We start from the raw sequence: 144,179 nt of genomic DNA on the forward strand, positions 1-144,179 counted from the left end.
TGGAATCAATTATTAAAGATGTAATAGCAGCGCATTTGGAAAGCAGTGACAGGATCGATCCAAGTCAGCATGGATTTATGAAAGGGAAATCATGCTTGACAAATCTTCTAGAATTTTTTGAGGATGTAACTAGTAGAGTGGACAAGGGAGAACCAATGGATGTGGCATATTTGGACATTTAAAAGACTTTTAACAAGGTCCCAAACAAGAGATTAGTGTGCAAAATTAAATCACATGGTATTGGGGGTAATGTATTGACGTGGATAGAGAACTGGTTGACAGACAGGAAGCAAAGAGTAGGAATAAACGGGTCCTTTTCAGAATGGCAGGCAGTGACTAGTGGGGTACTGCAAGGTTCAGTGCTGGGACCCCAGCTATTTACAATATATATTAATGATTTAGATGAAGGAATTGAATGTAATATCTCCAAGTTTGCAGATGACTCTAAGTTGGGTGGCTAAGAGGCTACAGAGTGACTTGGACAGGTTAGGTGAGTGGGCAAATGCATGGCAGATGCAGTATAATGTAGATAAATGTGAGGTTATCCATTTTGGTGGCAAAAACAGGAAGGCAGAATATTATCTGAATGGTGACAGATTAGGAAAAGGGGAGGTGCAACGAGACCTGGGTGTCATGGTACATTAGTCATTGAAAGTTGGCATGCAGGTACAGCAGTCGGTGAAGAAGGCAAATGGCATGTTGGCCTTCATAGCGAGAGGATTTGCATATAGGAGCAGGGAGGTCTTACTGCAGTTGTACAGGGCCTTGGTGAGGCCACACCTTGAATATTGTGTAGCGTTTTGGTCTCCTAATCTGAGGAAGGACATTCTTGCTATTGAGGGAGTGCAGTGAAGGTTCACCAGACTGATTCCCGGGATGGCAGGACTGACATGAAAAAAGACTGGATCGACTAGGCTTGTATTCACTGGAATTTAGAAGAATGAGAGGGGATCTCATCGAAACATATAAAATTCTGACGGGATTGGACAGGTTAGATGCAGGAAGAATGTTCCCGATGTTGGGGAAGTCCAGAACCAGGGGTCACAGTCTAAGGATAAGGGGTAAGCCATTTAGGATCGAGATGAGGCGAAACTTCTTCACTCAGAGAATTGTGAACCTGTGGAATTCTCTACCACAGAAAGTTGTTGAGGCCAGTTCGTTAGATATATTCAAAAAGTTGTTAGATGTGGCCCTTACCGCTAAAGGGATCAAGGGGTATGGAGAGAAAGCAGGAATGGTGTACTGAAGTTGCATGATCAGCCATGATCATATTGAATGGTGGTGCAGGCTCAAAGGGCCAAATGGCCTACTCTTGCACCTATTTTCTATGTTTCTAAACCTCTCTGCCTCTTTCCTCCTTTCAGACGCTCCTTTTAAATCTATCTCTTTGGCCAAGCTTTTGGTCATCTGCCCTAATTTCTCCTTATGTGGCTCGGTGTCAATTTTTTCTCTTATAACACTCCTGTGAAGCACCTTGGGATGTTTTACTATGTTAAAGCCGCTATATAAATACAAGTTGTTGGAAGTTCCAGCGTTATGAAAGATAAAATAATGTGGCAACTTTAATGCACAGATATGTATAGTATTAGGCGGTCCCTTGTATCAAGGATAATTTGCTTCCACACCAAAAAGGGATGAGTTCACAGGTGTTTCAATGAGGGACTTGACATTAGAACATAAGAATTAGGAACAGCAGTAGGCCATATAGCCCCTCGAGCCTGCTCCGCCATTCAATAAGATCATGGCTGATCTGGTCGCCCTCTCCCCATAACCCTTAATTCCCTTATTGGTTAAAAATCTATCTATCTTTGACTTGAAAACATTCAATGAGCTAGCCTCAACTGCTTCCCTGGGCAGAGAATTCCACAGATTCACAACCCTCTGGGAGAAGAAATTCTTTCTCAACTCGGTTTTAAATTGGCTCCTCCGTATTTTGAGGCTGTGCCCCCTAGTTCTAGTCTCCCCTACCAATGGAAACAACCTCTCTGCCTCTATCTTGTCTATCCCTTTCATGATTTTAAATGTTTCTATAAGATCACCCCTCATCCTTCTGAACTCCAAGGAGTAAAGACCCAGTCTACTCAATCTATCATCATAAGGTAACCCCCTCATTTCTGGAATCAGCCTAGTGAATCGTGTCTGTACCCCTTCCAAAGCTAGTATATCCTTCCTTAAGTAAGGTGACCAAAACTGCACGCAGTACTCCAGGTGCGGCCTTACCACTACCTTATACACCTCCCTGCTTTTGTACTCCATCCCTCTGGCAATGAAGGTCAACATTCCATTTGCCTTCCTGATTACCTGCTGCACCTGCAAACTAACCTTTTGGGATAGAGTTTCATGCACAAGGACCCCCAGGTCCCTCTGCACCACAGCATGTTGTAATTTCTCCCCATTCAAATAATATTCCCTTTTACTGTTTTTTTTCCCAAGGTGAATGACCTCACACCTTTCCGACATTGTATTCCATCTGCCAAACCTTAGCCCATTCGCTTAACCTATCCAAATCTCTTTGCAGCCTCTCTGAGTCCTCTACACAACCCGCTTTCCCACTAATCTTAGTGTCATCTGCAAATTTTGTTGCACTACACTCTGTCCCCTCCTCTAGGTCATCTATGACATTCTAGGTCCCGAATTACATATTGAAGGCTGGAAGATTGCCTGTGTGTGGATTCTTTTAACGTGGGGTGGCCGCTGCACACCAGCCACCCCACGGGCTTGACAGAGCTAGATCCTGATTCAGTGGCGAGGGTGAACCAAGACGACTGGAGACCAAGCTTTGCTGCACGGACCTAGTGCGCACACATGCTCCCAATATCCATAGATCGCAGTGTAGGAAATACATTGCAATGCGAGAAATACGCAGGCCGGAATATTTTCCTGGGAGCGCTGCGCTCTTTCTGTGCCTCTGGCTCTCTGCTCCCCTGCCTTCTTTTGTAACCACAGGTGTTTGGAATGTGTTGGATGGTCCAGCCCGTCTAAGCCAATGGGAGGAGCTGTTGGCTGATCCGGGCTCCTCCTCCTCAGTCATTGTCGGGTGACGGGAGGGCGAGTGGGCTGGGCTTATTGCAGAGTGTGCACACACATACACCAAAGACCAGTGTCCCGGAGATCTTCAGGTATCTCTCTCTGTTTCTCAGTGTCTCTCTCCACAGCTTAGCCATGGCTTGTTACCACAGACCCGACGCCGGTACCCTGCAGGCCCTGAAGGACATGGCCAACACACTGCGGATTCACTCCATCACTACCACCACCGAAGCCGGATCGGGGTAGGTGTCCACCGAAAGGGAGAATAACTGCCGCTAACCGATGTTTTTCCCTCCCGCAGGCCAACAGGAGCTGGAGGATTGGGGGCGGGAGGCTCAGCTGCAGTTTAAATGTAAATAGTCGCCACGTGTGAAACAGCGGTTAAAAAAAATAAACCGCCAAAAACTGAGAGGGGAGGAGGCGGTGTCCGAAAACACAGATAACGGTTGAAGAGAAAACAATCTTGTTAGAAGACGTTAAGATTTATATTAATTAATGATGAAATAATCATTGGTGTTGTCTGAGGAAACCCTTTATTTTTCCGTTTCTTGCCGTGTAACTGGGCCGGGCCGTTTAGTCGAACGCTCGCTGATCTCGGGATACTTTTAATCTTTTTATTCATCTTATTCTTTCGCGCCCCTTCCCCAGTCTCGATCTCCAAGGATGCCGGGGATCAGCAGATCCAGATCCCGCCCTGATGGTCAACGGAACAGAAAGTTCATCTTCAGTTGTAAATTTTGTTCTCTGTAAACACTCTTCTGTGGATCTATTTGGCATTAAAAGTTGTGATTATAGTAATGATCTTTGGGAGACCCCCCACCCCCAAAGGGCAAGAGCCAACTACTAAATTAAACACATATGGGTCAAAAGCTTAACATTCTTACATTAACATTATAACAAGGAGATTACATCATTGAGTAGTTTCTCAATGCTCCCAATGCACTAAATTCCGTTTTTGAAAAACTGATCAGGTTCCAAGATTGACTCATTAAATTATGGAAGTGTTGTAGGTCCAATGTTTTTTGATCAATTTCTTGTGGTTACAGATTAGTAAATCCATTCATTGAATCCTAATTTTTTAATCTAATACAGAATCTTCAATAAAATAGTCATCTAGCTTACTAAACAATCAACCAAAATAGAACACAAATTAAAAGCAGACACATTTTTTGACTTTAACAAACATACTTTTTTTCCTGCAGAAAAGTCAAAGTGGCTGGTGTTTTTATTTAATTTTTTTTAAGTTAAGCATGTAACTTTTCCATTGTATGAGTACATTTTTTTGAATTTCACACTGACGAAATTCCACATTTTTGGCTCCAAAAGATTCAAACTTATGGCAAAGAACACATTTTGAAATCATGCAGTTTAGTTCAGCGTAGGCTGGTTGAATGATTATAATTATTACAAAAATGAACTGATTTATTAGGAAAATGAACTGATTTTACATTGTGTAATTGGGAATTAATTCATCAAATTTACAGACCATTGTGCAATACTCCACTGTTACAATTGATACTTTCAGTTCTGCTTCATATAAAAAAAGTCTTACTCCCCTTTTCACTAACTTTTTATTTAAAAACAGTCAAAAAGACCAAATGAGAATTGTTCAAAGTTCAATACTTTCTTGGAAAGTCTGATTCTTGTATACCTTCACCAGTTTTCTCACCTTCTCTCCTCTACTGAAGGCATTCACTTCTTGCCACCGTATAGTCCATAAGGAATTGTGCCCAAATAGCCTTTATTCATGTATGATCCTTGACAGTGCCAGCCAATAGCTGGCAGGCTATTTAACTAAAAGGAACATCACAGCTGAGACCTTTTTTGTTATCACCTAACAATGACATCTGACATACATTCCCCATGGTAATCCAAAGGCACTGGGACAAACAGTAGTGCCCCTACGACAATAAGCTAAAAACAGACTGGAGGATCAAACCGATGACCTGCCTTATCTGCACAGCTCAGAGTTTACTGAATTATTCACTGAGCCACTGGAAGGGAGTCATATATTGTATGATTGAAAGGAAGCTCCATATTTCAAATAATTGAAATCACAAAACATTCTCGCAATATGGAGATCCTGTCACAAACTCATCATTTCGATGAGAGGAAAAACAGGTTTTAAAGTGAGTTTTAATGAAGATGGTTAAGTTATACACAGGTCAGATTGGACATGAATGGGTACACGTTACGCAGCCAAGTTTCATAGCCAGGAATCATAGGGAACCAAATTCTGGATCTCATATATCCTATGATCTGTTATACTGTGTTGCTGTCATTTTTTTTAAACCATACCTTTAAGTTCTACTGTAGGATCAATCGAGATTTTAAAAATTCCGTTGCCATCTAGACTTTTAAATCTTTGAATATTAAAAAAGTCCACTTTTATTGTCTTGTTAAAACGATTTCCAGGCCTATTTCCGCACATGACACCTGGAAAAATTGAGATTTATTTTGCACAGTCACACTTTTTTTTTACACCAAACCTTTCTCCGATAGCAAGGCCTTCTGGAGCATCCTTTTGGTGTCAATATATACTTTCATACAGCTGAGTGGAGAAGAAGTCCAACTTCTATTGGGATTTAAAACGCTTATTGGTCTCTGTTTAAAACTTGGATACCACCTCAGGAAGACCAATTAATTTTTCTGGATATTGCTGCAAAAATTACAGTAAGCTTTACAGTAAGTACATTACAGTAATAGAAATGTTTGAACTACACTAAAGTGCATATGGAATAGCAGTAAAAATGGCAGAAGTTCTTTCCCATTATCCCTTGCATTGGTGAAAACTCAAAATACCATCTACATTTTAAGTTGGTTTTGCATATACAAAGGAACACAGCTTCTGAACAACTGTTTGTTCTAAAATGAAGATTATGCATCAAAGCAGTGCATAGTTTATAACTTTTGAATGTTGCAGGTTATTTTTTTTTCTCATTGCTAGTCTTAAATGTCCCACCTCTTGTTGGGATATAGTTCCATGGATGCTGGCAGCCCTCCGTATCACTAGTTATGATATGTGAATCAGCTGTTTAATTATTATGAGGCTTCACAGCCGACCCCAATCTTATTGCCCAACTTTTCGAGCAGTTTCAGGAACAGGAATCCTGGCTGTCACATTTCTGTACATAGTCCAGGGTGTTGACGCATCAGCCTACTCTCAATCATCAGCAAAGCGATGAAAGCGGTCGTCGGTAGTGCTATCAAGTGGCACTTGCTCACCAATGACCTGCTCACCCATGCTCAGTTTAGATTCCACTAGGATCACACTGCTCCAGACGTCATTACAACCTTGGTCCATATATCGACCATTGACCAGAAACTTAACCGGACCAGCCATATAAATACGGTGGCTACAAGAGCAGAGACTGGGTATTCCAGAAGTGAGAGTGACTGCTCGTGACACCAAGGCAGCATTTCATCGAGTGTGGCATCAAGAAGCCCTAGTAAAATTGAAGTCCATGGGAATCGGGGGAAAACGCTCCACTGGCTGGAGTCATACCTAGCACAAAGGAAGGTGATTGTTGGTGGCCAATCATCTCAGCCCCAGGACAGAGCTGCAGGGCAGTGTCCCAGGCTCAACCATCTTCAGCTGCTTCATCAATAACCTTCCCTCCAACATAAGGTCAGAAGTGGGGAAGTTTGCTGATGATTGCAGTGTTCAGTTCCATTTGCAACTCCTCAGATAATGAAGCAATCTGCCGGCGTGCAACAAGATTTGGACAACATTCAGTCTTGGGCTGATAAATGGCAAGTAACATTCGCGCCACACAAGTTCCAGGTAATGACTATCTCTAACAAGAGAGAGTTTTAATTACCTCCCCTTAACATTAAACGGAATTGCCATCGTCAAATTCTCCACCATCAACATCCTGGAGGGGGGGGGGGGGTCACCATTGACCAGAAACTTAACCGGATCAGCCATATAAATACGGTGGCTACAAGAGCAGAGACTGGGTATTCTGCGACTAGTGACTCACCTCCTGACTCCCCAAAGCCTTTCCATTATCTACAAGGCACAAGTCGGGAGTGTGATGGAATACCTCCACTTGCATGGATGAGAGTCGCTCCAACAACATTCAAGAAGCTCAACACCATTGAGGACAAAGCAGCCCGCTTGATAAACACATAGTAATCGGGAAGGTATTGCGCAGTCTGCTCACAAGCTGTTCCCCATGAGATGCTGTGCGTTGGCTAAAGGTACTGCACACAAATTTATTTTTAGAGTGAACGTTGATTGGCACCCCATCCATCACCTTAAACATTTATTTCCTCCACTAGCGCACCGTGCTTCAGTGTGTACCATCTACAGTATGCACGGCAGCATCTCCCAAACCCACAATCTCTACCGCATAGAAGGACAAGGGCAGCAGGCACATGGGAACACCATCAATTCCCAAGTTCCCCTCCAAGCCACACACCATCCTGACTTTGAAATATATCGGCGCTCCTTCATTGTCGCTGAGTCAAAATCCTGGAACTCCCTACCAGCGCTGTGGGAGTACCTTCACATGGAATGCAGCGGTTCAAGAAGGTGGCTCAGCACCACCTTCCCAAGGACAATTGGGTATGGGCAATAAATGCTGGCCTTGCCAGTGGTGTCCACACCCCTTAATGAATAAAAAAAGGCCAATTATAGTGCCCTAACTGCTGCCCCAGTAGTGATTAACTATCTCTGCACACACCAGACATTAATCCTGAGACATTCTCAGCTGGATTGCTTTTATATTGTCTTTACTCTTTGGGAGAGCACAGTTTAATTTTTACTGAGAAGATACAGAATCATGATTTAAGGTATGATGTACGCAACTCCTTAAAAAGGAAACTCCTAGAAAAGACAAAACAAATATATTGAAGATGGTTGAATACACATATATATATATGTGTGTGTGTGTGAAATAAAATAATTGTCCAAAGAGCTTGTGTTTTCTGCTGCTCATAAAATGGGAAATTCAATAATTTGACAGCACTGCCTTAATTGCCCTCTGAAATGGCCTGGGGATGGACAATAAATGCTGGCCTTGCCAGCAACGCACACATCACATGAACAAATAAAAAATATTAAGATAATGCTGCAGAATTAATGTGAACCTGATCCCAAAATGGGAGTGTTAGAGAAATAATTTCATATTTATGCTTTAATATTTAATGCAGTATTTCACCTTTGTTCTTATTACCTACGTACTGTTACAGGTTTAAGCCACTTTAGCAAGGCACAGGATTTGATGGAAACGTGGTTAAGTATAGCATGAAAGAATTGCACAAGATTAGAGCATGTAAAACATTAATATTTAACACGCGGTATGTCTAAGTATTCCAGTTCCATTCTGGATTTCATCTGATGGAATTGAGTATGTGATCAAAATGGATTGTGCTCTAACCTGCATAGACAATATTTACTAAAATCAACTAGTATGCAGTGCTATTCCACTTTATTAATCTGGTGAAGTGATGTACAAGTTTGTGTTACATAAGCAAATAAATGTTTCTGTCTATTTAACAAATTAAAATACTATTCATTCGTTGAGGATTCTATTTTTGTGTTTGGCCAGCATTTCCTTTTACGATTCCAGCAAGTGAAAATATTAACCCTCCTTCTGACCAAGCTGATGTAGGTTTTTAAAGAATGTTGAATTCTCGGTAGAGATGGTGAGGTAATGAACCAATAGGAATGTTGGAACCTGTGTCATAAATTTATTCAAATTATTGTATTATTTCTTGAAAGTAAAGCTTTATTTTAGTTTGTTTAGTTAAAACTTGACAATGTACCTTTGTTCAATTTGCCTTAGTTGTTATTTAACTTTGAAATTAAGACAGAAAAATGTGATTTTTTTTTAAAATTAATTTTCTGCAATGGAAAAAGACTTTTGAATTTTTTTAAATAAATAAGTGAGGAACACAATCTACAAATTGGAATTAAATATTCTTATTTTTTGGAGTTGATAACATTGAAGGAGAACTTAAAAATAAAGTGATTTAATGAAGTTTGAAAAATGCAAAATAAACCATTTAGAATTGTTGTTTGAAGCAATGGCCTCTATATTAAAGTATGCTATTCAGGAAAGAGTGCTTACAGTTCATAATTATTTAATAACTAAGCAGAATATTGAGCTCCATATTGTTCTGTATATTCCCAGATTATCCATTGTTGCCAAAAATTATACACACAAATGGATACAACACAGTTTTAAAACATAATTTTAGTTTCAGGTTTTACTTTATTCCAGTAGTATGGATTTCCGAACTGACGACATTATTTGATTCAAATTATTGCAATAACATTTTGCAGGAATAATCAGTTGAGATTAGACAGATCCAAAGGAATTGCTTACTCTGAAAGGAAATGCTGCAAGTTGAACTGACTATCAATACTGGAGCATGAACTGTGTGAAGTGGCAGCATGCTGTTGTCTGTTTGATTTACAGACACCCTACATCATGCTGCAGTGCAGCCGAGATCATGTCCGTGCTGTTCTTCCACGTTATGAAGTACAAACCACAAGACCCGAAGAACCCCAACAATGATCGCTTTGTACTCTCGAAGGTAAGAATTGATATACAAATACATTTTATCGTCATGTTTTACACTAAAAACTTCATATTTTGGGACTTATTTCACACTACCGATTTAGCAGACTCTGAAGACCCATTAAATTGGAACTGCAGCAAGTGCTCAGCAAGAAAACGGTAATTCAGATGTACTTTTGTAATCTTTGCAATTAATCATGGGGCTAGAAATGCAGCAGATTATTACATAGACTTCAGTATAGTAATTGTAAGGGTGGAGAAGAGTGTAATAATACCAGATTCTATTGTTGAAAACATGCAAGTAAAATTTTGAATCAGAGGCATGTATGTAATGACCCGTCTTCACACATATATTCAGTATGGTTTAAATTATAGTGAATACATTTTGATTACACAATTCTTTGTGCTGGTTTTCCAAACCAATCTAATCTGAGATACAGAGTAACTTTCATTTAAAAAAAAAACGACGCTTATGTCACACATCAATGGCTAAATATTTTAGAATCTTTGGAGGAATATAGAAAGATAAGAGGTAAAATTTAAAAGGATATTAGGAATGCTAAGAGAGCACGAGAAATTCTTGGCCAGTAAAATTAAGGAAAACCCTAAGATGTTCTATAAATATATAAAGAGTAAGAGGGTAACTAAGGAAAGGGTGGGGCCTTTAGCGATCATGAGGGTAATCTTTGTGAGGAGGCAGAAGATGTTGGTAGGGTTCTTAACTAATACTTTGTATCTGTTTTCACAAAGGAAAGAGGTAATGCAGATACTGCTATAGAGGAGGAGTGTGATATTCTGAATGAAATAAATATAGTGAGAGAGGAAGTATTAAGGGGTTTAGCAGCTTTGAAAGTAGATAAGTCCCCAGGCTCGGATGAAATGGATCCCAGGCTGTTGAGCGAAGTAAAAGAGGAAATAGCAGAGGCCTTGACCATCATTTTCCAGTCCTCTTTGGATCTGGACATGGTGCCTGAGGATTGGAGGACTGCTAATGTAGTACCCTTGTTTAAGAAGGGAGAAAGGGACAGGGTGAGTAATTACAGGCCTGTCCCGCCTAACCTCAGTGGTGGGAAAATTATTGGAAAAAATCCTGAAAGACGGGATAAATCTGCATTTGGCAAGGCAGGATTAATTAGGGACAGTCAGCACGGATTTGTTAAGGGAAGATCGTGTCTGACTAACCTGATTGAATTTTTTGAGGAGGTAACCAAGAAGGTCAATGAGGGTAGTGCGTACGATGTATATATGGACTTTAGCAAGGCTTTTGATAAGGTCCTACATGATAGCCTGGTCATGAAGGTTAAAGCCCATGGGATCCAGGGCAAAGGGGCAAGTTGGATCCAAAATTGGCTTGGAGGTAGGAAGCAAAGGGTAATGATTGATGGATGTTTATGTGACTGGAAGGATGTTTCCAGTGGGGTTCCGCAGGGCTCAGTATTGGGTCCCTTGCTTTTTGTGGTTATATAATCAACGATTTAGATTTGAATATAGGAAGTATGATTAAGAAGTTTGCAGACGACACTAAAATTGGCTGTGTGGTTGATAATGAAGAGGAAAGTCATGGGCTGCAGGAGGATATCAATCTACTGGTCAGATGGGCAGAGCAGTGGCAAATGGAATTTAATTCAGAGAAGTGTGAGGTGATGCACTTTGGGAGGGCTATTAAGGAAAGGGTATACACATTAAGCGGTAGGCCACTTAATAATGTAGATGAACAAAGGGACCTTGGAGTGCTTGTCCACAGATCCCTGAAAGTAGCAGGCCAGGTGGATAAGGTGATTAAGAAGGCATACGAAATGCTTGCCTTTATTGGCCAAGGCATAGAATATAAGAGCCGGGAGGTTATGCTTAAATTGTATAATACTTTGGTTAGGCCACAGCTGGAGTACTGCGTGCAGTTCTGGTCGCTGTATTATAGGAAGGACGTGATTGCACTAGAGAGAGTGCAGAGGAGATTTACTTGGATGCTGCCTGGAATGGAGAATCTTAGTTATGAGGACAGATTGGATAGGCTGGGTTTGTTCTCATTAGAACAGACGAGATTGAGCGGACACCTCATCGAGGTGTGCAAAATATTGAGGGGCCTGGACATAGTCGATAGTAAGGGTCTATTTCCATTGGTGGAGGGGGCATAGTTTTAAGGTGGTTGGTAGAAGGTTTAGAGGGGATTTGAGGGGGGGCTTCTTTACACAGAGGGTTGTGGGGATCTGGAACTCACTGCCTGGAAGAGTGGTGGATGCAGAAACCTTCACCGCTTTTAACAGATGGTTGGATGGGCACTTAAAGTGCCGTAACCTGCAGGGTTGCGGATCTAGAGCTGGTAATTGGGATTAGACTAGGCGACCTTTTGTTGGTTGGCGCAGATATAATGGTAAGTACTGCAGGGAAAAGAATATGGCCAGGGTGATCTGCTGGACTAGTTTCGATCGTCTGGCTGGGTCGGAGAAGAATTTTCCCAGATTTTTTTTCTCCCTAAATTGGCCTGAGTTTTTATCTGGTTTTTGCCCCTCCCAGGAGATCACATGGCTTCAGGTGGGGTGGAGTGTAGATGTTTTTAGTACAAGGGGTGTTGCAGTGGTGTGGGGCGGACTGGTTGGGCTGGGTGCTCTTTGTCTTTCCGTTATTGTTCATGGGTTTGTATGTAACCGTTAGGGCTGCTGACGAAGGGCCATGCGGCTCTTTGTCGGCCAGCGCAGACACAATGGGCCGAAATGGCCTCCTTCTGCTCTGTAAATTTTTATGTTTCTAAAATCTTTTAAGGAATACATTACATGTGAAATTATTTGCCACCTGGAAGGGGTGCAGAACATCACTACGACCGATTGTAATTGCTTGTGTAGCTGAAATATTTGCAAGTGCAGTCCAATAGCTCATGAATCTTTCCAGAACAAATACAAATAATTTGTACTGCTTATTTATTAAGCTATCATCTTTAACATGTTTGTAAAGATTAAATTGACTCCAGAGAGAACTAAATTTATACTTTAGAGCCACTTAACTGTGTTGGGTTACAATAGTTCATATCGCTGCTGGCATCAACAAGTAAGCATTCATTAAGACTTATGTAAGAGAATTGTCTTCAAATAGGTAAAACACAGGAAGCTCCATTTTTTTCAAATACTGTACATTCAGTATTGACAGAGCTAAAGAAGCTGGGTGTTGGGTATCTGTAGTTGTGTTGCCAACACAAGTTTCTGTCAACTAAAAAAGCCTGTAAAATTATTACTTGCAGTTATTATATCCTTCACATCTGAAGAAGGGGAAGTTGGCACCACAGAAGGAGGCCATTCAGCCAATCATGCCTGTGCTGCCTCTTTGCTAGAGCTGGTCTAAAATAAAACCAATACCATCATCCTGCCTTACGTTTTTCTTTGTTTCATATGTTTATTGCTGCATCCCTTAAAAAATGCAGTGGTCTCTGCCTCAGCTACTCTCTGTGAGATTCCATGCTTTAACAAATCCCTGTATAAATAAGTTTCTCTTAACCGCTCTCCTCACTCTTATAATTGAACACCCGTTGTCATTGACTCCCCAACCAGAATAAATAGTCTTTCCTTATTCTCCTTATCAGAAACCCTGCATAATTTAAAAAGTCTATTAAATCTCTTAACCTTCTCCAGTGAAAATAGTATTAATATCTCTAGTCTATTCTCACAACTGTCGTTTATTATCCCTACTGTCATCATGGTAAATCTATGCTGTATATCCTCCATGACTGTAATGTTCCGTGTATAATGCAGTGCATATAGCGGCGCGGTGTACTCTTAACTGTAGCTTAACCATTGCTTTATCAATTCCCCTTTACTCTTGTGTTCTTGATACAGTTATGTCATAACTTTAAAAAGTCCATGGGCCCAAAATTCCTGGACATTCTACAGCGTAAGTCAGGAGAGGGGCAGGAATTGGAGCGGAGCCCCATTCTTCTGGGTATCCGCCCCCTTTTTCATACAATAGTAAAATGTGACCAGTGCTTCTTGTGTCTCCCCCCATGTTGATGTCAGAAGAGTAGATGGGACTGGTGGGATGACATCACCTACCAGTTCCTCCTCCATTGGTCTCCACACAATGGAGGCAAAACTCCATCGTGTTCCAGGGTGAGAAATTGCACCCTGGCAGAAGTGGGGCCCATCAGAGCAATCAGTTGTCTTTAGGAAAGCAGCTTCTATAAAATGGATCTTCTGTTTTAAAAAATAATCTTCAGGCGAAACAGCCTGCTTCCTTGATGGAGTGGCAAGATGCTGCTCTGAAAATTCTGGCTTACCCTCTGCCCGCCCTCCCCCTCTACAGGCAGCATGCCCATGGGGGGAGGCGCAAGAAAGAGTGCTGAAAATAGTGGGGGCAACCAACCTCCTTTATGCAAATAATCCTTTTGGCTGGATTTGGAAACCGAGCCGAGACTGGCACAGTCTGGCAGCTAGAAGTCTGGCAGTGGAACAAGCCTTCAGGAATTTCTGTGTTCATGTGTTTTGTACACTTTCTAATGTCAGCATTATCACACAGTTGGGCATAAAAGAACAGCTGATTCTCATCTTTGTGACAGTTATTCTGAAAAGTGCAAGATGCAGTTTTAAGGAGCGTGTTTTGAACCTGCGTGTTTTAAAACCGTATTTTCTTGATTTCAGGGTCACGCAGCTCCAATACTGTATGCTGCCTGGGCAGAAGTTGGTTACCTGAATATGGATCAGTTGCTGTCGTTGCGGAAAATGGGTTCCATTCTTGAAGGGCACCCTGTTCCAGTGAGTCTCAAGGAAATATCACATTCATGTGCTTTTGAAAGAATTTCTGCTAGAAATTAAATCAGAATAACTGCATTGAATGGCTTTATTTTGGGGAATAGGAGCAGAAAAAGTCTCCTAATTTCCCAGACTCTGCAGCAGGTGTCACTGGTGGGGGCCTACTCTTGAGCTTATTTCAATCTGGTTTTAGGAAACAAAGAGAAAGGAACTGCAGACCTCTTGATTATTGAAGCCTTCTTTGGGGGAAGGTGAATATTTTCTCTGATTGGCTCTCCTTTCCTGGCTATTGCTTTCTGTAATATCTGTCTCCGTGTCACATTTTGCCTCTTGTGTCTTTTCAGAAACTAGCTTTTGTTGATGTTGCTACTGGATCCTTGGGGCAGGGTCTGGGAGCTGCTTGTGGGATGGCTTTTACTGGGAAATACTTCGATAAAGCCAGGTGACCATTTTATATTATTAACTCTCAAAAAACTAGCCATTATCTGCTGTTTGTATTGTAGTTTATTTTTAAAATGAGAAGTGTTAAGATGTTTACATTTTCAGTCTTTATATAAATCTTTAGCTTACACTTTTAACCTAATTTAAATCTGTTATAAGGTCAATAATCCACAAGGCAGGTCTTTTATTTTACAAAAATAGGAACAGGAGTAGGATGTTCAGCCCTTTGAGCTTGTTCAGCCATTCTGTTAGAACATAGCTGATCCTAACCTCAACTGCAATTGCTGCCTTTGATCTGTATCCTTAATACCCTTACCTGACAACAAACTATCAGACTCAGTCTTGAAAACTTAATTGATCTAGCATCCACAGCCTTTTTTCAGGGTGAGTTCCAGATTTCCACTACCCTTTGTGTGGAGAAAGTGCTTCCTGATTCCAGTCCTAAATGGCCAAGCTCTAATTTTAAGCTTATTGCCTATTGTTTTGGATTCCCCCACGAGAGGAAATAGTTTCTCTGTATTAACCCTATCAAATCTCTTTATCGTTTTAAACGCCTCGATAAGGTTACCCCTCAACCATTTAAACTCGAAAACAAACAACATTTATGCAACGTGTCTGCATCATTTAAACCTTGCTATCATTCTGGTAAACATGTGTTGTATATCTTTCAAGGCCAATATATCTTTCGTGAGGTTTGATGTCCAAAACCGCATTCAGTTCTCCAGATGGGGCCCTACCAAGGCTCTGTACGACTGAACCATCACTTCATTTGTGCGTTCTAACCCCTTGAGAAAAAAGACAACAATGCACTCGCCTTTTTGATTACTTTCTGTGCCTGTGCACTTAATTTTTTGTGATTTGTGTATGCACACCTAAATCCTTTTGCTCCTCCACAGCTCATAGTCTCTCACCATTAAGAAAATACTATAATTTATTATTCTCAGATCCAAAGTGGATGGATGACCTTACACTGAACTCCATTTGCCATAGTTTTCCCATTTACTTAGTCTAGGTCCCTTTGTAACGTCCAACTCTATAACCCTCCGAGAACTCTAGGTTCCTCCAACTCTGGCCTCTTGTGCATCTCCCCATTGTTGGCTGTGCCTCCAGCTGTTTAGGCTCTCATCTCTGAAATTCCTGCCCTAAGCCCCTATATCCTTTCGTAAATATGGAAACCAAAACTGCACGCAGTGGCCTCACCAATACCTTATATAGCTGTAGAAAGACTTTCCTGCTTTTATACTCCATCCCCTTTGAAATAAAGGCCAAAATATCATTGGCCTTCCTGATCACTTGCTGTACCTGCATACTATCCTTTTGTGTTTCATGCGCAAATACTCCCAGGTCCCGCTGTACTGCGGCACTTTGCAATCTTTCTCCATTTAAATAATAACTTGCTCTTTGATTTTTTTTCTGCCAAAGTGCATGACCTCACACTTTCCAACATTGTACTCCATCTGCCAAATTTTTGCCCACTCACTATGTCCTTTTGCAGATTTTTTGTGTCTTAGCCTATCTAGCAAATATCTGCCTGGCTTGATTCCTCTTTGAAAATTTGCATTGATTTTGTAAAAGTAAATTATTCAATCCTGGCACTGTTACTATATCTTTGTGTAATTTCCTTGACCATTGTCATCTGTATTCTGTTTTAATGCAGTACAAATTATCTACCAATCCGGATAAACCAGCTCCAACTTGATTCAGCAGCTGCTCCTCTTGCCCTATTCTTAAGTCTATTTGTTCTAATGCAGATCCAGTTCAGTGGCCATAATAAAGAATGTGTACATTGAGTGACCACTCAATGCATGATTACTCCCATTGAGTTGTATTAAATATTAATATGGACAATGATGTGGTGCCACTTTATAAAGGTGATGGTGAATACAGGTTCAACTCTGCAGGAAACTGCAATAAATTGCAAAGCGGTTAAAGAAGTGGAAAGCTCTTTGATATTGACATGTGGCCAGGTATGGGTAGAATGCTTAGGCTGATAATTCAGCTTGGTGAGCAGATCAGGGAGGGTCAGGGCATGACAATTGGGTTTCTCAGGATTTACTTTGAATTGATACGTGCAAAGAAACAATCTCACTGATAAAACTTTTGAATGTTGTTGATTAAAAGCCTGGATTTTAATATAAAGCCATGAACACTTGTCTTTTGTCAGTTTGTAGATGTTACCAAATCAGTGATAACTGCAGGACTGTCTTTGGTTTATTCTTCTGGAAATTAGCCAGCTTCGGTTAGTGGGTGGGCACCTGAAATTGGCGCAACAAAATACAGGTAGAACGTCCGAAATCCAGAGATCTAAAAACCGTAATTGTCCGAAAACCTGACATTGTGCAGATTGCAAGAGTTGTTGTCCAGAATTCGAAAATATTTACCAAAAAACGGACTTTTAAGCTGTACATACCTTTCTCCAAGCATGAATACAAAAAAGTACGCAGGCTGGCCCGGCCTCGAGGTTCCGTTGGAAATCTGGAAATACGCGAAAGTCGGCCCAAGGGTTTCCGGATTTGGGACGTCGGGCTGTCTCTGAAATCCGGAAATACCTAAAACTCGGCCCAAGGGTTTCTGGATTCAGGGCGTCGGATTTCTTCTCCGAAATCCAGAAATACCCGAGACTCAGCCCAGGGGTTTCAGGATTCAGGACGCGGATTTCTTCTCCGAAATCTGGAAAAACCTGAAAACTGGAATGGCCTCGGTCCCGACGTTTCCGGTTTTGGGACACTATAACTACTGTCAGGAAATAAACTTGTGCTAGAGTAACTGCCAAGAAATCCAATCCCTTCCTTTAAAAAAAATTGCTCAGTCAAAATGACTTCTCATTCTTTTTTTAAAGCGAATGTGCTTTTCTCTTGTCACATAATCCTATTTCTTCTTGTAACATATTAATTCAGGGTAGATACCCATGTATAATAGACTTTTGCCCTTTGAGGACTATGGTAGCATTTTATCATTTGACTGCTGTTTGCACCCAGACTTTAATACTTTATTTATTTAATTGAAGCAGAGCTAACGAAGCACCACCAGATCTATATTTTATTCTGATAAATTAAATACCTAATTTCTACATCAACAAAATAATCCGGATTTCAGAGACAGCCCGACGTCCCAAATCCGGAAACCCTTGGGCCGACTTTCGCGTATTTCCAGATTTCCAACGGAACCTCGAGGCCGGGCCAGCCTGCGTACTTTTTTGTATTCATGCTTGGAGAAAGGTATGTACAGCTTAAAAGTCCGTTTTTTGGTAAATATTTTCGAATTCTGGACAACAACTCTTGCAATCTGCACAATGTCAGGTTTTCGGACAATTACGGTTTTTAGATCTCTGGATTTCGGACGTTCTACCTGTATTTTGTTGCGCCAATTTCTACATCAACAAAATAATTAAAATAACTTCACAACAGCCATAGCACAGTGTTGTAGGAAAAATGTTTCATTGAACATAATAGATCAATTAAAAAAGATTCAAATGCAATGTTTTTCACAGATTACATCCCAAAGTTAATAGAAAAATATTGTTTGGAAAATGTTTGATCAGGTGTTGTAAAAGAATTGTTTTACTAAAAGGTGCAAGCAATTGGGGCTGAAATTCAGCATCCAATAAGGGCCGTTACCACGGTTTTGCGGCAGAATCGAGTGATCACCTCATTCCAGTCGATTGACCGCCGCGACCCATATTAAGCGCGGGAGTTTTTGGGGCGGTGTCCACTTCTACCCCAGACTTCCGCTGTGGTGTGTGTCCTCGGCCGTAATGGTATCATTGAAGTGCGCACCACTGCCACGCGACCACGCCACCTATTTTCACTATAAAAAAAGCCTGATTTTTTTTTTGTTACAGTGCCCTGTCAACTTTTTGGGTTGGTGCACTTTGCCGGGCTGCTCGAGACCGCCAGAGGAGGAGAATGGACATTTGGTGTGATCGGGTATTTTTTGGACAAACTTTTTCGGATTTCTCTGTGGTTTTGGTAAACCTGCAGCGCACTTTTGAGAACTTTTTGAGAGCTTTCACTCTCATTGAATAGTCGTGGCCTGTGAGCCTCATTTTCTGCTAAACATAGGCCTGCTTATGCAGACAAAATGAGCTCAGTGTTGGCAGGGAACGCCTTGTGCACATTGCGGGAGGCAGGACTGCATGTAGGACAAGGGAGGCAGCAGCCATGGCTGCCCAACATGGGGAAGGGCCTGCGGAAAACCACAGACCCCCACGTCGGGAGCGAGATGGCGTGAGGAGGAGGGTCAGGTATGCTGACCCCCTACCAGATACTGGACCAGGAACCTTGCCAACAGCAGCCTGCAGAGGCTCCCGAACATCACCAGGAACAGGGAGAAGGCAGTCAGCCCGGTGGCATCAGAGGGGCCCAGCACAGACCTGGGGGAAGGAGGCCCTACCGTCAAAGGGTGTACCGACGACAGTTTTCCTTCCTGGAGCTCAGTGATGAGCAATGTTTGCGAAGGCTGCAATTTAGAAAGGACATACTGAGGGAGCTGTTCAATGTCCTGTGGCCAGATCTGCAGCCTCACACAAGGCTGAGGACAGCCCTCACCGTTGAGACCAAGGTCACTATAGCTCTCAACTTTTACGCGACGGGCTCTTTCCAGTCTGCAACTGCAGACTTCTCCAACATGTGCCAATTCTCCGCCCATCGCTCCTTCAGACAGGTGACCGATGCTCTGTATAAGAGAGGAGTGCAATATATCTCCTTCCCGATGACCAGGGAGAAGTAGGTGGAGCGGCAGGCCGGATTTGTCAGGATTGCAGGGTTCCCCTGAGGGCGCCACTGAACCATCTCAAACTCTTTATGAACAGAAAGTGATTCCACTCACTAAATGTGCAGCTGGTTTGCGACCACCAGCGTAGGATCCTGGCAGTTGATGCCAGGTATCCAAGCAGCAGCCACGATTCGTTCATCCTGCGCCAGAGCAGTGTGCCTGCTGTCTTCACCGGGCCAAACCACGATTGTGGATGGCTGCCTGGGGACAAGGGATATCCCCTGACTACTTGGCTGCTGACTCCACTTCAGAACCCCAGGATTGCGGCCGAGCATGCACACAACGGTGCTCATTCTGCCATCATGTGCATCATCGGGCACTGCATCAGGTTCCTCAAACAGAGGTTCCGTTGCCTGGACCACTCTGGTGGCACTTTGCAGTCTCCATATTCGTGGTGGTCTGCTGCATGCTGCATAACCTGGCTCTCATGTTGGACCAGCCGCTGGAGGTCGAGCCAGCAATACCACCTGAGGAAGAGGAGGAGGACCAGGATCCCCATCACCACCCACCCAGGAGGCGTCATCACCATCCCAACTCTGCAAGGGAAGTGCTGAAATGTCTGATTGCTGCTCGATCCAGATAATGTTATCCCCACATGACCCTTCAATGGTCATCCCAATGAGTGCCTTCATACATAGTTGCCTACTCTCAAAGGATACACCTGCCCAGATATAGATGCAAATAATAAAGATTTATGATATCATCCAAATTAGTGCAAAAACTAACAACAAAAAACTGTCCAAAAAACTTACACACAACCATCATTTCTCACCCTTGTGCATCTCCTTATAACCCCTCTTGCGTGTGCCCAATCTACTGCTACGCCTCAGTGTCTCTCCAGGGCTGCCTCATGGGTCTGGGAAAGCTGCTGTGTTTCCTGTCTGGAAGCTGCAGTTGTACTTTTAGGACGACCTCTACCAGCTTTGGGCCTGGAAGGCCTGGCTGCAGACTGGTCAACACCCTCCTGGGAGGTTTCAGTCTGGCTCAGGCGAGGCCATGCATAGAGGTACTGGTGGAGGGACAGGTCTGGAGCCAGGAATGCTGCGATCTTGAGGGAGCGCATCATCCGTATCCTGGCCTGAGGAGCCTGAATCACTCACCGGGGGCGGCATTTTACCACCTACACCAACCAGAGGGAGCTCCGGTCAGGGCTATGGCCTGTGTTGGACCCAGCCACGAAAGCAACACTGAGGTGTCGGGTGGCATCGAGCTGAGATTGCATGGGAGCAGCCAGAGTCTCAGCCTGCAGACATGGCAGCAGTTTGACGCTCTGTGACCTGTTGCCCAGAATGCATAGTAGCATTCTGCGTTTCCAGGGCCGCGGCCATCCTCTCCAAACCAGTACCGATACGCTTGTTCCCTCGTGCCTGTGCTGCAATGGCAGCTGCCACATCACCTACAGGTTGCGGCATCACAGCTGGATCCGCATGGACAATCTGGGAGTCCAACATCACCTGCACACTGGTAATGATGGGCTCCATGGAATGCGTAGTGCTGTCGACCATGCGGGAGACGGACTCCTCCACGCTCCTCACCACTTATGACAGCCTCTCTGGCACCCTTGCCAGTGCTCCCAACATCTGGGAATCTACTCCTGTTCCTATTTCTTATGTTCTTATAAGCTGCTACATCGATGGGCTCGTGTGAGTCCTCCCCAGCAGAACTCCGGTGCGGACTCTTCCCCCGGAGAGATGGCACCTGAGGTTGCCTAGCCCCATCAAAATTCTGCAGTCCTCTATGCCCCAGTGCAGACCCCTGTACTATCTGAACTAGATCGGACTGCGTACTCCCAGTATCTGAGCTGTTGCATGTTAATGAAGCAGTGACGCGTTGCTGCCAGCAATGTCCTCCTCTTCCTCATTACTGAGGTCTCCAAAAGATGGAGTGTGCTCCAGGTGTCAGCAAGGCTGGAGCCCTCAATGTGCTCCTATGTTGTCATTTGGCATATCGGAACATATGTCCTCAAGGGTGTCATCGAGGCCGAGCACTGGGCTGACAGGCAGTGCCTCTCTCTGTCCTTGGCTGGCACTCAGTCCCGGGGTTGTCTGCAGGCCTGGCACTGGGCTGACAGGTGGTGCCTCTCTCTGTCCTCGGCTGACACTCGGCCTCTCATCTGCAAGCATAAATGGGAGAAGGGCTGCCGTGAGGGGGTGGTAGGGGATTGACACATGGAGGCTGTAACTAGCACACTTTTGGAAGGAAAGGCACAGTAGGCGATGGAGCATTCTGGGAGAGATAGCATTACAGGAGGGCCTTCGCTTACCCGCATCGGCAGTTCCGGTGGCCACAGGGAAGGCAGCATGTTTGCCGACGAGCGCCTCGACCCTCTCCTCCAAGGGTATGAGGATTTAGATGTCAGGCTCACCACCTTTGCTCCATCCTGTTGTGTTCAAAACTTAGGATGGTTGGTGAGTGCCACTGTGATGACGCATCAGAAATGAGTGCGCAAGTGTGTCCCTGAAATGCAGCTGTAACTGTGAGATGAGAGAGAGCCTCCATTGCGCGAACCCACACACATAAGGCCTCAACAGTGAAATGCTGCTTCAGTGGCTATACAGTGAAGGTGGGAAATAAGGGGATGATGGAAGGCAAGCAGTTGGTGGAATGTGTTATGTATGTAAACTTTATAATAGTCTAAGACTTGCCACTAGGGGGAGCACTTGTTGGAGACCCAAGGGTCACCTCCACACCTCGTGCAAACAAATATAAAAGGTTGTCTGCCATGCTGATTCTTCACTCTGGAGTTTGATTAAAGAGACTAAGGTCACATCAGTTTGAGCTTACAGCATACAGTCTTGTGGAGTTATTCTGAACATAACAAAACAGGTACTCACTTTCATCAGATGGATGAGGTCGTTCAGCCGTTTTCTGCACTGCGTGGCGATGCGGTTATGAATGGAGATCCCAGAGACCTCCACAGCAATCTCCCTCCAGACATTTGTAAGCTCCTCACGAGTGGGTCTCCCCACGTCTGCGTAAAGGACTCGCCTCCTTCCCTCCAAAGCCTGCATCAGGATGTCCAATTTGGCATCCGAAAATCGACTTGCTCTTGGACCAGCAGCACCAGCCATCCTTCAACACAACTCCTTCCCTCGGGGCCCAGTTGCAACTCTTTTGATGGGAGACAAAATTAGCCAGTTAAGTCAAGTGCCCCCCCAATCTGGGGGACACTCCAAACATTTTTCAACTGCCCTTTTTTGGGGGTTTTTTGGGTGATTTTTTTTTTGGGCAATAAAATCATAAATTTTACAAGTGCCCCCTATAAAAGGGGAGGGGGGGACCTAGTTGCAAACCCTGGCCTTTAAGAAGCAGCTGGCTCGTTAGCTGCACATGACCAGAAGGGTGAATTTCCCCGTGGTTATCCCGCTGCAATCAACTCACCCACACCGCTGCAAACTCCTGATTCTCGCCGGTCATTACTGCCAGAAGCCATTTTTTGAAAAGAATTGCCGAAAATGGATCGTGTGGCCACTGCAAACATAGCAGCTGTAATGGCGCCAAAACGACAGTAGATGCACCAGGTTTCTGGTGGGCCTGAATTTCAGCCCCATTGTGTTAGTGGTTAGGGTTAGAAGTTTATTTCAGGACGTTAGGTTCATTTAAAATTTATTGAAATTAATGTTATATAATGATTGCGTAGTATGGTTAGTAATTGGTATACAGCTTGAATATTTTAACTAAGCTTTCCAAGCTCAATTTCAAAGAATGTATCATTTGGCTTTACCTTTTCTAGTTATTCGACCAATGCATTATGCCTAGTTTGTCTTTATTTACATTTAAGTGGAAAAATCAGGTTATCTATTTTCATTACATGTATCAAGATACATGTACGAGTGCTCAACTTACTGAGAGAAAATCGGGATTTAAAAGGTTACTAAATTTTAAACTTGGATATAATAATCAGGAAACTTGCCTTTGTTTACTACCAGTTTCATGTTTCTGTTTATTTAAATGGGATAAATCAAGGCTGATTTTACCACATTGAAAACTGATATGGAGTAAATAAGAACATAAATAGGAGCAGGTGTCGGCCATTTGGCCCCTCGAGTCTGCTCTGCCATTTAATAAGATAATGTCTGATCTGATCATGGACTCGGCTCCACTTCCCTGCCCGCTCCCCAAAACCCTTTATTCCCTTATTGCTCCAAAATCTGTCTATTTCCGCCTTAAATATATTCAGTGACCCAGCCTCCACAGCTCTCTGGGGCAGAGAATTCCACAGATTTTACAACCCTCTGAAAAGAAATGTCTCCTCATCTCAGTTTTAAATGGGCGGCCCCTTATTCTGAGACTGCCCCCTAGTTTTAGTTTCCCTATGAGTGGAAATATCCTCTCTGCATCCACTTGATCGAGCCCCTCATTATCGTATATGTTTCGATAAGATCACCTCTCATTCTTCTGAACTGCAATGAGTATAGGCCCAACCTGTTGAACCTATCTTCATAAGTCAACCCCCACATCTCCGGAATCAACCTAGTGAGCGTTCTCTGAACAGCCTCCAATGCAAGTATATCCTTCCTTAAATACGGAGACCAAAAGTGTACACAGTACTCGAGGTGTGGCCTTACCAATACCCTGTACAGTTGTAGCAGGACTACTTTGCTTTTATACTCCATCCCCCTCACAATAAAGACCAACATTCCATTGGCCTTCCTGATTACTTGCTGTACCTGCATACAAACTTTTTGCGTTTCATACAGAAGGACCCCAGGTCCCTCTGTATTGCAGAACTTTGCAATTTTACTCCATTTAAATTATAATTTGCTTTTCTATTTTTTTTCTGTCAAAGATAACCTCACATTTTCCCATATTATACTCCATCTGCCAAATTTTTGCCCACTCACTTAGCCTGTATCTTTTGCAGATTTCTTGTGTCCTCCTCACAATTTGCTCTCCCACCCATCTTTGTATCATCAGCAAACTTGGCTACATTACACTCAGTCCCTTCATCCAAGTCATTAATATAGATTGTAAATAGTTGAGGACCCAGCACTGATCCCTGCGGCACCCCACCAGTTACCGTTTGCCAACTGGAAAATTACCTATCTATCCCGACTCTGTTAGTTTTCTGTTAGTTAGCCAATCCTCTATCCATGCTAATATATTACCCCCAACCCCGTGAACTTTTATCTTGTGCCGCAACCTTTTATGTGGTACCTTATTGAATGCCTTCTGGAAATCCAAATACACCACATCCACTGATTCCTTCTTATCCACCCTGCTCGTAACATCCTCAAAGAACTCCAGCAAATTTGTCAAATATGATTTTCCTTTCATAAAACCATGTTGATTCTGCTTGATTGAATCATGCTTTTTCAAATGTCCTGCTACTGCTTCCTTTAAAATGGACTCCAGCATTTTCCCAACGACAGATAATGGGCTATCTGGTCCATAGCTTCCTGCTTTCTGTCTGCCTCCTTTTTTAAATTGGGGCGTTACATTTGCGGTTTCCTAATCTGCTGGGACCTCCCCAGAATCCAGGGAATTTGGGTAGATTACAACCAATGCATCCACGATCTCTGCAGCCACTTTTTTTAAGACCTGAGGATGCAAGCCATCAGGTCCAAGGGACTTGTCTGCCTTTAGTCATAGAAACATAGAAAATAGGTGCAGGAGTAGGTCATTCGGCCATTCGAGCCTGCACCACCATTCGATAAGATCATGGCTGATCATTCCCTCAGTACCCCTTTCCTGCTTTCCATACCCCTTGATCCCTTTAGCCGTAAGGGCCATATCTAACTCCCTCTTGAATATATCCAATGAACTGGCATCAACAACTCTCTGAGTGAAGAAGTTTCTCCTCATCTCAGTCCGAAATGGCCTACCCCTTATCCTGAGACTGTGTCCCCTGGTTCTGGACTTCCCCAACATCGGGAACAATCTACCCACATCTAACCTGTCCTGTCCCGTAAGAATCTTGTATGTTTCTATGAGATCCCCTCTCATCCTTCTAAACTCCAATGTATAAAGACCCAGTTGATCCAGTCTCTCCTCATATGTCAGTCCGGCCATCCCGGGAATCAGTCTGGTGAACCTTTGCTGCACTCCCTCAATAGCAAGAATGTCCTTCCTCAGATTAGGAGACCAAAATTGAACACAATATTCCAGGTGAGGCCTCACCAAGGCCCTGTACAACTGCAATAAGACCTCCCTGCTCCTATACTCAAATCCCCTAGCTATGAAGGCCAACATACCATTTGCCTTCTTCACCGCCTGCTGCACCTGTATGCCAACTTTCAATGACTGATGAACCATGACACCCAGGTCTCGTTGCACCTCCCCTTTTCCTAATCTGCCGCCATTCAGATAATATTCTGTCTTCGTGTTTTTGCCCCCAAAGTGGATAAACTCACATTTATCCATTTATACTGCATCTGCCGTGCATTTGCCCACTCACCTAACCTGTCTAAGTCACCCTGCAGCCTCTTAGCGTCCCCCTCTCAGCTCACACTGCCACCCAGTTTAGTGTAATCTGCAAACTTGGAGATATTACACTCAATTCCTTCATCCAAATCATTGATGTATGTTGTAAAGAGCTGGGGTCCCAGCACTGAGACCTGCGGCACTCCACTAGTCACTGCCTGCCATTCTGAAAAGGACCCGTTTATTCCTACTCTTTGCTTCCTGTCTGCCAACCAGTTCTCTATCCACGTCAGTATATTACCCCCAATACCATGTGCTTTGTATACCAATCTCTTATGTGGGACCTTGTCAAAGGCCTTTTGAAAGTCCAAATACGCCACATCCACTGGTTCTCACTTGTCCAGTCTACTCGTTACATCCTCAAAAAATTCCAGAAGATTTGTCCAGCATGATTTCCCCTTCATAAATCCATGCTGACTTGGATCCTGTTACTGCTTTCCAAATGCGCTGCTATTCATCCTTAATAATTGATTCCAACATTTTCCCCACTACTGATGTCAGGCTAACCAGTCTATAATTACCGGCTTTCTCTCTCCCTCCCTTTTTAAAACGTGTTACATTAGCTACCCTCCAGTCCATAGAAACTGATCCCGAGTCGATAGACTGTTGGAAAATGATCACCAATGCATCCACTCTTTCTAGGGCCACTTCCTTAAGTACTCTGGGATGCAGACTATTAGACCCCGGGGATTTATCAGCCTTCAATCCCATCAATTTCCCGAACACAATTTTCCACCTAATAAGGATATCCTTCAGTTCCTCCTTCTCACTAGACCCTCGGTCCCCTAGTACTTTTGGAAGGTTATTTGTGTATTCCTTCGTGAAGACAGAACCAAAATATTTGTTCAATTGGTCTGCTATTTCTTTGTTCCCCATTATAAATTCACCTGAATCTGACTGCAAGGGACCTACATTTGTCTTCAATTTTTACCATTATTTTACCAAGTACTACTTTTATAGTGATAATATTAAGTTCCTCCCTCCCTAATAGCCCCTTGATTATCCACTATTGGAGTGTTTTTAGTGTCTTCTACCGTGAAGACCAATACAAAATATTTGCTCAAAGTCTCTGCCATTTCCCTGTTCCCCATTATTAATTCCCCAGTCTCATCCTCTAGGGGAACAACATTTACTTTAGCCACTCTTTTCCTTTTTATATACCTGTTCTCTTACTATCTGTTTTTATATTTCATGCTAGTTTGCTTTCATAATCTATCTTCCCTCTCTTTATTTTTTTTAGTCGTTCTTTGCTGACTTTTAAAAGTTTCCCAATCCTCTGGTCTCCCACTAGTCTTGGCCACTTTGTATGCCCTTGTTTTCAATTTGATTCCTTCTCTTATTTCCTTAGTTAGCCACGGATGGCTATCCCTTCTCTTACAGTCTTTCCTTCCCATTGGAATATATTTTTGTTGAGTTGTGAAATACCACCTTAAGGGCCCAAGTTTCCACACGCGCCTAGAACGGCGCAGTCCCAACCTGGACGCCCGTTTTTCGCGCCACAAAGTGCGCCTAAAAAAATCCTCCGTATTCTCCACCTCCCTGCAGGTCCTCTGGCCCTCGGCGCAGCGCAGCACGAGCTGTGGGGGGGGCAGAGCCAGGTCCCTGCGCCGAAAACAGTGCCGGGACCTCTGCACATGCGCGCTACAGTGGGCGCGCAAGTGCAGTAGCTCCAGGCGCCCGAAGCACGCAGCCCCTAGCCCTGGCCGAATGGCCTCATTGGGCTGCGTGAATAAGGCTCCTCCCATGGCCAGCTCCTGCTCCCCCCCCCCCCCCCCCGACCAGACCCGACCCAACGCCACCTACCTGTAAATCTGGTGCTGGGGACGGGCCCTGCCCAAAGTCTCGGGCCGGCCCGTTCAGCCTTCGGTCCCGAAAGGCCTGCCTGAAGCACTTTCACACAGGTAGGAAGATGGTTTATTTAATCTTTTCTTTGCTTATAAATTTTTATTCAGGTTGGATTTATTTGTATAATATTTGTAGAAGTATAAATAAGGATTTATTATAGAATTTAATGACTTCCCTTCCCCCCCCTCCCCCCTCACCTCGTTCTGGACGCCTAATTTGTAACCTGCGCCTGATTTTTTTAATGTGTAGAACAGGTTTTTTCAGTTCTACAAAAATCTTCACTTGCTCCATTCTAAGTTAGTTTGGAGTACGTTTTCACTGTGGAAACTTTGAAATCAGGCGTCAGTGGCCAGACACGCCCCCTTTTGAAGAAAAAATTCTGTTCCAAAGTGGAACTGTTCTACCTGACTAGAACTGCAGGAAAAAAAATGTGGAGAATTGCGATTTCTAAGATAGTCCGTTCTCCACCAGTTGCTCCTAAAAATCAGGCGCAAATCATGTGGAAACTTGGGCCCTAAATATCTGCCACTGCTCATCAACCGTCCCACACTTCAATCTATTTTCCCAGTCCACTTTAGCCAACTCTGCCTTCATACCTTTGTAGTCTCCTTTGTTTAAGCTTAGGACACTGGTTTGAGATCCAACTTTCTCACCCTCCAACTGAATTTGAAATTCAACCATGCTATGGTCACGCATTTCTAGAGGATCCTTTACTAGGGGATCGTTTATTAAATGTTAATGTTTCAGAGTAAATGTTTCAGATCAAATAATTTTATATTCCATTTATTGGTGAATGGGCAAAAAGCCAAAAGTAAGCTTGAATTCACATTTATTTAACAACTTATTTTACTACCTCTAGTGGCTCTTCACAAAATTATTTCACCAATTCTCAAAAGCTGAAAAAAATGTTGGAGTCGGACTTGGAGGTAAATAATTTGATAACTTCATGCGGAATTATTGATGTTTCTTTTTTCACTGTTCCTTCCAGTTACCGTGTATACTGCCTATTGGGAGATGGAGAATCGTCTGCAGGTTCAGTCTGGGAAGCAATGGCATTTGCTTCTTTCTACAAACTTAACAATTTATTGGCTATTTTGGACGTGAACCGCCTTGGTCAAAGTGAACCTGCTCCACTGCAGCACAAGGTTGAACTCTATCGCAAACGTTGCGATGCTTTTGGGTAAGTTTGCAACTTGGAAGTTGAAATACAGGGTGATGGCTGCTGGAGAAATGGACAGACATATGGTCTTTGACTTTTCAACTATTAATAATTGAATAGGAACCTAGATTAGAGGTTAGGGGAGGAAGGAACATCGTAAATAGAATTTTTTTTTTACAAAAACTAATGGATTCCAAAATTCAGAATCCAGAGCAGCGTTAAAAATGTTTTACATGGTTCTACCTTTATAGTTAATTTTCTCTTGAGGTTCAATGGCCAATAAAACAAATGAAATCACATGATATGGTAGAACTATTATATATTTGCCATGTTTATGGTTTCATCATTGTTTTGAATAAAGCATCTGGACTTAACAAGTTGAATTAAAAATGATGTTCAGTTTCATGGATTGTTTAACATGCTTTCAAATAATACCCTTGCTGTGCAGGGACCTGAGCTAGGTAGTTTTTTTTGATGTAATTTAGAATGTATATGATTCCATTAAAATACTGCATCTGATACATCATTGATGATGCTGCCCATTTATGAATCAGTGTTGTAGTCTTCAATGTGTTAACCTGAAGAGACCATTTGAAATTAAGTTATCTAATCAGATAGTTCGATTTTGGGTTCTGATTTTCAAATTTAAGCTGTCCAGTCATATAACTCAATTTTCTTCCCACATCAATCCCATGTACCTGAAGTTGATATTGTTGATTTCTTTGTCCATCATTTAATTTTTGGAACATTGATTATTTCAGGAACTTCTCAATGTCTAATTACGTCATAAAACCTCATGACTAATATCTGCCACAAAATAAAACAAACTTTGCTGTGGTAGCACTCTCGCCTCTGAGTCAGAAGGTAGTAGATTCAAGCCTCATCAGTTTATTTAGCACACAATCCAGGCTGACACTTAAGTGCAATAGTAAGGGAGTGCTGTACTGTTCGAGGTTCAATCTGCCCTCTCACTGGATGTAAAAGATCTTGCGGCACTATTTGACAAAGAGCGGGAGAGTTCTCCCTGAGTCCTAGCCAAGATTTTTCCCTCAACTAACACGATGATTTGGTCATTTATTTAATTGCTGTTTGTTGGACGTTGCTGTGCACAAATTGGGCTGCTGTGTTTCCTACTTTGCAACAGTGACTACACATCAAAATTGCTTCATTGGCTGTGATGCAATTCAGAACATCCTGAGGTTGTGAAAAGCGCTATATAAATGCACGTTCTTTTTTTATGGCATCTCATAAATGTAAGTTACTTAGTTCTCCGGGCTCCTTGCATCATCTAATTCCAAAGAAGTCTAAACGAGCTGAATGCAGTAACAACAAATCAAAGTGTTTTTCTTATTTACAGTATTCCCAGTTGTTGTTGTTTTATTCTTTATTACAACAACAACTTGCATTTATATAGCACCAGTAACATAGATAAACATCCCAAAGTGCTTCAAACATGCAACATTATTTTTTTTAAATGCCAAGACGGAAGAGGAAATGTTTGAATAGGTGACCAAAAGCCTGATCAAAGAGGTGGCTTTTAAGGGAGAGGACTTAAAAGAGGATAGGGAGGTGGAGAGGCAGAGGAATTTAGGGAGGGAATTTCAGAGCATGGGACCTAGATGGCTGAAGGCAATTTTGGGGCGAAGTGTGTGGGAGTTGGGAGGCCCGTCAGGAGAGCAATGGAATAGAGTTTGGAGGTGACCAAGGCATGGATGAGGGTTCTAGCAGCCAATGGGCCATGGTAGTGGCAGAGGTGGGCTATGTTATGAAGGTGGAAGTAGCTGGTATTTGTGACAGCAGATATGAGGTAAAAGCTTCACTCAGAGTCAGATAGGATGCTGAGGTTGTGAACACTCTGGTTCAACCTGAGATTGGCCGGTGAAGGATGGGGGAAGGAGAATCGGGTAGAATCAGTAGCGAGAGTACAGACTTTATGGAGGAGGCTGAAAATTATAAGTTCATTTTTGTATTTATATTCTTTATAACAATTAAAATCCTTTGAAAGATTATAGTAAGTTACAATTGCTTTAACCACCCAAATAACATTTTCACAAATTATTTTACTTCGTCAGTTTTTTCAGAACTGTTGCCTCTACTGCAAATACTGTTAAAAAAAAAATTAAAAAAAAATCTTGTGCCTTGTGTTCCAAATATACTACATAAAATTAAACTAACAAAATTACTTTGGCCCCGAACTTCGTGGACTAGCCGCCCACTGCCGCCGAGTTTTCTGGGCGGTCTCCCCTTGGTGCCAGTTTCGTGGAGGCCTCCCTCCGGTGGGGCGGGAAGACTGCTGGGAACTGCCCGCTGACGTCCACTAGCGCGTAACGCGTGCAAGTGTCCTCCTGCCCGCCGAGCTACCAGTTTACTCCGGGCGGGAGTCGGTGGCAGCAGGGGGAAGGACCGCTGCATGGAGGCAGGTCTAACCTCTGCGGTAAGTATGAAGACCGACAAAAAAAGGTTAGTAAACTTCTTTTCTTTATTTTTTTTAGTGTTTTCTTTTGTGTAAATTTTTTTTTTAATGTGTTCTCCACCCCCCCACTCCCCTGGGCGCGATTCAATCCTCGGCGATACTTTGCCAAGGATTGTATTTGCCACCGAGATTGGGAGCTCCAGCCCGCTGCCGCCCAGAATCATGATCGAAGTCATTTTTTTGCTGCCAGACGGTCATTTCAGGACTTTTTAATGAAACTCCTGCCCAAAGTACCTTCCGGTCTCTCAGTGGTCCTTTGGGCGGCACTTTGGCAGAACTTAGCTACCACCAGATTCGGGCCCTATATGTTTGTCTCTTTGCGATTTTGGTGCACAAATTGGTGTTTGTGTTGAGTATTGTGGTTAAATGATGAATTCTAAACTCTTCTGTACAGCTGGAATACTGAGATGGTGGATGGACACAGTGTTGAAGAACTCTGCAAAGCTTTTTGGCAGGGCAACATGGTCCCTGACAAACCAACTGTTATTATTGCTAAGACCTTGAAAGGAAAAGGCATTGAAGGTATCTTAACTACATGTCCCTTTATATTGAACTGTGTTTTTACTTGGGTTTTTGTTTTGGAGCGGTTAGTGGATAGACTGATGGAACGCAGAGAAATCGCTTTCTGTATTTTTGAGCACAGTGGTCAAGACTGTTAATAGAAAACATGCCAAGGGAGCAGCCCAGTGACACTGCTGGAGCACTAACTCACAGCGCCAGGGGCTTAGATTCAAATTCCACTGTACTGAGGTCAAAATTTCATGCAATGGTTTAAAAAACAGTGCTCAGTTGAGGCTAATAAAATTCCACAGGGATGGGAAATTCAGAAATGGTGTCTCCATTGAGCTACAGATGTATGCCTCCTGGCAATGTGAAAAGAATCCTCAGCGGCAGTAGCTTCAAGCCCAGGGAAGAACCGTCAGAAAGATGTTAATATATTGGGAGGACTGTGGACTGAAGGGTTCATGACCGCTGCCTGGGAAGTGAGCACTTAGGAAGTGGCTTGCATTATCTGGTGCTAATGGTTATAAATAAACTGAACAGAGAGCGTGGAATCCTTTCCTATTCATGTAATTACTGGCACTATGCAAGAAGGGACACAGGTGTGATCAGAAACACCTTAGATTTTTTGGAATTCTACCATTCTCTAAAATATCACAGCCATCATATCTGTATGGCAAATTAATTTCAATCTAGATAAGTGTGAAGTGGTGCATTTTGGTAGGAGGAATAAGGAGGCTATATATATTACATAGGATATACAGCACAGAAACAGGCCATTCAGCCCAACCACTCAATGCCGGCGTTTATGCTCCACTTGAGCCTCTTCACGTCTTCATCTAAATCTATCAGCATAACCCTCTATTCCTTTCTTCCTCATATGCTTGTCTTGCCTCCCCTTAAATGCATCTATACTATTCGCTTCAACTATTCCCTGTGGAAGTGAATTCCACATTCTCACCACTCTTTGGGTAAAGAAGTTTCTTCTGAATTCCCTGTTTCTTGATAACTATCTTATATTGATGGCCTCTAGTTATGCTCTTCCCCACAAGTGGAAACATTCTTTCTGTCTCCACTCTATCAAAATCTTTCATAATTTTAAAGACCTCTTTTGGATCACCCCTCAGCCTTCCTTTTTCAAGAGAAAAGAAGGCTATTCATCCTTTCCTGATATGTATACCCTCGGATTTCTGGAGTCATCCTTGTAAATCTTCTCTGCACCCTCTCCAGTGCTTCTCTATCCTTTTTATAATATGGCGACCAGAACTTTATGCAGTACTCCTTAAGTGTGGTCTATCCAAGGTTCAATACAGGTTTAGCATACCTTCCCTACTTTTCAATTTTATACCTCTAGAAATAAACATTAGTGCTTGGTTTGCCTTTTTTTTACAGCCTTGCTAACCTGTGTCACAACTTTTACTGATTTGTGCATTTGTACTCCGATCCCTTTGTTCTTCTACCCCATCTAGAATTGCACCCTCTAAGTAATAATTAGCTCACTATTCTTCCTACCATTTATCTCTGTTGAATTTCATTTGCCAATTATCTGCAAGTTTATTAATGTCCTCCTGCAATTTGTTGTAGTCCTCCTCAGTATTGACTATCCCCTCCCCAGTTTGGTGTCATCCGCAAATTTAGAAATTGTGTTTTTGACTCCAAAGTCTAAATTGTTAATACAAATTGTGAATAGGAATGGTCCCAGCACTGATCCTTGTGGAACACCACTTCTGCCATTGTGAATAGCTACTTTTTACCTCTACTCTATGCTTTCTGTCTAGCTATCCATTCTGCTACTTGTCTCTTCACTTCGCGTTCTCTGACCTTGTTCATCAGTCTATTATGGGTACCTTATCGAAGGCCTTTTGAAAATCTAGATAAATTACATCTACTGCATTACCATTGTCTACTCTCTCTGTTATCTCTTCAAAAAATTCAATGCGGTTGGTCAAACAAGACTTTCCCTTTTGAAATCCATGCTGACTGTTCATTACTATATATTTGGTTTCTAATTGCTCTTCTATTTTCTCCTTTAGTAGGGATTTCATTATTTTTATTACCACTGATGTTAAGCTAACTGGTCTATAATTCCCTGGATATGTTCTATCCCCCTTAAATATAGGTATAGTTAGCTATCCACCAGTCCTCTGGCACTACACCTTTTTCCTAATGAATTATTAAATATGTGTAGTAATGCCTCTGCTGTCTCTTCCCTAGTTTCTTTTAAAATGCGTGGACGCAATTCATCCGGACCAGGGGTTTTATCTTCTTTGAGTTTAATTAGTTTATTTAATGTATCCTCTCTTTTTTTATTTTAAATGTACTTATCTCATTACTAATCTCATCATCCAATGTCACGTCCACCTGTCTATCTCCCTGGTAAATACTGAAGTAAAATAATTATTTAATATTTCTGCCATCTCTCTATCGTTACCTGTGGTATTATCCTGTCTATCTCTTTATGGCCCTATTCCCATCTCAACCTTCCTTATTTTATTGATGTGCCTGTAAAATATTTTACTATTTTGTTTCATGTTCCTTGATAATTTAATTTCATAGTTCCTCTTTGCCTTCCTAATTGTTTTTTTGACCTCTCCTAATCTTTTTGTATTCTCCCTTATCATGGACTCCCCTGCTGTCTATGTACTTAATGTATGCCTCTTTTCTTATCCTCAATTGTTCCCTTATGGCTTTATTCATCCATGGCGTCTTATTAATGTTTAGTTGTTCTTTCCTTTTAGCGGAATATATTATTCCTGCACTCTGTTGAACACCATTTTAAATGTTTCCCATTGCTTTCTACATCGTTTTTTGCCAATATTGTTGCCCATTTTATTTTCCCAAGTTCTATTCTCAGCCCCTCAAAATCAGCTTTTCTCCAATCTATTACCCTGGTTTTATCATACTTAGGTCCTTCTCAATTATCATCTTAAAACGTATTATATTATGGTCACTATTGCCTAGATGTTCCCCAACCTTTACATCTCTTATCTGTTATATCTTCTATTATATACTCCTTAATAGTCTAATGGGGTAAAGGAGCAAAGGGATTTCGGGGTACAGATTGGTTAGGCCACATTTACGGTACTGTGCACAGTTTTGTTCTCTATGTTAGAAAAAGATATAGAGGCATTGGCGAAGATGAAAAAAAAGATTTAGAAGGATGATACCAAAACTGATAGGTTATAACTGTCTGGAGAGACTGAACAAGCTGGGGGTCTTTTCTCTGGGGCGACCCAATAGAAGTCTTTAAAGTTACGATGGGGTTTGATAGGGTAGACGTAGAGAAGATGTTTCCACGTGGGGGAGTCTGAAACTAGGGGTCATAAATATAAGATAGTCACTAATCAATTCAATAAGGTATTCAGGAGAAACGTCTTTACCCAGAGAGTGGTTAGAACATAACTTGCTACCCATGGAGTAGTTGAGACAACTAGCATAGATGCATTTAAGGGGAAGCTAAATAAGTATTCGAGGGAGGAAGGAACAGAAGGAAACGCTGATACCGTTAGATGAAGTAGAGTGGAAGAAGGATCATCTGGAGCAAAAACAGCAGCATCGGCCAGTTGGGCCAAATGGCCTGTTTCTATGCTGTAATATCTATGGACAGCATATTGTCAGTTATGACCTTAGAGGCAGTCTGAAATGATCCTGAAATATAAAAGTTAAGAGCCAGTTATGGTCTGGACAGCCACTAGCAATGCCCTGCATGTAATTAGTTTTGGCTGAAGGTTTAGTAGGAGCATATGGCATTACTCTATGTCATGATGTCTATTATAAATTGCAGCCGCCACAGCAACTGCTGCTTTTCTGATTAATAAGATCCATGTACTTATGCCTGTAGATTCTGGTGTGGGGATATCCATGGATGGGTGCAGCGCAGCTTTGGTGCAGCCTGACTGGCCTGGTATCCCTCCATCCATCTTCCTTTTCCTCCTGGAAGTCCAGATTATAGGGGGATTCCCATGGAGAAAACCCATTGTGGTTCTATTTAGCAATAGCCACAAAGGCTCCTGAAATTCACACAAGGAAAAAGACCAAGAAAAACAGCGTAGAAATGGTTGAAAATTGTTCACTGGATTTTCCTTATTGCTTAGCTGTTTAAATGAAACTGTGTATACATTTCAGTCCCGAACAATCCTGTGTGCCAGTTTCGTATGGGCGGTAAATGACTCTAACATCAAAAAATCGCATGACTCATGATGATGTAATTGCAACGTAATTAAATATGACAAAGCTTTTGCCTGTTTCAGGCTGGAACTTCCTGCCCCCTACTTAACTTGGTAACGTAAATGTGTGATACGCAAAATGGATGAATTTCAAAGTTACCCACATGACTGGTAATGTGACATTATTCCTGAAAATCAGGTGTTACTGATTAGAAAATATATCAAATGTTTGTGGTGTGTAATGTGTGGCTCCTGAATGCTGTGTGTGGTATGTAATGCATATCCCTTAATGCTGCGTGTGTGTGGTGTGTAATGCGTGGCTCTTTAATGCTGTGTGTGTGGTGTGTAATGCATGGCCCCTGAACGCTGTGTAAGTTGTGTGGCTTCTGAACGCTGTGTGTGTGGTTTGAGGGTCAGGGATGGAGATTCTCAATATTGTATCACAGCATTTCTACCAAAATTGCTCACTTCCTTTGGGTTTTCAGCCCCTAAATCTTTTAGACTTTTTTGATGTACTTCAAAGTTTCAAATATTTTCAGGTGTTGAGGATAAAGAAAATTGGCATGGCAAGCCCATTCCAAGCGAGAACGTGGAAGAAATTCTTAACACACTCCAAGTTGGGATGCTTAAGTGCAAGAAACTTAGCCCAGGGCAGCCAGTGGAGGATGCACCAGTTGTGAACATTGAAGAGATCAAACTTGCTGCACCACCCAAATATAAGCATGCTGAGAAGGTAAACAATCATACTAACATCACTGACCTCCCAAATGCTGCCTTAGATGGCCAAGGACCCCGGTTGAATAGACAAAGGGTCTGGGAGGGGGTAGTGATAAGATTGGCCATTTATGGGGTGAGGGGTGGGAGGTAGAGATGGAACCCGGACCATATGGGTTTCATCCCAAATAAAAAGTGGCCATAGTTCTGGTCATGGCGAAGCCATCCTTCTCTCCTGGTCCTGGGAGTGCTTTAGGGCCATGTCGGTGCGAGTTCCTGGGCTCGCCAGCCCATCATACTCTCCCCACACAATGTGAAACTCATGCTAGCTGAGAGCTGGCCTGAGTTATGCTGCGGGCCTCGTGAAGAACCCGAGCCAACCCTAGAGAGAGGTAATCAATCCCAGAGTGAATCAGTTACCTTTTTAAAAACATGTTGGTTTACTCCTTTGGGAGTAAAAGAACATTTCCTTCTGTTATTTCTTCAACACTTCATGGGCTTTAAGGTCCCCCTTTTGACCAAAGGTAGCAAAGAGTCTTCTTCACTACAATTTAGGGGGCAGAGTAGGGAGGGACCCTGACTTTATTTAAATGCTTTTGGTGGTGGAAGCAGATTCAATAATAATAACTATCAAAAAGGAATTGGATAAATAATTAAAAAGGAAAACATTGCTGGGCTATGAGGAAAGAACAGGGGAGAGAGACTAATTGGATAGCTCTTTCAAAAGAGCATAATGGGCAGAATGCTGTATCATTCTATGATTCTTAACAAATCACATTTTTTATGTTATTGAACCTTCTGGTGCTTAGTATTCAAATGGTTCATGTCTATTTTATAACCCTAATTTCTACAGTGATAGAACCAGAAAAAGTCAAAAAAGTTGGGCAGATTTTGCTGAAAATTTTGCACAAATTGGACAGCAGCTTGTAGTGGGGTAGAGATATCCTATGAATTGTGAATCACCACAAATTGCTGGCCGATTTGCATTGTTCCACTGTTGGCTTTGCAAAAAATGGCATCTCGCGCTTAACTTCCTTGTGACTTTCATGAAGTTGCTGCAGTTGAACATTAATTTCCCATTAAAGTCTGAAGTGATTATCTGCACCAACATTTTTGTGTCCTTCTGCTCATGCGCACGATGGACCTGCCCCTTTTTGCCGGTCGCACATGCACAGTACGATATGAGGAAGCTTGAAGTGGGGCCGAACCACGTTACCGAGCCTGGAGCTGCTGCTTGAACCCGAGCCTTCTACTGGTGCTTTTGGGTTATCTTTTGAATATCAATGACTTTACTAAAGGAGCTCCAAGGACTTTTGCCTAGAATATCGCTGTGATTATCTACACAAACATTTTCGCGGCCTCTGAGAGAGAAAATTGGAGGTGGGAGAGAGAGAGGGTGGGGTGGGGAAGGGAAGAGAAAGTAGGGGAGAGAGAGCAACTGGGATGGAGAGTAGAGAGACACAGACTGGGGAGGGAGAGACTGGGGCAGAGAGAGGGGAAAGGAGGTCAGAAACTCAGTGGGAGGGGGAGAGCATGGAGATCACAGTGGGGTTGAGAGCAAGGACGCGATCCAGATGGTAAGACGGATTATGTTCTTCCAACTCCATCCCCTTTACACTCGCACCACTGTTCTCCCTCTCCTCCCCCTATACCTGGTTGTTTTCTCAGAAAGCTCGATGCGTGTGTGGCAAATGACATAGGCCTGGATGAAATCCGGAAGTCATGACACTGTCACTATTCACTTCATACCCAATAAAGCTGTTAACAATCTGTGACTCTCATACAATGCCCCATCTATGTGGGGGGTGGTGAAGGTTAGAAACTTGTTGGGGGTGGGGGAAGGGTTATGGATCCATGGGGGTGGAACGTGGGCAGGGGGAGGAGATCAGGAACCTGGGCAGACCGGAAGAAGGTCAGGAATTTGGGTGAGGGGAGAAGGTCAGCAACTTGGGCTGGGGGGGTGGAGGGAGGTCAGAAACTTGAGGGGGCGGGGGAGTGCGGGTGCGGTTGGAGGTCAGGAATTTGGGTGGGGGGTGGGTCAAGGGGGGGATGGGGGGAGGTCAGGAACTTGGGCTGATGGGGGTGTCAGGAAGTTGGGCGGGGTGAGGGGAAGGTCAAGAACTTGGGCTGGGGGGGAGGAGGTCAGGAACTTGGGCTGGTGGGGAGGGGTCAGAAACTTGGGGGGCGGGAGGGTGGAGGTCAGGAATTTGGGGTGGGGGGGGAGGAGGTCAGGAACTTGGGCTGGGGGGGAAGAGGTCAGGAACTTGGGCTGGTGGAGGGAGGTCAAGAATTTGGGGGGTGGTGGGGCGAGAGGTCAGGAACTTGGGGGTGGGGGGGGCAGTGGACGGAGGTGGAGGTCAGGAACTTGGGCTGGGGGGGCGCGGAGGACGTCAGCAACTTATGCTGGGGGGAGGAGGTCAGGAACTTAGGCTGGGGGGCGGGAGGGGAATGTCAGCAACTTGGGCTGGGGAGATCAGAACCTTGGATGAAGGTCAGGAATTTAGGCGGTGGGTGAGGGGGTTAGGTCAGGAACTTGGGCTGATGGGGGAGGTCAGGAACTTGGGCTGTTCGCGGGGGGGGGGAGGGGGGGGAGAGGAAGATCAGGAACTTGGGCTGCGGGGGGGAGGGGTAGGTCAGGAACTGGGGCTGGGGGAGGAGACGGTCAGGAACTTGGGCTGGGGGTGCGTGGGGGAAGGTCAGGAACTTCTATGGGGAGTGAGAGACAGACTTAACCGATGAGAGTATTCCAAGTGAGATCTGTTCTGTCGAGTTGGCAGTCAGAATGGCTCGAATTACACATTGCAAAGAGAAACAACTGGGTATATTTTATCCTCCAAGGGGACCAATGAGCAATCAGGACTTGTCATCAAGGTGGCCCAATCAGAGCTTTAGGTGTTGCAAATTAACACGTCCATTAAACTCTCCACAGAAAGTTGAGTCGAGTAATTATCAGCATTTGACCATCAGTACCATTTTAACGGCGTGATAATTGTTAATGACTGCTGATGACTACCTCTCTTCCCAGAAATGTTATTCCTTCAGGTTGTCAATTATTTTAGATTTTTAAAAAATAGCATTTTTTCTTTTTCTTTTCCTTTCTCTCTCCTCTCTCTCAATCCAATCTATTCCTTTATTTATTTTTCTGTACCTGATTTGACATTCAATTCACCCTCTTTCTCGGTCCTTGCGCTGTTCATTTCTCAATCCTTAAATCTGATTGGTTAAGGAGAAACATGGCTGAATTTTAATTGAGGGGGTGGGAGGGACTTTGAGGCGGTTGGGAGAAAGGGTTTCCCGTAGGTCTGATTTGCACGGGAAGCCTCTATGTGCCACGTGCAGCCAGTCAGATTGAGAGGCTGGCTGGCTCCGGACTGGTAGGCCTGCTGCCCTACGCCTCAGAGAGCATTGAGGGCGGGGGGGAGTTAGTCAGAAGAGATCAGGGGGTTCACAAGAAGGTCAGGGCAGCTGGAAGAGGAGGGGGGTGGGGGGTGTTCAGAAGCGATCACGGGCCAGGAGAAGCGGGACAGAGCTCACGAAAAAGTATAGGGGAGGGGAGAGGCACAGAGTGGCGGGTGGGAGGCCTTATTAGGGGATGGAGGCCTTGTGGGGAATCAGAGGCTGAAGAAGGCCCCGTGTGGGGATTGGAGGGTGGGGCTTTGTGGGGGGAGGGGGGTGGGGTCTCCGATCACGAAGGGTAAGTTATGTAGGGGCCCTGAATTCAGGGGGTAAGTGTAAAGGCACTTACCTCCTGGATCCAGCTGCCCTTGCTTTGCATTAGCTGGCGGGTTTTGCGAAATGTCCAAACCTGACCAACTAATGTTAACTTCAAAATGGTTGTTAAAGCAGAGGCTCCTTTTTTATTCGTTCAAGGTCAGCATTTATTGCCCATCCCTAATGGCCCTTGAGATGGTGGTGGTGAGCCTTCTTGAACCGCTGCAGTCCATGTGGTGAAGGTATTCCCACAGTGCTGTTAGGGAGGGAGTTCCATGATTTTGACGCAGTAACGATGAAGGAACGGCAATACACTTCCAAGTCAGGATGGTGTGTGACTTGAAGGGAACTTGGAATTAGTGGTGTTCCCATGCGCCTGCTGCCCTTATCCTTCAAAGTGGTCGAGGTCGCGGGTTTGGGAGGTGCTGCCTGTTATGTTCGTAACAAAGTAATGTAACTGAGTACTGTAGACGTGAGTAAGTGTGACCTTAGTTTGCTTTTATTCTTTAGAGTGTAGGTACAGCATGGGAGGCCTGCTTATATACAGTGCTCCCAAGGGATGCTGGGATCCCTTGGGACTCCAACAGGTACGCCCTCTGGTGGCGGTATGATACTGGTTACATAGGGTTGCATACATAACATCACTCCCTCCCAAAATCAATAGTATACTTATTTACAGGGTGAGACGATCTGGGGCCTTTCGCTCCCTAGTCGATCGTCTCGGTACAAATGCAGGTGTATGTAAGTTGGTTGGTTCTTCGCTGGGCTGCTGTGCAGCTGGGCTGTTGGGGATGGTGAGTTCGGCTTCGTGGTCAACCGTGATGTCAGTTGCCACGTGTGTGTGTGTGTGTGTGTGTGTGTGTGTGTGTGTTGGAGGGTCGAAGTTGGTGGTGTCCTCTTCGGTTTGCTCGTGGCTGTCTGTGAATCGCAGTTTGGTTTGGTCCAAATGCTTTCTGCAAGTTAGTCCATTTGCGAGTTTGACCTGAAACACCCTACTCCCTTCTTTGGCTAAGACAGTGCCTTGGGACCATGTCCATAGTTGAGTACAAATACAGGGTCATTGACTTCAATATTGCGGGACAAGTTTGCGCGATCATGGTACATACTTTGTTGATGTCGCCTACCCTCGACATGATCATGGAAATCAGGGTGGACAAGAAGAGAACCTTGTTTTGAGCGCCCTTTTCATGAGCTGGGGGAACTCCGGTGAGCGAGTGGGGTCTGGTGCGGTACTGAGCAGGGCTCGGGACAGGCGGGTCTGCAGGGAGCCTACAGACATGCGTTTCAAACTTTGCTTGATGGTTTGGACTGCCTGTTCTGCCTGGCCGTTGGATACGGGCTTGAACGGGGCAGATGGGTCGTGCTTGATCCCATTGTGGGTCATGAATTCCTTGAATTCAGCACTGGTGGAGCACAGCCCATTGTCGCTGACAAGGACATCAGATAGGCCGTGCGTGGCAAACATGGCTCGTAGGCTTTCGATGGTGGCAGTGGACGTGCTTACAGACATTATTGCACTCGCAATCCATTTTGAATAAGCGTCCACAACAACAAAAAACATTTTGCCTAGAAACGGGCCAGCAAAGTCAACGTGGATCCTAGACCACGGTTTGGAGGGCCACGATCACGAACTTAGCGATGCCTCCCTGGGTGCATTGCTCAGTTGAGAGCAAGTGTTGCATTGGCGCACGCAAGACTCCAGATCTGAGTTGATGCCGGACCACCACACATGGGATCTGGCTATAGCTTTCATCATTACTATGCCTGGATGGGTACTGTGTTGGTCGCGTATGAATGTTTCCCTGCCTTAGGCAAAACCACGTGATTACCCCACAAAAGACAGTCTGCCTGTATGGACATTACGTCTTTGCGCCAATGGAATGGCTTGATCTCTTCATTCATCTCCGCTGGGACGCTGGACCAGCTCCCATGGAGGACACAGTTTTTTACAAGGGACAGCAAAGGATCCTGGCTGGTCCAGGTCCTGATCTGGCAGGCCGTAACAGATGATTTTTCGTTTTCAAATGCATCCATCACCAAGAGCAAGTCTGCAGGTTGTGCCATTTCCACCCCGGTGGTGGGCAGTGGTAGCCGACTGAGAGCATCAGCACAGTTCTCTGTGCCTGGTCTGTTGCGGATTACATAGTCATATGCAGACTGCGTGAGCGCCCATCTTTGGATGCGAGCAGAGGCATTGGTATTAATCCCTTTGCTCTCTGAGAATAGCGATATGAGCAGCTTATGGTCAAATTCTAACTCAAACTTAAGACCAAACAGATACTGGTGCATTTTTTTTACCCCGTACACGCATGCCTGAGCTTCTTTTTCAATCATGCTGTAGGCCCTTTCGGCCTTGGACAAACTCCTGGATGCATAGGCGACCAGTTGCAATGTTCCCGATTCGTTTGCTTGTTGTAACACACACCCAACCTCATACGAAGACACATCGCAAGCTAGCACTAAACGTTTACATGGGTTATGCAGAACAAGCAGTTTGTTGGAACATAACAGATTTCTGGCTTTCTCAAAAGCAGCCTCTTGTGATTTCCCCCATATCCAGTCATCTCCCTTGCGTAGCAACACATGTAGGGGTTCTAGCAAGGTGCTTAACCCGGGTAGGAAATTATAAAAATAATTGAGGAGTCCCAGGAACGACTGCAGCTCCGTCACGTTTTCTGGTCTCGGCACGTTCTTGATGGCCTCCGTCTTAGCGTCAGTGGGTTTGGTGCCGTCTGCCGCGATACTTCTCCCTAAGAACTCGACCTCTGGCACCAGGAAAACACACCGAGCGTTTCAACCTGAGTCCCACAAAATCTAGCCGACTTAGAACATCTTCCAGGTTCTTCAAGTGTTCGATGGTGTCCCGACCTGTGATCAAAACCACGGTGCGCGGAACCGACTTTAGCAGGCACTCCATGTTCCTTTGAAAAATAGCCGTGGTCGATTGAATCCCAAATGGGCATCTATTGTAGATGAACAGACCTTTGTGCGTGTTGATGCAGGTGAGGCCTTTCGAAGATTCCGCCAGCTCCTGCATCATGTAGGCCGAGGTCAAGTCCAACTTGGTGAACGTCATTCCTCCTGCCAGGGTCGCAAATAGGTCATCTGCCGTGGGTAGCGAAAAACGGTTAATCGTTATTTTATACTCCCCACAAATTCTGACCGTGCCATCGCTCCTGAGGATCGGAACAATTGGACCGGCCCACTCGTTGAACTCCCGGCGCGATGATGTCCACTCATTGCAGCCTGTCCAGCTCGATCTCCACTTTCTCTCGCATCATATATGGCACTGCCCGTGCCTTGTGATGGATGGGTCGTGTACCGGGAACCAAGTGGATCTGCACCTTCGCCCCCAAGAAACTTCCGATGCCTGGCTCAAACAACGACGGAAACTTGCTCAGGACCTGGCACATGAGGCGTCGTCGACGGACGAGAGCGCTCGGATGTCGCCCCAGTTCCAGCAGATTTTCCCCAGCCAGCTTCTGCTGAACAGTGTGGGGCCATCTCCTGGTACAATCCATAGTGGGAGTTCATGGACTGCTCCATCACAGGAGACTCTTACTGTATCGCTGCCAATTACAAGGATCAGCTCTTTGGTGTAAGTTCTCAGCTTGGTATGAATGGAGCTAAGCTTGGACCCGTGTGCCTTGTTGCACCACAGCCTGTCGAAGGCCTTTTTGCTCATGATAGACTGACTCGCACCTGTGTCCAGTTCCATGGATACTGGAATTCCGTCCAGTTCGACTTTTAACATGATCGGTGAATATTTCATGGTGAAGGTGTGTATCCCGTACACTTCTGCTTCCTCGCTTCGAGTCTCTAGTTCAGTTTGATCCACCATGGATCGACCTTCCTCTGCAACGTGGTGGTTTGCAGGATTTGCAGCTCGTCTGCATATTCGCTGGAGGTGCCCCATTGTTCCACAGCCTTTGCACACAATGTTTGAAGCGGCATTGATGGGCTCGATGATCACCTCCGCAGCACCAACAAGGTGTTAACTGCCTCGCATTAACGTTTAATGGTGGCCTCTGGGTCTTCTGCCATGTACATTCCTGCCTGAAAACGACGTTACTTTGTATACAGTACATGCCGAAACCTCTTTATGCTGCAAAATTTGTTTGGTGTTAACGCTGGTGGACATAAATGCCTGGGCTATCGTTATGGCTTTGCTCAGGTTCGGTGTTTCAACAGTCAATAGTTTGTGAAGGATAACCTCATGGCCAATGCCAAGCACAAAAAAGTCTCTTAGCATTTGCTCCAAGAATCCATCGAATTCGCAATGACCTGCAAGGCGCCTTAGTTCGGCGACGTAGCTCGCCACTTCCTGACCTTCAGACCGTTGATATGTGTAAAGTCGATACCTTGCCATCAGAACGCTCTCCTTCGGATTTAGTTGATCCCGGACCAGCGTACACAGTTCTTCATACGATTTGGTTGTTGGTTTCACCGGAGCAAGAAGATTCTTCATGAGGCCATAGGTTGTTGCCCTTCATTTGGCAGTGTTCTCATCCCCTTCCAGCTCGTTGGCCACGAAGTATTAATCGAGTCGCTGCACGAAGGCCTCCCAATCATCCCCTTCTGGGATTTTCTCCAGGATACCAACAGTTCTCTGCATTTTTGCGTGATGGTTCGTTATCTCTTCGCTAGTTGTTATGTTCGTAACAAAGTAATGTAACTGAGTACTGTAGACATGAGTAAGTGTGACCTTCGTTCCTTTATTCTAACTCCAGAGTGTTGGTACAGCATGGGAGGCCTGCTTACATACAGTGCTCCCAAGGGATGCTGGAATCCCTTGATTCCAACAGGTACGCCCTCTGGTGGCGGTATGATACTGGTTACATAGGGTTGCATACATAACACTGCTGAAGAAGCCTTGGCAAGTTGCCGCAATGCATCTTGTAGAGGGTACACATTATAGCGACGGTGGTAGAGGGAGCGAATGTTTAATGTAGTGAATGGGGTGCCAATCTAGTGGGCTGCTTTGTCCTGGATGGTGTCAAGCTTCTTGAGTGTTGTTGGAGCTGCACTCATCCAGGCAATTGGAGAGTATTCTATCACACTCCTGACTTTTGCCTTGTAAGGCTTTGGGGAATCGGGAGATGAGACACTCGCTGCACAATATCCAACCTCTGACCCAGTCTTGTTGCCAGAGTGTTTATGTGACTAGTCTAGTAAAATTTCTGGTCAATGGTGGCCCCCAGAATGTTGATGGTTTGGGATTCGGCGATGGTAATGATGTTGAATGTCACAGGGCAGTGGTTAGACTCTCGCTTGCTGGAGATGGTCATTGCCTGGCACTTGTGTGGTGTGAATGTTAATTGCCACTTATTAGCGCAAGCCTGGATGTTGTCCAGGACTTGCTGCATACGGGCATGGACTGCTTCATTATCTAAGGAGTTGCGTCTGGCACTGAACACTGCAGTCATCAGCGAACATCCCCATTTCTGACCTTATGATGGAGGGAAGGTCATTGATGAAACAGCTGAAGATGGTTGTGCCTTGGACACTGCCCTGAGGAACTCCTGCAGCGATATCCTGGGGCTGTGATGATTGACCTCCAACAATCATCTTCATTTGTGCTAGGTATGATCGCAGCCAGCGGAGAGTCTTGACCCTGATTCCCATTGATTTCAGTTTTACTAGGGCTCTGGATAACTCATCCAGTAACATAGCCACTATGTTATCGTTCCCTCGTTGTATTTAAATAGACGGCCTGCCTCCTGTTGGCGGATTGGCTGCATGTCCCGCCTCCGCTAAAACCGGAAGTGGACAGGTTCAAGTCGGGATTCAGATTTTTAACACTTAACATTCCACAAGTCACCAACCCACCTGTTTTTTTTAGTTTAAAATTCATCAAGGTCCCAGATTCCCTGTTGCTCTTTCTGAGCTGTTACTACCTTCTGGCAACTTTGTGGGAATTTCTTTTTACCTAAATGTGCACGAAAAATCAAACAAACAGGGAACTCCATCACATGCCCTGCTCCAGCAATATCAGGCCTGTTGGTTTTGGTGCTTGTTTTACAGATCAAATAGTTCATTCATTTTGACATTCATATTTTTGTTTAAATGTTGTGTAATGTAATTAGGAAGATTAGTTTAAAGAAAGAAAAACTTGCATTTATAGAGCTCCTTTCACGACCACCGGATGTCTCAAAGCACCTGACAGCCAATTAAGTACTTTTGGAGTGTAGTCACTGTTGTAATGTGGGAAATGCAGCAGCCAATTTATGCATAGCAAGCACCTACAAACAGCAATGTGATAATGACCAGGTAATTGTTTTAATGATGTTAATTGAGGGATAAATATTGACCAGGATACCGGGGATAACTCCCCGGCTCCTCTTCGAAATAGTGCCAGCAGATCTTTTATGTCTACCTGAGAGAGCAAACGGGGCCTCGGTTTAACGTCTCATCCAAAAGACGTTGCCTCTGACAGTGCAGCACTCTCTCGGCTGGAGTGTCAGCCTAGATTTATGTGCACAAGTCTCTGGAGTGGGACTTGAACCCACAACATTCTGACTCTGAGGCGGTGTGCTACCCGCTGAGCCACAGGTAACACCGTAAAGGAGAAATGCAACCGTGTCAGGAATCTGAACTAACAGCATTGGAGATTCAGTTACTAAGTAAAATATCTCAGCAATGCCCTTGTATCATAACTCATCACTCTCACATTAACTGCTTTGTCCATGATGCCATCAACATTCACTAATTAAACCAATTTTTTTAATAAATCAAAAGATGAAAACAAAGATATTTATAATCCTTTATAACTTTGGTTTTTAACATGCCTAGATTGTCCAATTCCCTCCAAGAAAAATACAATGGCTAATTCAGTAAATGGCTAATTGAAAAATGTTTGATGTCCTGTACTAGAAACATAGAAACATAGAAAATAGGTGCAGGAGTAGGCCATTCGGCCCTTCTAGCCTGCACCGCCATTCAATGAGTTCATGGCTGAACATGCAACTTCAGTACCCCATTCCTGCTTTCTCACCATACCCCTTGATTCCTCTAGTAGTAAGGACTTCATCTAACTCCTTTTTGAATATATTTAGTGAATTGGCCTCAACAACTTTCTGTGGTAGAGAATTCCACAGGTTCACCACTCTCTGGGTGAAGAAATTCCTCCTCATCTCGGTCCTAAATGGCTTCCCCCTTATCCTTAGACTGTGTCCCCTGGTTCTGGACTTCCCCAACATTGGGAACATTCTTCCTGCATCTAACCTGTCTAACCCCGTCAGAATTTTAAACGTTTCTATGAGGTCCCCTCTCATTCTTCTGAACTCCAGTGAATACAAGCCCAGATGATCCAGTCTTTCTTGATAGGTCAGTCCCGCCATCCCGGGAATTAGTCTGGTGAACCTTCGCTGCACTCCCTCAATAGCAAGAATGTCCTTCCTCAGGTTAGGAGACCAAAACTGTACACAATACTCCAGGTGTGGCCTCACCAAGGCCCTGTACAATTGTAGCAACACCTCCCTGCCCCTGTACTCAAATCCCCTCGCTATGAAGGCCAACATGCCATTTGCTTTCTTAACCACCTGCTGTACCTGCATGCCAACCTTCAATGACTGATGTACCATGACACCCAGGTCTCTTTGCACCTCCCCTTTTCCTAATCTGTCACCATTCAGATAATAGTCTGTCTCTCTGTTTTTACCACCAAAGTGGATAACCTCACATTTATCCACATTATACTTCATCTGCCATGCATTTGCCCACTCACCTAACCTATCCAAGTCGCTCTGCAGCCTCATAGCATCCTCCTCGCAGCTCACACTGCCACCCAACTTAGTGTCATCCGCAAATTTGGAGATACTACATTTAATCCCCTCGTCTAAATCATTAATGTACAGTGTAAACAGCTGGGGCCCCAGCACAGAACCTTGCGGTACCCCACTAGTCACTGCCTGCCATTCTGAAAAGTCCCCATTTACTCCTACTCTTTGCTTCCTGTCTGACAACCAGTTCTCAATCCATGTCAGCACACTACCCCCAATCCCATGTGCTTTAACTTTGCACATTAATCTCTTGTGTGGGACCTTGTCGAAAGCCTTCTGAAAGTCCAAATATACCACATCAACTGGTTCTCCCTTGTCCACTCTACTGGAAACATCCTCAAAAAATTCCAGAAGATTTGTCAAGCATGATTTCCCTTTCACAAATCCATGCTGACTTGGACCTATCATATTACCTCTTTCCAAATGCACTGCTATGACATCCTTAATTGATTCCATCATTTTACCCACTACCGATGTCAGGCTGACCGGTCGATAATTCCCTGTTTTCTCTCTCCTTTTTTAAAAAGTGGGGTTACATTGGCTACCCTCCACTCCATAGGAACTGATCCAGAGTTAATGGAATGTTGGAAAATGACTGTCAATGCATTCACTATTTCCAAGGCCACCTCCTTAAGTACTCTGGGATGCAGTCCATCAGGCCCTGGGGATTTATCGGCCTTCAATCCCATCAATTTCCCGACTAATAAGGATTTCCCTCAGTTCCTCCTCCTTACTAGACCCTCCGACCCCTTTTATATCCGGAAGGTTGTTTGTGTCCTCCTCAGTGAATACCGAACCAAAGTACTTGTTCAATTGGTCCGCCATTTCTTTGTTCCCCGTTATGACTTCCCCTGATTCTGACTGCAGGGGACCTACGTTTGTCTTTACTAACCTTTTTCTCTTTACATATCTATAGAAACATTGCAAGCCATTGAGTGATGGGTGTTTGATTTTCTGATTTGTGCAACTACAGGAGAATATACCCATTTGAAAGTTATAAACAATTATCCAACTCTATTAGGCACTCACTTATGCCCAAAATTCCGCTATCTTTTAGGCTGTATTTTTGGTTTGCGCCCCAATTGTATGTGCCTCCGGGTGCAAATACACAGGGAATTCCAGGCCAATATTTATGATGGCCCGGATTTTGCAGTCAGTGGCGAAGGAATGCGCTCGCCATTAATTACGCATACAGCTGCCCACAGACTTTTTGAATGGCAACTTAGAGTTCCTAGAGATCATTTTCAGTGCGGCGCCCCTCTACAGGGGAACTGGCATGTGTGAGCAGGGCACAGCAGCAGCGTGCCTCTTCAACCAATCAAATTGAAGAATCCTCACTGAGACATGCAGAATCTAAACCAGGACGTATAAATTAGAATATTTAATTCATTGTAAAATCATGTATAGAAAGCGGAATAGAGAGAGAGAAAGATTAAGAGATAAGAGAAAATTAAAAAAATTGTATTTTTTTAAATCTCCATCAATAATTAAGTTCTGAAGGAATGAGACTCCACACATGTAAAATTAAATTTTCAATGCTCGAGAGATTGTTTGGCAGTAATTAAGAATAATCACACCGTTAAAAATTCACTTACACCTGAATGCACCAGCCCAAACTTTTTCTGGCATGTTTTTAATTGGTATGTAGAGCAAATTCATGCCCTTGCATGGATTTCAAGTCTATTGGCAAGGTACCGATGGAGCACACCTTGTGTAGGAGCATGGCAAATTGGACAGCATTTTCCAGATTTCCATGTTTGAATGTGCCTGTGCAGGCTCCGGAAGTTGCTGTCCTGATTTACTCCATAATAATGGTGAGCGCTGATGGCCTCACAGATACTCTTAATGCAAAACCTGGGCCATTGTAGTAGGTTAGCCAGTTTGCCCTTTAGTAATCCTGTGGAATAAAAAATGCAACGTGGTAGAACATTTTTTTTTAATCCTGTGCTGTTATAACCTAGAATCAGATGTAATTCATGCAGACTGCGGGATGAAATTGTCACAATTAATTAGAATCCAAATGTAAATACGCTGGGTCACTCCATGTGAATTGAGCCAACAGTGGAGATGATTGTTGTTCGACTGATGCATTTCTCATGTTTTGTTCAGTTGTAGCCTGAGGCATACGTTTCAACCCAGAAGAATTTCTTCTCTAAATTCTAAACATTGTAAACTAGTGAGAAATGGAGCAAAGCTTGCTCCAGGCTCCAATACAATCGGGGTTCAGATCGCATAGAGTGAAACATAGAAAATAGGTGCAGGAGTAGGCCATTCGGCCCTTTGTGCCTGCACCACCATTCAATAAGATCATGACTGATCATTCACCTCAGTAGCTCACGAGGTAATTATAATGCCACTTGAAATCTGAGATTGTTGCAGGTGTAGCAGGCATGTACTTTATAATTTAGTTAATTTAGATCCTTTGTGAAGGCTTTAGATGCTCTTGGATTATTTGGCCTACAACAATAATGACAATAAGAACAACTTTTATTTATATAGCGCCTTTAATGTAATCAAACATACCAAGACTCTTCACAGGAATATTATAAGACAAAAAATTTGACACGAGTCACATGGAGAAATTAGGGTAGGTAACCAAAAGCTTGGTCAAAGAGGTAGCTTTTAAGGAGTGTCTTAAAGGAAGAAAGAGAGGCGGAGAGGTTTAGGCAGGGAATTCCAGAGCTAAGGGCTTGGGCAACAGAAGGCAGGGCCACCAATGGTGGAGTGATTAAAATCAGGGATGCTCAAGAGGGCAGAATTAGAGGAGTGCAGATATCTCGGGTGGGGAGGGACAAGGTCATGGATGGATTTGAAAACAAGGTTGAGAATTTTGAAATCGAGGCATTGCTTAACTGGGAGCCAATGTAGGTCAGTGAGCACAGGGGTGATGGGTGAACGAGACTTTGTGCGAGTTAGGAAATGGATAGCCGAGTTTTGAGAGACATCAAGTTTACGTCCGGTGGAACATGGGAGGCCAGCCAGGAGTGCATTGGAATAGTCAAGTCTAGGAGTAACAAAGGCATGGATGAGGATTTCAGCAGCAGATGAGCTGAGGCAAGCGTGGAGATGTTGGATGTTACCGAGTTGGAAATAGGCGGTCTTAGTTATGCCGCGGATAAGTGGCTGGAAGCTTATTTCGGGGTCAAATATGACACCGAGGTGTGGTTCATCCTCAGACAGATGTTCGGGAGAGGGATGGAGTTGGTGGCTTTGGAACGGAGTTTGTGGTGGGGACTGTAAACAATGGCTTCAGTCTTCCCAATATTTAATTGGAGAAAATTTCTGCTGGATGTCATGCAAGCAGTCTGAAAATTTAGAGTCCGTGGAGGGGTCAAGAGAAGTAATGGTGAGGTAGAGCTGGGTGTTGTCAGTGTACAATTGGAAATCGATGCTGTGTTTCCAGATGTTGTCGCCAAGGGGCAGCATGTAGATGAGAAATAGGAGGCGGCCAAGGATAGATCCTTGGGGGACACGAGAGGTAATGATGCGGTAGCGGGAGGAGAAGCCAGATTTTCTGGCTACAATAAGATAGATAAGAATGGAACCAGGCGAGTGCAGTCCCACCCAGCTGGACGGCGGTGAAGAGGCATTGGAGAAGGATGACTGGGTGGTCAACCATGTCAAAGGCTGCAGACAAATCAAGAAGGACGAGGAGGGATAATTTACCTTTGTCGCAGTCACAAAGGATGTCATTTGTGACTTTGATAAGAGCCGTTTCGGTACTGTGGTGGAGTGGAAACTTGATTGAAGGGATTCAAACATGGAGTTGCGGGAAAAGATAGGCACGGATCTGGAAGGCGACAACACGTTCATGGACATTGGAGAGGAATGGGTAGTTGGATATGAGGTGGTAGTTTGCAAGGCCGAAGGGGTCAAGGGTTGGTTTTTTGAGAAGAGTGATGACGGCGGCTTTGAGGTGGGTGAAGGAGGAATTTAAGAAGATGGTTAGCCATGGAGAATAGAAGCTGGGGTTTATCTTTGCTTTCCAGAATGATTTTGGAATGCTGAGCAATTTTGCTTTATGTGGTCCAGCCAGATCAGGTGATGAATGGCTAAACCAGTTGTCAGCCATATTTGTTCAAGTCTGCATCCCTTTGGGGGGGGGGGGGGGGGGGCAAGAGAGAGAGACTGGGGGTCGTACCAGGGGGAATGGCCAGGGCCAGAGAGAGTAATTGTTTTAATAGGAACTAGGGTGTCACAGATGGTGGTGAGGGTGTGGTTGAGTAGATCGGTAACTACAGGAATGTCGTGGTGAATGGAGGGCCAAAGGCTGGACAGTTGGGACTTTGTAAGATTTGGGAGAGTTTTTTTTCCAGGGGCAGGATTGGGTGAGGAGATGAAGGGGGATGTAGGTGGAGCGATACAAGGAAATGCTCAGAGATAGCCTTATCCGTGATTGACACAATGGGAATAGCGAGGCACACAGGGAAGCTAAGCTGTGTAGGCTTATCTAAGTGGGAGTCAAGCCTGGGATGGCGGCAGGAGAGTAGGACGGTCAAAGAGTAATGAAGGATGGGGGTAGGGATTTGGGAGGGCAGAGTATCCAAGAGAGGAGAGATGAAAGGAGGCATATATTCAAAAAGGAGTTAGATGTAGTCCTTACTACTAGGGGGATCAAGGGGTATGGCGAGAAAGCAGGAATGGGTACTGAAGTTGCATGTTCAGCCATGAACTCATTGAATGGCGGTGCAGGCTAGAAGGGCCGAATGGCCTACTCCTGCACCTATTTTCTATGTTTCTATGATGACAGGAGAGAGCGGTCAGGGAGAGATAGAGAGAAAAAGAAAAGGGGGGATAGAAAAGTGGAAAATTAAATGAACGGCTTGGATCCGGAGCAGCAGCCAAAGTGCGCACGCGAATGGACATTGAAAAGCTCAGGTTACATGTACGGCGTCACTTCCTGCTTGATTACAGTATATTTGCATGAGGTTTTCTCATTACTCTTGTTTTTGATAAATATTTTCAATATTATGCCATGTGAGCTACTATGTAAATATTTTATAAGAGGCACTGGAGTCAAGTCCCATGTTTGGGTCAGTGCATGTCACTCTCTAGCTTCGTGTGTCAGAGGTAGAAGCATTCATAAAGCTTATAGGTACAAAAGGTACACTTCCCACACCACCCTCCACACAAAAATAAAATCCAATCTCCTCCGGATGAACCAACAAGGAACATCTTACAAAGGCACAGCCTGAGTATTGTATCAAGGCTCCATCTTTAAAAAGAATCAAGTGTTAATTTATGTGCCATTTATCTTTAATTTTTTTCCTTTCAGGTAGCCACACGAAAAGCTTATGGAACTGCACTGGCAAAATTGGGTCGTGGCAATGACCGTGTGATTGCCTTAGACGGTGATACAAAGAACTCCACTTTTTCAGATGCGTTCAGGAAGGAATATCCTAAACGTTTTATTGAATGTTTTATCGCAGAGCAGAACATGGTAACTTCTTTTAGTTTCTTATTTTCTTAATTTGTACATGAAAATAAAAGCAGACATCATGTAATGTTGGAAGTGGAACTGAAATATGAGACTGACATTTTTTTCACTTTGGTGGGTATTTGGGACAGTTTAATCTTTAGCATCACTATTATTTGTCTGTCAGCCTAGCCTAATGCCTCTGCAGTTGAGAAAGCTTGCTCATGGACTTCCACCAATACACTCCTTGGCTACCTTGCTAGAATGTTTTTTTGTGAGAGGGTCAAGACTGGCATTGTAAATCATTATTGTGACAGTTTTTAAATACATATCTAAAGATTAGAAAATTCTGAAAAGATCAAACTGTGTCCTATTTCAGAAACGCAAGTTCTTGGGTCAGTTAGGTAGAACTTTTTTGCCGCCTTTTCCTTCACCATTTTGCTTGTGGAGAATAGTAAATGAAAGAAAAATGAACCTTTGCTCATTCTGCTTTTGCAATTGGCCAAACCATTACTGTTGACCCTGCACTTTTCTTTACAGGTGAGTGTTGGTGTTGGCTGTTGTGCACGGAACAGGACTGTTGTATTTATCAGCACTTTTGGTGTTTTCCTCACCCGAGCGTTTGATCAAATCCGTATGGCAGCAATCTCTGAAAGCAATATCAATCTTGTTGGATCCCACTGTGGTATCTCAGTTGGTGAGTTTAATCGAACTAGCTCGACTAAAATATTTCCTAATTTATCAGAAAGATTTTCTTTATTGTCTTTTGCAGCATCCCTCCTGTCCTGAAGAATGAGCGTTCACTAGCCCTTCAGTACCTTGTGTAAGTGGTCATACTTTATGTGTGAGTGTGGAAAGTAAGTAGCAGTTGGTTGTTCATTCATAGAAACATAGAAAATAGGTGCAGGAATAGGCCATTCGGCCCTTCGAGCCTGCACTGCCATTCAGTGAGTTCATGGCTGAACATGCAACTTCAGTACCCCATTCCTGCTTTCTCGCCATGCCCCTTGATTCCCCTAGTAGTAAGGACTACGTCGAACTCCTTTTTGAATATATTTAGTGAATTGGCCTCAACAACTTTCTGTGGTAGAGAATTCCACAGGTTCACCACGCTCTGGATGAAGAAGGTTCTCCTCATCTCGGTCCTAAATGGCTTACCCCTTATCCTCAGACTGTGACCCCTGGTTCTGGACTTCCCCAACATTGGGAACATTCTTCCTGCATCTAACCTGTCTAAACCCGTCAAAATTTTAAACGTTTCTATGAGATCCCCTCTCATTCTTCTGAACTCCAGTGAATACAAGCCCAGTTGATCCAGTCTTTCTTGATATGTCAGTCCCGCCATCCCGGGAATCAGTCTGGTGAACCTTCGCTGCACTCCCTCAATAGCAAAAATGTCCTTCCTCAAGTTAGGAGACCAAAACTGTACACAATACTCCAGGTGTGGCCTCACCAAGGCCCTGTACAACTGTAGTAACACCTCCTTGCCCCTGTACTCAAATCCCCTCGCTATGAAGGCCAACATGCCATTTGCTTTCTTAACCGCCTGCTGTACCTGCATGCCAACCTTCAATGACTGATGTACCATGACACCCAGGTCTCATTGCACCTCCCCTTTTCCTAATCTGTCACCGTTCAGATAATAGTCTGTCTCTTTTTTTACCACCAAAGTGGATAACCTCACATTTATCCACATTATACTTCATCTGCCATGCATTTGCCCACTCACCTAACCTATCCAAGTCACTCTGCAGCCTCATAGCATCCTCCTCGCAGCTCACACTGCCACCCAACTTAGTGTCATCCGCAAATTTGGAGATACTCCATTTAATCCCCTCGTCTAAATCATTAATGTACAATGGAAACAGCTGGGGCCCCAGCACAGAACCTTGCGGTACCCCACTAGTCACTGCCTGCCATTCTGAAAAGTACCCATTTACTCGTGCTCTTTGCTTCCTGTCTGCCAATCAGTTCTCAATCCACGTCAGCACACTACCCCCAATCCCATGTGCTTTAACTTTGCACATTAATCTCTTGTCCAAAGCCTTCTGAAAGTCCAAATACACCACATCAACTGGTTCTCCCTTGTCCACTCTACTGGAAATATCCTCAAAAAATTCCAGAAGATTTGTCAAGCATGATTTCCCTTTCACAAATCCATGCTGACTTGGACCTATCATGTCACCTCCTTCCAAATGCGCCGCTCTGACATCCTTAATAATTGATTCCATCATTTTACCCACTACCAATGTCAGGCTGACCGGTCTATAATTCCCTGTTTTCTCTCCCTCCTTTTTTAAAAAGTGGGGTTCCAGTGGCTACCCTCCACTCCATAGGAACTGATCCAGAGTCCATGGAATGTCGGAAAATGACTGTCAATGCATCCGCTATTTCCAAGGCCACCTCCTTAAGTACTCTGGGATGCAGTCCATCAGGCCCTGGAGATTTATCGGACTTCAATCCCATCAATTTCCCCAACACAATTTCCTGACTAATAAGGATTTCCCTCAGTTTCTCCTTCTTACTAGACCCTCTGACCTCTTTTATATCCGGAAGGTTGTTTGTGTCCTCCTTAGTGAACACCGAACCAAAGTACTTGTTCAGTTGGTCTGCCATTTCTTTGTTCCCCGTTATGACTTCCCCGATTCTGACTGCAGGGGACCTACTTTTGTCTTTACTAACCTTTTTCTCTTTACATATCTATAGAAGCTTTTGCAGTCCGTCTTAATGTTCCCTGCAAGCTTCCTCTCATATTCTATTTTTGCTGCCCTAATCAAACCCTTTGTCCTCCTCTGCTGAATTCTAAATTTCTCCCAGTCCCCGGGTTCGCTGCTATTTCTGGCCAATTTGTATGCCACTTCTTTGGCTTTAATACTATCCCTGATTTCCCTTGATAGCCACGGTTGAGCCACCTTCCCTTTTTTATTTTTACGCCAGACAGGGATGTACAATTGTTGTAGTTCATCCATGCGGTCTCTAAATGTCTGCCATTGCCCATCCACAGTCAACCCCTTAAGTATCATTCGCCAATCTATCCTAGCCAATTCACGCCTCATACCTTCAAAGTTACCCTTCTTTAAGTTCTGGACCATGGTCTCTGAATTAACTGTTTCATTCTCCATCCTAATGTAGAATTCCACCATATTATGGTCACTCTTCCCCAAGGGGCCTCGCACAACGAGATTGCTAATTAATCCTCTCTCATTACACAACACCCAGTCTAAGATGGCCTCCCCCCAGTTGGTTCCTCGACATATTGGTCTAGAAAACCATCCCTTATGCACTCCAGGAAATCCTCCTCCACCGTATTGCTTCCAATTTGGTTAGCCCAATCTATATGCATATTAAAGTCACCCATGATAACTGATGCACCTTTATTGCATGCAACCCTAATTTCCTGTTTGACGCCCTCCTCAACATCACTACTACTGTTTGGGGGTCTGTACACAACTCCCATTAATGTTTTTTGCCCTTTGGTGTTCTGCAGCTCTACCCATATAGATTCCACATCATCCAAGCTAATGTCCTTCCTAACTATTGCATTAATCTCCTCTTTCACCAGCAATGTTACCCCACCTCCTTTTCCTTTTTTTCTATCATTCCTGAATGTTGAATACCCTTGGATGTTGAGTTCCCAGCCCTGATCATCCTGGAGCCACGTCTCTGTAATCCCAATCACATCATATCTGTTAACATCTATTTGCACAGTTAATTCATCCACCTTATTACGGATACTCCTTGCATTAAGACACAAAGCCTTCAAGCTTGTTTTTTTAACACCCTTTGTCCTTTTAGAATTATGATGTTGTGTGGCCCTTTTTGTTTCTTGCCTTTGTTTACTCGGCCTTCCACTTGCTTTTTACCTTTCTACCATCTGTTTCTGACTCCATATTACTTCATCCTGTCTCGCTGCATAGGTTCCCATCACCCTGCCTTATTAGTTTAAACACTCCCGAACTGCATTACCAAATGTTACCCCTAGGACATCAGTTCCAGTCCTGCCCAAGTGCAAATCGTCCCTTTCGTATAGGTCCCACTTCCCCCAGAACTGATTCCAATGTCCCAGGAATTTGAATCCCTCCCTCTTGCACCACTGCTCAAGCCACGTATTTATTCTAACTATCCTGCTCCCTCTACTCTGATTAGCACGTGGCACTGGTAGCAATCCAGAGATTACTACCTTTGAGGTCCTACTTTTTAATTTAACTCCTAGCTCCCTAAATTCAGCTTGTTGGACCTCTTCCCGCTTCTTACCTATATCGTTGGTACCAACATGTACCTCGACAACTGGCTGTTCACCCTCCCTCTCCAGAATGTTCTGCAGCCGCTCCGAGACATCCTTGACCCTTGCACCTTGCGGTCTGTCAGGAGCTGCAGCTGGACACACTTCCCGCACACAGTCGTCAGGGACACTGGAAGTGTAACTGATTTCCCACATAGCACAGGAGGAGCATGACACAGGTCCGAGCTCTCCTGCCATGACTTAACCCTTAAATTAATTTACTTACTAAAATTTACTTAAACACCAAACAGCAGTAGTTCGCTGCCAATTAAACCAATCTAAAAGTCAGTCTAAAAGAGAGTTATACTTACCAGTCGAACAGCCAACCACTTACCAGCTTGGCTGTGACGTCACCTCTTGATTTCGCACCCCTCTATCTCTGTCTGCAGCTGGTTGGGCTGGTCTCTGGGCCTCCGTATCCTACTCTCGCACTCCTTATCAGCTGCTCTAGTGTCATCTTGTCCTTGCCCTGAGATCCAAGCATGCACTTCCAGTAGGGGTCAATATATAGTGATTAGGAGCAGAAACCCTCATTGATTTTTCCAAGGCATATTGTCGCCATTGGCTAACTTGCAGTGCATTTTCAAATTGGGAGATGGGACTGTGAGAATGTTTGTGATGTTGCTGATTTTTCTTAGGTGAGGATGGACCTTCCCAAATGGCTCTAGAAGACTTGGCTATGTTCCGTGCTATTCCCACATCAACAATCTTCTATCCAAGTGATGCTGTGTCAACTGAACGAGCAGTGGAGCTGGCTGCTAACACCAAGGTATGGAATGCAGATTTTAGTACAACATTTTAAGGCTGCTCTATTCCTCATTGCAGACCAGTTTTAAAACCAAGTTTAAAAAAAAACAATTCTCCCCACACCCCTCAGTCACCGTGTACTCCTGTTGTTGAGAGTTGACAATAAACCTCCGCATGCTGTAACAAACTGGGGATGACAGTCCTCTCTTTTTTGATGTTATTTATAAGAAAGAAATAACTTTTTTTATTTATTCGTTCATGGGATGTGGGCGTCGCTGGCAAGGCCAGCATTTATTGCCCTTGAGAAGATGGTGGTGAACTGCAATTTCAGAGAGCAGTTAAGAGTTTACCACGTTGCTGTGGGTCTTGAGTCACATATAAGCCAGACCAGATAAGAATGGCAGATTTCCTTCCCTAAAGGACATTAGTGAACCAGATGGGTTTTTACAATCTGATAGTTTCATGGCCACCATTACTGATACTAGCTTTTTATTCCAGATTAATTTAATTAACTGAATTTAAATTCCTCAGCTGCCATGGTGGGAATAACTCATGTCTCTGGATCATTAGTCCAGGCCTCTGGATTACTCATCCAGTAATATAACCACTATGCTACCATTCCCTTAATTGCATTTATGGAGCACAGATCATGGCTACAAGATGTCCCAAAACGCTTCGCGGACATTTAATGACTTGAAGTGTCGTCATTGCATTATAGACAAATGTGGCAGTCAAGTTGTGCACAACAAGGTTCCGCGGAACAGAAAATGAGATAAATAACCAAATAATCTGTTGACTGAGGAATTTATTGTGGCCAGGACACCAAGACTGCTTTGCATGGAGCCATGGGATCTTTTTCATTCACCTGAACAGGCAGATGGCATCCCAGTTTAACGTATTATTCTAAAAACAGCACCTCCAGCAATATAATACTCCTCAGTTATGCACTGAAGTGTCAGTTTAGATTATGTGCTCAAGTCCTGGAGTGGAGCTGAACCCACAACTTTGATTCAGAGGCAACAGTGCTATCACTAAACCATACTGACAGTAGACATAAAGAGCATTCAAAGTAGTTAAATCTATTAGAAAATGTTTTGCAGTACTGAAGAATCTTTAAATCCTCCAATTCACTGCTTAGCACATCCTGCACCATTTTGGGATAATACATATATTTACATAATGGATGGAACTACAAATAATTGTTTTTCTCTTGTTTTTTTTAATATATATATATATATATATATATACATACAGTACTAGATTTTTAAACTATTTTATGTGGATAAAGCCATGATACTTGAATTCTTCATAACTGAAACCTTTGTTTTATGCCTCTAGGGGATCTGCTTCATTCGAACCAGCCGACCAGAAACTACAATAATTTATAAAAATACTGAAATTTTTGAGGTCGGAAAAGCTAAGGTCAGTAACACATAAAGAGGAATTCATGTAAATTGTTTAGTTCTGTGGAGTAGCTTCTGAGTTTTTGTTCTGATGAGTGAACGAACATTTAACTACAAGCAAGCTTGATTGGAATTATGCTCTTTTTTCAGAGGGTTACAGTTTATCTTCGCTTAATTGTCTGTTGTTTATTTTACTTGTGAATAAACAGAAAATGACCAATTATGGACTGAAGTGTTCATTTTGATGCATTCTATTTCCCATTCTAATGGTTAACAGTCCTGCTTTGCCAAACAGGTTATCCATCACACAATTAGTCTGTAGAATTCAAGGGCTTAAGTTAAATCTTATACATATTGATGATCATACTTCAATGTTTTTCATATTGTCCCCCCATCAACTTTAGTTCTAAATGGTTAAGAACTGGTGCCAATCCTGCTGGAGCAGTCAAATCCAAATCGGACTTAATACTCTGGAGTTATTTATGTTGCATAATTATTCACAGCACCAGGTGCAGGTTCAAATGGATCGGAGGGTGGACACGCATAGTGGAGAGAGTAAAATTGTATGCAAGTGAAATTTAATGGGATAGGTGCAGTTAAAGGTGAGTGTCGCAATAGGGGTGAACAAACAATGTTCCCTTTAAGCTGCATGGCCGCGCAGCGCTCTGAGGGTCCCACTCAGCCGGTGAGTCGGCTTAGATATAAAAACCACGCATGCACATAATTTTGAATGTCTCACGCAGCCCATTAAAGGGGTTACGCAGGCCAAAAACCTATTAAAGGGAACATTGGTGAGAAAGATTCAGAAAACTTTTGGAGAGGCTCAAAAGGTATCACAACTCACTGTTGAAGACGATCAAAAATTAATTTAATAGCCTAAAAAAAATGATCTTCTAAGTCATTTTACTTAATACCTGGATTCATGGCTCACATTCTGAAAATAATAGCATTATATTTTCCAGTCTCTAGATCTGATCCCCTAGATCCGAAGCTGCGGATAGTGAACTCTTTAACAGACAGTAATTCTGTTTATTGTGAAAAAGTAGTGTCAGTTACCATTTAATTGAATGAAATAATGAAATTATTACCATTTGAAAACCTGAGGAGCAATCTCCTGTTGCTTATTCTCTAAGAGACAGTGGAACATAACTCACCTCACCGAGAATTGAACTTAATCTGAGTGTGCACTAATCAGATCTCCAATGGTGTTTTCAGACATTAAGGCCACGATTTTACCATCCGGGGTGGCGATCCCCTCCTGGCTCTAGCCCGCACTGTGTGAAGAATCTTCCGTTGATGGGGCTTGTTAAGCCCGGCCAATTAAAAGGAAGCGGGTCTGATGACATCATTTCCTTAAAGGAACTGTGGCCACATTGATTTTGACAGTTGTGCTGTCCGTCTTCTGCAGCTTTGAGGTGTTGCAAACACTAACGAGCACTGCACAGCTGCACCCAGGCTCTCCCATGACTCCCTCCAGCACTCAGGGAGGTTCTCTTCCCTTCCAATGGGCTGAAGAGACCTCTCCAGGACACCAATGCAGCCTGGTTACACAATGCACAGGAGAGCACAAGCAGGGATGTCGTCAGGAGGAGTTGGCTACAATAGCGCAAACCTTTCAATGATCTCAGTAGATCACAAAACGTTACTGCAAAGCCACACTCAACTTCATCCTGCTGTGCCACTCATCACATCCCCATCAATCTGCCTTCCCTACCCTACTCGTGCACATTCTTACTCACACCAGCTTACCTTGCACCTCCACCCATCCCTCTCTATCTACATTATATCCCCATCTCACTAGCCATCCTCATCCTTGTCCAATCATACCAACTAAAAATACACAAGTGTAGGTACTTGGGTGTTTTTGCCAATGTTTATGCAAAGTTTTTTATTTTCAACACTTTGCCTTCTTGGAAGTGGCTTTGTGAGTTATAGTGATTGGCGAGATATAAGGGTACCCCCCACAATGGTGATGTGTGAAAGAAATGGTTTGGGCATTGCAGGGATGCTTTATGGCGTTGGTGTGGGATGGTGCCAACCTGGCACATCATGTGGCAGCCAGAGTGTACAATGTCAAGTGAAGTAAATGTGGCCATGGTGAGGTCATCCCGGGCAGCAATGTGCTGATGCCCTGTGTTGGAAAAATGTTAAGTACCTGGTAAAATTATTTTTTAATACCTTTAAAATACCTCTTAATGATGTTAATTGGCTGGCCCTCCGCTTGGTGTTGGGTCTGTGAACCGCAGCCAGACCCGGCACTTTGAACCCGCCTCCTTGTTAGTTTCCAGAGTGGACTTCCACTCCGCTGACAATCATGGCCATTTTCCTAAGCCGCACTTTCAGGACTGGTAAGATTCCAGCCAAAGTTTAGCTATAGGAGACAGTCTTAGATTGGTACTGTTTTTGCAAATAATTTAGTTAGTTAAGCATTAAGCATCAGAGTTATGGTCTGCAGCTCTTGATTTGAGAGTCTTTGAAAGAAAGACTTGGATTTATATAGCACCTTTCACAACCACAGAACGTCTCAAAGCGTTTTACAGCCAATGAAGTACTTTTTGGAGTGTAGGCACTGTTGTAATGTGGAGAAACAGGGCAGCCAATTTGCACACAAGCAAGTTCCCACAAACTGCAATGTGATAATGACCAGATAACCTGTTTTTTGTCATGTTGATTGAGGGATAAATATTGGCCAGGACACCGGGAATAACTCTCCTGCTCTTCTTCGAAATAGTGCCAATGGGATCTTTTACATCCACCTGAGAGAGCAGACAGGGCCTCGGTTTAACGTCTCTTCCGAAAGACGGCACTTCTTGACAGTGCAGCGCTCCCTCAGCACTGCACTGGGTAATCCTTGACACTGGATCAAGACCTAGCTCTTGTCAAGCCCGTGTGGTGGCTGGTGTGCAACGGCCACCACACGTTAAAAAAAATCCTCGCACAGGCATCTTCCACCGTTGAGGTTGTAGTTCGGGTTCTTCATTTGAAACACCTGTGAACTCCCCCTTTTTTTGGCGTGGAAGCAAGTCATCCTCGTTTCAAGGGACCGCCTATGATGATGATGATGAGTGTCAGCCTAGATTTTTTTTGTGCTCAAGTCCCTGGAGTGGGACTTGAACCCACAACCTTCTGACTCGAGGCGAGAGTGTTACCCACTGACCTAAGTTGTACATCGTGAGAACATTGACCACTAGGTGGTGAACTTGTGGGAGACGCTCCTAACCTGGTCTTTCAGGTATAAAAGGGGAAGCTCCACCCACCTTCATCACTTCAGTGCTGGCTAATAATGGTTACTGGTCACAGAGTGACCTTCTCTCAAGTATGGGCCTCGTGTGCATTTATACTGTATAGTAAGGATATATTAGTAACGATGCTAAAGTTACAGTATTAGCAACCCTATCCAACTCCAGGATGAGACCTGGAGGCAGTCATCTCACACAATATGGGTTTAATGACATGTGTCAATCTGTTTTAAACAGTCAGGGATGATGGGGTCCCCTGGAGTAAATCAATGTTTAGGAGAATGCAGATGCTTCCTACTGTGCTCCCCTAAATTGTCAACTTTTACTCGCTGGGAGAGTAGTTCTGAGCGAACATGTAATTTCTTTCTCCTGGATCAGAGAATTGCAGGTCATGTATGAGGTACTGCCAGGCTGGAACCAATACAGCAGCTGCAATAGAAATGCCCCAATTCAACCAGTCTTTGTTAAGGATCAAAAATTCTGCCCAATTTAAAATTGAACTGATTAATCATTCAAACTTGAAGTTACTATTTTCTCTCATCAGCATATCAATAATGTGCACAAAAAACAACAATTTTATTGTAAAACCTATTCTGTTGTATTTTGTGATTAAATTAAAATGGCGTCAATTAAAAGCAAGTCCCAACAGTTGTGAAAGAAAGTTGTTTATTCTGGCAGGTTCTGCGGAAGACTGATAAGGACATGCTCACGGTTGTTGCCGCTGGGGTGACCATGCAAGAGACATTGGCTGCAGCTGCTCTGCTGGCTGAAGAGGGTAAATATAAAATAACAGCTGTTGAAAGTGCATAAAAGTAATTTTGTCCCACTTTACAGGTTTTTAATTTAACGATCAGTCTCTACAAGCAGTTTCTTTCAATATATATTTTATTTTTTCACAAATAATTGCACAGTTCTATCAGATTTTATAAAAATCTGTGATTGTAGTGTACTTTACATTGTATGATTTAATTACCTTTTACTAGAACCTCCATGTTAACTATTAAATAGTAGAATAAAATTGATTTACTTGGTATTGAATGAATGATACTTGGAATTTAGTTTCTACATGATTGTTGGAATCTTTATGCGAGTAAATAAATTGTACAACTGAGAAACCTCCGACAATGCACCACTCCCTTTAGTATGACCTATGTTACATGTTGAAGGCTTGGATAGGGGTTCAAACCAATATTTTATGACTCTGGGTTTAAACTTAGAGGCTAGTGCTACCACTGAGCCAAGGATGATATTTTTGAGTCTTGAGTGAGTGTCAGCGGGCTATTCAAATGAGGGAGGAATCATAGCTAACCTTGACCCAGATATCATCTGATTTCTACATATTTGCATTTTACAGCATTGGCAAGGAAAAAAAGCTACTGCTCCCTTCATGAATTTGATTTTCACAATGTGCTACATTTCAGGAAATTAAAATTGACAGAACTTTTCTAGGCATTTACAGTATGTGATTAAAATCAAAACAAGACAAAAATTAACCATGTTCCCTCAGATATGTAATTACTATGCAATAAATAAGATATGATCTGAAGAATATAGCAAGCACATTTAGAATGCAAACAATTATCAGCAATACAAATGGGTCTTTATTTAATCAGCGGCAATAAATTACACTGATGAACTATAGCAATGAGCATAAATTACCTTTTGTTATTAATATCTATGATTTTTTTGGTTATTTAGTTCCTATTTTAAAAGGCTTCCTTTTTATAACTTTCAACATACAATTGATTTCTGTTAAAAGTCAATTTAAGTTGTCAAGTCTAAAATTGCTCTTTAAGGAATTAAACTCTCTGATAACTGATGCACTAACATAGCTTACTTTGAAGCATGTTATTAAGTGGCGGAATCCATAAAGCCAGTACGCAGTAACAAAGCTGCATCTACTAGATGTGAGATAGTCAACAACTGACTTTAGCTTGTTAACTATTACAGTTTGTGCATTGAAACTAAAAAAAAATCTTGCTTATAAGAACAGTTGCTTCTTATCAAGAGTTCAGTGGTATATTTTTATCCATTTGCTAATTTTAGCAAAAATGTAGATCTGAGTATGAGCGGGAAATTTATACTCACCTGCATTATCACTAAACACAATTTATAGATTTTCAGATGACACCAAATTTTTTGGAGGGGGGAGTGGGGATAGTCAATACTGAGGTGGACTGCAACAAATTACAAGAAGACATTAATAAACTTGAAGAATGGGCAAATGAAATTCAACACAGATAAATATGAGGTATTACATTTTGGTAAGAAAAATAGGGAGGTCACCTATTACTTGGAAAATATGAATCTAAGTGGGGTAGAAAAGCAAAGGGATCTCCGACTACAAATACAAATCACTGAAAGTGGTGACACAGGTTAATAAGGCCATAAAAAAAGCAAACCAAGCACTGGGATTTATTTCTAGAGGGATTGATTGAAAAGTAGGGAAGTTATGCTAACTTGTATTGAAGCTTGGTTAAACCACACAGAGTACTGCCTACAATTCTGGTTGCCACATCATAAAAAGGATATAGAGGCATTGGAGGGGGTGAAAAAAAGATTTACGAGGATGATGCCAGAAATGTGAGGGTACACCTATCAGGAAAGGATCAACAGGCTGGGTCCCTTTTCTCTTGAAAAGAGAAGGCTGCGGAGTGACCTAATAGAGGTCTTTAAAATTATAAAAGGTTTTGATAGAGTAGAGAGAGTTTCCACTTGTGGGGCCATCAATATAAGACAGTCATTAAGAAATCACGGAATTTAGAAGGAACTTCTTTACCCAGAGACTGGTGAGAACGTGGAACTCACTACCACAGGGAGTGGTTAAAGCGAATAGTATAGATGCATTTAACGGGAGGTTAGATAAGCTTATGAGGGAGAAGAATAGAGAATTATGCTGATAGAGTTAGATGAGGAAAGACGGAAGGAGGCTCGAGTGGAGCATAAACGTCGGCATGGACTAGTTGGGCCGGATGGCCTGTTTTTGTGCCATATATCCGATGTAATTCTACGTAAAATCAACATATTGGGGAAGACGTATCATTTAGTTTTGTTGAAATGAATGGAGGAATCTGTATGGAGCAAACATTAGTGTAATGTTTTGACTTTGTGCTCCCAGTGCGGCGGCTCGTCCACTGGAAGTTTGTATACCTGCGCATGATTTTTCAGCCATTATTCTAATGGTCAGAGGATCATGCGCAAAGTACTCCATGGAGGCAAAGCTCCCCACCACAAACATGAAGTTTGAAGATTATTCCTATTGGGCAATCAGGTTTGCTGTTAAACCTATATGTAATATATTCCTTTTGTTTCTTACTAAGTTGAGCCCATTGAAGAAATGGGTAAGCTGTCCAGAATGGCAATAAAGAGTTAAGTGACTTATGACTATTAATTTTAGCACTGATTTTGGTAAACTTTTTCTTCATTTCTACATATATTCTCTGACCTCATGTTATTTTCTTCTTAAAATTGGTGCTTTTTATGTAAACAACTTTTGCAGATCACTAAGCTGAGCAGTTCAGCTTGGAATTCTAAATGGACAATATGAATTGTGATTAGAATATTTATTTTATTTCCTTTTTTAAAAGGGAAATCTAGAGAACAAGACAAAGGCAGTTAAGGATTTGCCACTAATGGTGAGCTGAAGAAAGGAGGAATGCACTGAGGAAGTAGAGTATTTTGGAAGGGGGTCGATGTAGGGCAGGAGCAGATTAGAGATAGGATAGGACAAGGCCATGGAGGGATTTATAGATGAGGACAAGGATTTCAATGTATTGGTGGAGCTCCAGAACTGGAGTGACCTCCAGCAAAAATGATCAAAGTTAAAAATTGTCACCATTCTCCTTACTCCCTTCTTGTGAGTAAGGGGTTTGCTAGAATCTATATTTAGAAATGGCTAATACATTTGTACAATCAAATGAAAACGGTCAAGTCTGTAATCAAAAATCTATCTGATGTTGCAGAAGTGTATATCCGAGTGATTGATCCATTTACTATCAAACCACTTGATGATAAAACGATTGTTTGTTGTACTAAAGGGACCAAAACAAAGCGCATTATCACTGTGGAGGACCACTATTATCAAGGTAAGATTTTAAAATGCATTTGAACCAGCACAGGCATAATGGGCTGTGCTATATTATGCTATGATTTATAGTATGGGCCAAATGTTTTAATTTTCACGCTGAGTTCAGAAAGTAGTATTAGAGTTCTGAGACAGATCACTCATTCAGTATTCTATCTAAACATTTACGCTATCACTGATGCTAGTTGCAACCCAAAATGCGATGGTACAAAATCCAGCTTCTCTTTTGCAGCAGTGTGCAGCTGACAAAGGTTTGTGGCCCTATTCCACACACTGAGGCTGGAATTTTACCGGTGCTGGGAGGGTGGGGTCGGAGGCGGGTCAGGTGTCAAAATAGAAATGATTGACAACAGGTCAGAAGCCCACTGTCAACCTGTCTCCACGCTAGGTTCCCATATGTCAGGTCTGTCAGCGCTTATCAGACCTGACACCAAGCGGCGGGGGAAGCAATTTTGATCTTTAAGAGGTAGTTAAAAGCCAATTAAACTCCATTTTGCTCTGCACTTACCATTTTCCAAGCTTTTTCACGTGCTTCACTGTGTTCGGGGATCACGTCAGGTAAGTAGGTCAGGTGTTCCATCAGTATCTATTCTTAACAGTTGACAGCTGCAAATATGGCAATAAAAGCTACCATTTCACAGCTGTTCATTTTCCAATCTTAGAAGCTGGAGCCTTCAGAATTTGGAAAACACATTTGAGCTTTATGCAGGTTGGAAATGTTTGGAGTAAAATCTCTAGCCACTGTCACCTCCTTGGAACAATCTCTCTCACCAGAGACGGGACCAATGTTCTCGCAGGTGGTTTTGTTGTGCGGTTGGGAGGGCTTTAAACTAGCTTGGCAGGTGGATGGGAACCCAGGAGAGGGCTCTGAGCTAGTTAGAGTGGGTGAGAGCTCAGATGAACAGAACTCCAAGAAAGAATGCAAAAGGCAGGAGGCAACAAAGCAGAGTAGCACTGGGGTAAGTATAAACCACAACGTGATAGGAAGGGACAAAATGTATGAATATAAAGGGGCTGCAGGAGGGGTCAAAACTAAAAATCATGATTTTAAAAACTAGCATTAAAACACTTTACCTAAATGCACGCAGCATTCGAAACAAAGTAAATGAGTTGACGGCACAAATCATTACAAATGGGTATGATTTGGTGGCCATTACTGAAACATGGTTGCAGGGTGGCCAAGACTGGGAATTAAACATACAGGGGTATCTGACGATTCGGAAAGATAGACAAGAAGGGAAAGGAGGTGGGGTAGCTCTGTTAATAAATGATATCAGGGCAGTTGTGAGAGACGATGTTGGCTCTAATGAACAAAATGTTGAATCATTGTGGGTGAAGATTAGAGATAGTAAGGGGAAAAAGTCACTGGTGGGTGTAGTTTATAGGCCCCCAACTAATAACTTCACAGTGGGACGGAAAATAATCAAGGGAATAATGGAGGCATGTGAAAAAGGAACGGCAGTAATCATGGGGGATTTTAACCTACATATCGATTGGTCAAATCAAATCGCACGGGGTAGCCTGGAGGAGGAATTCATAGAATGCATACGGGATTGTTTCTTAGAACAGTATGTTACAGAACCTACAAGGGAGCAAGCTATCTTAGATCTGGTCCTGTGTAATGAGACAGGAATAATAAATGATCTCCTAGTAAAAGATCCTCGGAATGAGTGATTACAGTATGGTTGAAATTGTAATACAGATTGAGGGTGAGGAAGTAGTGTCTCAAACAAGCGTACTATGCTTAAACAAAGGGGACTACAGTGGGATGAGGGCAGAGTTGGCTAAAGTGGACTGGAAATACAGACTAAATGGTGGCACAGTTGAGGAACAGTGGAGGACTTTTAAGGAGCTCTTTCATAGTGCTCAACAAAAATATATTCCAGTGAAAAAAGGGCGGTAAGAGAAGGGATAACCAGCCGTGGATAACCAAGGAAATAAAGGAGAGTATCAAATTAAAAACCAATGCGTATAAGGTGGCCAAGGTTAGTGGGAAACTAGAAGATTGGGAAAATTTTAAACGACAGCAAAGAATGAATAAGAAAGCAATAAAGAAAGGAAAAATAGATTATGAAAGTAAACTTGCGCAAAACATAAAAACAGATAGTAAAAGCTTTTACCGATATATAAAACGGAAAAGAGTGACTAAAGTAAATGTTGGTCCCTTAGAAGATGAGAAGGGGGATTTAATAATGGGAAATGTGGAAATGGCTGAGACCTTAAACAATTATTTTGCTTCGGTCTTCACAGTGGAAGACACAAAAACTATTCCAAAAATTGCTGGTCATGGGAATGTGGAAAGAGAGGACCTTGAGACAATCACTATCACTAGGGAGGTAGTGCTGGACAGGCTAATGGGACTCAAGGTAGACAAGTCCCCTGGTCCTGATGAAATGCATCTTAGGATATTAAAAGAAATGGCGGAAGTTATAGCAGATGCATTCGTTATAATCTACCAAAATTCTCTGGACTCTGGGGAGGTACCATCGGATTGGAAAGCAGCTAATGTAATGCCTCTGTTTAAAAAAGGGGGCAGACAAAAGGCAGTTAACTATAGGCTGGTTAGTTTAACATCTGTAGTGGGGAAAATGCTTGAAGCTATCATTAAGGAAGAAATAGCGGGACATCTAGATAGGAATAGTGCAATCAAGCAGACGCAACATGGATTCATGAAGAGGAAATCATGTTTTAACTAATTTACTGGAATTCTTTGAGGATATAACGAGCATGGTGGATAGAGGTGTACCGATGGATGTGGTGTATTTGGATTTCCAAAAGGCATTCGATAAGGTGCCACACAAAAGGTTACTGCAGAAGATAAAGGTACGAGGAGTCAGAGGAAATGTATTAGCATGGATAGAGAATTGGCTAACTAACAGAAAGCAGTAAGTCGGGATAAATGGGTCCTTTTCAGGTTGGCAGTCTATGGTTAATGGTATGCCACAGGGATCAGTACTGGGATAACAACTGTTTACAATATATATAGATGACCTGGAAGAGGGGACCGAGTGTAGTGTAACAAAATTTGCAGATGACACAAAGATTAGTGGGAAAGCGGGTTGTGTAGAGGACACAGAGAGGCTGCAAAGAGATTGAGATAGGTTAAGCGAATGGGCTAAGGTTTGGCAGATGGAATATAATGTCGGAAAATGTGAGGTCATCCACCTTGGAAAAAAAAACAGTAAAAGGGAATATTATTTGAATGGGGAGAAATTACAACATGCTGCGGTGCAGAGGGACCTGGGGGTCCTTGTGCATGAATCCCAAAAAGTTAATTTGCAGGTGCAGCAGGTGCAACAGGTAATCAGGAAGGCGAATGGAATGTTGGCCTTCATTGTGAGAGGGATAGAGTACAAAAGCAGGGAGGTCCTGCTGCAACTGTACAGGGTGAGGCCGCACCTGGAGTACTGCGTGCAGTTTTGGTCACCTTACTTAAGGAAGGATATACTAGCTTTGGAGGGGGTACAGAGACGATTCACTAGGCTGATTTTGGAGATGAGGGGGTTACCCTATGATGATAGATTGAGTTGACTGGGTCTTTACTCGTTGGAGTTCAGAAGGATGAGGGATGATCTTATAGAAACATTTAAAATAATAAAAGGGCAGAGAGGTTGTTTCCACTGGTCGGGGAGACTAGAACTAGGGGGCACAGCTCAAAATACGGGGGAGCCAATTTAAAACCGAGTTGAGAAGGAATTTCTTCTCCCAGAGGGTTGTGAATCTGTGGAATTCTCTGCCCAAGGAAGCAGTTGAGGCTAGCTCATTGAATGTATTCAAATCACAGATAGATAGATTTTTAACCAATAAGGGAATTAAGGGTTATGGGGAGCGGGCGGGTAAGTGGAGCTGAGTCCACGGCCAGATCAGCCATGATCTTGTTGAATGGCGGAGCAGGCTCGAGGGGCTCGATGGCCTACTCCTGTTCCTAATTCTTATGTTCTTATATAACAGATCGCTTCTATCATCTCAACCTCACCTGCCATTTATTCCATCAGCATCAGTGCCTTTGAAAAAATCTCACATTGGTCCTCAGAATCTCATCCCGATCAGCCCCAACACCAACATCACCAGGCACACCAGCAGCACCAACAACTGATGCAGCACAGGACACTCGGCATCAGCATCTGACCACATTGTTGCCAGTGATGGCCTCACTATGGCCACATTTACTTCACACCCTGGCTACCACATGATGCGCCAGGTTGGCACCACCCCACACCAGCACCATAAAGCATCCAAACAATGTCCAAGCCATTCCTTTCACACTCATCATCATTGTGGGGGGGGTAGCGTTGTGTCTCACCAGTCACTGCAACTCACTAAGCTACTTCCAAAGGTGCACACAAATCTGTCCAAGAAGGCAAAGTGTTGAAAATAAAGATATTTATGTTTGACACCACATTAACAGAAACTTTATATATACATTAGCGAAAATAGCCAAGTGCCTATCCTTGTGTGTTAGTTGGTAAGCTTCCACAAGGATGAAGGTGAGTGTGATGGGTGGCTAGTGAGATGGGAATGTGATAATGTAGATAGAGGGGGATCGATGGAGGTGCAAGGTAAGTTGGTGTGAGTAAGGATCTGCAGGGGTTGAATAGGGAAGGCAGAATGATGGGGATTTGATGAGTGGCACAGCAGGATGAGGTTGAGTGTGGTTTTGCAGTAATGTTTCATGATCTACTGAGATTGAAAGGTTTGCACCACTGCAGCCTGGTCCTCCTGATGACATCCCTGCTTGTGCCCTCCTGTGCATTGTGCAACTCGGCTGCGTTGGTTTCTTGGGGAGGAATCTTCTGCCCATTGGAAGGGAAGAGAACCTTCCTGCGTGCTCTGATTCACTCCATAAGCATCTGGAGGGAGTCATGGGTGAGCCTTTGTGCAGTGCTTGTCAGTGTTTGCAGCTGTAAAACATTGACAGCACAACCGTCAAAATCAATGTCCCTTTAAGGAAATGGGCTGATAGCACGTCATCAAATGACGTCATCAGACCCACTTCCTTTTAATTGACCGGGAACCTCGCTGGGCCGGCTTAACAAGCCCCATGAAGGTAAAATCACTTGGAGAGAGCCGGCTGCAGCCAGCAGTCAGCCGGGATCTCGCTCGAGATCTCGCCTCAGTTGGCAAAATCACAGCCTGAGTTTCCAGTTTCTGTTTTTCCATCACGGGGATGCGCCAAGTGGCAATTACATACTTCTCACCAGCAGGGAGAAGCCATCAAGTGTGAATCACCTCAGGCTTCCCGTATCTTCTTATAGGCAAATCAAGAATGGCCTTAGCAACCCTGTTTGCTTCATGGCTGGCGAATGCTACAAGTCACAAAAAGAGAGTTGAGCACTCCAAGATCAAACATAATTCAGTCTGAAGTTCCTCAACAATGTTATTTCACCCCAACTTCAAAATATCAATTGAAAGTGTACCAAAATGATATTTCTATTTCCAATTTCAGGCAAGCTTCTAGGCTGATATAGTTGAATTTATTCTTGTCTCTAGGAGTCTGTAGTATGGGAAGACTGCATTGACTCAATCCATATTTGAGGCATTTACAACCAATGTTCCTTTTTTTTTGGCCCGTGCGGCCCATTTAACGGACAATTCAAAACTCCGCATTCCACGCAGCTTAAAGGGAACATTGCTCACAACCATCAGAAGAGAGGAGATGAGCTGAAATCAAAACCAACTCTCTGACTTGAAAAGGTCACGTGCAAGCCGACTGTGACCATCAATGTCTTCAGGAATAAAATCTACGGGCTGATTGTTCCCAGGTGCAATGCCCCTGTAGTGCACTGCACCTATGAAGGCCATGGATGTCCTGCCCCAGGCCATTAATGTGGCCCACGTGTACCCCAAACACAGGCTTACCCACTAGCAGAGCCTTGCGACGTACGATGTGAACAGGATGGGGGAGTAGGAGTGCACTGCAAGCTGCTGGAGAGCAGCAGCCAAAAGGCCCCAAAGTGTGAAGATCCTGCTGGAAGGAACAGGAACAATTTACCTTTTGCCAGTTTCTCTTCAAATTGCTCTTGGGCCCTTCTCGGACCTTTCTAAGGTCCAAGCCCCACTACCAGCTTCTCTGGGGCACGCCTGTGATTAACTGCTCTCCCCCTGCCCACTGCTAACCCTGGAATGAGCCAATAGCCATTGCAGATGCAGGCTCATAACGCCCATTTGAGGGAAGCCCCAGAATTCCCGGGGTGCAGTGGGGAGATCTGACATCTTTTTGTTCCACTGCACAGCAGTACAGTGCCTTCAATCTTTCACTTGCATGTCTGAAAATGTTTATATACTTGTACTTTATTTGCATATTCACTGAAATGAAAAGAGCTGTTCTGAAGAGTTTCAAAAACTGTTATTGTTTAAGATGGTACAATCTTTGAGTGTTAAAAATAATAGCAATGCTCACTGACATCATGGTTAGTGTTTAAGATTACCATAAGAAATAGGAGTAGGCCAAACGGTCCCTCGAGCCTGCTCTGCCATTCAGTAAGATCATGGCTGATCTTCTACCTCAACTCCATTTTCCTGCCCTATCCCTTGATTCCCTTGGTGTCAAAAAATCTTTCGATCTCAGTCTTGAATATACTCAACGACTGAGCATCTGCAGCTCTCTGGGGTAGAAAATTCCAAAGATTCACAACCCTCCAACTGAAGAAATGTCTCCTCATCTAAGTCCTAAATGCCCTACCCCTTATCCTGAGACTATGACCCCTAGTTCTAGACTCTCCAGCCAAGAGAAGCAGCCTCTAAGCATCTACTCTGTCAAGCTTTCTTAAGAATTTTATACGTTTCAATGAGATCACCTCTCATTCTTCTATAGTTTATATAGAATATTTTCCTCTGCTCCTATTGCCTTTATGTGGAAGTATTATAGGGTATTGTCATACATTTTTTGCCTCTAATACAAATTTGAGGACTAGCAAACATTGAAATTCTGGTTAAATTAAGTCAATGAGATAATAAAACGCAACCCCTTACATGCAGTGTATATGAGATAGAGGTACCAATTATAACATTATAAATCGCATACCAGGGACCTCTTAAGGAGATCAAAAGCATGTCTGTCTTAACTGCTTATTCAAGCCACAGCAAGACTAGATAAGTTCCCAAGGAGCTTCAGTGGTTATAATTACACCTGGTTAATCTCCCTTCAACATGTCTGCGCAATAAGATCTGTTTCTTGTTCATTGTACTCACAAATGAGAAACCATGGATCAGTGTGGCCTTCCTTTCTTATCTCCTTTCAGTAGATCCATAACACAACCCTATTCATACCAGCAACTCCCCTAAGTTTTCTTGACTGATTTAATATACATGTAATATATTTCTTAACTTTTCACATGAATGGTTATGGAGGTAATTTCTACTATAATCCAGGCCCGATCTTGCACTTCTGCACCCACTGCAGAATTAGTCTGTAATTATGTGTATATACAAAAGCTTCCTATGGCTATTTCAACGAGTACATCTATTCTTACAACCACAACATTAATAGCTTTTCTGTTTGCTTGCAGGTGGTCTTGGTGAAGCAATGGTAGCTGCAGTTGCTATGGAACCTTACATTATGGTGCACTGCATGGCGGTATCTGGTGTACCAAATAGTGCAACATCGGCAGAGCTACTGGAAAAGTTTGAGATTGATGCAAAGGCAATAATGAAAACTGTGAAAGACATCATTGAAGATAAAGAGTAGTCCCCACATTGTCTAGCACAATGGAGGACCTTTGATCGTTTACAATGATTCGTTTATATTAGAAATATGCTTTGGGTGTTCCTTGGATTTACTTATTTACTTAATTGTAAGCTTTAAAATGAGCTATGAAAATTACCTGTAGAAACCTTGAAGCAGTTCCTGTACTGACAAATGTTGCCTATCGTTTTACAGCCACTGGAAGTGTTTGTTTCTGTTCCAGTGGTGGGCTAATATTCACAAAACATGCCCATTTAATGGTGTACAGATGGTTACAGCTCTGATTTATTTTAAAATAATATCTGTGGAAAACCATACTTTATCAGTTTGCTCTTTTTCCTTCCATTTATATAAAAAGGCTTCCTGCCCTAGGATTAGATAGGAATTGAAAGCATCAGAGACTAAAAATTACTGGAAAAATACTTAATACATTTGCATATTTTTCCTCTGACCACTATTTTTAGTGCAGGAATCAGCACAAATGTGCTAACCTCCATACCCGTGACTGATTCCAGCCCCCTCCCAGGCCGCTGCCTCAGACTGAACCATACTATTCACAATCTCCGTGTTCTATTTAAGCGCACATTGAGCTTTCAACCCCATATCCTCTCCATCACAAAGACTCCCTACTTCCACTTCCGTAACATCGCCCACTTCTGCCCTTACCTCAGTCAATTTGCTGAAACCATCAGCACCTTTGTCACCTCCAGGTACTATTATCCCAATGCTCTCTTGGCCGGCCTTCTTTCTACCACACTCCGTAAACCAACTTTCCCACACAAAGTTCTGCTCGCCCATCACCCTGTCGTCGTCATCCTACATTGGCTTCCTGGCCTTGTGTTTACATCCCTTCGTGACCTTGCGCCTCCTTGCGACCACCTAGCTCGACAATCACCTCCCTTGAATATCCGTTCCTCTGACCTCTTCTGTATCCCGCTTTCCCCCGCCATTGGCGGTCCTACCTTCAGCCGCCGAGGCCCCATGCTCTGGAGTTCGCTCTTTAAACACATCTACCTCCCTGTCCTACATCAAAGGGGCTATATAAATGTAAGTTACTATTGTTCATCTATTAATGTCGGCAACATTAATTTCTAGGCTCCGGGAGACTCCAGTTTCTTTAAATACAAAAGAAACCTCATTCACCAGAAGTTACATTTTCTTTCCTCTCTCACCAAAAACCTTTTTGTTCAAATACTTTAATTTTAAGAATCTTGTAACCCATTTATCGGAGCAAACCAGAACCAAAGTAACTCGTAATTTGGCTGCTATTTACGACAATAAACTATGTGGTTTTGCACAATCAGAGATGCATACATGACTCACTGCCTCCATTTTTCTGCAGGCAAAATAAAAAAAAATTGTTATTTTATGACTGTTAAAAAGATTTTAATTAAAAAAAAAAATTTTAAGGTTGCTCCTGAAAATTTTGAGAGTCGATGAAGATATTCAACTTAAAAGTGCAGAGTTTAGAAATGCAAGTTTTGTTTGCGAGATGCTATGGCATGATAAAATAATAAAAATGTTACAGACAAAAAAGGAATCCCGAAATTTTCTTATAGCTCATCCGGCAGTGAATCTGCTCCTTCATTGGTTTAATGAGGTATCACGAGTGATGCATCCAGCTGTCTGTGTGTTTCTACTGATTTGAATCTAGCTGTTCTGTCAGGTGAAAGACCAGAACGGACATGACCGAGTGTCTGGGAGCTGCCTGCAGCGCTTTGGCAGGTTTATGCTCCTATACTGGATGATTTAGTAAACATGACCAACTATGGCAGATTTTTCTGGAAAGAACATATATTTGAAAATATAACTGAGCACCTGTCCATGTAAGCATCATTTGAATTTGCCTTTTGCCCTGATTCCAGGATGTTTTTAATTCCTGACCAAAATATGATCTAGCAAGTGAGATGCTAAATATTTTCAAATGCTTTCTTACTGTAGCATAATGAGCTGAATTTATTTCCCACAGATTGATTTCAAAGCAGGAACATTGTCTGGTTTTTTTTTTGTTTGGTTTTGTACCTTTCATGAAACGCAGGCTAAATCATTCTCTATTCTGTCTCGAGAGTGTCTCGACTTCAGAGCACCCTTTTATTTGAATTCCCATTTCCCCCAAGTAAAAGAAATTTCCTGAAATATAAATACTCTTAACAATCTGGTTTTGAAATAGCTTTGGATCAACAAGCTTGGCTGGATCTCATCCTGCAGACAACTCTGAGCCTGATTAGCAAAAACACTTCAATTTCCCTTCTTGCCTAGGGGTTCTTTCCACAACTGCCATCCCTATTTCCTCCCAAGAATGCTGCATTGAAAACCAAACTGGAGTCCTGACCTGCAGCTGGAATTATCTGTGCTGATCAGTTTCAAAGGATTATTTCATGCCTTCTGAAGGTGCCGCCACCTTACTTGGGTGCACTTCAACTGGTGGTGGGCTCCCTCTAGTGGCCATTAATGTGTGATTCTTTTTGGCGGGGGGTCATCACAACCAAACTCCCTAGTGTCACCTGACATCCACAACTATACAATTCCACAAGGCTTTCCTGGATATTGGAAGAAGCAAGAACCTTGACCACTTTTTTCCAGAGGTACTGAGGCCAAGTGCATTGTTGCCCCAACTAGGATCAGCTAACTGCAGACCAAGGATCTAGCCTGAAGCAAGTAAAACAAACCTACACCTTTCACAGCATTCAATATGGTAGTGCAGGGCACCTATTTCTAAAATAAAATGAGTACATGACAGAAATCACAAGTTGGATACCATGGAGTCATTGATCAATATTCGCCTCAGTACACTATTATTACTATAACTGATGTGAACATATAACTACAGTATGCAAATGAAATGTTTGGTATCCCAAAATCCTGACAGCTGTACAGCTCTTAAGGGCATTATTTGCAGATTGACTGCACACTAACCAGTGTTGACTTTGACCAAGTTACGCGGTTATCAATGCAGTAACATGATTTTACTTCACATGTAACTGTTAGGTTACTGGGAGCATTATAAAAGGTTCTGTGTAAAACTTCTCCACAAAATATCATAGTTTCAATGGGACTTTGGCTTTGTTAAAGGAACAGTTTTTTTCTGGCTATTTAAACTGATTTTGTATGTTGCTAGGAGACAGTAACCAAATGAGAGTTACAGTATAGCTGCTGGCAATTTCTCAATTGAAATCTAGTTTGACTTCATAAGATGATGAAGGGAAAAGAGAATATGCATCTTTTGGAGTGACTGAGACTTGCTATGAAATTGCTTCTGTTGCGATTTGAAACTGGTAACAGAAGCAAGAACTATAAATCAAGTGGGAAGTAATTCCCACACCTTGACAGTGCTGTTTCAGAGCTTCTTGGCACTGTCTTATGTTAATGCAGAAAGTGAGGGTTCTGAAGAAGAGAATATGTGAATTATTCATCTGATGACTAAAATGGCAGTTGCCCTGTTGAATATTCGAATAAAAGATTTTTTTCTGTCTCTTTCTAAATATTTACTTATTCACTGGATTAGGCTCTCATTTCCTCCAAATTCCACCAAGTATAAAAAAAAGTAGTAAAGAAAAATCTTTCCCAAAACAGAAAGTGCTAGGGCCAGCTCCTATCCTCGTTTAGCTATAGAAAACAGGGATTCGGATCTCCTTGGTCCAGAACGGGAATGGTAGCATAGTAGTTAAGTTACGGGACGAGTAATCCAGAGGCCTGGACTAATGATCCAGAAATGTGAGTTCAAATCCCAACACGGCAGCTGTGGAATTTAAATTCAGTAAATTAAATCTGAAATTCTTTTTATAAAGCTAGTGTCAGTAATCGTGAACATGAACCTACCGGATTGTCATTAAAGCCCATCCGGTTCACTAATGTACTTTAGGGAAGGAAATCTGCCGTCCTTACCTGATCTGACCTATATGTGACTCCAGACCCACCGCAATGTGTTTGACTCTTAACTGCCTTCTGAAATGGCCTAACAAGCCACTCAGTTGTTACAAAAAGGTACATGAAATAATAAGAATAAAAGCAGACAGACCACCCGGCATCGACCTCAGCAGCGGCTTCAGAGACGACAGCCGCACACCCAACCCAGTCGACCATGCAAAGTCCTCCTCACTAACATCTGGGGACTTGTGCCAAAATTGGGAGAGCTGTCCCACAGACAAGTCAAGCAATAACCTGGTCATACAGAATCATATCTTTCAGCCAGTGTCCCAAAATCCTCCCTGGGTATGTCCTGACCCACCTGAGGTGGCAGCACAGGAGGGAGGGAGTGGTCCTGGAAGTCCTCAACATTGACTCCGGACCCGATGAAGTCTCATGGCTTCAGGTCAAGCATAGGAAACCGGCTGATTACCCTCTACCGCCCTCCCTCAGCTGATGAATCAGTACTCCTCCATGTTGAACACCATTTGGAAGAAGCATTGAGGATAGCAAGGGCACAGAATGTATTCTGGGTGGGGGACTTCAATGTCCATTACCAAGAGTGGCTCGGTAGCACCACTATTGTCCGAGCTGGCCGAGTCCTGAAGGACATATCTGCCAGACTGGCCCTGCGGCAGGTGGTGAGAGAACCAACACGAGGGAAAAACCAACCTGACCTCGTCCTCACCAATCTACCTGTCACAGATGCATCTGTCCATGACAGCATTGGTAGCAGTTATTACCGCACAGTCATTGTGGAGATGAAGTCTATCTTTACACTGAGGACACCATCCATCGTGTTGTGTGGCACTACCACCGTGCTAAATGGGATAGATTCAGAACAGATCTAGCAGCTCAAGACTGGGCATTCATGAGGCACTGTGGGCCATCAGCAGCAGCAGAATTGCATTCCACCACAATCTGTAACTTCATGGCCTGGCATATCCCTCACTCAACCATTACCATCAAGCCCGGGGATCAACCCTGCTTCAATGAAGAGTGCAGAAGAGTATGCCAGGAGCAGCACCAGGTGTACCTAAAAATTAGTTGCCAACCTGGGGAAGCTGCAATACAGGACTACATGCATGCTAATCAGCAGAAGCAGAATGCTATAAACTGAGCTAAGCAATCTCACAATCAATGGATTAGATCAAAGTTCTGCAGTCCTGCCACATCCAGTCGTAAATGGTGGTGGACCATTAACAGGAGGAGGATCCATGAATATGCCCATCCCAAATGATGGCGGAGCAAAATATAAGACTGAAGCATTTGCAATCATCTTCAGCCAGAAGTACCGAGTGGATGATCCATATCAGCCTCCTCCTGAGGTCCCCACCATCACAGAAGCCAATCTTCAGCCAATTCAATTAATTTCACGTGATATCAAGAAGCAGCTGAGCACACTGGATACAGCAAACGCAATGGGCCCCGACAACATCCCGGCTGTTGTGCTGAAGACTTGTGCTCCAGAACTAGCCGCGCCTCTAGCCAAGCTGTTCCAGTACAACTACAACACTGGCATCTACCCGACAATGTGGAAAACTGCCCAGGTATGTCCTGTCTACAAAAAGCAGGACAAATCCAATCCAGCCAATTACTGCCCCATCAATCATCAGCAAAGTGATGGAAGGTGTCATCAACAGTGCTATCAAGCGACACTTACTCACCAATAACCTGCTTCACTGATGCTCAGTTTGGGTTCCGCCAGGACCACTCAGCTCCAGACCTCATTTCAGTCTTGGTCCAAACATGGACAAAAGAGCTGAATTCCAAAGGTGAGGTGAGAGTGACTGCCCTTGACATCAAAGCAGCATTTGACCGAGTGTGACATCCCAGCCCCAGGACATCTCTGCAGGAATTCCTCAGGGCTGTTTCCTAGGCCCAACCATCTTCAGATACTTCATTAATGACCTTCCCTCCATCTTAAGGCCAGAAGTGGGGATGTTCGCTGATGATTGCAGTGTTCAGTTCCAGTCGCAACTCCTCAGCAAATGAAGCAGTCCATGCCCTTATGCAGCAAGACCTGGACGATATTCAGGCTTGGGCTAATAAGTGGCAAGTAAGATTCGTGCCACACAGTTGCCAATCAATGACCATCTCCAACAATTGAGAGTCTAACCAACTCCCCTTGATATTCAATGGCATTACCATCACCAAATCCCCCACCATCAACATCCTGGGGTTCACCATTGACCGGAAACTTAACTGGACCAGCCACATAAACACTCTGGCAACAAGGTCAGGTCAGAGGCTGGGTATTCTTCAGTGAGTGTCTCACCTCCTAACTTCCCAAAGCCTTTCCACCATCTACAAGGCAGAAGTCAGGAGTGTGAAGGAATACTTTCCACTTGCCCGGATGAGTGCAGCTCCATCAACACTCAAGAAGCTCAACACCATCCAGGACAAAGCAGCCCACTTGATTGCCCCCCCCCCGTCCACCACCTTCAACATTCACTCCCTCCGCCACCAGCGCACTGTGGCTGCAGTGTGTACCATCTATAAGATGCACTGCAGCAACTCACCAAGGCTTCTTCGGCAGCACCTCCCAAACCCGCGACCTCTACCACCTAGAAAGGCAAGGGCAGCAGGTGCATGGGAACACTATCACCTGCAAGTTTCCTTCCAAGTTACACACCATCCTGACTTGGAAATATATCACCGTTCCTTCATCGTCGCTAGGTCAAAATCCTGGAATTCCCTCCCTAACAGCACTGTGGGAGTACCTTCACCACAAGGGCTGCAGCGGTTCAAGAAGGCGGCTCACCACCACATTCTCAAGGACAATTAGGGATGGGCAATAAATACTGGCCTTGCCAGCGATGCCCACATCCCAGAACGAATTTTTTAAAAGATTTTTAAAAGTGACACAATCTGAGCACAATGATCTTCGTGTGATTTGATACTACATAATACTTGCAAGGTCTGGTGGTGTCTATGGATCAGTCCATTACACATTTTTTCAGTTATACATGACCATTGATCAGTCCATCATGGAGCATTTGACAACTCCACAACTATCCAAAAGACTTGAAATTATATGGTGCCTTTCACAAGGTTGTCCCAAAGCGCTTCACAGCCAATTCATTACCTTTAAAGTGTAGCCACTTGTAATGTAGGAAATACGGTAGCCAATTTCTGCACAGCAATGTCCCACAAACAACACTGATATGTGATAAATTACCAGCTAATCTGTTTTTAGGTGTTGAGGGATTAACAGTGCCAGGACAGTGGGTAGAACTCCCCTGTTCTTCTTCAAAATTGGTCCTCTTGAGTGATAAGAATGTGACCGGCAGTGCGCTGGCGGCGAAAATGGCATAGATCGTCCAGCGGGGACGCCCGCACCAAACATACCATGAGTCTGAGGGTCGGGAGAGGAGATCAGGAGCCAGGCGAGCAGTGGCCGGCAGCAGCCTGCAATTTTAATGTGGAGCCAGGAGGAGCTCTCCTGTTCCTTCTGTATCCACATTCAGATAAATGAAAAAATGTTTTACTTACCTTTTCGCTACAAGCTTCCAGCAGTCCCATTCAAGGCTGACGATTTGACTGCTGCACACCTGAGATTTGAATCTGAAGCAGATTTGAATCTATTACTGTTGGGTATAAGAAACATGTTGCAGTTAGTCACAATCCAATATTGCAAAGGTGCCTGAAATCGGTGTTCGGCCCCCAATTTGCACGTGTATTGGGGCTAATGCCTGTTTCAGGTGGATGCCCTGGACGAATACAGTGCGCTGTATCCAATATGGTGTGCAGCGTGAGTTGAGCGCATTCATACATGCATGTTATAGTTGACCCTTCAGCGCCCGTTTTGTGCCTTACAATGGGCGCTGCTGCAGTCCAATTTTTAGGCCCATATATCAATTAGATTTTAGTACAAATTGAGTGGCGGCATCCACAACATCTGGAATCACTGTTGGTATTTGTTTGTGTTTATCTCTCAGATCATGCATGTCAAAGAGAGGGATACATTTTAATAAGAGGTATCATTAATATTTTGGTTTACTAGAAAAACAATGGAGACTACAGGCTATAACAAAAGGACAGCAGGAGATCTAAAGCTATGAAAAAAGGGCTCAAAGCCAGAGGTGACGATGCAAACAAGGTGAGCATTTAATGGAAATTTTCAACACTTTCTCAAATCTGAAACATTTTATAATAATCAAAGTGTCCAGTCATGTCTATATTGCTTGTTACCAACCATCAAACTACTGAGTGTAAGAAGGGAATTAACGTTAGTTAACAACAATATACTTATTCTTGCTGATAATGAAAAATACTAAGTAGTAAATCTAACTGATTTATCAGACATTTAAAGGCAGCATATTCAGAAGAATTGATTCGTCATAATGTTTCAATCAGCAGAGTTACTTCTAGCAATAGCTAAAGAACTGCAGGTTACAGGTTCCAAGTACCTTTGAAGTTTATGGTTTCTTCAGTGGAACTTGTATTATTTCACCAAGTATATTTTTTGTTGATTTCTATTCATGATACAAAATCCTGTATGATCCTAACTGTCATTAGGAATCAGGGGAGTCCTATTAGAAAATAAATAGATGGGAATCAGACATTCATTATAACATGCATTATTAATCTACAACATCAAGAACAATAATTTGCATTTATATAGTGCTTTTAATATAAAGAACCTCCCAAGGCATTTCACAAATGAGTATAAAGATTAAAATCTACCCCGGTGTTTCTTAGACTTTCATATCTAAAGATATTCCTACATTTTACAAATGTAAGGAATCATCATCATAGGCAGTCCCTCGGAATCAAAGAAGACTCGCTTCCACTCTTAAAATGAGTCCTTAGGCGGCTGAACAGTCCAATACGAGAGCCACAGTCCCTGTCACAGGTGGAACAGGTAGTCGTTGCGGGTAAGGGAGGGTGGGATAGGTTTGCCGCATGCTCTTTCCACTGTAAGAATAAAAGTGTTCAGTAATAAAATGGATTCTGTGTATGTATAAATGTTAAGAAAATGAGATTATACAAAAAGGCAGTTTTGAAAGATTCAAAATGGAAGCTTACAGACTCCCAGCATGGTGTTTGTGTAGTGTGTTAATTGGAAAGCCATTAATGTAATCAAGGAATGCCTCCAGACAGACACATGAGTGAGGAGAACCAATAAGGAATTGCCTTGGAATCGAGATCTAATCCTGGGGCTTTCTGAGGAACAATGGCTTTGAGAACTCAAGCCAAAGGTTTTTCTCTCTCTGCTTCTTCTTCTCTCCTGAGCACCCGGCAAACCGCCCGCTAAGACCAGCCGAAGCAGCAGGCCACATGCTCAGCCAGCCAGCCAAAAGAAAGTGACGTATACCTTTTTATAAATCATTATTGTAACATTGTATCTGTTGTAACTAAGTAGATCCGTAGGATAACTGACGGCTGCTGATAAATGTGCGTGTGTGTGTGTTTAATAAATTATTCCCAATTATTTTAAAAGAATCAGTCTCTCTGTCAATTTAATGCTAGAGATTTAGAAATTTTACAAATTGGTGGAGAATGCGGGCATCTGGCGAGACAGCTTTTTGATGATTCTTTGGAACAATTGGAAATTTCGGGAGTTGCGATTCTAACCAATATTGCGAAGCATAAATTATAAACGATTAAACAGATCGGGAGAGTTGCGTCTTAGGAGCAGTCGTCTCGATAGTTGTAACTGTTTAAGTGGGGACCCACCAGTAGTTATATTCAAAAGACACAGGATGAAGGGATCAGTCATGAACAGAAAGCCAACAATAAAAAGAAATGTTGAGCTAGTTTATCAGGAGAAGTTGTCCAAAAAGTTCCCGATACAAAACATAGAAGAGTTAAAGGCACAGGCATGGTATCTCTGCAAAGATCAACCTGTGTCCTTTGGGGAGCTGGTGGCATTTATCCAGGAGAAAGTAGATAAAGGAGAGCTAAGGCCAGAACGGGCAAACAATCTCGTAGCATTCAGCACACTTTATTGTGCCCGGAGAGATGAGGAATTAATGAGGCAGGAGGCCAAAGTGATACAGAATTTAAAAGAATTGCAAGTAAAAGAGATTCAACTAAAAGAAAGAGAGATTAAAGGTATAAAACAACAAAAGGAAGAAGGCCTCCAACTTGTGAAGCAGTTAAAAGAGGGAGAAATACAGCATTTAAGACAAGAAATTGGTCAATTAAACCACAGTATTAGGTAATTAGAAAGAGGAGCCGAACAGGCAGCTTCATTGTTACAACAAAGCCCCTCAAATTTAAATGCCACAGCAGCCATTGTTGAAGCAAATTAAAACAAATTAGAGCTAAAAAATATAAATTGGAAAACTTGGGGCTCCAGCAAGAAATAGAAGATGCTAGGGGAGCATTAAGGGAAGTAATTAAGATGCCACATAGGGAGGCAGATCACTCCCAGTGCCAACTAGAAATAGCGAGGCTAAAAAGTAAGTTAGGGGAGCAGCAGGCCCTGGTATCTGCAGTAACACAGGGAGCCATAACAGAGACAGCAGAAGGGGACAAGGGGGAGACAGATTGGGAAGAGGAAGGAAGTCAGTATAGTCCTCAGGAGGGTGGTGTAGGATGAGATACCTTGGAGACACAAGAGCCAATCGTAGCCGTAGTAACCACTTCTTTGTGACATAATATGCACGGTCACATCCCCAATAACCATACTGACTCACGGTCCATATCTGGTGCTGACGCCACTGCGTGTAGCCACGAGTTGGGGCCCATTAATGATGGGGACGACCCACTGGAAGTTAATAGGAGGTGGGCAAATTTCAGGAGGGGTCACCCCGAGTTGGAAGAGAGAGACTTAACACGAGTCCTCCTCTTGGCCTGTTCCACTTCCCTAAAAGATAATCTGCCAGACGCAGTCCTCCAGCCTGGCGCAGCTGCCGATGCAATCATGACCGAGATCCCAAACCATTTAGCGATCCAAAACTTGAACTTAGTGGCTCTGCTTAATCAGACCAAGCAGCGCCCAGAAGAGACCCCTAGAGCCTTCAGTAATCGCCTGTATGATATCTATCAACATACACAGAATCAGGCACCCGCAAATGCTACAGTAGGAAAGAATCAGGAACAATTTAAATCGATGTTCCTGACCCAACTCCACCCTTTAGTTATGTAATTTTCTATTTTTTTTATTTTTTTATTTTTTTATTCGTTGCCAATCTTTCCAATTCTTTGTCAAATCACAAATGCCAGAGGTCACCTTGCACACATCAAGGATCACTCTGCGCCAATGCTCTTAGCCAAAAGGCCTAGAGCCACTGCACCGTTCCTGGAAGTACTGCAATACCAGGTTCGTGCCATGGAGGTGGATGGGTCAGGCCCCCCACACACCTCCGTGGAAGTGGATGGGTCAAGCCACCCCACCCTCCTTTAGTTATGTAATGCATTAGGCATTAGGGGAATATACAAAATGTTTTAAGTTAGTTATCCAGCAAAGCGGTATGGTTGAAATCCAATTTCCAGTACTCAATAAACTCACTGTGTTTCAAAGGTTTATGGACACATTGGAATGTTATCTTATCTCGCTTGCTTGACCAGATGGAGTTTTCCATTGTCACCTTTGACCCCTTGCCTTGTTTTCCTGCCCCTCTGGGTTTCCTGTGATGGGACCTCCTGTAATTAATCACTCAGATATGTTATTTCCTTTATACTCCCTTATAAAATGGACCACTACAAAGGCCGAGGTTAGCTCATTTAAATTTCGAGGTGAGGTCCAGTCTTAACCACGTAATTATAACACCAAAGTCCGATAGCCCCAATAACCAGAAGGCCACCAGATCAGCATATTCTAGCAAGCTGAGGTCACCGTAGGAAGGCCTGCACCTGGTCTGTCAATCCAAGGTATCATTGATAAGGTAACCAATCAGGAGTCATGGGAGGTTGTAAGGGGGAAGCAAATGGTCTTTTGAACAGTGTATAAAAGATGGCTGATTTTGCTGTTCAGGGAGCATTTCCACTCACAGGAGGCTGTGTTGAGAAATTGCTCCCGGATGGTTCATGATTAAATGATCGTTGAACCTTGCCTTCCATCTCCGTCTATTGACTTCGAGGGTTGCTACACAGGTTGGGACGAGTGTCGACCCCTTATATCAGGGGGCCCGCTCATGGAAAGAGAAGCTTTTCATCTATCCCCCTACAATTTGGTGCTGCGAGCAGGGTGCAGATTTCCCGAATGAACAATGATCCAGCTGTTGGGGTGAGTATGTTTTGATTTACCACCTTCAAGTTAGAGCTGTGACATTGTAGACTGGGAGGGAAGAACATCTGTACAAAAAGAACCAACTGTAGCAGACCCCAGAGGAACGGAGGCAAAGGACAAGGACGATCAGGGGGTGAGAGGGGGTTAAGGGTATACTCTGAGACACGCGCGTGTAGGAGGCGTGGCAGTGCGAGAGGGTACGACGCAAAGGGAAGACTATATAGATGATGTCCTCATAGGGACGAGACATATTGGCCCAAAAGCGGTACGGGCGTACGGTGCCAAGACAAGACATATTGACCCAGAAACGTGGCAGTACGAATGTACGGCACAAAGGGGAGACATATAGACAACGTCCTGCATCCTGAACATGAACTAAAGGGAATACTAGAAACCCCTATACTTTCCCTAAAGTAAGATGGGTAAAAAGGTTAATAAAAAGGCAAATAAACCAGATGAGGAAACAGAACCTCAGGCCAGCCAAGAACAGGAGGAAGAATGTAGCTGGGGACTAGAAGGGCCTCTATTAGATTAGCTGGGCAAAAAATGCGTAAAACTAATAGAGACAATGAAAAAGAAAGGGTGGCAGTCCGAGGATGCCCCTGATAGACTGAAAAAATGATGGGATAGTCAGTCCAAACACAAGATTGAAATAGCCCAAGTAATTATCCTCACATGCTGTCGGGAACAAGTAAATGAAATAGGCACCCACACTAAATTGATCCAGGAACAACTGCCAGCAGCCCCCATCAATTGGAACCAGTGGGGGAGAGCTGGGGTAAGACACCCGAAGTCTGTTATAACTGCAACAGACTGACAAACGTGGTGGAAATGTAGAGAGAGAGAGGCTCTTTGTAAAGCAAGAAATGAGGGATTGAAGTTAGTTGCTATGGTGACCATTTAAAAAAAAAAGCAGGAAGCAATTTTAAAGGAGATGTTTAGTGGGAATCCAAACCATGAAGTGTAGGCATATAGCAGCAGAAAGTGCTAAAACCTACAGAGGCAACAGATTATGGTACAGATAATAAAACAAACATTAAAATGGTAGGACACTGAAAAGTTTAGAGGAACAAAGGGACCTTGGAGTGTATGTCCACAGACCCCTGAAGCTAGCAGGCCAGGTAAATAAGATGATTATGAAGGCATATGGAATACTTGCCTTTATTAGTCGAAGTATGGAATGCAGGAGCAGAGATGTCATGCTTGAACTGTAGAAAACTCTAGGTGGGTCACCACATTACAGGAAAGATGTGATTGCACTGAAAAGGGTGCAGAGGAGATTTACAAGAATGTTGCCTGTACTAGAGAATTTTGGCTGTGCGGAAAGATTCGAGATGCTGGGTCTCTTTTCTTTGGAACAGAGGAGGCCTGAGGGGAGACTTTATTGGGGTGTATAAAATTAGGCGGGGCCTAGTTAGGAAGGTCCTGTTTCCTTTGGTGGAGAGGTCAACAACCAGAGAGCATAGGTTTAAAGTAATTGAAGGGAGGTTCAGAGGAGATATGATAGGAATCAGAAATTGAAAATTGATTTAAGGAATAATGAATAAATAATTATGACTGAATCAAAAGGAGAAACGGGAAGATCACGTTTCCTTCTTACTGTTCTCCTGTTTTTCTTTGATGTTTCAGTAAAGTTTTAGGAAAACATGTGCGACTGCCTACTTTGTTTGGCTGTGGCTCCTCCCCCTTTTTTCAAGTGGCATTGGGAAGTTTAATATTGGAGTTATTGAGGATAATTAACCTATTACAAACCAAACTTTTAAAATTCTCTGCTCTGACGTGCAAAGCTCCTTTTCTGAATGTTATTTTGAGAATAAAAACACGGAGACTTTATAAAAGTAACATTTTTAACTGGAAAGTTTAAACTGAAAAAGGCTGTAGGCTGAAGTCGACATTGATTGATGGTGTCTGTATTTGTCAGCTTTTGAAACTAAGGAAGTTAACTCTTTCACAGACAGCTGTGAACCCTGTTTTGGGAAGCCTTACAAATAGATTTTACTGGACCACTACCCAGCCAAAGGGGAAAAATAATGAAGCAGGCCTGCGCCCTGTTAGGGGTTAAACAAAAATTTCACATCCCACAATACCCAGAGTCCTGCAGATTGGTAGAGCGAAAATAGGACCCTACAAGAATAAGATATGGAGGTTCGTGATGGAACTCTGTAAACAATCACATGAGTTACGAGCGCAAGACCAACAAACTATTCGGGATTTAGAAAGAGACACGAAGGAATAAAAGGCTCAGGTACCACAAATAGGGTACACGGTAAAGATAAATCCTGAAAGACCCGGGTTCTCACCAAAATGGACCGGACCCCACCAGGTGATAATGGAAACACTGGACTCAGTTGAAAAGATATGGATCCTAACCAACCGTTGGCCACCGGGAAATGTTATGTTTTACAGGATTTTATCCCTCCTTGGAGCAGGAACATCCACTGACAGAGGATGTAAGGGACCTCAAGGCCTGTATTACAGGGATTCGGAAAACATTAGTTGCAATCCGGATTCAGGAACCCTAATGGTGATAGTTGGCACAACGGTGGATTTAAATTGCAGCACTGGACTAACAGGCATAAAACAACTTAACAGAGAATCTAACCAACAGTGGGGGTGACCATAATGCTAGCAGTAAACGAGACCGCATTGTGCTTTGTATTAGAGGAAGAATGAGGAAGTTCCATCCACAGGGAGGGGGTACAGATAAGTTGCACATCTGTCTTCACTCAATTTTCCGGAAAACCACGTCAAGGGGATACCAGGTGGAAAATATGTCAGTCCTCCCCGTGCGTGGGTACCGAGCAGTGGTGTTTGAACATCCTGATCCAAGACAGAACCCCCATCACTGCCCCGACAACCACTCTAGTGACAGCGACTCTCCCCAGTACAACCACGCAAGCTCCTCCGACATGTCCACTCATGAGAGCTGGAGCCAAAGGGGGGCTAGTAAGGAAAAGATATATTTTGGGGTACATCAGCGAATACTTACAGCAGTCTTAAATCTATCGCCCTTCCTAGCTTTTGTGGGAATAAAACCATAAGTTTAGACCAGAACCTGACCCAACGAGTCCTCGAAGGCCCGGGATCCACGACCATGAGATTTAATATCAGAAAGGGAACGAACGAAGTCGGACGAAAAGGGGAATATTGGAAACATTATGCACGGGTTATGCGGCGGGGGTTGCAACGGTAAATACTATAGACCTGTACGCAATAGACGACCGAGTTAACACTTTAACGCAGATCTTAACGGGTTTATTGGGGAGGGAAATAGATAGCCAAGCTCTACAAGCGCAGTTGGGAGATGCCGCGGAAGGGGAACTGTTACAAGTGGCCCACACATTACAGGAACATGCCAAGACCATAAATTTGATCCACACAATGGGAAACGACCTAAGTAAATGAGTGCAAGCCAAAATAGTTTGCTCCGGGTAAGAGGCATGGATACTTAGTGAGGTACAACATAACCTAGAGCAACTCCAAAATGGGTACATACCAGATTGGGTCCCGAACGACATATTTAATAATTGGACTCGAGACAAAAACATCAATAATACATGTGAGGTACGGAAAAATAGTCACGCATGGGTGCCAAAATTTAAATGTATTACTGGACGTATGAATATGATCGGATTTGTGTTATCAATACCACAGTATGATGTTATACCAAACTGATAATATTGGAGAAGTAAGAAACCGAACACGATTGCGTTACCATGAACCCTCCAGACATGTGATTAAAAATAACAATAGTACCAAAGGCATTGCCATAACCGACTTTTATAAAAATAACCAAATGATTTTGTGTCGAGCCATGCCAAGAATGACGGAGGATGATTACGGATTCCACCAAACTAATGAATGAACACTGAGTATTACCCCCGGGACGCGATTCCAAAACAATCGCTGCTCCACAAGGGAAGGGAGACTGGTGCGTGAGTACAGGAGCAACCAATCTGATGATTAAGACCAAGGAATCAGTCGGGGCAGGTGACATGCTATGGCATGCACCGTGGTTAATGCAATGAGGGACAGATGTTCTAACAGTCCAGCAGAAAGGACTTACCTTATATAGCCCTAGGAGGAAAGCCACAGGAGATCCTGAAGTTTGGGAAATGGCCACCCAGACGGATGGACATACCTGGGACTCACCCACAGGGAAGTAGTTTTCGGGGAATATTGCCGACTTGGCGTATAGCCAAGGGCCAAAGGGGGGAATTGTAAGAGGGAAAATTTGACATTAGGGGACTATACAAAATGTTTTAAGTTAGTTATCCAAAAAAGCGGTATGGCTGAAATCCAATTTCCAGTACTCAATAAACCTCACTGTGTTTCAAAGGTTTATGGACACATTGGAATGTTATCTTATCTCTCTTGCTTGACCAGATGGAGTTTTCCATTGTCACCTTTGACCCCTTGCTCTGTTTACCTGCCCCTCTGGGTTTCCTGTGATGGGACCTCCTGTAATTAATCACTCAGATATGTTATTTCCTTTATACACCCTTATAAAATGGACCACTACAAAGGCCGAGGTTAGCTCATTTAAATTTCGAGGTGAGATCCAGTCTTAACCATGTAATTATAATAAAGTCCGATAGCCCCAATAACCAGAAGGCCGCCAAGTCAGCATATTCTGGCAAGATGAGGTCACCCTAGGAAGGCCTGCACCTGTTCTGTCAATGCAAGGTATTACTGATAAGGTAACCAATCAGGCGTTGAGGGAGGTTGTATTGGGGAAGCAAATGGTCTTTTGAACAGTGTATAAAAGATGGCTGATTCTGCTGTTCAGAGAGCATTTCCACTCACAGGAAGCTGTGTTGAGAAATTGCTCCCGGACGGTTCGTGATTAAAAGATCGTTGAACCTTGCCTTCCGTCTCCGTCTATTGACTTCGAGGGTTGCTACATGGATTGGGACGAGTGTCGATCCCTTATATCAGGAGGTCTGCTCGTGGAAAGAGAAGCCTTTCTGCTATCCCCCTCCAAGTTAAAACCACCCTGGACAGATATAGAGACCAGCCTGGGAGATGGTAAAAGATCAGTTAAAGGTGAAGTCACCACCCACTGCAAATAAACCAGTGTCAATGGTGGAGGGATCTCAAAACTACCCCTTTAAGGGACATTGCTTTAATTGCAAGAAGGTAGGCCACCTAGCAAAAGACTGTAGCAGACCCAGACCAGCATCGAACCATGATGCAACGCATAGATACTTCCCACTTCCCGAGGGACGAATCCAAGCCCACTGGGACAGATCAACGATTGGATCAATTGATAACCCTCATACAAACCCAAATTGCCACGGGGAGGATGCACAATCATTTACCGGTGCACACAATCGCTGATGCACATTCATTAGAGAGACCCATTCAAGGATCGACCTTATGACAGGGTTCGGCCCCCAAAGATTGGTCGGAAGTGGGGTTCCGACATGATGGTAGTGGGAGACCAGTAGTCCTTGTTGTCTTAAAAGGGGACAGGCAGCAAATTATGCTTATCGATACTGGCTCAGCTGTTACCATCATCCACACCCCATGTGAGGTTATCCACTTTGGTGGCAAAAACAGGAAGGCAGAATATTATCTGAATGGCGACAGATTTGGAAAAGGGGAGGTGCAATGTGGCCTGGGCGTCATGGTACATCAGTCATTGAAAGTTGGCATGCAGGTACAGCAGGCGGTGATGAAGGCGAATGGCATGTTGGCCTTCATAGCTAGGGGAGTTGATAAAGGAGCAGGGAGGTCTTACTGCAGTTGTACAGAGCCTTGGTGAGGCCTCACCTGGAGTATTGTGTTCAGTTTTGGTCTCCTAATCTGAGGAAGGACATTCTTGCTATTGAGGGAGTGCAGCAAAGGTTCACCAGACTGATTCCCGGGATAGCAGGACTGACATATGAGGAGAGACTGGATCGACTGGGCCTGTATTCACTGGAGTTTAGAAGAATGAGAGGGGATCTCATAGAAACATATAAAATTCTGACGGGACTGGACAGGTTAGATGCAGAAAGAATGTTCCTGGTGTTGGGGAAGTCCAGAACCAAGGGTCACAGTCTAAGGATTTAGGACCGAGATAAAGAGAAACTTCTTCACTCAGAGAGTTGTTAACCTGTGGAATTCTCTACCACAGAGAGTTGTTGATGCCAATTCATTGGATATATTCAAGAGGGAGTTAGATGTGGCTCTTACGGCTAAAGCGATCAAGGGGTATGGAGAGAAAGCAGGAAAGGGGTACTGAGGTGAATGATCAGCCATGATCTTATTGAATGGTGGTGCAGGCTCGAAGGGCCGAATGGCCTACTCCTGCACCTATTTTCTATGTTTCTATGTTTAGGGATTGGTGAGTTGGATCAGTTTAGCGCGGTGATAGATTAGAATCAGTACTGTGTTTGGATGGGATTGAGAGATACGGCAGGAGTGACAGAAATTTCAGATGCTCACTCGGTTTTTTGCTACTAAAAAGCCATCTGAGTATGACCCTCCGGGAACGAAAATAAAGCTGTGGCAAAACTAATTCAAGAACACCGAGCGGTGTTTACCACATGCAAGTACGACTGTGGAAAAATGGCAGGCGAACAATCTATTGAGGGATCCCCCCCACTCATTCACTAAACAGTACCCCATCCCAAGGGAGAGTCACCCTTACATCCGAGACACCATAAAATCCCTAGTCGAGCAGGGTGTTCTTAGGATTGGCACTTTCACAACCAATTCACCCATAACGCCGGTTAAAAAGCCTGATAGCAGCTGGCGACTGACTATTGATTACAGAAAGTTTAATTCTGTAACACCAGCCTGCTCACCGGTAGTAAGAGAAACTCCCACCATATTATCTCAAATTCCTGCTGGTTCCAAGTATTTCTTGACCCTCACCATCATCAATGGATTCTGGAGTATCCCTGTTAAGAGGGAAGACCAGTACAAATTTGCGTTCACATTTGAAGAGCAGAGCTACACCTGCCTCAGGCGTTCCACAATGTCCCCATGATATTCTACAAAAGAATGGCTGCTATTTTAAAAGACTTTTCCCGCCCTACCTGCTTGCTACAGTACATAGACGACCTACTGCTGGCAACTGACAGCATGGAAGAGCATCTGTCCCTTTTGCATGAACTTTTGACATTGTTGGCTCAGCGGGACTAAAGGTGAATCCCCGTAAGGCTCAATTAGTAAAAGAACAGGTCACCTTTCTAGGATTGTCCATTTCTCCAGAGGGATCATCCCCCGACTCTCACAAGGTGGAGATAATACAGCGACTGCCATTACCCACTTCCAAAACAGCCCTACGATCATTCTTGGATTTGTTGGGGTACCAAAGGAACTTTATCCCAGGCTTTGCAGGGTGATGACATACGCCCGGCATGGACTGATGCCCACACCCAGTCCGTGGCTAAATTAAAAACTGCAGTGATACAGGCTGCATGTCTGATCCCTCCTGATCCCACGCAGCCCTTCCATTTGGAGGTCGGGGCCACAGAGCAAAGCCTCACTGCAGTTCTGTGCCAAATACGAGCTGATTGATTACAGCCCATTGCATATGCGTCTTGAATCCTGCAGGGGGCAGAAAAGACGTATACCGCATGCGAGCGCCACCTACTGTCAACTTCTGGTCGGTACATCACTTTACCTTTATTACTGGGTTACAGGCTACAATCCTGCTCAGCGGACACACACCTCTGAAACTACTGATGAAATCTGGAGATTCGTTAGTTTCCTCGCAGCACCTCAGCAAATGGACATTGGAATTTATGGAAAGAGACATTGATACCATTTCTAAATCCACCACATTGCTGCCACAATTTCTGATCTATGAGGGGGGCCCACATGAATGTCCATTACCTCTGATTAACTTTGAGACCCATCCTGTGCAGAAAGAGCCCATACAGGGTGCCCCAGATATCTATATCGATGGGTCCTCATATCACATTGAGGGATCCTCTCACACTGGGTATGCTGTGGTATTGCCAGAAAGAACCATCCAGCGAAGCTGCAACAGAAAGTCTTCACAATATACAGAAATCGCCGCACTTCTAACTGCTGTGAAGGAAACCTCAGATAGACACGTGAGTATTTGGTCCGATAGTGCCTATGCTATAAACACCAGGCTCTCCTTGCCCCGATACCACAAAAATGACTATTGTATGATAGACGGTAAGGCCCTGGTCCATGGGCCCTGGTTACGCCTGCTCTGGTCATTCCTTAAACAGCAATCCCAGCCCTGCTTCATAGGAAAAGTAGCAGCCCATAGAAAAGGGGGTCCACATAGTGAGGGAAATTCCAAAGCAGACAGAGCAGCCCAGGACGCTGTGATTGATGGGGAGATAGAGGATATAGTTGTTGAGTCCTGCAATGCTGTTAGCAAGGCCTCCCCAACAGATCACCTAGATTTAAAATCCCTGCAGCAGCAATACTGGTCATATGCTGTTGTAAGCACCCTGGCACGAGGAAGGCCAGGGTGCTTACAGACCCCTTCCTCAACCAACAGCCTGGGGCTCCCAATACCATACTAGCCACTGCCCCTGACTCAGATGTTGATGTTCAAAAGAAAGCCAAACGCCTGCCCGGTGGTGTGTGTTCCACCAGAGGTGGGTCAGGAACTGCTCTCCCTCTTTCACTCCCACCCCACTGCAGGGCACTATTCGGCCCTGGTAACCTTCTATAAGGTAGCAACCACAGCTTGGTGGCCTTCCATGAGGGAAACAATCAACCAATACGTGGCACAATGCCTACCGTGCCTGCAACACAATCCTCCCGCATGCACTAACTGAGCCTTGCTTCAAAGCGCACCCTCACCTCAAGGGCCATGGACTCACCTCCAGATAGACTTCATTGGGCCACTTCCACAGGCGCAAGGTAATTTTCAGCATGCCCTAGCGGTGATGGATCAATTCACTAAATGGATCGAAGCATTCCCCTGCCGCTCCAACACCGCAATCACAGCAGCCAAAACACTATTGAATCATGTGTTTTGTAGGTGGGGAGTACCAGTACAAGTGGACAGCGATCAAGGTTCATACATTACCGGTAAAATTTTACCTACCTGCAGGAAATGTTGGGGATAAAACACGAATTACATATTTCTCACCGCCCCCAGTCGTCTGCAGGGGTCGAAAGGGGCAACAGGACCCTCAAGTTAATGTTAAAAAAATTGTGCACGGACCACCCCACTCAATGGGCTAACGTGCTGCCAATGTGCTTAATGGCAATGAGATCCACACCTCATAGAACAACAGGGGTCTCCCCATATCAGGCCATGACGGGGAGGCTCATGAGAACACCAGGCCAGCTAACACTAACAGGGCTGAGTCCCCTGACAATGAAAACATGCAGTTCCAAGTGGCTGGAACAAGTGGTAGATCACACCGATCAGATCAATCGATTTGTGGCCACCAAATTGGGGAAGTCAAGAAGACAAATTAAAAGGTACTTTGACAAGAAGGTACATCCCTTTGTATACGAGGTGGGAGACTCAGTAATGATTCCAAATTATGGGAAAAAGAAACATGCCTTTGAGCCCAGGTGGTGGGGACTGCATAAGATTTTAGACCGATTGAACTCCGTGGTTTATTTGATTCAGTTACCGGGGGAAAAGGGCGTTAAGTACAAGAAATGGTTTCACATTAATCAGTTAAAAACTGCCAAAGAGTAAATATTGCATTGATGTTGTTTCCCACAGACCATGTTACGGATCCTCACGATTGTCAGGACGACACTGGTCACGACCGAAGCTGAGGGAAGATGGAGAAGCAGAAGCTGCAGCATGACTCACGAACATCATCAATCATCAATGTGCTTTGAGAAGCGACGGCGCACCGAAGATACGGGAATGGGAGAGTCCCCGCTGGAGATGTTATTGTACTATAGTAAATCCCCTACGTGTACACCTTACGAGGTGGGGACCAAGTCAGGCCATGCACTTTTCTCTCTCTCTCTCTAAGTTTATAACTCCTTATACAGTGGTCATCTACCTCACAGAAACATAAACAGCAGAACTATCAGAACCCTCTCAATATTTATGATATGCGATCCTGAGGAGATAAACCATATGAGGAGTCAATAAGGATATTTCCCCCTCAAGATGGGGAGTTTGTAAGAATAAAAGTGTTCAGTAATAAAATTGATTCTGTGTATGTATAAATGCTAAAAAAATGAGATTACACAAAAAGTACAGTTTTGAAAGATTCAGAATGGAAGCTCACAGACTCCCAGCATCGTGTTTGTGTATTGTGTTAATTGGAAATCCATTAACCTAATCAAGGAATGCCTCCAGACAGACACATGGGTGAGAAGAGCCAATAAGGAACTGTCCTGGGACCGAGATCCAATCCTGGGACTTTCTGAGGAACAATGGCTTTGAGAGGTATAAGAACTCAAGCCAAAGACCTCTCTCTCTCCTTCTCTCCTGAGCACACGGCAAACCGCCCGCTGAAGACCAGCCGAAACAGCAGGCCGTGTACTCAGCCAGCCAGCCAGAGGAAAGTGACATATACCTTTTTATAAATCGTTATTGTAACATTGTATCTGTTGTAACCAAGTAGATCTGTAGGGTAACTGACGACTGCTGATAAATGTGCATGTGTGTGTGTTTAATAAACTATTCCCAATTGTTTTAAAAGAATCAGTCTCACTGTCAATTTAATGCCAGAGATTTAGAGATGTTATACTACTGCCTGCGCTTGATTTCTGCATGCTCTCGGCAATGAGACTCGAGGAACTCAGCGCCCTCCCGGATGCACTTCCTCCACTTAGGGCGGTCTTTGGCCAGGGACTCCCAGGTGTCAGTGGTGATGTTGCACTTTATCAGGGAGGCTTTGAGGGTGTCCTTGTAACATTTCCTCTGCCCACCTTTGGCTCATTTGCTGTGAAGGAGTTCCGAGTAGAGCGCTTCCTTTGGGAGTCTCGTGTCTGGCATGTGAACTATGTGGCCTGACCAGCGGAGCTGATCAAGTGTGGTCAGTGTTTCAATGCTGGTGACGTTAGCCTGGTTGAGGATGCTAATGTTGGTGGGTCTGTCCTCCCAGGGGATTTGTAGGATCTTGCGGAGACATCGTTGGTGGTATTTCTCCAGCGACTTGTACTGTCTAATGTACATGGTCCATTTCCCTGAGCCATACAGGAGGGCAGGCATTACTACAGCCTGTAGACCATGAGCTTGGTGGCAGATTTGAGGGCCTGGTCTTTGAACACTCTTTTCCTCAGGTGGTTGAAGGCTGCGCTGGTGCACTGGAGACGGTGTTGAATCTCGTTGTCAATGTCTGCCCTTGTTGATAAGAGGCTCCCGAGGTATGGGAAATGGTCCACGTTGTCCAGGGCCGCGCCGTGGATCTTGATGACTGGGGGGGCAGTGCTGTGCGGTGAGGACAGGCTGGTGGAGGACCTTTGCCTTACGGATGTTTAGCATAAGGCCTATGCTTTCGTACGCCTCAGTAAATACGTCGACTATGTCCTGGAGTTCAGCCTCTGTATGTGCGCAGATGCAGGCGTCGTCCGCATACTATAGCTCGACGACAGAGATTGGGTGGACTTGGATCTGGCCTGGAGATGGCGAAGGTTGAACAGGTTCCCACTGGTTCTGTAGTTTAGTTCCACTCCAGCGTGGAGCTTGTTGACTGTGAGGTGGAGCATGGCAACGAGAAAGATTGAGAAGAGGGTTGGGGCGATGACGCAGCCCTGTTTGACCCCGGTCCGGATGTGGATTGGGTCTGTGATGGATCCGTAGGTAAGGATCACGGCCTGCATGTCGTCATGGAGCAGGCGGAGGATGTTGACAAACTTTTGGGGGCATCCGAAACGGAGGAGGATGCTCCATAGACCCTCACGGTTGACAGTGTCAAAGCCTTTTGCAAAGTCGAAGAAGGCCATGTATAAGGGCTGGTGCTGTTCCCTGCATTTTTCCTGTAGCTGTCGCACTGCAAAGATCATGTCCGTTGTGCCCCATAGGGGACGGAATCCACACTGTGACTCTGGGAGGAGCTCCTCGGCCACGGGGAGAAGACGGTTGAGGAGGACTCTAGTGACGACTTTCCCAGTGGCTGAGAACAGGGAGATTCATCTGTAGTTGTCACAGTTGGATATGTCCCCTTTTTTAAAGATGGTCGTGATCACTACATCTCTGAGATCTCCCGGCATGCTCTCCTCCCTCCAGCTGAGAGAGATGAGGTCATGTATTCGCGCCAACAGTGCCTCTCTGCCATACTTCAGTGACTCAGCAGGGATTCCATCCACTCCGGTAGCCTTGTTGTTCTTAAGCTGTCTTATGGCTTTTTCTGTCTCGTGCAGTGTTGGGGTTTTACTGAGGTCGTGGCAGGTAGCATGCTGTGGAATGGAGATGAGAACACTCGAGTCAAAGGCAGAGTCTCGATTGAGGAGATCTTCGAAGTGCTCCTTCCAGCGGGCCCTGACTGCCTCGGTGTCCTTGATGAGTGTCTCCCCATTCTTGGCCAGCAGTGGGGTGGGGCCTTGGGAGTTTGGACCGTAGGTGGTCTTGACTGCGATGAAGAATCTTCGCACATCATGGCTCAGCCAGCTGCTGTATCTCCTGTGCTTTCTCCATCCACCACCTGTTTTTTAGTTCCTGGGTTTTTTGTTGGACCTCAGCCTTGAGCTGTCTATAATGCTGCTTTGCTGCTCCCGAGTTGGGTTATTGCTTAAGGCTCAGAAATGCCCAGCGCTTGCGATCTATTAGTTCTTGGATCTCCTGATTATTCTCATCAAACTAGTCTGCTGTTTCCTGGTTAACAAGCGTCTCTTTGCAGGCACTAGTTATGGAGGCCTGGAGGGCAGACCAAGCGCTGTGGGCATTCAGCATCTCAGGGTCATCAAGGCACGACAGGTTAGCTGTGAGGCGCTGACTGTATAGGGCTCTCTTAGCTGGGTCCTTAAGTGCCCCGGCATTGACTTTTTTGCGGTACTGCTTCCGCAGCCCCCCTCCGCTTTGGGGCTATGTTGATGTCAATGATGGATCGGATTAGGCGGTGGTCCGTCCAGCAGTCGTCAGCTCCTGTCATGGCGCGGGTGATGCGCAAATCCTTGCGATTCCTGGCTTGGACAATGGTATAGTCGAGCAGGTGCCAGTGTTCGGAGCGAGGGTGTTGCCACGATGCCTTGTATTTGTCCCTCTGGTGGGACAAGGTGTTGGTGTTGAGAAGTTCATGTTCTAGACATTTTGTCAGGAATAGGGTACTGCTGGAGTTGGCTTTCCCTACCCCCTCTCTGCCAATCCCGCCTCCCCAGAGGGCTGTGTCTTTGCTGACCCTGGCGTTGAAGTCACCAAGGAGGATCAGTTTGTCGTCCGCGGGGACATGGGACAGGGATTATTCGAGGTTAGAGTAAAAACCCTGGTCTCATCTGTTGCATCGAGTGTTGGGGCATACGCACTGATGACTGTGGCGCATTGATTCCGGGATATGGTGAGTCGAAGAGTCATGAGGCATTCGTTAACCTTGCAGGGGGATACTGGTACAGAAAGGTGATCCAAAACAGGGCTGTGCCATTTCCATTCCCGTGTTGGGCAATGGCAGCCTACTGAGGGCATTGGCGCAGTTTTCTGTGCCTGGCCTGTGGCGGATGGCGTAGTTGTATGCGGACAATATGAGCGTCCATCTTTGGATGCGGGCCGATGCATTGGTATTTATCCTTTTACTCTCGGAGAACAGGGATATAAGTGGCTTATGGTCAGTTTCCAATTCGAATTTTAGCCTAAACAAGTATAGATGCATTTTCTTTACCCCATAGACACACGCTAACGCTTCTTTCTCAATCATGCTGTAGGCTTTCTCAGCCTTAGACAGTCTCCTGGATGCATAAGCAACCGGTTGCAGTTTCCCGAAATCATTAGCTTGTTGCAATACACACCCGACGCCATATGAAGACACATCACATGCTAGTACCAAACGCTTACATGGATCATACAACACAAGCAATTTGTTTGAACATAACAATTTTCTAGCTTTTACAAAAGCATTTTCTTGGCTTTTGCCCCAAACCCATTCGCCCTCTTTTCGTAGTAAGACATGCAGTGGTTGTAGCAGTGTGCTGAGACCTGGTAAGAAGTTACCAAAGTGGTTCAGGAATTCCAGAAACGACCGCAGCTCCGTCACATTCTGTGGCCTCGGTGCGTTCTCTATTGCCTCCGTCTTCGCGTTGGTGGGCCTGATGCCGTCCGCCGCAATCCTCCTTCCCAAGAACTCCACTTCAGGTGCCAGGAAAACACACTTCGAGCGTTTTAATCTGAGCCCCACGCAGTTGAGTCGACTACAAACCTCCTCCAGGTTCTGCAGATGCTCAACTGTGTTTCGACCTGTGACCAGGATGTTGTCCTGGAAGACCACAGTTGCGAGACCGTCTTCAGTAAGCTTTCCATGTTTCTCTGGAATATCGCCGCCGCTGATCGGATTCCAAATGGGCATCTGTTATAAACAACAAGACCTTTGTGCGTGTTGATGCAGGTGAGGGCCTTTGATGATTCCTCCGGTTCCTGCGTCATGTAGGCTGAAGTCAGATCCAGCTTCGTGATCGTCTTTCCTGCCGCCAACGTTGCAAAGAGGTCGTCGGCCTTTGGTAGTGGGTATTGGTCCTGCAGGGTGAAACGATTGATAGTTATTTGTACGCCACAGATTCTGATGGTGTCGTCTCCCTTGAGGATTGGGATGATAGGACTGGCCCACTCGTTGAACGCAATCGGGGAAATGATGCCCTCTCTTTGCAGCCGGTCTAGCTCGATCTCTACCCTTTCTCTCATCATGTACGGTACTGTTCTCGCCTTGTGATGGATGGGTCGCGCCCCTGGAATTAGGTGGATCTGCACTTTTGCTCCTTGGAATTTCCCGATGCCTGGTTTGAACAGTGAAGGAAATTTGTTTAAGATCTGAGCACACGAAGTGTCGTCAGCGGGCGATAGCACTCGAACGTCGTCCCTGTTCCAGCGTATCTTTCCCAGTCAGCTCCTGCCGAGCAGCGTGGGACCATCGCCCGGTACCACCCAGAGTGGTAGCTTGTGCACCGCTCCATCGTAGGAGACCTTTATGGTAGCACTGCCGATTACAGGAATCAGTTCTTTCGCGTAAGTTCTTAGTTTCGTGCGAACTGGAGTTAAGACTGGCATTGAGGCCTTGTTGCACCACAACCTTTTGAAAGTCTTTTTGCCCATGATGGACTGACTCGCGCCCGTGTCCAGCTCCATTGACACCGGGAGTCCATTTAGTTCAACATTCAGCATTATTGGGGGACAATTCGTGGTGAATGTGTACACCTCATGTACTTCTGCCTCCTCTAACTGAGGCTCTGGTTCATCATGATCCTTCGTGGATCTGTCCTCCTCTGCAACATGGTGGTTTGCAGGTTTAACAGGCTTAGCAGCTTGCCTGCACACTCGTTGGATGTGTCCCATTGTTCCACAGCCCTTGCAAATGTACTCTTTGTATCGGCATGAATGGAAACAATGATCACCCCCACAGCGCCAACAAGGTGTTAATGGCCTTGCATTCATCACCCTTGATGGTGGACTCTGAGACATCTGCGGATGTGTAGCTGCAGGTATGTTTGACCTGCCCTGTACGTTACGATTCGAAAACAACATCACTTTGTTCACAGTACTTGTAGCAGCACTTGTGTGCTGAGAGATTTGCTTTGTATTGTCACTGGTGGCAATGAACGCCTGGGCTATCGCTATGGCCTTACTCAAGGTTGGGGTCTCTGCAGTCAAAAGTTTGTGAAGTATGGTTTCGTGGCCAATGCCAAGTACGAAAAGGTCTCTGAGCATGTGCTCCAAATGTCCTTCAAATTCGCAATGTCCTGCAAGGCGTCTTAGCTCGGTGACATAACTCACCACTTCCTGGCCTTCAGACCTTTTGTAGGTGTAGAACCGGTACCTCGCCATCAGAACGCTTTCCTTCGGGTTCAAATGCTCCCGGACCAGTGTGCACAAATCATCGTACGATTTCTCCGTGGGCTTTGCTGGAGTGAGCAGATTCTTCATGAGGCCATACGTTGGTGACCCACAGACGGTGAGGAGGATCGCCCTTCGTTTGGCAGCGTTCTCTTCTCCATCTAGCTCGTTGGCTATGAAGTATTGGTCGAGTCGCTCCACAAAAGTTTCCCAATCATCTCCCTCCAAGAATTTCTCCAGAATGCCCACTGTTCACTGCATCTTTGGGTTCGCCATCTGAATCTCATCGTCAGTTGTGTATGGAGAAAGAGTCAGACTGAACATTGTGAGCTCAAAGTAAAGTGTGACCTTGGTCTTTTATTGCAGGTCTCCAGAGTGCCTCTCCAACCTGTGAAGCCTCCTTAAATACCTGTTCTCCCAAGGGATTATGGGATCCTTGGGACTCTAGGGGATGGACCCTCTGGTAGCTGTACAGAGTAAATACAAGTATACATATATAACAGTAATGTTTTGGGCAGGAGAAAAGTATGGATCTATCGAACCTGCCCTTCGATCCTCCAATCAATTGCCTTATTGCGATTTCAGAACTAATAGCCCTGTTTTTTCCTTCACTAATAGGATTTCATCCAGTCCTTTTTAAAAATCTGTCACAGTTTCTATTCCACCATGCCTTCCAGTAATCTGGTTCACTATTCTATTGTCATCTGACTAAAAAAAGTGATGCATATCCTTAATATCCTATTTTCTTTTGACACCCTTGGCTTTAAACTGCACCCATTAGTCCTCAATTTCTGCACTGAGAGATTTTTTTCTGAATTCAAATTCTCCATTATGTGAACATCTTAAAGACCTCTCACATGCCCCTCATTCTCCTGTTCTCCAGAGAATAAACCCACAAGGTAGACAATCTTTTCTCATAATTCAGGACAACAAGTTCAGCAATCAGCTCCATAACCTTCCTCTCCAATAGTTCTACATATTTCCTGTAGTATTGAGACCAAAGCTGAATGCAGAATCCAGGTGCACACTCATCAAGATCGGATACAACTTTAACATCACCTTCTTAGTCATACACTTAGCGATACATCCCAACATCTATTTGGTTTTTTTTAACATCTGAGAATACTAAATTGATCATGGTTTTAATAGCCTATCCACTAAACCTCTTTGATCAAATTCACAAAAATGAGAGAACTTTATTTGTCATATTGTGAATGTGTTCATTTGAGATTCCAGTGAAAAGCCATGGGAAGCATAGTTTGTTTTCCCAGAACAGAAATAACAAGTTTGCTATCTCAGCAGTAATTTCTCTCTGATGTAACCATTAAATAACAACTATAAAATTGTAAAATAACGTACATTTACTCTGTCTAAACATGTGTAACAAACCAATTATGTTAACAGTACATCAACCTACCTAAATTCACAAAAGGGCAACTTTGATTCTGATCTCCACCATGCACACAAATTTAACTTTCCACCCCACACCCTACAGGATTGCTCTGAATTAGTCTATTTCTTAGCTAAAAAAGAAATTGTCATTTTGACAATCCCGGTTGTTTGAGTCGAATTACCAGTACAGAGGCATATTTCAGGTATATTGAGATTGCATTAAACTAATCAGCTTTAAACAGGTAAATCTACAGTTTATGCCAGATTGGTTTTTGGCAGATATTTAACTGACTTAAATGGGGCCTGTTTGCACCCAATTTTCTTAAGTCAGCTTATTAACAAAACAGCAAGTGCAGACTGGGATGGGTCTAGGGAGTGGTGGCAATGAAAATTATATGTAAGTCAAACTTATAGGGATGGGTGTGGCATGCGCTTTTGACCCACACAGCAATATTTAAGTTTGCTCATCCTGGAATTAAAGCGGGGGCGTTGTTGGACCAATTAGGCGAGCCGTATGCCGGTGGATCACAGGACTCGGAACTGCAGGGCCATCATTTTGTGTCAGCAGTATCAAAATTGATAAAACTGAACTGTAATGCAAAGCATTAGTTGACTAAGTTACAAAAATAATTAGAAGGATACCTGAAAGGTGCTATATATTTGTGTGAGCAATTACACTAATGCTCACTATTCATAGAAACATAGAAACATAGAAAATAGGTGCAGGAGTAGGCCATTCGGCCCTTCGAGCCTGCACCGCCATTCAATGAGTTCATGGCTGAACATGCAACTTCAGTACCCATTCCTGCTTTCTCACCATACCCCTTGATCCTCATCTCGGTCCTAAATGGCTTACCCCTTATCCTTAGACTGTGACCCCTGGTTCTGGACTTCCCCAACATTGGGAACATTCTTCCTGCATCTAACCTGTCTAAACCCGTCAGAATTTTAAACGTTTCTAGGAGATCCCCTCTCATTCTTCTGAACTCCAGTGAATACAAGCCCAGTTGATCCAGTCTTTCTTGATATGTCAGTCCCGCCATCCCAGGAATCAGTCTGGCAGGCTTATTTGTTGCAATTAGTTGAAGTACTCACTGCTGAATCGATATGGTAATGCTATTAGATACATTAGCAGGTCAGACCATCTGGAATGGCTAGAAAAAGCAGGAGAGCAATTGCATCAATGTGTGCGTTGTGCATTAGTATTGTGATTTGTGGAGCTAAAAATTACAGCAGGCAGACTACTACAGGAAAGAAAGCCTCCAATTTTACTGATTCTGAGATGGAAATTTCAGAGACAAGAAAGTGCATTCCACCAAATGCTCCCTTTAGCTTACCCTATGTTTTGTCCGAAGCCTGTGAATTAAAAGCCAATTAACATTCAAGTTAATGACAGAACAGTTTGTCCAGGTTATACTATGCCTACTTTAAACCTGAAATCAAATGGTATGTTGTTAAAAGACCAAACTGCTCTTAATGTTTCTTCAGTAATATTGAATTATTACAAATTGTAAAATCCTAATTATTTACCAATTTAAGATCTACAAAAATGGTAAAGATACAAAATCAAACTGTTGAATGAAGCAATTATTGTTCCATTCAGAAGTAAGATAACACACAGAGGAATGGAAAATACATCTGAATAAGTAAGAAACAAAAAATAATGAAAATCAGACTGACTGAGCTGGTATTCACATTTGGTCTCCACTTGCTGGGAAATTATAATTTCTGTTTTTAAACACAAGGGGGCATCATGTGTAAGATTACAACAGAACATTAAATCATATTTATGCAGTATTGAAGAATGGTGCAAAATATACATATATATCACCATTATTTTCTGTCACAAAGCACAGTGCTGCTATTTTATGGTTAGCAAGCCACTTAAATACAAAATGGTTTAGCAAGCAAGCAGCTGAGAACTATAACTCTGACTGTGGGTTGTAAAACTATCAACAAAACCAAGCCCACACATGTTCACAATCCGTGTGTATTTTACCACTACAATATGCAACTGAATTGAATTTAAAAGCAAATGCTGTACTTAGAATTTTACAAACAGCTGAGAATTATACCTCTGGTGACTGTGTTGTAACTCGCCACAAACAAATCCAACTCACAAATTCTCAAGAACTCAAGAATTAAAAAGGACATTAGGAATGCTAAGAAAGAGCATGAAAAATTCTTGGCAAATAAAATTAAGGAAAACCCAAAGATATTCTATAAATATATTAAGAGCAAATGGATAACTAAAGAAAGAGTAGGGCCTATTGGAGACCATGAGGGTAATCTCTGTGTGGAGGCGGAAGATTTTGGTATGGTTCTTGATGAATACTTTGCATGTGTTTTCACAAAGGAAAGGGGCAATGCAGATACTGCTATTGAGGAGGAATGTGAAATTCTGGATGAAATAAACATAGTGAGAGAGGAGGCATTAAGGGGTTTAGCAGCTTTGAACGTAGATAAAGTCCCCAAGCCCGGATGAAATGCATCCCAGGCTGTTGAGCGAAGTAAAAGAGGAAATAGCAGAAGCCTTGACCATCATTTTCCAGTACTCTTTGGATTTGGGCATGGTGCCGGAGGATTGTAAATGTGGTACCCTTGTTTAAGAAGGGAGAAAGGGATAGGCCGAGTAATGACAGGCCTGTCATCCTAACCTCGGTGGTGGGAAAATTATTGGAAAAAGTCCAGAAAGACAGGATAAATCTACATTTAGAAAGGCAGGGATTAATTAGGGACAGTCAGCATGGATTTGTTAAGGAAAGATCATTTTTGACTAATCTGATTGAATTTTTCAAGGAGGTAACCAGGAAGGTTGATGAGGGTAGTGCGTACGATGCAGTGTATATGGACTTTAGCAAAGCTTTTGATAAGGTCCCACATGGTAGACTGGTTACAAAGGTTAAAGCACATGGGATCCAGAGCAAAGTGGCAAGTTGGATCCAAAATTGGTTTAGAGGTAGGAAACAAAGTGTAATGATTGATGGATGTTTTTGTGACTGGAAGGATGTTTCCAGTGGTGTTCCGCAGGGCTCAGTACTGGGACCCTTGCTTTTTGTGGCATACATCAATGATCTAGATTTGAATATAGGGAGTATGATTAAGAAGTTTGCAGATGACACTAAAATTGGCTGTGTGGTTGATAATGAAGAGGAAAGTCATGGACTGCAGGAGGATATCAGTCTACTGGTCAGGTGGGCAGAGCAGTGGCAAATGGAATTTAATTCAGAGAAGTGTGAGGTAATGCACTTGGGGAGGGCTAATAAGGAAAGAGTATACACATTAAACGGTAGGCCACTTAGAAGTGTACATGAACAAAGGGACCTTGGAGTGCTTGTCCACAGATCCCTGAAAGTAGCAGGCCAGGTGGATAAGGTGGTTAAGAAGGCATATGGAATGCGTGCCTTTATTGGCCGAGGCATAGAATACAAGAGCAGGGAGGTTATGCTTAAATTGTATAATACTCTGGTTAGGCACAGCTGGAGTACTACGTGCAGTTCTGGTCGCCGTATTATAGGAAGGACGTGATTGCACTTGAGGGTGCAGAAGAGATTTACTAGGATGCTGCCTGGAATGGAGAATCTTAGCTATGAGGACAGATTGGATAGGCTGGGTTTGTTCTCATTGGAACAGAGGAGGCTGAGAGGAGGCCTCATTGAGGTGCATAAAATATTGAGGGGCCTGGATATAATGGATAGCAAGGACCTATTTCCCTTGGTGGAGCGGTCAATTATGGGAGCATAGTTTTAAGCTGGTTAGTGGAAGGTTCAGAGGGGATTTGAGGGAAGGCTTTTTCACGCAAAGGGTTGTGGGGGTCTGGAACTCACTGCCTGGAAGTGTGGTGGATGCAGAAACCCTCACCACATTTAAAAGATGCTTGGATGGGCACTTGAAGTGCTGTCACCTGCAGGGTTACGGACCTAGAGCTGGTAAGTGGGATTAGACTGGATAACCTCTTGTTGGCTGGCACAGATATGATGGTAAGTACTGCAGGGAATCGAATATGGTCAGGGTGATTTCCTGGACTAGTTTTGATCGCCTGGATGGATCGAAGGGGAATTTTCCCAGATTTTCTTTCCCCAATTGGCCTGGTTTTTAATCTGTTTTTTTGCCTCTCCCAGGAGATCGCATGGCTCTGGTTGGGGTGGAGTGCAGAATGGTGTGGTGCAAGGGGTGTCGCAGTTGTGAGGGGCAGACTGGTTAGGCTGGATGCTCTTTACTTTTCCTCCATTGTTCATTGTTCATAGGTTTATATGTAACCTTCAAGTCTGCTGACCGAGGACCGTGTGGCTCTTTGTCGGCTGGTATGGACACGATGGACCGAAATGGCCTCCTTCTGCACTGCAGATTTCTATGTTTCTATGTTTCTAACCTGCCTTTATATTGCTCCTATGTCCAGCCATTTGCCTCTAGTGTGCATAGACTTTTAACTTGGGGCCTGCTGGTCAGAATTTCTGCTTCTTTTGTTGGGCCTCCTCCCTTTAAGGGGCAACGCTGCAATAGCAGCCACAAATAATTATTCCAATAAGCTGAAGCAGGGCAGTTAGTTCACTGTTCCAATCTCATGCATTGTTGCAGGAATGTGGCATAATAATGTCATGTATACACATCCTATTTGTAGCCATCAGATGGCGTCATTGTTGGAGGCCACTGAGCAGCATGTACATGGTGTTGCTCAGGTATAAAAGGCTAGCCATTTTGAGAGTCAGGCACTTTGGGCCTAAATAAAGCAGAGCCAAGGTTGTACCTTGCTTAGTTAAACAGTACTCAGTTTGAACCTCTATTGCATACATAACATTTGGCGTCGAGAATACAAGAACCTTTGTTTACAAAATGAGCACGATTGGATTTTTCAAGCGATTCGTGGAGGGAGAAGATTGGGAAAACTTTGTGAGCCATTTGAATCAGTACTTCGTGGCCAACAAAATGAAGTGGGTCGACGATGCAGGGCAGCACCGGGCCATGTTCCTCACTGTGCGCGGTTCAAAGATCTACAGCCTGATAAAGAATCTACTCATGCCGAGTGATCCAACAGAGAAAATGTACGAGGAGTTGTGTACATTGGTACGGGAGCACCTCAAGCCAGATGACGGCATCATCATCTCAAGATACAGGTTTTATACACACGTTTGATCGGAGGGCCAGAACGCGGCGGAATTCGTTGCCAACCTAAGACGTCTAGCCGGAGCGTGCAAGTTCGAAACGGTGTTGGCAGACTTGCTGCGGGACTTCTTTGTTATCGGTATCAACCACGAGGTGATCCTGTGCAAACTTCTGGCGGTTGAGAAGTTGGATTTAAAAAGGGCCATCCAGATCGCTCAATCGACGACGGACGGGAGTCTAAAGCAAATAGCGATGAAGAACCGAACCTCGGCAAGTACTGTAAATGCGATTGATTCGCCATTCAGCAGAGCGGCACATGGCAGGGCCTATCCGGCTGCGTCCGTGAAACCTGTGGCTGCCCAAAGTCCGCCAGTGGGAATGTATCCGATTCTCCGTGTTGGCGTTGTGGGGGAAATCATCGGCACCAGCAGTGCTGATTTAAGCAATATAGTTGCAAAGGCTGTCTGAGAGTGGGGCATCTCCAACGCAAGTGTCTGCAGTGAAGGATGAAAGTCAGACTAGCGCGGATCCGGATACGCAATCCGAGATGCCAGAGGAGGAAGTGTATGAAATGTACTACGTCATAAGCAAAAGTTAACCAATTTTGATTAACGTGAAGTTTAACGGGATACTGGTATCGATGGAACTGGACATGGGGGCGAATCAATCGATCATGAATGAGAGGGCATTTTATAAGCTGTGGGATACTAAAACTGTGAGGCCCAGGCTGAGCCCTGTTAACACCAAGCTGTGCACATACACCAAAGAACTGATAAAGGTGATTGGCAGTGCACAAATTAATGTGTCATATAACAGTGCAGTTTACGAGTTACCGCTGTGGATTATTCCAGGAATGGCCCAACCAGGAGCAGGTTGGAGAAAATCAGATGCGACTGGAATGACATAAAGGCTTTGTCATCGAAGGAAGATACATGTGCCCAAGTACTGAGCAAGTTCCCCTCGCTGTTTGAACCGGCTATCGGCAACTTCACGGGAGCCAAGGTGCAGATCCACGCGGACTCAGATGCAAGACCCGTCCATCAAAAAGCTCGGACAGTGCCGTATATGATGAGGGAGAAGGTTGAAATTGAACTGGACAGATTCCAGCATGAAGTGATCATATCACCGGTCGAATTTTAATGAATGGGCCAGCCCCACTGTTCCTGTGCTGAAAAGTGATGGCACAGTCAGAATCTGTGGAGACTACAAGGCTATGATCGACAGGGTTTCGAAACAAGATCATAGAAACATAGAAAATAGGTGCAGGAGTAGGCCATTTGGCCCTTCGAGCCTGCACCGCCATTCAATGAGTTCATGGCTGAACATGCAACTTCAGTACCCCATTCCTGCTTTCTCGCCATACCCCTTGATCCCTCTAGTAGTAAGGACGACATCTAACTCCTTTTTGAATATATTTAGTGAATTGGCCTCAACAACTTTCTGTGGTAGAGAATTCCACAGGTTCATCACTCTCTGGGTGAAGAAGTTTCTCCTCATCTCGGTCCTAAATGGCTTACCCTTTATCCTTAGACTGTGAGCCCTGGTTCTGGACTTCCCCAACATTGGGAACATTCTTCCTGCATCTAACTTGTCTAAACCCGTCAGAATTTTAAATGTTTCTATGAGATTCCCTCTCATTCTTCTGAACTCCAGTGAATACAAGCCCAGTTGATCCAGTCTTTCTTGATATGTTAGTCCTGCCATCCCGGGAATCAGTCTGGTGAACCTTCGCCACACTCCCTCAATAGCAAGAATGTCCTTCCTCATGTTAAGAGACCAAAACTTTACAGAATACTCCAGGTGTGGCCTCACCAAGGCCCTGTACAACTGTAGCAACACCTCCCTGCCCCTGTACTCAAATCCCCTCGCTATGAAGGCCAACATGCCATTTGCTTTCTTAACCGCCTGCTGTACCTGCATGCCAACCTTCAATGACTGATGTACCATGACACCCAGGTCTCGTTGCACCTCCCCTTTTCCTAATCTGTCACCGTCCAGATAATAGTCTGTCTCTTTTTTTACCACCAAAGTGGATAACCTCACATTTATCCACATTATACTTCATCTGCCATGCATTTGCCCACTCACCTAACCTATCTAAGTCACTCTGCAGCCTCATAGCATCCTCCTCGCAGCTCACACTGCCACCCAACTTAGTGTCATCCGCAAATTTGGAGATACTACATTTAATCCCCTCGTCTAAATCATTAATGTACAATGTAAACAGCTGGGGCCCCAGCACAGAACCTTGCGGTACCCCACTAGTCACTGCCTGCCATTCTGAAAAGTACCCACTTACTCGTGCTCTTTGCTTCCTGTCTGCCAATCAGTTCTCAATCCATGTCAGCACACTACCCCCAATCCCATGTGCTTTAACTTTGCACATTAATCTCTTGTCCAAAGCCTTCTGAAAGTCCAAATACACCACATCAACTGGTTCTCCCTTGTCCACTCTACTGGAAACATCCTCAAAAAATTCCAGAAGATTTGTCAAGCATGATTTTCCTTTCACAAATCCATGCTGACTTGGACCTATCATGTCACTTCTTTCCAAATGCGCTGCTATGACATCCTTAATAATTGATTCCATCATTTTACCCACTACCAATGTCAGGCTGACCGGTCTATAATTCCCTGTTTTCTCTCTCCCTCCTTTTTTTAAAAATGCGATTACATTGGCTACCCTCCACTCCATAGGAACTGATCCAGAGTCTATGGACTGTTGGAAAATGACTGTCAATGCATCCGCTATTTCCAAGACCACCTCCTTAAGTACTCTGGGATGCAGTCCATCAGGCCCTGGGGATTTATCGGCCTTCATTCCCATCAATTTCCTCAACACAATTTCCCGACTAATAAGGATTTCCCTCAGTTCCTCCTTCTTACTAGACCCTCTGACCCCTTTTATATCCGGAAGGTTGTTTGTGTCCTCCTTAGTGAATACCGAACCAAAGTACTTGTTCAATTGGTCTGCCATTTCTTTGTTCCCCGTTATGACTTCCCCTGATTCTGACTGCAGAGGGCCTACGTTTGTCTTTACTAACCTTTTTCTCTGTACATATCTATAGAAACTTTTGCAGTCCGTCTTAATGTTCCCTGCAAGCTTCCTCTCGTACTCTATTTACCCTGCCCTAATCAAACCCTTTGTCCTCCTCTGCTGAGTTCTAAATGTCTCCCAGTCCCCGGGTTCACTGCTATTTCTGGCCAATTTGTATGCCACTTCCTTGGCTTTAATACTATCCCTGATTTCCCTTGATAGCCACGGTTGAGCCACCTTCCCTTTTTTATTTCTATGCCAGACAGGGATGTACAATTGTTGTAGTTCATCCATGCGGTCTCTAAATGTCTGCCATTGCCCATCCACAGTCAACCCCTTAAGTATCATTCGCCAATCTATCCTAGCCAATTCACGCCTCATATCTTCAAAGTTACCCCTCTTTAAGTTCTGGACCATGGTCTCTGAATTAACTGTTTCATTCTCCATCCTAATGTAGAATGCCACCATATTATGGTCACTCTTCCCCAAGGGGCCTCGCACAACGAGATTGCTAATTAATCCTCTCTCATTACACAACACCCAGTCTAAGATGGCCTCCCCCCTAGTTGGTTCCTCAACATATTGGTCTAGAAAACCATCCCTTATGCACTCCAGGAAATCCTCCTCCACCGTATTGCTTCCAGTTTGGTTAGCCCAATCTATATGCATATTAAAGTCACCCATGATAACTGCTGCACCTTTATTGTATGCACCCCTAATTTCCTGTTTGATGCCCTCCCCAACATCACTACTACTGTTTGGAGGTCTGTACACAACTCCCACTAACGTTTTTTGCCCTTTGGTGTTCTGCAGCTCTACCCATATAGATTCCACATCATCCAAGCTAATGTCCTTCCTAACTATTGCATTAATCTCCTCTTTAACCAGCAATGCTACCCCACCTCCTTTTCCTTTTATTCTATCCATCCTGAATGTTGAATACTCTTAGATATTGAGTTCCCAGCCCTGATCATCCTGGAGCCACATCTCTGTAATCCCAATGACATCATATCTGTTACCATCTATTTGCACAGTTAATTCATCCACCTTATTACGGATACTCCTTGCATTAAGACACAAAGCCTTCAGGCTTGTTTTTTTTAACACCCTTTGTCCTTTTAGAATCATGATGTAATGTGGCCCTTTTTGTTTCTTGCCTTTGTTTACTCGGCTTTCCACTATTGCTTTTTACTTTTCTACCATCTGTTTCTGACTCCATATTACTTCGCCCTGTCTCGCTGCATCGGTTCCCATCCCTCTGCCATATTAGTTTAAACACTCCCGAACTGCATTAACAAATGTTACCCCCAGGACATCAGTTCCAGTCCTGACCAAGTGCAGACCGTCCCTTTTGTACAGGTCCCACTTCCCCCAGAACTGGTTCCAATGTCCCAGGAATTTGAAGTAATCCAGAGATTACTACTTTTGAGGTCCTACTTTTCAATTTAACTCCTAGCTCCCTAAATTCAGCTTGTAGGGCCTCTTCCCACTTCTTACCTATGTCGTTGGTACCTACATGTACCACGACAACTGGCTGTTCACCCTCCCTCTCCAGAATGCTCTGCAGCTGCTCCGAGACATCCTTGACCCTTGCACCAGGGAGGCAACATACCATCCTGGAGTCTCGGTTGCGGCCGCAGAAACTCCTATCTATTCCCCTTACAATAGAGTCCTGTATCACTATAGCTCTCCCACTCTTTTGCCCACCCTTCTGTGCAGCAGAGCCACCCACGGTGCCATGAACCTGGCTGTTGGTGCCTTCCCCTGATAATTCATCTCCCCAACAATATCCAAAACGATATATTTGTTTTGGAGGGAGATGACCGCAGGGGACTCGTGCACTACCTTCCTGCTCTTGCCTTGTCTCTTGGTCACCCATTCACTATCTGTCCTAACCCTTACCTGTGGTGTGACCAACTCACTAAATGTGCTATCCACAACATTCTCAGCATCGCGAATGCTCCAGAGTAAGTCCATCTGCAGCTCCAGTGCCGTCATGCGGTCTGTCAGGAGCTGCAGCTGGACACACTTCCCGCACACATAGTAGTCAGGGACACTGGAAGCGTCCCTGACTTCCCACATAGCACAGGAGGAGCATGACACGGGTCCAAGCTCTCCTGCCATTACTTAACCCTTAAATTAATTTACTTACTAAAATTTACTTAAACACCAAACAGCTACTTAGTAGTTCGCTGCCAATTAAACCAATCTAAAAGTCAGTCTAAAAGAGAGTTATACTTACCAGTCGAACAGCCAACCACTTACCAACTTGGCTGTGACGTCACCTCTCGATTTCGCACCCCTCTATCTTTGTCTGCAACTGGTTGGGCTGGTCTCTGGGCCTCCGTCTCCTACTCGCGCACTCCTTATCAGCTGCTCTTGTGTCAGCACTGATAGGAAAAACAAGACAAAACAGCACCTGCCACCCCCGCTTGTCTGAACTCAGCCACTTACCAAACTCACAAATGCCACTCTATGTGTTGCACTCCGTGTTCTGCATGAGCTGCCTCTTTTTAAACTGTATCTACGTCAGATGACTCACTACTGGTCAGTCGTTTGCAGAACTGGTTTTAACTAGCTGCTAATTGCCTCCTACTGGAGAGTTACCTTGTTTTTCTCTGCCTAAACCTGAAAGATTCCCTACTATCAGTACCCGTTACCGAAGGCTGATGACTTGTTTGCGAAGTTAGCTGGAGGGAAGTCGTTCACAAAACTGGACTTGACATCGGCCTCTATGACACAGGAGTTGGTCGAGGCATCGAAGAGACTTACATGCATTAACACGCACAAAGGACTATTTATTTACCACAGGTGTCCTTTCGGAATTCGCTCGGCTGCAGCAATATTCCAGAGGAATATGGAACGTCTACTGAAGTCCGTTCCCAGAACCATCATGTTCTAAGATAACATCCTGATCACCGGTCATGACTCCAAGGAATATCTGAACAACGTGGAAGAGGTTCTACTGCATTTGGATAGAGTGGGACTCAGACTGAAACGCTTGAAGTGCGTCTTCATGGCACCGGAGGTCGAATTCCTCGGGAGGAAAATCGCCGCTGATGGCATCAGACCTATGGACGTGAAAACCAAGGCCATCAAGAATGTACCCAAGCCGCAGAATGTGATGGACCTCCGTTTATTCCTGGATCTACTCAACTTCTTTGGTAACTTCCGACCTAAATTGACCACCTTACTCGAACCACTGCACATGCTATTGAGAAAAGGCAACAACTGGGTGTGGGGCACATTGCAAGACAGAGCTTTCGAGAAAGCCACTAATCTGCTTTGCTCGAACAAGTTGCTGGTACATTATGACCCATGTAAAAGTTTAGTTTTGGCCTGTGACGCCTCGTCATATGGAATTGGTTGTGTACTCCAACAAGCCAATGAGTCGAGGAAACTTCAACCTGTCGCGTATGCATCCAAAAGTTTGTCTAAAGCATAAAGAGCCTACAGCATGGTAAAAAAACAAGCTTTAGTGTGTGTGTACGGTGTTAAAAAGATGCATCAATACCTGTTCTGTCTGAGGTTTGAATTAGAGACTGATCACAAGCCACTCATTTCATTGTTTTCTGAGAGCAAAGGTATCAATACTAAAGCTTCATCCCGCATCCAAAGGTGGGTACTGACATTATCTGCCTATGATTATGTCATTTGCAACAGACCTGGCATAGAGAATTGTGCCGATGCTTTGAGCCGGTTGCCATTGCCCACACCGGAGGTGGAAACGCCACAACCGGTGGATCTAATGTTAATCATGGATGCTTTTGAGAGTGAAGGAACCTCTGCCACGGCTCAACAAGTTAAGACCTGGACCAGCCAGGACCCAATTTTATTGGTGGTAAAGGGTTGCATCCTCAAAGGGGATTGGTCTGCCATACCTAAGCAAATGTGCAAGGAGGACGAACTGTCGATTCAAGCAGATTGCATATTATGGGGCAATCGCGTTGTAATGCCCAAGAAAGGGAGAGATAAGTTCTTGCGTGAGTTAAACAGCACACATTTGGGTATAGTGATGATGAATGCCATCGCCAGGTCCCACGTATGGTGGCCAGGAATTGATTCTGAGCTGGAAGCATGCATGCATCAGTGCAACACTTGCATGCAGCTCAGCAAAGCACCAGCGGAATCGCCGCTGAGTCTGTGGTTGTGTCCACCAAACCTTGGTCCAGGATCCATGTAGATTTTGCAGGTCCCTTCCTGGGCAAGATGTGGTGGATGCTTATTCGAAGTGGATAGAATGTATAATCATGTCATCTAGCACGTCCACGGCAACCATAGAGAATCTCAATGTCATGTTCGCGACACATAGTCTGACTGACATAGTGGTGAGCGACAATGGGTCGTGCTTCACCAGTCAGGAGTTTCAGGAGTTTGTGAAACTTAATGGCATAAAGCATGTAAGGTCAACACCGTTCAAGCCTGCATCCAATGGGCAAACTGAACGTGCAGTACAAATTATCAAGCAAAGCATGAGGAGGGTAACCCAAGGGTCACTGCAGGCCCGCTTGTCCTGCACACTGCTGAGTTATAGGACAAGGCCCCACACACTCACAGGGGTCTCGCCTGCTGAACTCATGGTGAAAAGAGGTCTTAAGACCAAGCTATCTCTGGTACACCCGGATTTAAATAATCACGTTGAATACAGAAGACAAAGTCAACAAGGGTATCACGATCGCGCAACTGTGTCTCGTGAGATTTCTGTTAATGAACCTGTACATGTGTTGAACTATGGTCAGGATCCCAAATGGATCGCTGGTACGGTCATGGCCAAGGAGGGCAACAGAGAATTTGTTATTAAGCTCAAGAATGGGCAAACTTGCAGGAAACACATGGATCAGACAAAGCTGAGGCACACAGATGAGCCAGAACAGTTGGATGAAGAAACCATTGACGACCAACCAACCTACCAGCAGTCTTCAGAGGACTCAAGGGTCATCAGTGAACCCGGAATTTCCATCACGGATCTGTTTAATAAAAATGGACTTGCAATTCCTGACATGGCCACTGCCACCCCCAACAAGTCAGTCATCCAGCCACCAGCCACAACAGACTCCGCACATTCACCCAAGGCTGGAATCGAACTGAGACGGTCAACCCGGAGTGCAAAGCACCGGACTGTCTCAACCTGTGAAAGACTGTGATAAGGTCTCAGAGGTGGGGTATTGTCATGTATGTACATGCTGTTTGTAGCCACCAGATGGTGTCATTGTTGGAGGCCACTGAGCAGCACGCACATGGTGCTGCTCAGGTATAAAAGGCCAGCCATTTTGAGAGTCAGGCACTTTGGGCCTAAATAAAGCAGAGCCAAGCTTGTACCTTGCTAAGTTAAACAGTACTCAGTTTGAACCTTCATTGCATACGTAACAAATAGCTTCAATTGCAGCAGTACCAGAATTGTACCCGCTATGGGCTCAATTTTACCCAGTATTCGCTGTTTTTTTCCGAGTAGGCTGCTTTTTATGGCCTAACTTAAAAATTCCCAGTTTCCCCAATCAATTTGCACCAGTGTAACTGAATTAGTTACGTTTTTTTTAGGTACGTTTTTTTTTGCTCAAAAGGGGGTGTTACCAGCCACCTACGCCAATTCTGGCCATTTATGCAACTTTGGCCAGCTAATAGTTACTCCAGTTCTACTTAGGCCAGCGAATGTGGTCACTCGAGAAAACCCTTGCGGACAGTTAAAGAAATCGGCGCAGGTAAGGAAATCGGCGCAGGTAAGGAAATCAGCGCAGGTAAGTGCAGCAGATGCCTGGACAGCAGCAGCAGGAAAGGTAGGAGAGAGGGGGAGAGAGAGGTGGGGGAGGAAGAGAGAGATGGGGGGAGGGAGAGGGGGTGGGAGTAGGGAGAGAGGGTGGGGGGCAGCCTTTGACCGAGAGGGAGGAAACCACTCGGCCAGGGCTAGGGGCGGGAGAACGCACCGGCAAGCCTTTCTGCCAGGGCTAGGGGCGGGGGAGCAGACCGGGAGGTTGAAGACAGGACAGGTAGGTGGGTCATTTCGGCCCGGGATAGGTGCGGGCCAGCCCGCTGCTTACTTCATCGTTGCTGCTGTCTGACTGCGGCTGCTTGTTGCAAGGCTCCATATCCTCACTGGCCGATGCTGCATTGCGCTTGTTTTCTTGCAGCTCTGTCCGTCCTTTTGTTGCTTTCTGTCGATCTTGAAGGCAGCGGGCTGGTGCGGGGTCCTTTCAGCCCGGGAAGGCAGAGGCTTCAATTTCCAGCCCAGCCTCAGCCCTTTGTTTCTAACCTCAGCCCATCTGAGCGTCCCTCGTTACCCTGGCAACATCAGTTTCTGGTGCAGGCCTTAAACTCCATCCACAAAGCTTAAGGCCAATCTGCACTGTTCCAAATTCAAAGTTAATTCCGGTGAAACTTGGATTTTTTTTTGGCACATTTCGGCCACTAAAAAATCGTACATACCTCTGCAACTGCACCAAAAATCACCTATGTGGAAACTTGAGTCCCATGTTAATAGAAATAGCACCTGTCTTTCGATTTGTAGCCACATTGGTGTTGCCGAGTCCAATGCCAATTGGCAGACAAAGAACATGGCTGATGCCAACCTACGGAGCTGATGCCCCCCATTGCGCTAGTACTTTTTCTAGTACAGTGATTCCTTAAGGAATTTGGAGAAAAAATAAACCTGTAGAGCTTCAAGCTCAGCTGAAGTTGGGAGGCTTATATTAAGTTAATGTTAGGTAGAGGCTACAGTAGAGTTGGGATTCAGGCCCATGGTGTACATTTGAGGTAACTCATCATCATCATAGGCAGTCCCTCGAGATCGAGGAAGACTTGCTTCCATTCTAAAAGTGAGTTCTTAGGTGACTGAACAGTCCAATACGGGAATTACAGTCTCTGTCACAGATGGGACAGACAGTCGTTGAAGGAAAGGGTGGGTGGGAATGGTTTGCTGCATGCTCCTTCCGCTGCCTGTGCTTGATTTCTGCATGCTCTCGGCGACAAGACTCGAGGTGCTCAGTGCCCTCCTGGATGCACTTCCTCCACTTAGGGCGATCTTTGGCCAGAGACTCCCAGGTGTCAGTGGGAATGATGCATTTTATCAAGGAGGCTTTGAGGGTGTCCTTGAAACATTTCCTCTGCCCATCTGGGGCTCGCTTGCCATGTAGGAGTTCCGAGTAGAGCACTTGCTTTGGGAGTCAGGTGTCAGGCATGCAAACAATGTGGCCCTCCCGCCTGGAGCTGGTCAAGTGTGGTCAGTGCTTCGATGCTGGGGATGTTGGCCTGATCGAGAACGCTAATGTTGGTGCGTCTGTCCTTCCAGGAGATTTGCAGGATCTTGCAGAGACATTGTTACTATGACTGCAGCAAAAGAGACCCCTGACACGAATCCAGGTACATCATAGAAACATAGAAACATAGAAAATAGGTGCAGGAATAGGCCATTCAGCCCTTCGAGCCTGCACCACCATTCAATAAGATCATGGCTGATCATTCCCTCAGTACCCCTTTCCTGCTTTCTCGCCATACCCCTTGATCCCTTTAGCTGTAAGGGCCATATCTAACTCCCTCTTCAATACATCCAATGAACTGTCATCAACAACTCTCTGCGGCAGGGAATTCCACAGGTTAACAACTCTCTGAGTGAAAAAGTTTCTCCTCATCTCAGTCCGAAATGGCCTACCCCTTATCCTAAGACTTTGTCCCCTGGTTCTGGACTTCCCCAACATCGGGAGCATTCTTCCTGCATCTAACTTGTCCAGTCCCATCAGAATCTTATATGTTTCTATGAGATCCCCTCTCATCCTTCTAAACTCCAGTGTATAAAGGCCCAGTTGATCCAGTCTCTCCTCATATGTCAGCCCCGCCATCCCGGGAATCAGTCTGGTGAACCTTCGTTGCACTCCCTCAATAGCAAGAACATCCTTCCTCAGATTAGGAGACCAAAACTGAACACAATATTCCAGGTGAGGCCTCACCAAGGCCCTGTACAACTGCAGTAAGACCGCCCTCTCCTATACTCAAATCCCCTAGCTATGAAGGCCAACATACCATTTGCCTTCTTCATCGCCTGCTGTACCTGCAGGCCAACTTTCAATGACTGATGAACCATGACACCAGGTCTCGTTGCACCTCCCCTTTTCCTAATCTGCCGCCATTCAGATAATATTCTACCTTTGTGTTTTTGCCCCTAAAGTGGATAACCTCACATTTATCCACGTTATACTGCATCTGCCATGCATTTGCCCATTCACCTAACCTGTCCAAGTCACCTGCAGCCTCTTAGCAACCTCCTCACAGCTCACACCACCACTCAGTTTATTGTTATCTGCAAACTTGTTGATATTACACTCAATTCCTTCATCTAAATCATTTATGTATATTGTAAAGAGCTGGGGTCCCAGCACTGAGCCCTACGGCACTCCACTAGTCACTGCCTGCCATTCTGAAAAGGACCCATTTATCCCGATTCTCTGCTTCTTGTCTGCTAACCAGTTCTCTATCCACATCAGTACATTACCCCCAATACCATGTGCTTTGATTTTGCACACCAATCTCTTGTGTGGGACCTTGTCAAAAGCCTTTTGAAAGTCCAAATACACCACATCCACTGGTTCTCCCTTGTCCACTCTACTAGTTACATCCTCAAAAAATTCCAGAAGATTTGTCAAGCATGATTTCCCCTTCATAAATCCATGCTGACTTGGACCGATCCTGTCACTGCTTTCCAAATGCGTTGCTATTTCATAATTGATTCCAACATTTTCCCCACTAGTGATGTCAGGCTAACCGGTCTATAATTACCCGTTTCTCTCTCCCTCTTTTTTAAACTGTGGTATTACATTAGCTACCCTCCAGTCCATAGGAACTGATCCAGAGTCGATAGATTGTTGGAAAATGATCACCAATGCATCCACTATTTCTATGGCCACTTCCTTAAGTACTCTGGGATGCAGACTATCAGGTCCCGGGGATTTATCGGCCTTCAATCCCATCAATTTCCCTAACACATCAGGGTTAATTGCTGATACAGGTAGCAGGCCTTCAGCAAACCTCTCCCTGTAGCTTGCAAGGTGGCTCTGCATCCATCCAGCTGTGCTATTTAATTTAGTCATGGGGCAAATCCACAACCAATCAACAACTGAGAGGCTCACAGCAGGGGTAAATGTGGCAGTAAACAAAATTAAATATATAGACCACTAATACTGCGCAAATAAATAAAATGAATTCACTTGTAAATTATCCGGCAGTCTCATTCTTTCACTGCGCAGAAAATGAAATATCAGTTGTGCAAAAAAAAAACTTGCATTTCTGTAGCGCCTTTCATGACCTCAGGACATCCCAAGTGCTTTACAGCCAATGAAGTACTTTTGAAGTGTAGTCACTGTTGTAATGAAGGAAACACAGCAGCCAATTTGCACACATCAAGCTCCCACACACAGCAATGTGATAATGACCCAGATAATTTGCTTTAGTGTTGCTGATTTTTAGGGATAAATATTGGCCAAGACACTGGGGATAACTCCCCTGCTGTTCGAAATCGTGCCATGGGATCATTTACATCCACCTGAGAGAGCAGATGGGGCCTCGGTTTAATAACTCATCCGAAAAGCAGCACCTTCAACAGCGCAACACTTCCTCAGATTTTTGTGTTCTAGTCTCTGGAGTGGGACTTGAACCTACAACCTTCTGACGCAGAGCCAAGAATGCTACCACAGAGCCATAGCCGACACAGAAAAGCCAAACGTCGTCTGATTAAAGCCTTGGGCACCCCCTCTCGGAGCAGCAATGTGCTACTTTGTGTTCTGCTTTCTCATTGGGGTGGACACCTGTGTTGTACTACTATAGTTGAGGGCACCCACCACAATTATGTAGGTGAACAAGCAAAATTAAATTATTTTGCTTAATGCTTACACATTTTGACTCATCTTTAAATCCCTCCAGTAATCTTTTCATGTAATAACAATAGTTTACACAGCTAATTTACATTCATCAGAAAGGTATATCTGTTTTTGTTGATGATTTGAAAGACAATTATAGAAAAATACTTGGAAAATCTGAATACATAAACAGAGCAGTACGCTAAATAAACAATCTGACGTATTCTTTGAGAATCTAAAAGGTTAACCACAGATCATGTGCTCTGAGCTTTGTACTGTAAATTGCAATAATCAGAAGAGTGAAGACTCCCTTCCATTCTTAGGATATGGGTTTCAGAATTCTTCTGTTGTCAGTATTGTTGATGCTTAGTTTCATCCAATGTTTTGAAAGACTCTTTCAGATATTTATTTGCTGTAATAATATTCAAAACTGCCCCATTGTAAACTTATACAAGATTCCTAATTTGCAGCTTAATTCCTGTGACTCTCTGAACTTCTCTTTCTGCCTGTCGCTGTGAGAGAAAGGCAGTTAAAATGACAAGATGTTTGTTTAAGGAGGCGAGCAGAATATTGTCCTCCTTTAGTTAGATCCCATGACTTCTACATCAGTGAGATTCTACATAGTTACAGTTGCCTCTACCACACATATTTACACACTTTACTGTTAGCGGGTCCCCTGCAAATGTTGAAACACTCCCAAGGACCCACTGCAAATATTGACATACCTATGAAGACCCATGTCCTAACGTTTGAAAGACAGTGTCAGCTGTGTAAAGGAAAACATTGCTGAGAACATGTTTAATTAGTATACAGCAACAGAAATGCAATGTTAAAAATGTCAACAAGTACAGCAATCTGAGGACTTTGGAGATCCCTGGGAACTCCTTTCGGACACTGAAGCTGCGATCTCGCCAACCGTGGCCGGGGTCAGCGGCGGGTGATGACCCCACTCCTGTCTTCAGCCCACACTGTATGAAGAATCTTCCCTTGATGGGTCTTGTTAAACCCGCCCTGCGAGGTTCCCGGCCAATTGAAGGAAGCGGGTCTGATGATGTTATTTGATGTCACGTCAGCCAGTTTCCTTAAAGGGACCATGCCCACATTGATTTTGACAGTTGTGCTGTCAGTGTTTTACAGCATTGAGGTGCTTCAAACACTGACAAACACTGCACAAAGGTGCATGGCTGCACCCAGGCTCTCCCATGACTCCCTCCAGATGCTTATGGAGGGAGTCACAGCACGCAGGGAGGTTCTCTTCCCATCTAATGGGCAGAGGAGACCTCCCCAGGACACCAATGCAGCCTGGTTGCACATTGCACAGGAGGACACAAGCAGGGATGTCGTCAGGAGGACCAGGCTGCAGTGGCACAAACCTTTCAATGTTCTCAGTAAATCATAAAACATTACTGCAAAGCCACACTCAACCTCATTCTGCTGTGCCACTCATCACATCCTCATCACTCTGCCTTCCCGATCCTACTCCTGCACATCTTTACACCAACTTACCTTGCACCTCCACCCATCCCCCTCTCTCTGTCTACATTATCACATCCCCATCTCACTAGCCACCCCTCACACTCACCCTCATCCTTGTCTAGTCATACCAACTAACAACACACAAGGGTAGGCACTTGGTTCTTTTAGCCAATGTTCATGTAGAGTTTCTGCTAATGTGTTGTTAAACATTGAAATCTTTATTTTTAACACTTTGTGTTCCTGTGTCCTTTGGAAGTGGCTTAGTGAGTTGTGGTGAATGGTGAGACATAAGGGTAACCCCCACAATGGTGATTGGTGTGAGGGGAATGGTTTAGGCATTGCAGGGATGTTTTATGGCACATCATGTGGCAACCAGAGTGTACAGCATCAAGTGAAGTAAATGTGGCCATGGTGAGGTCATCCCTGGCAATGTGGCCGTGTGCTGATGCCCTGTGTCCTGTGCAGCATCAGGTGGTTGCGGAGAAGTTTGGTGTTGTTGTTGGTGATGCTGGTGTGTTTAGTGATGTTGGTGTTGAGGACCAAGGCGAGATTTTCTCAAGGGCATCGATGCTGCCGGAATAGTTGGCAGCTGAAGTTGAGATGACAGAAGCGATCTGCCAATGGTGAGAGAGGTTGCTCCAAAGAGGTGACAGTAGATAGAGAGTTCACTGCAGACACTTCCAAACTGCATAGAGCTCGAAAGTGTCTTTCAAATCCTGAAGGCTTCAGTTTCTGAGATTGGAAAGTGAACAGTTTGTGAAATGATAGCTTTTATACCACTTTTACAGCTGTCAACTAGTCAAAGCAATAGAGTCATTGAGAACCGAACACACTGACCTGAAGTGGAGCCCAAGTGATGGGAAGCTCCTGAAAAAGTTGAAAACATTATAAATACCTGGGAAAATTATTTTTAAAGCCTTTAAAGTACCTCCTAATGACGTTAATTGGCTGGCCCGCCACTTGTTGTCGGGTCTGTGAACCGCAGCCAGACCCGGCACTTTGGAAACTGACAAGTAGGCGGGTTCAGAGCGGACTTCCGTCCCGCTGTCAATCACGGCCATTTTGACAGCAGGGCGTGCCTCCAAACCCACACTCGCAGGGCTGGTAAGTTTCCGGCCTGAGATTGGGGGACCCAGGTTTGAAAGTCTATGCTCTCCTACTGTAGTGAAAATTCATAATCGGCTCCAGCGTGGTTGAAGGAAAAGGACTCCTTGAAGATTGTTTGAACACCTGCTGACTTAACTTGGTTACGTTATGGACACATTGTAAAAGACCATCATAGATTACCATAGCAACAAAACGAGTTCAGACTGGCTGGAGGTCGTTTGAACGCCTGCATATGTTACGTTGTGGAAACAGAGAAAACAAGTGTGTCAATCAATCGTGGGTTGTATTTGTAGGAACCTATTATTGACCAGCCACTGGCCCCAGAAGTGCGTTCTATGTTAAAAATGGCTTTTAAAGCTAGCAGAATTCAGAGTGAAGAGACACAGCTCCACGACAACTGCTCCAACCTCGCCTTTCACATCCTGGCAGCGCTACCTCACCGGGTATCTTCCTGACTGCTTGCTGCCTCACAGCCTCATGCCTGATCCAGGCTTACAGACTGCCTGTGAAGCAGATAACCTGGCTACAAGTGAAAGCTACACAACACAACGGTATCCATCAAAATACCAGGAGTATATGACTTTTGTTATGGGGTTAGTCTAAAATAGATACTTGATTTCCAAAAGGTTATGCATTTTGGGAATTCAGAAGGTGTTTGCATTGTTGTTAAGGCAATTCTAATTTGTTTCGATTGTAATGTCGATTTTTTAGTGTATTTATAATAAAGGATTGTTTTCTTTATAAAGCCATGGCTTGTGCAAGATGTTTCTTTAGGAAAAAGTGCTCATTAAGTTAAAAAATTAAATTAAATCATGTGGAGATAAAAAGACAATTTTCCAAATTAAAATATAAAATCTGTTTGCACCTTTTTGCTCTGAATCGATACCGCTGAATCGAAACCAGTCTTCCTTTTTTATAATGCTCTGGCAATTAAAGCCAACTGGAGGAACATCTTAATTGCACCAGGTCTTGCCACTTTCATTTGATTGGCAAAACTGCATGCGTGGCATAACCAGACTGTTATGCCCCTTTAGCATGCCTAATTTGGCACTATATCAAAAATAGGGAGAAATAGAACTCAATAGTAATTGTAGCATCAGGAGCACTGGAAAAATGATAATAGCCCTGAATTTGTGGTTGTAATGACGGTGAAACTGTCAGCGCTTGTGGTCATTACTTTGTAAAACTGAGAGCAACTTCTGGCATCTGCACATGTGCAGCTAAATGCGGAAATCCGGAAGTTGCTGTCTGTGAGGGTGTGCTGTTGCAGTATTCGCAGGTGCAAGCAGCACAGAATCTGTGATTTGACGCGGACGTCTCGAGCTCTGAAAAACTAATTTTTTTACGTGCGGAGTGTCATTTAACCATTCCATGACAAAAATTCTATCGATTTTTAAAGTAGTAAAAATTATTTTTTATTTTTATTTTATGTTTGTTTATGATATTTCAGCTTCTATTTTAATCTCATGTGTCTGCCCCAATCTTTATTTCACTCTCTGTAAATTGATTAAAAAGTGTTTAATAATCAGTGCTTTTTACTTCCCGATTTGCTGTCTGTGAGAATTCTTCAATCTACTCAGCCTGCTTGATGACTTCACTGTTCCTGGACACCACAGATCCCCTATAGATGGCGCAAGATTGAAACTGATGTTGGAACAGGGGAAATTGATGACCCCAAGCCCGCTAAATCTTTATGGGCAGTTTTCTTCGAGGTTGGCGGCGAGCACTGTCCCTTCGTCGCTGACCGCAAAATCTGGGCTTTAACCCCATTCCCAAAAGAGCAAGACTTACTGACCTTAAGTACTATTTCCATTTTCCATTACAGCCAAACTGGTGGATCAACTGAAACTGTCCTATTAGTTCTGGGTTCTGGGAATTGGGTCCACTGGGAGACAGGATGATTGTTCAAGCTCACTCAATGCAGGAATCCACCAGCCATCAGAGACAGATTGCTAAATCATCATCTGGTTCAATTTTAGACATACCTCTGAAAAGAAAAAGTTTTGCATAAATACGTTATTCAATAAAGCAATGTGGAAAAATCATGTTTGTTAAAATTCATATCACCATTGAATGCTTATTAGAAGAGATTAGTTAGATTAAAAACTTGGGGGGAAAATTCAGTATCGGCCCATTTGGGGCACTAACTTTTGAAAGCTGGGAAAATTAGGAGCAGGCGCTAATGATGCCGAGCTTTTTCTAAATTCGGTGTTTGTGCTCCAGGAAGGAAGCGGAGCACTGTGCTCCATTTCTTTCCTGGAGCGCTAAAGGACACAGGCGGGGCAATAGTGGTGCCATGCTGCACAATGTCCCATGCAGCGCTGCCGCGATCCGAGGCTCCTTCCCTCCCTTAAAGGGAAGGGCCATCGTTGCAGGCGCTGCATTGGGACCAGTGAGCTAGTCCCCGATGGCAGCCACGATCCATCCCGATCAGTCCCAAGCACTCCAGCAGAGTGCCGGGCTGATTGAACACGGCCCAGGAACAATCGAAAAAAATTACTTTATGCGTTGATAGAATGTTTCTCCTACCTGCACCAACCTCCCCTTTTACTTACCCCTCCGAAGCTCCCAGCCTCCCGAACAATGCCCCCTGCAGCTGTCGGTGTTTGCGCCTGGCAATGCTGCAGGCGGTGGAACCGAAGTTCGGGTCCGGGGCGATGCACACGACAATGACATCACAATCTCTGGGCGCAGGAGATTGTGGCGCAAAGTGTTACCGCTGCTGCAAGCCTCTCGGCCAAGATGGCAGGAGTCGTTCATCTCGGCCCGCCCGGTCGGGAAGTCATTTGCGCCCCATCATCGCCCCCTGGAGGCAATAACAGGAGGCATTAAGGAGGCCATTTTCTAGGCCCTTGTGTTGAATTATGAATTTTTTATATTTTCCATACAAGAAAAATTTAATTTGGAGAAACGTAAAGTTATCATCAAATAGAGTATAGTACCATAAAAACATACACTCTGATTAAACTGTAATACAGTGTAATGTAGAATTAGGTTTCAAACGTATCATCATAGAATTGTGTTCACATTGTAGCCATGGCACATGTATGTGCTCATTGCAAAAATAAAGTAACCTTGTTCACCAGTATTTTGGGGATCTGCCAAGTATTCCTCAGGCATTTAAGTCTGTCACTACAATCCCACCATTGAAATTGCCCATAATCTAGACAGCTGACTTCCATCCGCCTCAGTGAGTAGGCTGCTCCGCTATCAATGAAATGGACAACAGAAAATAAGAATGCGTGGAGAAAAATCAACATTCAGCCCATCACACCTGCTCTTTCCACAGATCAATCTACTATATGACAGATTTTTCTCTAAAATATTTAATCTCCTGGGGGAAAGTTTTACATATGTACTCCTGTATCACAAAAGATAATCAAGCAAAACTGCAAAATATTTTTGTATCGTATTTATCAATCTCGCAAGGTGTTGCACACAGGGAGTAAGACCAAGTGTAGTCTTCAGATGAAGAGGGGTTAGAGGGCAGAAGATAATTGGTCCAGAGCATACAGACATAATTTAGTCACCATTTTAAAGTCATACATATTCTTTGATAATACTTCATTTTTATAATGCTGTTTATTGTTAAATAGCAAAACCTATGGCAATTTGGGAAGCAGGGCAATCGAGATATTTGAACCAGTGGAATTTCTCTGCTGCACAGCCTGAGAAGTTGGAAGACACTAAATTGAAGCACTTCAATGTCACTTCTGGTGGGAGAGAATAATTACAGCATGACACATTGACAGTGGTAGTTTCCAATATAAATATGGACATATAGATTTATAATGAGAAAAGTCGATAACAGGAAATATATGCAAATGTAAGTTTTTGTTATAATAGATATTGCCACTATTCATTGTAGGTCTGCTACCCAACCCCCTCCTCCACCAGTACAGGATCAACTGGACCCCATTCAATATATCATTGTCTCAGACTATAGTCCCATCCCTATAACTTCACATCGTGTTCCCCAGTAAATATTTACCTATTTTTTTAAAGTATGAATTTATTGAAAGTCAGGTTCACATATTCACTATTCTGTGGGGGAGCACCATCTTTAATATCTCGTCTTGCTTGAGGCTTGTTAGACTTTAAACCTGTACCCTCTAGTTAAACCCATATCCTGTAATGCCAGTCCCCTTTTCCTCACAGTGCGACAATGCAGAAGCTCGACCTATCTGGGGTTGTGCTTAAAGAAAGAAACATAGCAAAAATACTTCTGATTTTCAGATCATCCCTGCCACAAGGTACTTGTACATGTGAACCTTTTTATTCTAGAATAAAACAGGATCTGAAGATAACAATATTTTTCTAAATCTATAGTTCACAATATTTTCTGAAACCCAGCTCTGTATAGGAAACAATCTTTTAATAATCCATTGTATTTGGAAAATAAATCCAGCAACATGAGCTATTACAATATATACCATGGCACCTGCATCTTAGAAACCTCCGACGTACCTTGAAATTCTGCAGGGTCCACATTAACTGCAGACTGCTCAACCCAGCTGATGCTTGTTATAGAAAGATAATAAGACGACTGTAACTTTTATCAGAAGTTTTGATTTATGATTATACAGGAAGTATTAATTAACAACAATTTAAAATTTAGTCTGTGACATTATTTTCTTGTAGACATTAATGAAGCAAAGAAAAAAAAATCCAGCTCTGATAAAATGGCTTCTTTTTGAAGTTTCTGTGGGAGCAATTAAAATGGAATCTATTTTTAAGAACAGATGGCTTATTGCAAGGTGCAAAAACAGTAATAATAACCCTTGAAGTGAGGCTAGAAGAGCAAAGAGCTAATGCCCTGCAGTCTTTCACCTTGCACAGTTGGACCCTGATGCACATTATATCCAGAAAACCATCTGGGGCACCCTTATTTAAATTATGAGATCATTCATCTGATGAACAACTCGCATGAAAACTTCTGGAAGGGAAATGATCTGTATGGGCCTGTGGTTACCATGCAACATTCAAGCTGTAACAAAACAACTCCCGAACAGCTGGTCAGTCTAAGTTAAACTATAAACAATGAGGTCTGCGAATAGACTACACGTCCAACATTCCTACTTTCTTAGAAAATAAAAAAATGCCTGCTCTTTCTCAAGGTTGATAAGTAACAACATTGCAGGAATGCATGTTCTTAAAATGTTCAATTCCTGAGAATGCGATTTGGTTAGCAATCACTAAAATAAAACAGCCATACAGACCCATTTCTATTCTACCGACTGAAGAAAATGCAGGATTACTGAGACAGATAAGAAAAAACATATTGTTTGAATTTCAAGTTCATAAATGCAATACGAGCAAACATACCAAATGCATTTTTATGAAAACATTTTTTAAAACATATACACTATAATCTGAAGAATTTAAAAACTAGTTGGATTTTGTGCACACAAAATGATATGTGGAGACTCATCACAGTGACAGCACATGAATGGAAATAGAATGAGAGTCATTATTTTCCAGCTGAGCTGGCAGAACAAGGAAATGTATTTTAATGTTATGCAGCTAAACAAACCATGTACTCCATCCAAAAAAAAAGTGTTTGTTACTCTTAGGAAACACAAATGGTTGTAAAATGCCTGCTTATTTCTATTCTGGGATTGCACTGAATTGCATCCAAGGAATTTATGGTGCTTATTTGTTCTGTCGCTGGTACAAGATGTCATATTCACTCGATCAGGCATTGAACTCAATTTACTGCCTCTCCTCCCATTTTACCCTGTAGCAGCACATGATTCAACAACAAATGGCACAGTCCAAACATAAGCTGCAGAAAACAACTTGGAGTTATATGTACATTAGAACAATTTGATGATGCAATTGTAAATTAGGTATACACAATTTGTGTACATCATTTAAATTTAATGGATGCAGAGTTTCCAGCAATTGATTGCAGATTTTTTTCCTCAGTTAAAATTATTAATCCTGTCATATAAATTCATGAAATGTCAACTACACTGAATCCACTGAAAATTGCCATCCACACTTGTACCCTGTGACAACTCAAAAATTGACCAAAAAACAAATAAAACTCTAAAATTATATTGAATATATTGAATATTAAGGGAATTCTTACTGGAAATCTTTGAGGATATAACGAGCATGGTGGATAGAGGTGTACCGATGGATGTGGTGTATTTGGATTTCCAAAAGGCATTCGATAAGGTGCCACACAAAAGGTTACTGCAGAAGATAAAGGTACGCGGAGTCAGAGGAAATGTATTAGCATGGATAGAGAATTGGCTAACTAACAGAAAGCAGAGAGTCGGGATAAATGGTTTCTTTTCAGGTTGGCAATCGGTGGTTAGTGGTGTGCCACAGGGATTGGTGCTGGGACCACAACTGTTTACAATATACATAGATGACCTGGAAGAGGGGACAGAGTGTAGTGTGACAAAATTTGCAGATGTCACAAAGATTAGTGGGAAAGCGGGTTGTGTCGAGGACACAGAGAGGTTGCAAAGAGATTTAGATAGGGTAAGCAAATGGGCTAAGGTTTGGCAGATGGAATACAATGTTGGAAAATGTGAGGTCATCCACCTTGGGAAAAAAAACAGTAAAAGGGAATATTATTTGAATGGGGAGAAATTACAATATGCTGCGGTGCAGAGGGACCTGGGGGTCCTTGTGCATGAATCCCAAAAAGTTAGTTTGCAGGTGCAGCAGGTAATCAGGAAGGTGAATGGAATGTTGGCCTTCATTGCGAGAAGGATGGAGTACAAAAGCAGGGAGGTCCTGCTGCAACTGTACAGGGTGAGGCCGCACCTGGAGTACTGCGTGCAGTTTTGGTCACCTTACTTAAGGAAGGATATACTGGCTTTGGAGGGGGTACAGAGACGATTCACTAGGCTCATTCCGGAGATGAGGGGGTTACCTTATGATGATAAATTGAGTAAACTGGAGTTCAGAAGGATGAGGGGTGATCTTATAGAAACATTTAAAATAATGAAAGGGAGAGACAAGATAGAGGCAGAGAGGTTGTTTCCACTGGTCGGAGAGACTAGAACTAGGGGGCACAGCCTCAAAATACGGGGGAGCCAATTTAAAACCGAGTTGAGAAGGAATTTCTTCTCCCAGAGGGTTGTGAATCTGTGGAATTCTCTTCCCAAGAAAGCAGTTGAGGCTAGCTCATTGAATGTATTCAAATCACAGATAGATAGATTTTTAACCAATAAGGGAATTAAAGGTTATGGGGAGCGGGCGGGTAAGTGGAGCTGAGTCCACGGCCAGATCAGCCATGATCTTGTTGAATGGCGGAGCAGGTTCGAGGGGCTAGATGGCCTATTCCTGTTCCTAATTCTTATGTTCTTATGTTCTTATGAATTAAGGGAATTAAGGGATATGGGGACAGTGCAGGAAAGTGGAGTTGTGGTAGAAGATCAGCCATGATCTTATTGAATGGCGGAGCAGGCTCGAAGGGCCGAATGGCCTACTCCTGCTCCTAATTCTCATGTTCTTATAAACAGTATAATGTCATCATCATAGGCAGTCCCTCAGAATAGAGGAAGACTTGCTTCCACTCTAAAAATGAGTCCTCAGGTGGCTGAACACGTCCAATATGAGAACCACAGTCCCTGTCACAGATGGGACAGATAGTCGTTGAGGCGAGGGGTGGGTGGGACTGGTTTGCTGCATGCTCTGCCTGCGCTTGATTTCTGCATGCTCTTGGCGATGAGACTCGAGGTGCTCAGCGCCCTCCCAGATGCACTTCCTCCACTTAGGGCGGTCTTTGGCCAAGGACTCACAGGTGTCAGTGGTGATGTTGCACTTTATCAGGGAGGCTTTGAGGGTGTCCTTGTAACGTTTCCTCTGCCCATCTTTGGCTCGTTTACATGAAGGAGTTCCGAGTAGAGCGCTTGCTTTGGGAGTCTCGTGTCTGGCATGCGAACAATGTGGCCTGCCCAGCGGAGCTGATCAAGTGTGATCAGTGCTTCAATGCTGGGGATGCTAGCCTGGTCGAGGTCGCTAATGTTGGTGCGTCTGTCCTCCCAGGGGATTTGCAGGATCTTGCGGGGACATAATTGATGGTATTTCTCCAGCAACTTGAGGTGTCTACTGTACATGGTCCATGTCTCTAAGCCGCACAGGAGGGCGGGTATTACTACAGCCCTGTAGACCATAAGCTTGGTGGCAGATTTGAGGGCCTGGCCTTCAAACACTCTTTTCCTCAGGCGGCCGAAGGCTGCACTGGCACACTGGAGGCGGTGTTGAATCTCGCCGTCAATGTCTGCTCTTGTTGATAAGAGACTCCTGAGGTATGGGAAATGATCCAGGTTGTCGAGGGCCGCGCCGTGGATCTTGATGACTGGGCGGCAGTGCTGTGCGGCAGGGACAGGTTGGTGGAGGACCTTTAGCGTAAGGCCCATGCTTTCGTACGCCTCAGTAAATACATTGACTATGACTTGGAGTTCAGCCTATGTATGTGCGCAGACGCAGGTGTCGTCCACGTACTGTAGCTCGATGACAGAGGTTGGGGTGGTCTTGGACCTGGCCTGGAGACGACGAAGGTTGAACAGCTTCCCACTGGTTCTGTATTTTAGTTCCACTCCAGCGGGGAGCTTGCTGACTGTGAGGTGGAGCATGGCAGCGAGGAAGATTGAGAAGAGGGTTGGGGCAATGACGCAGCCCTGTTGACCCTGGTCCGAACGTGGATTGGGTCTGTAATAGATCCGTTGGTAAGGATCACAGCCTGCATGTCGTCGTGGAGTAGGCGGAGGATGTTGACGAACTTTTCTTATAGACAGTATAATGTATATAGTTAACAGTGGGTGATTTCATACTCCAAATTGAGAATTCAGGTAATTACGACAAACCACTCTAGTTTCAATGATTACTGTGTTGTAGTTATTCAAAGGTATATTTATGTTACAGACATTTTCTGCTATTTTCACTGAAATATATGTGTGACATATACACACAGGTGAAGATAGTTGGCATTTTCTTCTGATAATTAATTAAAATCTATACAAATAAAAGATTTGCTCTGACTTGTATCTGTAAAGTCAAATGTCCATAGGTCTGGATGCCCAAGGTGCATTTACTTTTTAAAACATTTTTTGATGCTGTATCCTTACAAAGGGGCCCAAGAGGAAAACCATCAAGTTGTTACTGGTGAGGGTAGTTATCTCCCCTGGCCAGCACTACCTTCACCGGATTCTCTAGCTTAATTTCTATAATGGGCACTTCAGATTTTCCCCAAGTGCTATGAGTACTCGCCATTTGCATTTGAATAAAGGGATCTCTCCTGACCCCACGACGTTTGGTGGGGTCAGCGGCAGAGGCCCGGACAGGAACATCCTGGCACTTATGGCAGGATGCTCCCGCCTGCAAATATTCAGCCTAAAAACATGAAGACAGTGGAGGGGTAGACACATGAACACCACCATGGAAGATCAACCAGTAATGCAAGAAAAGGTATAAGAACATAAGAACATAAGAAACAGGAGCAGGAGTAGGCCATTTGGCCCCTTGAGCCTGCTCTGCCATTCAATAAGATCATGGCTGATCTGATCATGGACTCAGCTCCACTTCCCTGCCCGCTCCACATAACCCTTTACTCCCTTATCGCTCAAAAATCTGTCCATCTCCGTCTTAAATATATTCAATGACCTAGCCTCCACAGCTCTCTGGGCAGAGAATTCCATAGATTTACAACCCTCTGAGAGAAGAAATTTCTCCTCAACACAGTTTTAAATGAGCGGCCCCTTATTCTAAGACTATGTCCCCTAGCTTAAATTTCACCTATGAGTGGAAATAGCCTCTCTGCATCCACCTTGTCGAGCCCCCTCATTATCTTATGTTTCAATAAGATCACCTCTCATTCTTCTGAACTCCTATCCGCATAAGTCAACCCTCTCTTCTCCAGAATCAACCTAGCGAACCTTCTCTGAACAGCCTCCAAATGCAAGGAAATCCTTCCTTAAATAGAGAGATCAAAACTGTACGCAGTACTCCAGGTGTGGCCTCACCAATACCCTGTACAGTTGTAGCAGGACTTCTCTGCTTTTATACTTTATCCCCCTTGCAATAAAGGCCAACATTCTATTTGCCTTCCTGATTACTTGCTGTATCTGCATACTAACTTTTTGTGTTTCATGCACAAGGACCCCCAGGTCCATCTGTACTGCAGCACTTTGTAGTTTCTCTTCATTTAAATAATAATTTGCTTTCTTATTTTTCCTGCCAAAATGGATAACCTCACACTTTCCCACATTGTACTCCATCTGCCAAATTTTTGCTCATTCCCTTTGCAGATTTTTTGTGTCCTCCTCACAATTTGCTTTCTCACCTATCTTTGTATCATCAGCAAACTTGGCTACATTACACTCAGTCCCTTCATCCAAGTCATTAATATAGAATGTAAATAGTTGTGGACCCAGCACCGATCCCTGCAGCACCCCACTAGACACTATTTGCCAATCGGTAAATGACCCATTGATCCTGACTCTCTGCTTTCTGTTAGTAAAGCAATCCTCTATCCATGCTAATATATTACCCTCGACCCCATGAGCTTTTATCTTAGAAACATAGAAACTTAGAAATTTACAGCGCAGAAGGAGGCCATTCCGGCCCATCGTGTCCGTGCCGGCCGACAAAGAGCCACACGGCCCCTGGTCAGCAGCCCTAAAGGTTACATATAAACCTACGAACAATGACGGAAAGGCAAAGAGCACCCAACCCAACCAATCCACCTCACCACAACTGTGACACCCCGTATACTAAAACATTCTACACTCCACCCCAACCAGAGCCATGTGATCTCCTGGGCGAGGCAAAAACCAGATAAAAACCCAGGCCAACTTAGGGAGAAAAAATCTGGGAAAATTCCTCTCCGACTCATCCAGGTGATCGAAACTAGTCCAGGAGACCACCCTGGCTGTATTCTATTCCCTGCAGTACTTACCATTATATCTGCTCTGTCCAACAAAAGGTCATCCAGTCTAATCCCAATTACCGGCTCGAGGTCCATAGTCCTGCAGGTTACTGCACTTCAAGTGCAAATCCAACCATCTCTTAAAAGTGGTGAGGGCTTCTGCATCCACCACTCTTCCAGGCAGCGAGTTTCAGATCCCCACAACCCTCTGCGTAAAGAAGCCCCCGTCAAATCCCCTCTAAACCTTCCACCAACCACCTTAAAACTATGCCCCCTCATAATAGACCCCTCCACCAATGGCAAAAGACCCTTACTATCCACTCTGTCCAGACCCCTCAATATTTTGTACACCTCGGTGAGGTCTCCTCTCAACCTCCTCTGTTCCAATGAGAACAAACCCAGGCTATCCAATCTGTCCTCAAAACTAAGCTTCTCCATTCCAGGCAGCATCCTAGTAAATCTCCTCTGCACCCTCTCTAGTGCAATCACGTCCTTCCTATAATATGGCAACCAGAACTGTACGTAATACTCCAGCTGTGGCCTAACCAAAATATTATACAATTTAAGCATAACCTCCTTGCTTTTTATATTTTATGCCTCAGTCAATAAAGGCAAGTATTCCATATGCCTTCTTAATCACCTTATCCACCTGGCCTGCTACTTTCAGGGATCTGTGGACAAGCACTCCAAGGTCCCTTTGTTCATCTACATTATTAAGTGGCTTACTGCTTAATGTGTATACCCTTTTCTTATTAGCCCTCCCAAAGTGCATCACCTCACACTTCTCTGAATTAAATTCCATTTGCCACTGCTCTGCCCATCTGACCAGTAGATTGATATCCTCCTGCAGCCCATGACTTTCCTCTTCATTATTAATCACACAGCCAATTTTAGTGTCATCTGCAAACTTCTTAATCATACTCCCTATATTCAAATCTAAATCGTTGATATACAACACAAAAAGCAGTACTGAGCCCTGCGGAACTCCACTGGAAGCATCCTTCCAGTCACAAAAACATCCATCAATCATTACCCTTTGCTTCCTACCTCCAAGCCAATTTTGGATCCAACTTGCCACTTTGCCCTATATCCCATGGGCTTTAACCTTCATGACCAGTCTACCATGTGGGACCTTATCAAAAGCTTTGTTAAAGTCCATATATACTACATCGTACACACTACCCTCATCGACCCTCTTGGTTACCTTTAAAAAATTCAATCAGGTTAGTCAGACACGATCTTCCCTTAACAAATCCATGCTGACTGTCCCTAATTAATCCTTGCCTTTCCAAATGCAGATTTATCCTGTCTTTCAGGATTTTTTCCAATAATTTTCCCACCACTGACGTTAGGCTGACAGGCCTGTAATTACTCGGCCTATCCCTTTCTCCCTTCTTAAACAAGGAAACTACATTAGCAGTCCTCCAATCCTCCGGCACCATGCCCAGATTCAAAGATGACTGAAAAATGATGGTCAATGCCTCTGCTATTTCCTCTATTACTTCGCTCAACAGACTGGGATGCATTTCATCCGGGCCTGGGGACTTATCTACTTTCAAAGTTGCTAAACGCCTTAATACTTCCTCTCTTACTGTATTTATTTCATCCAGAATATCACACTCCTCCTCGACAGCAGTATCTGCATTGTCCCTTTCCTTTGTGAAAACAGATGCAAAATATTTGTTAAGTACCCTCCCAACATCTTCTGCCTCCACACAAAGATTACCCTCATGGTCTCTAACCCTTTCTTTAATTACCCTCTTACTTTTAATATATTTATAGAACATCTTAGGGTTTTCTCTCTCTTAGCATTCCTCATATCCTTTTTTAGTTTTGCCTCTTTACTTTCTATATTCCTCTAAAGATTCTATAGTGTTTAGCTGTGATATATGACATAAGCGTCCCTTTTTTTCTTAATCCTCCCCTGTAAGTCCCTAGACATCCAGGGGGCTCTAGAATTATTTTTCCCAGCCTTTTTCTTTAAGGGCACATGTTTGACCTGAGCCTTTCGGATCTCCTCCTTAAATGTCTCCTCTGTTCCGACACTGATTTACCCACAAGTAGCTATTACCAGTCCACCATGGCTAAATCACTCCTTAACTTAGCAAAATTAGCTTTTCCCCAATTTGGAACTTTTATTCCAGGCTTATTCTTGCCCTTATCCATAATCAACTTGAATCTAACTGAATTGTAGTCACTAAAAAAATTCTCTTGAATGTATTTCAAGAATTCCGCACCTTCTATATCCTTCACGCTAAATTTGTCCCAATGAATATTTGGAAAGTTAAAATCCCCTACTATTACTACCTATGGTTTTTGGACTTCACAGCAATTTGCCTACATATTTGCTCCTCTATCTCCCTCCCATTGTTTGGGGGTCTATAATACATCCCCAGCAGTGTGATCGCCCCTTTTTTATTTTTCAATTCAACCCATATGGCCTCATTTGATGATCCCTCTAACACATCATCCCTCCTCACCGCTGTAATATTTTCTTTAATCAGTACTGCAAACCACCCCCCCACAACCTTTTTTACCCCCCCCCCCTCTCTATCTTGTCTAAAAATCCTGTAGCCAGGAATAATGATCTGCCAAACCTGCCCCTCTTTCAGCCATGTTTCTGTAATGGCTATAATGTCATACTCCCAAGTGTCTACCTGTCTCTTAGCTCATCCGCCTTATTCGCTATACTCCTTGCATTAAAGTATATACCATTCAGCACAGGACGACCTCTTTACTTTCACTTTTACTTACTACATACTAAGCCCTGTTTCCTCTATCTTACAGATTCACTTTCTAGATTCTGGTTATCCAATTTCGGCTTTACTTCCTTTCCTTTTGAATTCGTTCTCAGGTTCCCATCCCCCTGCCAAGCTAGTTTAAACTCTCCGCAACAGCACTAGCAAAACTCCCCGCGAGGATATTGGTACTGGCACTGTTGAGGTGCAACCCACCCGGTTTGTACAGGTCCCATCTCCCCCAGAAGCGGTCCCAATGCCTCAGGATTTTAAAGCCCTCCCTCCTACACCAGCTTTCCAGCCACGTGTTTATCCTCTCTATCCTTATATTCTTATACTCATTAGCATGTGGCACTTGTAATAACCCGGAGATTACTGCCTTTGAGATCCTACCCTTTAATTTTTCCCCTAGCTCCCTGAATTTTTCCTGTAGGACCTCATCCCTTATTTTACCTATGTCATTGGTCCCGATATGGACCACGACCTCTAGCTGTTTACCCTCCCCCCCTTGTGCAATAACCTCTTATGTGGCACCTTATCGAATGCCTTCTGGAAATCCAAATACACCCACATCCACTGGTTCCCCCTTATCGATCCTGCTCGTTACATCCTCAAAAGAAGTCCAACAAATTTGTCAAACATGATTTCCCTTTCATAAAACCGTGCTGACTCTGCTTGATTGAATCATGCTTTTCCAAATATCCTGCTACTGCTCCCTTAATAATGCACTCCAGCATTTTTCCAACGACAGATGTTAGGCTAACTGGTCTATAGTTTCCTGCTTTTTGTCTGCCTCCTTTTTTATATAGGAGGTTTTCCAATCTGCTGTGACCACTCCAGAACCCAGGGAATTTTGGTAGATCACAACTAATGCATCCACTATCTCTGTAGCCAGTTCTCTTAAGACCCTAGGATGTAAGCCATCAGGTCCAGGGGACTTGTCCGCCTTTAGACCCATTATTTTACCTAGTAATACTTCATTAGTGATAATGATTGTATTAAGTTCCTCCATACCTATAGCGCCTTGATTATCCACTATTGGGATATTCTTAGTGTCTTCTACCGTGAAGACCGATACAAAATATTTTTTCAACATCTCTGCCATTTCCGTGTTTTCCATTATTAATTGCCCAGTCTCATCCTTCAGGGGACCAACATTTACTTTAGCCACTCTTTTCCTTTTTATGTACCTGTAGAAACTCTTACTATCTGTTTTCATATTTCGTGCTAGTTTACTTTCATAATCTATCTTCCCTCTCTTTATCATTTATTTGTTGTTCTTTGCTGGCTTTTAAAAAATTTCCAATCCTCTGGCCTCCCACTCATCTTGGCCACATTGTATGCCTTTGTTTTCAATTTGATACCCTCCCTTATTTCCTTAGTTAGCCACGGATGGTTATCCCTTCTATTACAATCTTTCCTTCTCATTGGGATATATTTTTGTTGTGAGTTATGAAATATCTCCTTAAATGTCTGCCACTGCTCATCAACTGTCCCATTCTTTAGTCTATTTTCCCAGTCCACTTTAGCCAACTCTGCCTTCATACCTTTGTAGGCTCCTTTATTTAAGCTTCGGACCCTGGTTTGAGAGCCAACTTTCTCACCTGAATTTGAAATTCAACCATATTGTGGTCACTCATTCCTGGAGGATCTTTTACTATGAGATCTTTTATTAATCCTGCCTCATTATACAGTACTAGATCTAAAATAGCCTGCTTCCTGATTGGTTCCACAATGTACTGTTCAAGGAAATTGTCTCGGATACACTTTATGAATTCCTCAAGGCTACCTTGGCCAATTTGCTTTGCCCAATCAATATCTAAGTTAAAATCACCCATGATTATTGACGTTCCTTTATTACAAGCCTCCATTATTTCTTGATTTATACTCCGTCCAACCGTGTAGCTACTGTTAAGGGGTCTTTATTATTCCTTATCTCCACCCAAACTGATTCAACTGATATGTATGGTAATACCCAATTATGAATACATTTGCACCAGGCTTGGTCGTAAATCAGCATGGAGTGGAGATTTTAGCAACTGTCTACTACATCACAAGAGCACCCATTCACAGAGAAGTGATAAAAACTTTTAGTTATTTATGTGTATGCATTAGTAACAGACACAAAAGGTCAAGAATCAAGTGAGACTCTATAATTTTACCAATTCTATTGGCATTCAATTCAAGATAGTTTTACCAGATAAAGTATTATTACAATCTTACTCCGGGGAGCATGATTCACCACTAAGGGTGTTCAAGCCCTTCATCCTGGGAGAATAAATGACGCTCTTTTCCTTTGGATGTTTCTTGTAGTTCTCCGCTCAATCGTTCTAAGTCTGGTGGAGGGAGGTGTTGGGAAAATTGTTCCCTTCTTTAAGGCCCATTAGGGCGGTAATGGGGTGCTAAGGCTTTTCTGACTGGGGACAGGTGGATGGTGTGACCCATGCGGAATTGCCCCCGAGCCGGGGGGTGACGGAAACAGGTCGCCGCTGTGCCCCATGTTTCCGCCCCGCCCGGCGCTCTGACCCGTTGTTGGGCACACGCCGATCCCTTACCGCCCGGCGGAGACCCCTTTCCGCCCCACGAGGCAACTTGCCCCACGGGAGCTGAGCCGTCGACGGTTGGTGCCACTGACAGTTTCACTGTCGCGGCCTCCATTTTATTTTAATTGTCGGCCGACTCTGCAATCGGCCCAACAAAGGTGGCCATCGGTTTGGACGGGCAGCCCGACACCCCCTCTTGGGCACCAAGTAGGCCTCAGAGCGTCCCTCCCCTTTAAGTGAAGGGGAGAGACGTTGCTAAGCGTCAGCACGACGCGGCACATCTGCTGATGACACCGCCCACTTTCCGCCCCGCTCCGACTCGCTTCCATCCCTCTGCCACCCCCAACATTGCCCCGATGATTTTTTCAGGGGAAAAAGGGCAATTTCCTTCTATTCCTCGCCCCATGGATCCCACCGGTAATTATCCATCGAATTCCAATTATCCGCCCCAAACGGAGCAGATGGCAATTTCGGCCCCTGGGTGTTTTATACCCTTGGTCTTTTCTATTAGCAGCTGGGCTTATATGAGGGAGAAGGGAACAGAGGGTTATGCTGATAGAGTTAGATGAGGAAAGACGGGAGGAGGCTCGAGTGGAGCATGAATGCCAGCGTGGACTTATTGGGTCGAATGGCCTGTTTCTTTGCTGTATATCCTATGTAATCTCTTCCTTTGTCTCTTTTTGCAACTGCAAGCAAGTTTGAACAAGTTTCCTCATTGAGAAGTTTAGTAAGCCAGCTAGTGTTACCACACTTTATGTTTCTTGCTGCAACTTCAGCAGTAAACTCGTCCAGCATGCGTATTGATTTTGGTCAAGCTGACAATTACATCCCAGTTGTACTTGCTCGACTGGCGTTTCACTGCAACTGACCCATTCCTCGGTAGGGCGTCGTTCCCAAATTCATCTACTTGTAATTTTGTTCCGATTGCATTGGCTGCACGTGAACATGATCTATTTTTCCTTTGCTCACTGTTCTTTAATCCATTCTGCTCTTTTAACCAGTCGACACCCTTTTAATCCAGAGTTTCAAGTTCGTTCCTTCATCCATCTCACCGTTCCCAGGCGAGCTTAATCCTGAAAATTCCCACCATGGGCCTTACTCAATTATTCTTAAAAGTAATCACCAAAGTCCATATCAAAAGCTCAGAATCCTTCAATACTGAGTATTGGTTTGCTGATTAAAACAAAAGAGAGAATTTTATAAGCACATTTCATAGTGTTAGGAAGTTTCAAAGACTTCACCGTTGTTAATTACTATTGAAGTGCAGTCACTTTGGTTATTTAGGAAACCACAGCAGCCAATTTGCATAAAGCAAGGTGTCATAAATATTAATGAGATATATTGCCAGCTAACATGTTTCTGGTGGTGTTATTAGAGGGATGAATCTTGGCCAGGACATGCAGAGAACTCCCTGCTCCTCTTCAAATAGTGCCAAAGGCTCATTTATGTACACTTGAACAGATAGACCAAGCTTCGATTTAATATCTTGTCCGAAAGATGGCAGCTCCAATAACGCCGCACTCCTCTCTAAGTACTGCACTCAGTTGCCAGTTTAGATTATGTACTCATTTCCTGAAATGGGATTTGAATCACTGATCTTCTGACTGAGAGGTTTCGTGTTACCAATGAGGCAAGTTGATATCACAAAATTCTGCTATTCCTGCTTTCTTCCCTGCCCTCATTATTGTTATGGTGACAGACTGGGGAGAATACAAGATCATAAGATTGATAGTCTGATGGAGTTTTATCGGCAACCTTCGGGATAATCCTTTGAGGACTAGTGGATACTATTTGATTGGGTTCTAGCCTGTGTTCTTGCTTTTGCCCTCTCTGTGTCACCAGTATTTAAGTAGTGTGATGGTTTAAGGCTTGAGATTTCTACCCACTGATTATAAATGGGTGGTAATTAAGCCCCAAATTGTTTCAACCTGGAGGATTTATGCTGATACCAACTTCAGCAATATGTACTTTCTGTAATAAAGTAGTATATTTATCAGTAAATTAGGATATGTTGGGGCTATTTTCAATTATAGCACACGTTAGGTGGGTAGTGGGTGGAGCGATGCACCACCTGTCCAATCATCGAATCATTTTCATGGTCAAGTCTCATTTAAAACTGATGGCAAGCTGCCAGCAATCAACGAGTGCGGCCAGAACAGGCAGCCTGCCAATTGAGGGGGCCATAGGAAATCTGGCAGCTCCTCCGTGGAGCCAAGCCGGAAGTTAGATACTAAAGAGTTTGGGGGAGGCAATCCCAGGGGAGGCCACTGAGTGGTTAGCAGCAGTTAGGAAGATTTATGTGGGGCCAGGAAAAGCATTCATGCTCCTCCTGGCCCCACAAAAATCAGCGGTCCCCCAGTTTCTGCTCCATTTTTAGAGAAGCCTGCAGCAGTTCCTTTAAGGACAGCTGGTTCGGCCACTTGATGTTTGTAATATCTTCTTTACGACATCACAAATTCACAGATTACACAAGATGGTTCTACAGGAACTTGTCATATGATCTTGTCACATGATCCTTTTATTGTATTTACATGAGTAGTTGCATTACCACAGTCGTCCGCTGTCATGTATCCTACATGGTTACTGCTTGTACTATTACAAGCTATGCCACCAGGGGGCACCTCAGTGGGAGACTTGTAGGTTACCTGGTGTGCCAGGCCGAGTATAAAAGGCAGGTCACCAGGGGTGATCCTCATTCTGGAGTTATCAATAAAGGACTAAGGTCACTACTGTTCAAGTACAACACATTGCCTCGTGGAGTCATTATCAGAGCATCTAAAGACATAACAATTGGCGATGAGATTACAGATCTTCACGCGAAAATGGCTACACTTGGTATGTTGAAGCAGTTCGCCAATGGTGATGATTGGGATGCTTTTGAGGAGTGGCTCGACCATTTCTTCACAGCAAATGACCTGGCAGGCGACAATCTGGCCACAGTGACTGATAAACGCAG

At 44.0% G+C, this 144,179-nt stretch overlaps 1 protein-coding gene across 2 annotated transcripts; it reads left to right on the plus strand.

The window, feature by feature from the left end:
- The first annotated feature begins 3,024 nt into the window (after window positions 1-3,024).
- On the plus strand, window positions 3,025-76,668 carry LOC139277189 (transketolase-like). 2 transcript variants are annotated; one of them, XM_070895306.1, is made up of 14 exons: window positions 3,025-3,269; window positions 9,456-9,573; window positions 14,180-14,293; window positions 14,635-14,732; window positions 28,761-28,952; window positions 31,799-31,926; window positions 36,611-36,804; window positions 53,553-53,717; window positions 54,234-54,390; window positions 58,614-58,744; window positions 60,061-60,144; window positions 64,043-64,139; window positions 67,327-67,449; window positions 74,957-76,668. In XM_070895306.1, the coding sequence occupies exons 1-14, from the start codon at window positions 3,163-3,165 to the stop codon at window positions 75,133-75,135; spliced, it is 1,887 nt and encodes a 628-aa protein (XP_070751407.1). In that variant the 5' UTR covers window positions 3,025-3,162; the 3' UTR covers window positions 75,136-76,668. The 2 variants fall into 2 exon arrangements, with proteins under 2 accessions (XP_070751407.1, XP_070751408.1); XM_070895307.1 differs by having other exon boundaries at window positions 3,029-3,119.
- Window positions 76,669-144,179: the final 67,511 nt, after the last annotated feature.

This window comes from Pristiophorus japonicus, chromosome 12 (genome assembly GCF_044704955.1).
Source record: "Pristiophorus japonicus isolate sPriJap1 chromosome 12, sPriJap1.hap1, whole genome shotgun sequence".
Classification (NCBI taxonomy): domain Eukaryota; kingdom Metazoa; phylum Chordata; class Chondrichthyes; family Pristiophoridae; genus Pristiophorus; species Pristiophorus japonicus.

What these genes read in the sequence shown, in the direction of transcription:
- LOC139277189 (XM_070895306.1), top strand. Translation starts at nt 3,163, where the DNA reads ATGGCTTGTTACCACAGACCCGACGCCGGTACCCTGCAGGCCCTGAAG. An exon ending in ATCGCTTTGTACTCTCGAAG is followed by an intron (nt 9,574 to 14,179) that starts GTAAGAATTGAT and finishes TCTTGATTTCAG; the next exon opens with GGTCACGCAGCTCCAATACT. An exon ending in AAATACTTCGATAAAGCCAG is followed by an intron (nt 14,733 to 28,760) that starts GTGACCATTTTA and finishes TGTTCCTTCCAG; the next exon opens with TTACCGTGTATACTGCCTAT.